The following is a 119,263-nucleotide window of genomic DNA, read 5'->3' as shown; positions in this document are numbered from 1 at the left end:
CCTTCCACTGTCCCAGGGTGCTCCAAGCCCCGTCCAGCCTGGCCTTGGGCACTGCCAGGGATCCAGGGGCAGCCACAGCTGCTCTGTGCCAGGGCCTCCCCACCTGTGAGTAATGAAAGTGAGTTCTGCTCTAAGGAGCAGAGCCTGGGCCTGATCCTCCTTCATGCATCAGGTCTGGCTTGATGAGATCCCAGCACCACCCTCCCGTTCCAGCAGTGATCCCTGAGAGCCATCCATGATCTGCATGTGAAATCCTGGTTTGCTGTCGTGGGTGGTGCCATCCCATCCCTGAGCAGCCCCAGAATTCCTGTAGTTCCCAAGTAGGTCAGCACTGTCCCCTTGGGGACACGCTGCTTTCTTTGGTTCAAGTGTCACCTTTTGGAAAGCTGCAGTTCCTGAACCATTTGCTCATTGTGCCTCTGTGCTCCGACATCACCTGGAATTTTGATCTTTTCCCCACTGGAGCTGCTTTGCTGTCTGTGTTGCAGATCTTTGTGCTCGTGCTTTGTGCAGGTGGCTTGGTGAACTATTCCCCATTTTTTGGAAACTTGGCCGTTGGGAAGCCGGGCTGCTCCAGGAGCTGTCGCTTCCCGCTGGATTCTTCTTGTAGCAGAGTTCTTTGGAGTGAAGGGGCGTTAGGGACACCGTGGTTCTCACTCCGGCTTTGTCCTGGGAAGTTCTGCAGCACTGCAGCTTGTGCTGGGGCGGGGGCAGCTCCTGCCCAGCTGTGTGGCCGTGTCCAGGTGCAGTTCCACACTCCCACTTTGCCAGCCCCATGTCCTGCTCCGAGGCAGGAACAGGGGAGACAATCAGCTCTTTATTCCATGGCAGCTGGGGTGGAGATTCCCAGATCAGCTCAGTGACAGTGACAGACATTCCCAGCTCAGGTGACATTGTGGAGATTCCCAGTCCAGCTCTCTGGGAGCTGAGTTAATCCAGGAGGATTTGCAGCTGCTTTGGGAATATCCAGAGGGCAGACCCCAAGGTTTTTGGCCAATGCAGTGAGTTGGAGCATCTCAGATCCAATGCCTGTGGAGAGGCTTTGGCATAAATAAGTTTATGAATCACAAAACCTGAACTCGAGTTTTGGCTTCTTCCAGCTGAAGGCTGAGATGGTTTTGAGCAGTGATGGGAAATCAGAGCTCCTGGTGGACCTGCTCCATGGAGAGGGGACCTCAGTCTGTCACCTGCCACTCAAGCTGCAGGTTTTCTTGGCTGTGAGGTCTCAGGACAGCTCCTGCAGGGCCTGGGTTCAGCGTGGGGGCACTCAGTGGCAAAACCCACCAGCAGAATTCCTTGGGATGCAAAGCAAAGGCATTGGAATCTCAGCCACCTCAACCCAAAATCAGCTGGCACCAAGGGCCCTCCACAGAAAGCTCAGGATTGGGGCCAGACCTCCCAAAAGTTGGCTTGGACACATTGTCCATCAGGTGATGACCATCACAGTGTCCTCCTGGTCACCCTTTCACACTGCTTTGAAAGAGGAGCTGTCACACTAAAAAATATTTTTAAAGCAATCAACGGATTTTAATTAAATCCTCAACTGGCTTGCTTTGCTTTTCGTGGATTTCCATGATTTCTCACTTGCTGCTGAAGATTTTTTCTTGTACTAACCTGAGGCTCTGGCACTGATCCCACCTTCGTGGGCATCTCATCAGCATCTCCTTGGCAATAGAGGTTTAGGAAGAAACTGAACCAGGTACCAGCACAGAGCCACAAAAAGGCTGAATTTGGTCAGCCACAGCTCACATCTCAAAGTTGATCTGCCAAAAAGCTGATTTCTTTCACCCTGGAGTCATTGATCCCCCATAGCTGCCCTCCACCAGAGCTTGGTGACGCGGCTGGAAGAGCTTGGGTTGGTTTTTCCTGGAGGTTTGGGAGATAATGAAAGTAGGGGTAAAACTGAATTTCATTTTAGAAAGAAAAGACAAAAAGTAGTTTCTGCAATCATGGAAACAGCTGCCACAGCCTCTGCTGTCCAGTGTGGCAGCTTTACCCTTGGATCAGCAACATTGCCCCCGGCTTGTGCTGTTCTGATGGGTTTGGGTATGGAAAAGGGAGAATTCACCCCTGAGAAAGACCTTGCTGCTTGTTTTCCTCAAACATGGAGTGAGATGTGTCAGGGGAGGGCAGAGGGAGTGACAGGGAGTTCCCAGAGTTTCCCATCCTTCCCAGCACTGGAGGTGGAATTTTTTCCTGTTGTTTCTCTGTCGTGCTCTTTGGAGCCTGTGGTCAGGCAGGGAGGGAGATGAACCCTCCCCACAAGGACCCTGCAAGCACTGTGACCTACAGGAGGTTCCACAGGAATCTGTTCCATTGACAGCTCCGTGCAAGTCCAGCTGGAGCTGTTCTGTCCATGGAATTCAGGTTGGAAAAGACCTTGAAGGTGACGGAGCCCAACAGCGGTGCCGTGGCTGTGCCGTGATCCCGTGCTCCTTGAACTGACCCCAGCTCCCAATTCTTGCTCCTCTCCAGATGGTTTTTGAGTTCAGGCTCCCAGGCTGGCAGTTGTTTGGGGTGTTCACAGAATTGCATCCTGCAGGGATTGCTAAACAGAGCAGGAGCTGCTGGCCAGGCACTTCCATACCCGCTGGGTTCCTCTTTCTAAATGAACCCTTCCTCCAGCTGGGAGGGGAACCAGCCCTGCTCAGCCCTGCAAAAACCAGGGGGATTTATGTCATCCTGGTGGATTTTTAATGATTTTTTTTTTAACTTCCTGCAGAATTTGCAGTGTTTCCCATTTCAGACACCATGTTCTAGTAAACAGGCTTTTGTTAGGAACGGCCCCCTTGGTGGCCATGGAGTTCAAAGGGACTCTGGCACAGTTGAACAAACTTTAAAGGCCCTTCAGCTGGATTGAAACTCCTGGGAAGTGGCTTTGTTGTTGTCCATGTCCTCTCGCAGTGGGTGGCTCAGGCAGGGGAATAAATCAGGCTCCTCCAGGGGCTGCTTGGTGGTGGGTCCAGGCAGGGCACTGGGGCTGTTCCCCTGGAGCTGTGATTTCCAACCCTGGAGAGATACTCCCAGTGGCAGAGTCCTGGTCTGGCTGCAGGGAATCCCAGGGAATGTTTCCACTCACTCTGGGAAGGTACCTGTGCCTTCAGCCGAGGCCAGGGCACTCTCAGGCTTTACTAGAAAATCAGATTACAAAACAAATCCATGAGGAAACTGCCAAACTTGTCCTGTCCTTACACAACGCCCGGCTGCCTGGGGCTGTTCCCTTGGGATGCCAGCTCTTCCTCCATCCACTCTGCAACCTCATGACATGAAATTGGGAAAGGACTGGAACAAAGCAGCTCCTGGAGCTTGGGAAAGGGCAGCCCCAGGGTAGGGTGGCTCTGGCTGTGATTGAACCCCAGCCTTGTACCAGCCCTGGGAGCATCCCGAGCTCCGGCATGAGCCAGAGCCAGCCACGCCTGGCTGCCAAGCAGGGAGATCCTGCAGAAGTGGGAATTGCTCCTCCATCCATCCCTGCAGGAGTGGAAATCTGCTCCTTCATCCCTGCAGGGGTGGGAATTGCTCCTCCATCCATCCCTGCAGGAGTGGAAATCTGCTCCCTCATCCCTGCAGGGGTGGGAATGTGCTCCCTCATCCCTGCCAGGACATCCTGGAGTCCTTGGTGCTGAGGGAGGCTCCAGGGGCTCCTCATTCCAGGTGGCTCCTTGAGGAGTTACACCCAGGATTGTGCTGGCTTTGCCTGGGCTCAAGTTCTTCCCAGTTGGAACTGGAACTGGGTTGGGAATGTGTGGGGGATGCTGCTGGTGCAACCAAGAGCTCCCAGTTTGGTGATGCAGTGGTAGGAAACGTGGCTCGGGGTCGGTGATCCCAAGAATCCCAAATCCAGAGGATTATTCCTTGCCTGAGAAGGGGCATTGCTTCCTCCAGCTGTGGAAGTGGTAATGAATAAAAATAAAAAGTATTTTTTTAAACACTGAATTAATTTCTAAACTGCCTAAGAGAGACTTTATAGCTACACCTGAGTTCTTCCCCAGGGCTGACGTTCGGCCCAGCACAGGAGCTCTCCCTCCTCCCGGGTGAGGCTGTGCTGGGATCCACGGCAGGCACAGGGAAAACTCCTCATTTGTTCAGAGGGCAGGGAGAGGTCCATGTCCCACCAAAATCCTTGGAGAGGGAGGATCTTGAGTGGTTCCCAGACCTCACTCCCACCCTCAGAACAAAGGGAGGGCGACCTTCACTCCTGGTGGAGAATCTGACTTGTCAGAGACACTTTGTTTTGTATTTTTGTTGTTGTTTTTTTTTTAAACACAAAAAGTTAGGCTCTTAACACACACAAGAAAACCTGAACCTGATTTACGATTTTGTTGTATTTGGTTGCTTTAAAAAAAACCTGTTTTACTAATTTAAATATTGCTGTAGATGACACTATATTTATTTGAAAGGGGTAAATATCTTTTAGTCTTAATTCTTCTCTAGTAAGCGCTGTGTATTCCCAATGTTTGTGTTCCTGGCAGCACAGCAATTCCACTGACTGAGGGCTGGGCAGCCAGCAGCTCCTGAATCCAATGGCCTTGGACAACAAGACGTCTCTTGCAATGTCATTTTTTTTGGTAGTATTTCTTGATTCTTTTATGTCTGTGGTTTAACAAATCTGTTCAATGTTTGGGTTGTTCGATGTTTTGGGTTGTTTTGTTTTGTATTTTTAACAAAGAAAGCTGAATTACAACACTCTGGTTGCTGGTCTTTGCCTCAAAAAGTTTTCTTTTTCCATGATTATCCCACACCATCAGCACCTGGGTTTCCAAATACTCCTCTTGCAGCTGGATTTAGGAGCAATGAGAGTGTCCATGCCTCCATCTCCATCCTCCTTTTTAAAATTCTAGTTCATTTTCCTGAGGTTAAAACTAGGGGAATGGGGAAGTGGGAGAGCTTTGGGCACGAGGAGGGAACACAGGAGGAATATCCCAATTCCCAGGGTGTGTCCTAGTTCTGTGCAGCCAAAGGAATGTCCAGCAGTAGGAAGGGACCAAGTTTTTATGGGAGAAGTGCTGCAGTTCCTCTTCCCTGTCCATTGCAGGCTGGAGAAGAGGAGTTTCGGTGGGAAAGCAGTAGGGCAGGGATGCTCAGGCTCCCAGGGCTTGGTGGAGGATTTAATTTTGGGTTGCAGAGGGCACAACTCCAAGGTTTTCCTTCCTAAAGGAGAGGGTGGTGCTGGGGCTGTTCCCTTGGGACAGAAACACATCCCAGAGGAAGAAATGGGCAGGAAAAGCGGTGGAGAAATCCCAGTAAAGTGAGACTTCAGTGGTGCCACCTGGGCTGAGCAAATGTCACACAAATTCCACAGCCAGTTCAGGTGTGACAAGGAGGGACTCACTGAGCTTCCCATAGGGTTTGGAAAAGGGAATTATGGTTTGGGAGAGGGGGAGCACTGACAGAAGTAGTTACTGACAGAGGGAGGTCTGCAGAGCTCGCCCAGGGATCATCTCCTTCAGGCCACTGGAGCACACAGGGCCTGCAGAAGGACATGGACAGGCTGGCAAAGCCTGGAGAACAAGGAAATACAAAGCCAGGGCGTGAAATCCCACTGGATCTGGGCAATCCCCATGGGTCTGTGGGATGCTGCTCCAGCCCCACCAGTGACCCCTCCAGGGCTGGGCTCTGGGTGGAAGCAGGAGAGGACCTGGACACCCAACAAAGGCAGGAAGTGTCTGCACACCCTGGGGATGTGCTCAGACCGCTTTGCTTTGTGCACTGAAGTTCCCACAGCACGGACAAAAGGGTTTTTTACCTGGGGGGCACTCTGTGAGTCCAGGGCAAAGCTGGGGTGGGATCACAGCTCCTGCTCCACGCATTCCCTGCCGGTCACCATTGTTGGTCACCAGACTGGGCCCTTTGGCTCTTGGCTCCTCCCTGCTGACCTTTCCCTGGTGCCACTGTGCCCTCACAGAACCACGGAATGCTTTGGGAAGGAAATGACCTTAAAGCTCCTCTTGTTCCCACTATCCCGGGTTGCTCCAAGCCCCTTGAGCACTCCCAGGGATGGAGGAGCCACAGCTGGAAACTCCTGGACGTGGATTCATCAGTGGTGCCACCGTGGCAGAGGAAGGCTCCTGGAGGGCTTTTCCTGGGAAGGACTCCTGGAATGGGAGCCACATGTGGCCCCAGCCCTGTCCAGACACGTCCCCAGCTCTGCTCTTGTGGCTGCTGGGCTTTGTCCCAGGGGCTGGAGGTGATGGGAGAGGGCAGGCGTGGGAACACATCCCTCTGGAAAACACACAGGGAGCAAGGCTGACATTTTCCCACCCTCAGACCAAACACAGGATATTTTTCTCCCCAAACCCAGGAGCTCCTGTGTAGGAGGGTTGTAGAGGACACAGGGAATGCCACCAAGGAAGGGTGAGCCCTTGGAGCAGCAGGTGGGAATGTCCCAGGACTGGAGGGAATTGCAAAACCCATAAAACTGTTGTTCCTTTGAAGATTTGTGTGGAAGATGAAAGGCCCGAAATCTGTTTGGGTTGGGAAGAAGCCACTGAAGGGTGGAGTGTGACACGGGCCGGGAACAGCTTCAAGGGTGCACAGATAAATCAAAACAAGGAGCTGACAGGGAATTGTGGCTGGAACTAACAAAGGGATCCTCAGAGGGAAATAAATTCATCCAGTGAAATGAGCTCCAGGTATGAGGGAAATTGGAGACCAGGAGAATTGATGCTGACAAACTTCCTTGCAGCAAAATAACACCCAGCAAGAAAATTGTTCCTTTAATATTGAGGCAATGGAACTGCCTGAAGGGTTTTTTTTACCATTTTTTAAAGGAGTTGCTGATTTTAACCTGCAAAGCCATGAAATAAAAAAGCTGTCTCTCCAGCTGATTTTGCTGGAGATTTATTTTTATTGAATTATTTTTTAGGTGTCAGAGCTCAGCAGCACAGGATTTTTGGAAAAATGGGTGTTAAAGGTCTTTTAAAAAAGGATGTATTCAACTCCCTGATTCCAGACCTTGAAATGTAACAGGGATTTTCTAGAGATCCCTATAAGGTTTTCCCCCCCTGCATAATTCCTGGAGATGCAAATTTCCTGCCTGACTTGAACTGCAATTCTCCCACTTGGGAATGGATGGCACGGGAAGCAGCAGGGTGGGCAGGAGGGACCTGGAAATCCACGGAAACCACCCTTGCTCCTGGCTGTGCCTCAGTTTCCCCACTGAGAAAGGTCTTGCTCATCTTCCCAGAACAGACTGAAAGCTCTGTCTCAATCAGTTGGGACAACAAATGCTGGAAATTCCCCTGCTCTTCATCCAAGCTGCACAACGGGAAAGATGAACCCACATTTGGATCCCTCCATCGAATTAGAAACCAGGGAAGCAAGAAATGGCAATTCCTGTTACCTGAGCCTCTTTCTTGATTTAATTAATGTGTCCTTCAGCTGCTGTCCTGGGGTGGCCCTGCCCCAAAAACCAGATTGCAGTCTGGGTTTGCTGGGAAAATGTCCCTGTTGCCTTAGGCCAGTGCAATCTGTGCCTTGGAGAGCCTGTTCCTGGATTTGGGGGAGCTGAACCCAATTATCCACGTGAGCACCTGGAGCTGTGGCAGCCAGCAAGGAGCTGGGATGGAGCTGGGAAGACAGCAGGAGCGAGGGACAGTGCCCAAGAGATGGGGACAGATGTTCACATTATGTAGGGAAAATAACTCTTTTTTTTTTTTTTTTAAGAGCTCTTTCCAACACCTCCTTTTGGACGTGATTCCCTGCCTCCCTCTGCAGCCAGGGCAGGAGCACTGCCACGTCCAGCTCCAGGATCCCACCCTCCTCTCCCAGTTTTTCTGCATCAGTTGGCATCATTTGTCACTGTGTCCCTGAGGGTGACAGGGACACACACAGGTCACAGAGCCACCTGGGAGGGTGAGGGCGCATTTGGCCATGCTGCCTGCCCTCAGAATCATGGAATAGTTGGGGTTGGAGCTTAAAGCTCACCCAACTCCACGGGCAGCTCCCACTCCATGTGTCTGCATCGTGCCAGCACCACCAGCGACCTCTCCAGGGACTGTCACAGCATCAGGTGACAAATCCTGCAGCCTCCAGAGCAGCCCAGAATTATCCCAAAAATGAGTGATAGGAATGAAAGGCACAGAGCCCTGGGCCTAAGCAAACCCTCGGGATGTTGCAATATTCCAGGAGTGTGGTGTGCTCCACTTCAGAGCTGTTTCCTGGCTGGTTTGGTCAACATCTCCAGAGCCTGGCTCTGCACCTCAGTGAGGTCATTTCTGCTCTGACTTGCCCAGGAAAGCAGGGGCTGCCCCTCTGCACTTGTGTAACCAGCGGGAGCTGCAGGGCTCGTCCCTTGGGCTGCACAGAAATCAGGTCTGGGCACCTCAGGAATTCGGGAGCTTTGTGCTGCAATGAGCTGCTGCATGTTGGATCTGGGAGCAAGAAGCCATCAGCTCAGCTAAAAGACAAGTCAAATGTCTGGAGGGGCCGTGGTGCCTGTGCCAGGAGCAGGGTGGGCGTGAAACTCCTGCTCAGTCACTGGGATTTCAGCCCTGCCAGGCTCTGTGTGGTGGAGAATATTCCAAACACTCCTGGAGCCTGGGAGGACCTGAAGGAGATTCCTGCTGGCCCTGGCTTCCAGCAGCCAAAAGGCACCAGGGCAAAAATTACTATTGCTGGTCACAATTTTTTTCTTGAGAAGGAACATTTTGGGATGGAAAAATCATTTTCCCCCTTTTAAATGTTTGTTTTCTTCATGTACCTCTAATATTTTCTAGAAAAACCAGAATTCTGGTATTACCAAGTGACTCCAAAACCAGCAGCCCATGGAATCTTTCTGGGAAGATGAAGCTGACGGTTTTGGGGCTATCCCAGCTTTTCCTGCATGTTAGGAGGCAGCTGGATCTTTGAATGACATTCCTGGTGAACTGCAGGAATTGCAAGGCTGGGAATGCTGGGCTGAGCTCCCTGCTGTTGGCTGCAGTCTCTTGTCTGTCTGTCTGTCTGTCCACAGCCTTGCTCCTGCTAAATGGGATTTATCCCTGTGCCAGCACTGGGTTTGCATTAGGGAAAAAAAATCATAATCCACACTGAGAAAGTTGCCTGAAAGAGGCTTTCCAAAGAGGCACTGGCTCCACGATGTAAAGAGTTTAAGCTCTCACATGATGGCTCAGGCTGTGCAATTACTGCAGGAATCAGCTCTGGACAGCCCATTCCCAGGGGACAGCAGGATCCTGGGGAAGCAGCTGCATGGAAGGGTCTGGGCTGTTAATTGGGGAGTCCTTCCACAGGTAGAGGAAATCAGGTGTTCAAAATAAAAATCCCAGCTCACAGAAGAAAGTCATTTAGAGCCACATTAATCCCAGTGTATGCCAGGCCCTCTGAATAATCAAAACCTACTCTTGCTGGTCACAATTTTTTCTTGAGGAGGAGTATTTGGGGATGGAAAATCCTTTTGTCCCTTGTTTATCTTTGTTTTCTTCAGGTACCTCTAATATATTCTAGAAAAACCAGAAGCCTGGTATTACCTAGTTTGAAATCCTGCAAGCCTCAAACCATTCTCTCTTTATCTTCCATGTTTAATTACAATTAATAGAAATTGAAGCAAAATTACCCTTTTTCCTAGCACTCCATGGAATTTCTGAGCAGGTGCTATCACTGCTGAGCAAAGGTTAAGCAGGTTTTTGTCTGTCTTATTCAGGAGACCAAATCTGAGAGAAGCTCCTGTACCCAAGGCAAACAAGATAAACCCACAAATCCTGCAAAATATTCTCTCTGGGATTTGCTTCTTGCTGTGTGGGCCAAATACCATCTGGATTTCTCTCCTGCCCTCCACACAGAGAAATCAGCCTGAAAAGCACTTTGACACCCTCCTCATTCTGGCCACGGGCTTGCAGCATCCTCAGGGACTGATGCAAGACCCTGCCAAGGGCTGTTGCATCAGAAAAAACAGCAGGAAACAGTTGGCTCTGCTCTGTTTTCCCCCCAAAATTGCAGATTCTTCTTTTTTTTTTTTTTTTTTTTTTTTTTTTGAGGAAAGGGACTTCCAGCCACAAGGCTGCTGAGTGCAGAGCTGTCTCAGGAATGGGAAGTTGTGCTGCACAAGAAGATTCCCTCAGGAACAGAATTTATGGCAGCTCTTGGATTTTCCCTGCTGCCTGTTGTGGCCTGCTCTCCACTGGGAAAAAGGCTCCAGCCTGGAGCCTTTGGATGCTGCAGCTCTGTTGATTCATGCAGGGGATTAGGCAGTGAAGGAGGCTTTCATTTGATTTTCCTTGGCTTTATTAAATGAATTCCAGCTTTTCTGTGGAGCTGCACATGCTGCTTTGTGTGCCACAGCCTCGCAGGCGCCAGGCCTGATCCTGCAAGGATCACTGAGGGCTGATCTGCTCCAGCCTCATTCCCAAAATCCTGCTGGGATGGGGATCCATCCCCCTGATGGATATGGGGGAGACTCTGGGAACACAACAGGACAAAATGGATCTCAGGGGTGGCTGGCTCCAGCCAGGTGTGACAGAAACAGGGGCTGGGAAGAGATCTGGAATTGGAGACAAAGAGGAAAATTGTCCTGGAACGAAAAAGGGATTTGATCCTACAAACAGGAAAAGGAAGCTCAGGAGGAAATTCCCTGCTGGGTGTGTGGTTTGGTGGTGGGCAGGAGGAAGAAATCCCTGTACACAGAACCCCAAAGGGTGATGGGAAGCGACGGGCCACAACCTTTGGATAGCAGCACCTTGGGAAGTGGAAGGTTCTGGATACAGCCGCTCTAAGGCCAGCCCAGACTGCCTGCAGCACCTGGGTGAAGTTGCCATGTTTTCACCTGGGGCTGAAGGGATTTGTGAGGGTGCAGGCAGAGCTTTGGCTGTGCCTGACTCATTGCCTCTCCCCAATAAAGAACCACCGGCCTGTTCAAACCCCGCTGCCCTCCGCCTGCAGGGCATAAAGGCGAGGGATTTGGGAAGAAAGAGCCCAGCACCAGCCCATGCCTGCCTCCAGCTGAGCCCTTCTCCAGGCAAGTCTGTGCCTGGGCAGAGCTGCAGCCTCTCCTCGCAGCTGCTCTGCACTTCAGAGCATCACTGGTTCATGTGTTTGTGTGATGTTCACCAATTCCCACTGATGAAAGCTTCCTGGAGATTCTCCAGTGGATCTCCCACGGCAGCAGTGCCACATGGAAGGACTCACTGCCCTCTGGGGACTGTGCAGCTTCCTGATGTCATGGTGTCCTGAAATATCCAACCTTTTTCATGGACTGACATCCCCCAGTGCCATAAGTGATCAGGAGGTGCCAGTCCATGAAAGCACCATGAAAGAGGGCAGCGGGCAGCTGGTGTGCACAAACATTCCCTGTGTTCTCCTCTTCCAGGGGCCTGTCCTGGACTCTCGGGGAAATTGTAGGGAAAAGCAGTTGTATAAAATCCAGGGGTTGGACTTCAGTGATCCTTTTGGATTCTCTCCAACTCAGGATATTCTGGGAGTCTTCCATGGGAGTACAAGCCACCACTCTTGGTGGCTGCAGTGGGGACAGCCTGGAAGAGAGGAATAACCCCTCATGGACACCCTGCAGCCCACCAGCCCCAGGGACTCGGCCACCATCCCAGTCCCAATCCCAATCCCAATCTCCCCAAAATGCTGCCAGCTTACCCTGTGGGAAGAGTGAAGCTGTGCTGGGTGCCAGGAACCACCATAGAAACTCCGTTTGCACTCCAAGCAATGCCAGGCAGAGCTGCCCAGCAGGGAACTGAGTAAATATTGGTTTTCCAGTGGGATCTAATTCCCACCTGCCTCATCAGTGGGATGGATGGAGTGTGGTGGGTCAGGTTGTTGTTCACACGTGGTCATCATGAAACCCCTGCTTTCCGTGCAGGCAGCACAGAAAAGCCCAGCTGTGACGTGTCCCTGATACCTGGGGCTGACCTTCCTGTGTGACTCTGTCTTTTCTAGCAACAGAAATTTCATCTCAGCTCAGGAAACCAAGGTGGTTATTTTCAGAGAGAACAGGATGGAAACACTTAACTGAGGCTGCAGGTTAAAATTAGACCTTTTCTTCAAAAACTGAGTCAGTGATAGAGAGATACGGGACAATCACCTGTTCCATCATGTCTGTAAAATCACCCTGAGCTGTGCTCAGGAGTGGATGTGATGTCATCTTTTAAAATCTAAATTGCTGCAGTTCAAATCTGTCCGGGCAGTCATGCAGGAGCGGTGTTGGGAGGAGGTGGGGGGCTCTGCAGATGACACTCCGTGTTCTGCTGGAAGGAAAAGCAAAGTTTTATTTACATTTCACGGTCCCTAAATTGCCACCCATCCCTAGAGGTTCTGCTGAGATTTTGGGGGTTCACAGGAAAGAGTGAGAAAGAAAATTCAACATAATTTTAACCATGGGGAAGAGCTTTCCTATGTCTCCTGCACTGACCCCACCACAGCAGCTCCTCCTCCTGCAGGTTACTGCTTTAGGAGAACATTCCTGCTCAAGAGAATGGTTAACACACCCACTTGTACCTTTTTAAGCTGCAGAGAATGAACAAATATTTTCTTTCCTTTTGCAAAACCAGAAGGAATCTTGCCAAGGTCATCGTTTCCTGAGGGTAAATGCTGAGCAAGATAAGAGATGTAAGGAGTTATCTCTACTGAGGGGCTCAGGGAGACCAGACTGAACTGGAGAAGAACTCACCAAATCCTCCCCAGCCTTGCTCCAACTGGTAAAGCCTTGTCAAGTGCCTTGACAGCAGCAGGTAGGGCAGAAATCCATCCGATCCCAAAGGCTGTCACAGCACCAGCAGGAAAAGCAATGCCAATCAGTTGTGGAAAAAACCTACTCACTCATCAGGCCAGGGTCAGTGGGTTTCTGTGGAGATAAACCAGAGTGAATGTCATTAATGGCACTGTTGTCAGGGCTGAGGGAGGTAAAAATCAAACACTGAGGGTCAGGCTCTGTCCTTTACCTTTTCAGCTGTGGAAGCTGGGCATGGCAGGACAGGGAGAAACGATACAGATCCACCCTTTCCACAGAACAGCTTCATTCCCTCCAACCACCCTCTTTGACAGAGGCTTAGACACAGCTCTGAAAATGCCACAGTCAGTCTCTTCTCATGTCTCACGGTGCTGGAACTCAGGGATTTTTCTGTCATGTTTAAATTAAACCTTTTTCTGATAATATATAAGGAATCCTCTTCACTCTCCCTGCCAGGAGATTGCTCCCCCTGAACACAGGTGAGCCACTGAGCCCAGGTTCCTAAGGTTCCCTCAGCAAGTGCCAGAGGAAAACTGGTGTTGGAGAACACCTGGATGAGGGCATTTTTTACTGGATTGCCACAAAAGCCAGCAGGACACTAAACCCTGCCCTGCCCCAGCCTGGCTGTGCCTCACTGCTGGTTTCATTTGCCCCCAGCATTTCCTTCCCCATCTAAGGGAAACATCTCTAAGACATTCTCAGCCCTGAGAGGAAGGGTTTGTGCTGGGAACTGGGTGTTGGCTGTAAGACAACTGGATGTCCATACAGCGTTTGAAGTTATCTTTAAGTGAATTTGTATCTGCTTTCTGAGGACAAACAGTGCTGAGGATTGTGGCCAGTCCTCTGCAGCACCCACTGCAGGCTCTGCTCCGAAGATGGTGCATCCCAAAAAACAGCCCTGGGCTCTCTGGAGATGGTGTAGCCCAAAAAACAGCCCTGGGCTGTGCAGGCGCCTCATGGCAGAGGAGGTGTCCTCGAATGTGCTTGGACACCTTCTCTGCAAAACAATGGGATTAATAGTGGAAATACTTTCTCCACCGCCAAATTCCTGAGAATGTCCTGAAGCTGGAGAAACTGAAATACAAGGTTCTCCATCTCAACATGCTTTGCTCACTGGAGAACATTTCTCTGCTGGCCTCCTGGAGCTGGGACATCCACCATCCCTGAATCCAGGGGTTATCCGCATCCCTGAATCCAGGGGATATCTGCATCCCTGAATCCAGGGAATATCCGCATCCCTGAATCCAGGGGATATCCGCATCCCTGAATCCAGGGGATTTCCGCATCCCTGGATTCAGGGGATATCTGCATCCCTGAATCCAGGGGATATCCGCATCCCTGGATCCAGGGGATATCCGCATCCCTGGATCCAGGGGATACCCACATCCCTGAATCCAGGGGTTATCCGCATCCCTGAGGTTATCCGCATCCCTGAATCCAGGGGATACCCACATCCCTGAATCCAGGGGATATCCGCACCCCTGAATCCAGGGGTTATCCGCATCCCTGAATCCAGGGGATATCCGCACCCCTGAATCCAGGGGTTATCCGCGTCCCTGAATCCAGGGGATATCCGCATCCCTGAATCCAGGGGATACCCACATCCCTGAATCCAGGGGTTATCCGCATCCCTGAATCCAGGGAATATCCGCATCCCTGAATCCAGGGGATATCCGCACCCCTGAATCCAGGGGTTATCCGCGTCCCTGAATCCAGGGGATATCCGCATCCCTGAATCCAGGGGATACCCACATCCCTGAATCCAGGGGTTATCCGCATCCCTGAATCCAGGGAATATCCGCATCCCTGAATCCAGGGGATATCCGCACCCCTGAATCCAGGGGTTATCCGCATCCCTGAATCCAGGGGATAGCCGCATCCCTGAATCCAGGGGATATCCGCATCCCTGAATCCAGGGCATATCTGCATCCCTGAATGCCGAGCCCTGCTCGGAGCTGATGCAAGGCTGGGGCGGGTGTTGCAGCAGCAGCAGCAGCGGGGCTGCACTGATGCTGGCACCTCGTGGGGCTCCGCAGCCACTGCAGCCTGACTCCACTCCAGCCCGGGTTGCATCAGACTTGGAATTTGAATACTGGTGAGGAAAAAATGGTCCCTTGCACAAGGGCAGTGGATTTTAAGGTATTATTGGCCGCTTTGCTCTCTGAGCAATATGATCTCACTGGCCAGGACTCCTCACTCCTCACCCCTGATTTTCCGGAGTTTCCTTTTACTCACTTCATTTCTCTCAGGTTCACTCAATTATTTCTTTAGAAATTTCAGAGTGGGCTGAGATATGGGGCTGAGCCCCAAGTTGTGCCCCTACAAACCCCTGACCCCAGGCGAGGCAGGGACCTGTGTAGTGACACTGACACTGAAGTGCTTCTGGGTCAGCCCGGGACATAAATGAGTGGAAAAATATCAAAACTTGTTCATCAGCAAAATGGGAATAGAGGAAAACAAGGCTGGTGACAGGTAAGGAAAAGCAGTTTCAGCTGGTGTCAGCTGGATCCATCCCTGATATTGTGAGCCCTGCTTGCCCAGGAAGATTAAGCATCTCTAAAGAAGCTTAGGTAGCCTAATTAATGGTTCACCAGCCTAATTAAAGAAGATCCGGGACAGACATAAAGACAGTGTAAGATTGCTGCTTTGTCATCGCTGCTGTGGTGCTGGCACACGGCAGGAGCAGATTGATGGGGGTCAGTGTCCTGGAAAATGTGACAAGAGCTGGACAGAGCCTTTGGGAGCAGCTGCTGGAGCAGTTCAATCAGGAGCAGCAGTTCTGGGCTGGTAAATCCCATCAGAGCTCAGTGACACCACGACACACCCGAAACACCCCCACCAAAGCTGCTCTGATGAAACAATGGCACCAGAGCCCTGCTGCAACCCCTGGTGTCTGATAAAGGACAAGCAAAGGAGGGCAGTGACACATGCAGAGAAAGTCGGCTGCTCCACGAGGAAGTTTGGCTGGAGTAGAATGGAAACAGCCATTCCTCCAAGAGCCCCATCCTCCTGTGCTTACTCAGGTGTGAGCACACACCTGCTGGGATTGAGTAACCAGAGCCTTTTCCTGAAGGGCAGTTTGGGATTTGGGTGCTTTAGAGGGTGGGGATAAATCAGTGAACAGTGGGAGCAGAACCCTCTCATGTGGCAGCTGCTCCTGGTGAACAGCTGAAATAATCCCACAATCTCCCTGCTCTGGCACAGAGGGTGCTCCATGCAGGATCCCAGCACAGTCAGAGACAGGGCTTTACTCAAATCAGAAATTCTATATTTCCCCCACTCCATAACCAGTTAAAACCAGAGATCAGAAAGGGGGGAATCTCAGGCCCCTTTGCTCTGACATTCTTATTTGCTCCAATTTTCCTCTCAAAAAGTGCAGAAACCCCAAGGAAATCCTACTGGCATGGCAGAAGTAAGGGCTTTCACAGCTTCATGGGGAATTTTTGGCCTCAAGCCTGGCACTTTGCTGATGGATTTAGATGGATGTCCCTTGGGACATGTATCTGGATAGAGCCACGCTTTGTACTTCCCTCAAGGGAAGCCTCTGCCTCCCTTGGCTTCCTCTGTTCTCCAGATATTAAAGCACCGATTTCCAAACAGAAAATCCAGGAAGCCCATTCAATGGCTGGGAGATTTTATCAGCTCCTGGTTATAAGTGAGCCTTGAATGGAGCAGCAGCCACCTGCCAGCTCCCAGTCCAGCTCCAGGTTCTCCAGCATAAGCAGGGAATGAGGGGCCTCTGCTGGACTGTCAGCACAGCCAGGAGGAAAACCAAGAACTCCCAACTTTTTTCTAAGTGAGCCCTGGTTATGGGCATACCTCTGTCCTTCAGCTGGATCTGCCTTTGGAGATGACTGACGCTGACTGTCCACAAAGCCTGGAGGGCACATTTTGGGTGGATTTCTCCCTATTTTATCTGTGTGGAGGAAGAAAATTGCAGCCTGATCCTGGAGACCAAAGGTTATTTTGATTCATTTTGTGAAGTTTTCCTGCATGAAGCTAATTCCAGCTACAGGACGAGAGGAAATGACTTCAGGATTTGCCGGGGGAGGTTTAGATTGGATACTGGGGACATTTTTTCATGGAAGGGGTTGTCAAACCCTGGCACAGACTGCCCTGGGCAGTGTTGGAGTCCTTCTACCTGGAACTGTGTAAAAACCATGTTGATGTGGCAGCTGGGGACATGGCTGGTAGTGAATGTTGTGCTGCTTTGATGATCTTAAAGGCCTGCTCCAACCTTAACGATTCCATGATTTTCTGGGTTTTTCACCACACAGCAGTGAAAGAAATTCATTTTTCCTGGGCATGCTGGCATGCCCCAGGGCACTCGGAGCCGTGGCTCTGCTGAACCTCTCTGACACCCCCGTGTTCCCTGGCAGTGCTCCCCATTCCTACTGCAGTGCATCCACCAGCATTTGACTCCCCATCCCTGGAAGTGTCCAAGGCCAGGCTGGACAGGGCTTGGAGCAACCTGGGGTAGTAGAAGGTGTCCCTGGCCATGGCAGGGGGTGGATGGGATGGTTTTTAAGATCTCTTCTAACAAAACCATTCCATGATTCTACAAACCCCATCAGCACCCCACAGCTCTCCCTGTTTGCAGGGCTTATCTTTATCCTCCTTTTTCCATACAGACAGAGGCAGAGCTCTCCAACACCAGCAATTCCAACCATTGCAATGCTTTTTTGGTTGATTTAGTTCCTGTGCTGTCAGCATGTCCTCCCGCTTAATCTGTGGCATTAATTCCTTCCTTGCTACTGGCTTCAGAAAGCATTAACAAGGGAAAAATAAATCAAGTGTTAGAGCACAAAGAAGACTTGTGGGAAAAAGCTTTTGAGCCTTTTCTGAGGCTCTCATGCCTGTTATTCTTTACTTTGCTGATACAGCTGGATTTACCATCCTGTTGAATGAGCATATTCCAGACTATAAAAAAATAACAAAGTCGAACCACGTGGGCTTTGTATAGGTCAGAGCTGGAGGGGCTGCCAGAGACAACAGCACAGGACGACTTCAGAGCACGAAATGTGCAAACACAGCCAAAGTGCAGCTTATGTTCCTCCAAACAAAGCAGGGACCAAACCTGAGACACAACAGAAGCAAGCGTGGGACATCTGGGCGTGGGAGCTCTGTGTGTGTGTGTGTGCCCCAGCTCGGAGCCACAGCTGTGTGCAGATGTTGGTGAGACTGTGGGAACGTGGAGTGGCCTTTCCCATCCTGGCTGATGGGAAGCTTGTGGAAAGAGCTCACCTAAGTGAGTGCTGGAGTTTTAAATTGATGTTTTAGGGCAGGCTGGTGCTCTCAGGTCTTCAGTCTCATCTTTACCCTCGACCTTCTGAGGAAGACTCATCCCTTAAGTCACCATTGTAAACACAGCAACTGCTCAATAGTGGAGCAGGGCTGAATTCCCTGAGGAATTCCTGGCCTCTTTCATGCTCCTGTTGTGCTTTGCGTTTTCAGATGTGCAGCACAGAGCTTTGGTTGTCTCCCCATCCTCCTTTCTCACATCCCCCGTGAGAAGCCGGACTGGGGAGTTCAAGAGATCAGGGAACTCACACCAGCAATGTCCTGCCTCACATGGGAGCCAGCTCCAAATGACCCCACGCATCCCAAACTGCACCAGAAACATGGAAAATAAAGGGGTGAGAAAGCAATGTGAGCTCAGAGAATCTCTGAGCTTATGGAAATAACCGTGAATGATGAAGCAGCAAAAGGGGATCAGTGGAGCTGGGTGTGCGGGAGGTGAAAAACTTCTTTCTCCCTCAGCGGGTGAAGACTTTGAGGCTTCATTTCCTAAAAATGCAGCTTTTTCATTTCAAAGCCTCCCTAAAAAGTGCTGGAAGATCTGGACCCAGAGGAATCGCTGACCTGTAGACACCAGGAGGGGATGTGTTTTCACACACTGATGTCCCTTTGAGGTTGAAGCCCAAGGAGCAGCAGGGAAACTTCCGAGCCCATTTGCAGTGCCAGGGAACTCGCCAGAGCTCCCACATCTGGGAATTGCAATTGTCCCATCCCTGGTGCTTCCGTAGTTTCTGTTCCCCTTCCTGCACACAAACACGGACACACCGCAGCTCGAGCTGGAACCACAATGTTTTCAGAACAAACAGAAAAACAAAGTGCTGCTCATGGTGTGCATTGTCTCCAACCTCAAAATAACTTTCCCAGCTCTTCCCTCCGTGCCCCAGGGCTGTATTTTTCCCTGATCCCAGCTTCAAGAGTAGGTGGATGTTCACAGCAAAGGATCCATCCTGCAATTCCATGGCACGTGCTGGATGTTTTAGATAATTCAGTGGGTGTTGAACTGTACCTTAGTGGAGATCCCTGCTGGTTTGGAGTGGTGAAATCCCCCCTGCTTCCAGGAAATGAGGGGTTTTGTGGGAATTCGGTGAAAAATATAATGATTTTATTCCTTCTGCTCCGCAAGAAACAATCAGGGTGGCAATTTTGATGTGCAGTGGGATGAACTGCATTTCAAAAAAGCTGCAGTTCAACCTCTATTTACACCCTTAGGTGCTCAAAGAAGGTGTTTTCCCAGGAATTTTTCCCTGGGCTCAGCATTTCTGTGTGAAATACCACATAAATCATCATTATTCCTTCTCCACTGCTGAGGGAAAAAGCAGCTGCCTGGCATTGCCTGTACTTCTTTTGACTCTCCAACAACTCAGGATTTGGAGAGTGGCCTGGATAAATCCCATTCCCAAAGGTCTGCAGCTGGAAATGAAAACATTTTCACAGTGCCTCAATCCCTGGGGAATTCTGCCTGTGGTTTAATTTAATTTTATTTTATTTCCTCACAGGGCCTCCCCCAGGCCTGGCTCGTGTCTCAGGTGATGGAATTACAGAATCCCAGGACCACTGAGGTTGGAAAAGAGCTCCAGGATCATCGAATCCAACCAGTGACCGACCCCCACTTTGTCCCCAGCCCAGAGCACTGAGTGCCACATCCAGGAATTATTCCCTGGTCACCTCCAGGGATGGCCACTCCAAACCTCCCTGGGCACCCCTGCCAATGTTTAACCACCCGCTCCGTGAAGAAATTCCTCCTAACCACAGAATCATGGAATATTTAGGGTTGGAAGGTACCTCTGGAGATCATCCAGCCCAAGGCAGGGCCACCTGGAGCAGGTGACACAGGAACGCGTTCATGTGGGCTTGGAATGGCTCCGGAGATGGAGACTCCACGACCTCCCTGCGCAGCTGCGCCGGTGCTCTGCCACCCTCACGCTGAGGTGGAACTGGTGGTTTAGTCCGTGGCCATTGCTGTTCGTCCTGTCCCCGTCCCACCGAACAGAGCCTGACCTCCCCTCAAGACGTGTCCTCGCCTCCCCTCCCCTGAGGGGGGGCCATTTTGTGTGAGGGGAGGGGGCCATTTTGTGGGCTCCACGTTCTCCTCAGGGCGGGCATCAACCCCAGCGTGTCCGAGCCGTGCCAGGGCTGTGCCGGCCGCTGTGCGGGGCTGCATTAACCCCTCTCCCCGGCGCTGCGGGGCTCCTGACGCCGGCTCGCAGCGGCCGCGGCCCGCGGGGCTCCCGCAGCGCTCCCTGAGCGCGGGCGGCCGCCAGCAGTCCCCCGGGCCGGCAGGGGGCGCTGCCGCGCGGCCCCGGCCCGGCCCCGTCCCGGGGCCTTCCGCGCTATCCCGGCCCGGCGTGATCCCGGGGTGATCCCGGGGTGTCCCGGTGTGATCCCGGCGTATCCCGGCCCGTCCCGCTGTGATCCCGACGTGATCCCGGGGTATTCCGGCCCGTCCCGCTGTGATCCCGACGTGATCCCGGGGTATCCCGGCCCGTCCCGCTGTGATCCCGACGTGATCCCGGGGTATCCCGGCCCCGTCGCCCTCTGATCCCGCTGGAATCCCGGGGTGTCTCGGTGCGATCCCGCTGGAATCCCGGGGTGATCCCGGGGTGTCTCGGTGCGATCCCGCTGGAATCCCGGCGTGATCCCGGGGTGTCTCGGTGCGATCCCGCTGGAATCCCGGCGTGATCCCGTCGCGGGCCCGTCCCGGCGTGCTCCCGCTGTGATGCCGGCGTATCCCGGCCCCGTGCCGCTGTGATCCCGCTGGAATCCCGGCGTATCCCGGCCCCGCCGCCATGGGGAAGAAGGGGAAGCGCGACAAGAAGGGGAAAGGCGCCGAGAAGACGCTGGCGAAGCTGGAGAAGAAGGTGTCCCGCAGGGCCAAGAAGGAGGAGGTGACGGGCGCCAGGGAGGGCGCGGGGCCGCTCTGGGGGCAGGGGGAAGGTTGAGGACAGCGCTGGGAGCAAAGGAGCGAATCCAGAGGGAACCTGGGCTGCCCAGGGAAAGGGAAGCATGTGATGGGTTGGAAGGGATCCACACGGATCATCCAGCCCAGCTGCCGGCCCTGCGAAGATACCACAGCAATCCCACCATGTGCCTGAGAGCTTTGGCCAGACCTCCTTGAAGCTGGATTTCAGGGATGCCCCTGGATCCCTGGCAGTGTCCCAGGCCAGGTTGGACGGGGCTTGGAGCAAGCTGGGATGGTGGAAGGTGTCCCTGCCCATGGGTGAGATTTAAGGTCCCTCATTCTCTGATTCTAAGCAGAATCTTGCTTAAATCCCCTGCGGTCCCTTGTGTGTGACAGCAGGTGTAAAAGGAGAGGAAAGCACAGTTTAAGGATCCTTCTTCCTTTCCATCCCCTTCATCCTTTTCTCCTGGTCCTAAAAGCAAATGAGAACCTTGGTTTCTCCCACTCCTAGAGGGGCTGCTTGTGTTTAAGCCTCAAAGCAGTGACTTTTCCCTGGTAAAAAGCGCTGTTAATGGCCTAATTTAAAGCTCCAAGGCTTGGAAGGTGCCCCTTTGGAGTCTCCTGGCTGCAGGGAGAGCTGATTCCGTGCTGCAAAATTCCCAGGCTTTGGAAATCTCTGCTTGGAGCACACCTTCAGCCAAGTGACCTGAGGTGGGGTGGTGGGAGAAACCCTGGCTCAGAGCCTCCCATTGCTGCAATCCTGCTCCTGCCCTTGGGCTGTCAGCAGTTTTGGGGGCCAGATGTTGGCTTTAATTGAGTGAAGTTGAAAGGGAATAAAGATGCACGAGGTTTCTCTGGATATAAAAGAGTTTCCAGTTATATTTGGGCAGTTATTTTTTTTCCTAAAGAAAGGGAAACTGGGAGTGAGTGCTGGTTTCTCTGCATGTCAAGCTGCTCATGTCTGGCCTTTTCTTTCCAGGAGGATCTTGAAGCCCTGATAGCAGAATTCCAGAGTTTGGATGCTAAAAAGACCCAAGTAATTGAGTCATCCTGCCCACCCCCTTCACCCAGGTGAGAGCTTGTGTGAGGCTTTGGCTGCCGCTTGTAGAGCAGCTGGGAGTGCTTTTAATGTAATTTCTTTATGTAAAGTTATTTCCCAAGAGTGGAAGGTATACCTGATATCTGGAGTTATGAAACACCTGGAATACTGAATTAATGGTTAAAAAGAGACCAAAAGCCTGGTTTTGGGCATCCAAATCCATTTTTTAACCATCACATCAGCACAAAAGAGGCAAAGCAGGGTTAGATTTCAGGGCTTTGAGGGGAAAATTAAAGTGAAGAGGAAGTGTGGGGTTTGGACTAGAGGGCTGAAGGGAATTCAGAGGCAAAAGGATGTGTCATGAGGTAAAAAAACACTTTGTTAAGTGGGGTTCACAAACTTGGGGTGTTCAGGAGAGCAGTCACCAGCAGCAAGTGCAGAATAATGACACAGATAAATGGAGAGGAGACAGCCCAGAGTTCTGAGCCCTCATAAAAGTAATTTTTGTTCCTGCCACCCCAGCATTAAAATTCAGGAGCTCACGTCAAAGGGGGAGTTAAATCACAGAGTAACGTGTGCTCCTGAAATAGGAGAGCCTCTCAGACAGTGCCCCATTCATCTTGCTGGAAGTTTTGGAAGAAATTAATTTCTTTGGAGAAGTTTTTAGCCCTGGGGTGAACATCACAGCAGGGTAATTTGGCAGATGATGGAGAGACCTTTGGGGCTGGAGGGCAGAGGTGCTGGTGCCTGAGTTAAAGGCTCCAAGATTCAGGGTTTTAAGGACTTTCACATTTTTTTTTTTTTTTTTTTTTATCCTCTTTTCTTACAGGCTGAACTGTTCTCTTTGTGCTCACCCCGAGAGAGATGAGCTGATCCTTTTTGGAGGTGAATATTTCAATGGCCAAAAAGTAATGTATACTTCATTTTCTTCTTCTTTATCTCCCCCCTCCCTCCTTTTCCTGTAATTTGCACGGGTCTCATTTGAAGGGAAATTCAAGGCAGAGTCATAAAATATGCATTTGTCCCTGAATGAGAGCAAAATAGCCTTTTAATTCTGCCATGGCTCTGTCTCATGGCTGAGCAGTTGGCAGGAAGGAGACATGCTGGAACCCATTAAGGAGTCAGAGTGATTGTCTCAGCATCAATATTTCAGGGCTTCATAATTTCTCCAGACTTAATTGTAGCCATATCTGCCCCTCATTTGGGATAACTAGTGAAGAATCTCTTGCACTTCTCAAAACAAGATATTTCTGCACCTTTGCTGCTGGCTGCCTTGGAGATGGGAGCAGCAGCAAATTGTTGCACTCAGGGACACTCTTTTTCCTGAATTTCTGCAGGTTGCAAGTGGTTATTTTGCTCCTGGAGACAAACTGCTCTGGAAAACCCCAGCCTGGCAGTGATATTTGGCCACCTCAGAGTTACCCAGTGTGATGAGCTGAACTAATTCTGCTTTTTATACCACCTGGAGCTGTTCTTTGCTCTGAGCAGCTTTAACTTGAACATCTGTGTTAAGCTCCAGCTTTTTAAGTCCTCGTATTTCAAGCTGTCACCACGGGTTTGGGAAGGAACATTCCAGCCCAGTGGAAGAGTTGCTGCCTCCCAGTGCAGTGCAGGAGCTCGTTGTCCTCCTTCCCTGCCCTCTGAGGAGGTTGTGCTTTGCAATCTTCGCCCCAAACCCCCTGGGCTGGGCTGGGCTGGGCTGAGCTGAGCTGAGCTTCTGTTCCCTCTCCCTGTCTCACAGACCTACCTGTACAATGACCTGTACATTTACCACATCAGGAAGAACAGCTGGGCCAAACTGGACATCCCCAACCCACCCCCGAGGCGTTGTGCTCACCAGGTAAAGCTCTGGCTGCCAGAGCAGCAGCTGGGATTGTTCTGAAGCTGACTTGGGAGGAGGGTTTGAATTTTTTCAGCTCCTGAGGGTTTCTTGCCTGTCTTTGTCCTCCTCCTAATGGGCTACCAGTGGTGTCACTTCAGCTTTTCTGTCCAAGGTGCTCTGGACACTGGGTGCCCTCTGGAAGTGTTTGCTTTAGAATGAAGATTTGGGGTTGTATCTGTTGATTTGGCAGAACTCAAGCAGAGCCAGGGAGCAGATTCTTCCTCAGAAATTAATTCTCTTTGCTGCATTCTACAAGGACCAGCTCAAATCCATAATCCTAGGGGGCCCTGAATTTTCAAACTGGAATTTGACCGAAGTCCATTGTTCCCTTCATGGCCACAACCCTCATCCATGAACGTCCCAGACACTGCCGCTGCTGCCAGCAGGGAGCACTTGGGCTCTTCTCCACCTCTGCAAATCCAGGTCACTGGCTGCTTGTGAGGATGAGGAATTTGGGCTTGTTTACTTTATGTGAACACCTGCACAGTAGAACCTGGACCAAAGACTTGTATTTTTTGCAGGTCTTTGGCCCTCAGCAGCTGATAGATTTTCTTACCTGCTGCAGCCAGTGGGTGACTGGTGCCTTCCCAAAGCTGCCATTCAGGATGTGAATGTCCTTTTCCTACCCATCCCAAAGCTCCCTGGTAAGATCCAGCACCCCAATTAGGTTCATATCCCTTTGTAACGTTACTGAGTGCCAGTCTTGCTCTGAGCTGTGTATCCTTGAAATATTCTGCTTTGATTTTTGTGCTGCTTTGTGTTGCTCAAGATAGAACTTGGTTACAGAGGCCACATTCCAGCAGCCAGCAGGTGGCTGTCGAGCAGCTCAATCCAAAGGGAGCAGCTCAGGAGCTGCAGCTGGATTACAACAACAATAAATTGAGGAGTCCTGCTTCAGCAGTGTTTCTGTCTGATAATTAATTATGGTTTCACAGGAGACAGTTCAGCCTCATGAGTTGACTGCTTTGTCTTCCTTGTGGCTTTATATTTAATGCATAGCTCAGAGTTAAATAGAAGTGTGTCTGTGGGTGCCAGGTGCATGCTTTTAGTTTTATTTGTCATCCCTGGTCTCTGACACACAATCCACTGTTGGAGTTGAGGTGAGAGGAGCTACGGGCAGGTTTTGGCAGTTGTTCAAGGAAGAAGGTTTGGTTTTGTCATGAATTTCAAGCCAGCTCTTGGAAAGTTCACCCACAAGTATGAGCAGGCTGTTGCATAAACCTTCCCTTTAAGCTTTTAAGCACTGGATGCCCATGGAATTCAGGCACACATCCCCTTTGTTTAGGTAACTTCATGTTCTCACAAATCCTGCCTGAAAGCACACCCTGGATTTTCTTATTTAATCATTTCATGTTTGAGCTGGTTTATGGCAGGGCATGGTCCTGTGTGTGGCTAAAAATCTTTTTTTTTTTTTTTTTTTTTGCTGGGAGAGACAGGCAGGGAATGAAGCCTTGAGAGGAAAGAGATCATTATCCCAATGTTGAGCTGTGATGGGTACCCTGGAGAAAACACAAATTAAAATTTGCATAGCCACAGCATTTCCTTCTTGGAATTCCTTCCTTCTTTCTTGGTCCTAAGACAGATAACTTTAGTGAAGTGGAATCTTGCTCTTCTCCCTGCTTTTAATTGGCATCTTGCATGCCAGTGGTGTTGCTGTGCAAAAAAAAAAAAGCCAAAAACAAAACAAAACAAAAAAAACCCACAAAAAAACCCCAAAAAACTCCTCTCTGCTTTGACACAATCAAAGCTGTAACAGTCTTTCCTCTTGTCCAAATGCTGCACATTTCCTTCTGTATTTGGGTTTTCTTTTTTGGTGGTTTTTTTTTCTTTCTTTTCTTTGGTTTTGAACAGAGAGAGTTGAACAATTTTTGTTACATTAATCCCAAGATGTTTCCTAGGAAACTTTGAGCTTCCCACAGGAGGTGAGAAGAGCCCAGCTTCTAGGCCAGCTTTCCCTTGCTCTAGAGAAGATGTGCTGAACACTTTTAATCCAAATTCTCCTTCCTTCAGCCCCAGAGAGCTGCTGCTGTTCCCTGGGATTTGGAGCTGTGTGTTTGACAGGGGAAGCTCTGTGCCTGGTTTGGAATCCTGCTCTGACCCAGCTGTCCCTTGTCCTGCAGGCAGCTGTGGTGCCCACGGCTGGGGGGCAGCTCTGGATCTTTGGGGGGGAGTTTGCCTCTCCCAACGGGGAGCAGTTCTACCACTACAAAGATCTCTGGGTCCTGCATTTGGCCACCAAGACCTGGGAGCAGATCAAGTAAGTGCTGGGCCCTCGTGTCTGGACCATTCTTTTGCCAAGAAATTTGGATTTCTGATCCCTGAGATCCTGGTGTTCAGTGACTCTTTGGTGTTGGCCTCATGAGGAGCTGTGCCAGTGTGATCCAAGTTTGATTCCTGGTTCAGTGCTGTGATTTCCTAGCTCTCCCTTAAATACAGAGATACCCACGCTCAGAGGGGTGGAGAAGACACCGGGATTGAGAGATGTGTTCCAAGTCTGTTGAGACCAAAGCTGGTTTATTTCATACCTGATTTTTGGGGTGTGGGTGTGCCTTGGTGTTGCTTAACTGAAGGGAAGAGTTTCATGAGCAGCTCTCTGTTCCCAACCCTGGCAGGTGCAGGTGTCCAAAACTGGTGCTCTGTTTTCCTGGGCTCCTCCAGTGGGGGCTGTACAAAGCCAGTGCAAGGATCTCCCAGTTTTAACACCATTGGACAAGCCAATTTTATCTACCCAGCTTCACTCCTGGCATTTGAGATTCCTGCTGCCTTGAGATTCCTTGGAATAAACAAGCCAGTAATTCAGGCCTGTCAAAGGAAACAGGTGCCAAAAGTTTTTGACAGGAGTGAAAGTGCAAATGTTTTCAGTGGATCTGGCCCAAAATTCTGTGTTGATGTTTCTTTAACCTTTGGCTCCTTGCTTTGGCTGCTCCTGTTTGTATTTGCATGAGAGGAGAGTTCTAGTGACATCCAGTGGACTGAGAGGCAGGAGATTGCCTTTGGGTCCGAGTTTGGCATTGACTTCCTCTTGGACTTTGGGATTGTCTTGTACCCAGAACAAGTTTGGGTGGGCTGGAGCTCCAGATCACCCTCAAAGTGCACTGAGAAAGGCAGCAGCTTTTGATCACTTAGGAGCTCCATGTTCTTCCTTCAGGTGGGAACACCAGATCCGTCCAGGTTGATCCCTTTTCACCCTGTTAGAGGGTGTGGGGTCTGTTAGCTGTGCCTGCCTCTCCCTGCACAGTGGCTGAGGCTGCTTTGGGATGAGCTGTGCAGGGATGGGGCCAGGGACTCCATCCCGAGGTCACACAGTGACTCACTGTGCCTGTCTCCCCCTTTTCCCTCTCCCTGCAAAGTGGAGGCATTGATAGTGCCTGACAAGTGGGAATTTGGAGTCTACTCCATTTGAGCTTCCTGCCTGGTTTGAGTGGCCCTCTGTTCTTCAGCCCTGCTGGAATTTTGGGAACACCCATGCCCTGGTCCCAGTGTTGGAATCAGGCAAAGCACATCCCCTCCCCATCCTTGGGCTGCTCCCGGAGCTGCATTAATGAGGCAAAGGGAGGAAATGGCTTTGTTTTAATGCTGACCTGGCTGAGCACAAAAATCCAAGTTCTGCTGCCTCTTTGCTTTTCCATACAGCATCTTGGTCAGGAGGCTGCTTGGAAAGGGGAACAGGAAAGGGCAGAGGTGATTGTTGGCTTCTACAGGGGATTTTATCCTGCTTCTTTTAAAACTCTGATCATGGCACCTGCTGCACTTCACCTCCTTCAGCATTTCCCATTTGTTGGGATCATGGTGAGGAACCATCCCTGGTACCAAGAGCCTTCACACACACCAAGGAATAATTCCATGTATCCAATGTGCTGCCACTGTTACCTGAATAAATGCCAGGTGACAGACATGGGGTACAGATTAGTGTGGGGTTTAGAAAACATCATTTTAGTGTGAATATTAAAGTAATAAAATTAATCATTCATGAAGAAATGTCTGGACAAGAGAAGCAAAGTTTCTGTTTCTGTTCCCATGGGAAGGATCACGAATGCCCCATTCCAGGTGGGTTTGATGTGTTGGTTTGTTCAAGATGACCCTGCTGTGATAAAAGCATGAAATTCTAGGAAATTTGGTTATTCCAGTCCCCCAGCTCAGATTCCAGACGATGACGTTGTCCTTCCTGGCCTACAATTCCTGCCACAAACCATCCTGGTGCCCTGAGCTTCAATCTGAAACACTTAGGAAGAGAAAACCTTGACTAACTCTGAAAACTTCCCTGTGCTGGAGAAGTGCAGCTCCGTTTTCTCCTAGCACAGAGCACAGTGGTGCTAGGCTGCCTGACAGAGTTAAAAGTTGCTAAATTTAGCAAGATTTAGCTGTGTTTCCTTGCATTTTGCATGCACAAAGATGATCCAAACCCAGCAAATCCCAGCCCGTTAGAAGCCGTGCCAGCAGCTGACTTTGACTTAGTGCAGCCACCTTATCTTGTGTGTGATGCACGAGGTTTCCTCAGTCCATGAACTGTTTGTTACCCTGCCTTGGAGCAGCAATATTTTAACCTAATTGCCTCATTCCTTCCTAGAGAGAACATTCCCAGTCAGCTCTGTGAGTCCCAGTGCCCTCCCTCAGGGAAAGACAGGGAGCATCCTTGGGGCTTGTGCTTGGGAATTGCCACATCCCTCCTCTGCAGCTCCCTTCACTGAAATTCTGGAATGCTGGTGATATTTCCTGTAGGATTTGGTGGGATGTGGTGCTGTCAGTTTCCCAGTTTCACCAGAGTCTGTTTAACTGGAGCAGTCCCTGCAGTGGAGGATGGCCCAGCACAGGGTTGGGTCTGATGGATGCCTCTCCTTGCTCACCAGAAAGGTCAGGTCCTGCCACACCAGGTAGAAGATGCTTAAAGAAAAGGGTGTTTTGGTGTAAGTCAAGTAGGTTGTCAGCCCAGAAATGAGTTTGATCTTTAGCAGATCAGGATGCAGGTGTACAGCTCTGGATTGACTTTGCAAGGGGTTGGAATTGAGAATTTTGGGCTCTGTGCCAGTTGTGTTTTCCCTTCTCTGTTTCCACCTGAGTATCCAGACACGAGGGGACAGAATTTGTGTGTGCCACTGACCCCAGCACTGGGACATTCCCAGGGAAAGGTGTAAAACATCACAAATCCTGAGTTCAGCTGCCTCTGCAGGATAAAAGTGCTCTGTCCTCAAGTGCCCCTGTGATGGAATGTTCTCTTCAGCCCCACTTTTATTATTATTGAGCATTCCCAAGCTTCACCTGAGCATCCTGTGGATGAAGAGGCAACTCCTGCAGCCTGTAGCCACTGGGACAAGTAATTCATGAATCTGGGGGCTGAATTCAGCTCTGGTTTGTTACTACAAGTCCCAGAGTAACTCCACAGGCAAAAGAAAATTCCTTATGGAGCAGCTCAGATCAGCCTCATGCTGTACATGTGTAAAGCCAGTCCTTAGCCAGAGTTTTTCATCTATTTTTTAAAAAGTCTTTAGAATTTACAGCTCCCTCCTACATGTCTGCCTTCTGGTGTCAACCCCATGAAATCGAGCATTAATCACAAAGTCTGGGAAACCATTTCTAAAATGTTTCTTTGGGACCAGGAGCACTGGAACAGGTAAAAGGGAAGAGTTTGTGCTTGGGAAACAAGTTCCAGGAAGATGCTCCGGGAGTGGGAATGAGGTTCTGCATCGCTGCCAGTCCTGCCTGACGTTGCCATTTGTGCCTTGGAGTTAAATCTACATTGGTGGGAGCTTTATTAAAACACATCAATGAATAAACTTTTATTGATTTTGAACTCAGAGGGAACCTGTTTGAGAAACAAGGCACAAGATATTCTCCGAGAACAGGATTTTAGAGCTCATGTTGGGTTTAATTCATCCTCTCCTTAAAAAAATGAAAAGATGATTTTAAAAGTGCCATCTTTTGGAGTAGTGACACGGGAGCTTTGTTACAGCAAGAGAAAATAATGATTTCAGGTCTTGATGAAATTAATACCAGAGGTGCTGTTCTGCAGGGTGATACTTAAAGATCCAGTAAATGCTTGGGAAAAACCTCCTCTCAGTTAGAATAAAGAGTCCAAGCAATCAATATTAATTCAGTCTTCCCCAAACGCTGCTGTTCTGGTGGAGTTTCTCATTATCACCGGGGTGAGGTTGTCATTTTCCATGGTGAATAAGGGCCCTCATTTTCTCTCTCCGCAGAAATCCCTCACCACGTTCCCAGCTCCCTGCTGCCACTCCACAAGTGTGGCCAGGGGGTTGTGGCTTTAGGTTTTGCTGCTGTTTTCAGCTTTATTTGTTTAGGCCCTGATTGTGCAATCACTTCCACTCCTTAGGGCTGCCTGTTGGAGGAGTCTTGCTGGGCTCAGTGGTGCCAGCTGGGAGCTTTAGGAGACTCCTCAGTGAGGGAAAATGGGATGGATTCATCCATAGAGGCAGAGAACACACAGAGCAAACCCTCCTTGGCCTAGAGTTGGCCTCCTTTCCCAGTTGGAAAGTTGTTGGGATTGTTTTTGTTGTCTCTCATGTGATGCTGGGGGTGAAGGTGGAGGAAGGAGGGTGAGTCCATGTTGGGGTGGTGTCCAGCTGCCCAGCTCCTTGGGAGCCTTTTGGATGGGACAGATGGAGGGGGTGTTGCTTGTTTCTGGGAATGGAAGCTGCACATTTAACTGAAAGGTCAGGAAAGCAGAACAGGAATGTGTGGCTGCTTTTGAGTGTGTAGGATCATGGAGTGAGTCACAGAGTCATGGCATGGTTTGGGTTGGAAGGGACCTTAAATCCCATCTCATTCCTCCCCCTCCATGGGCAGGAATGCCTTCCACCATCCCAAGGTGCTCCAAGCCCTGTCCAGCCTGGCCTTGGACACTGCCAGGGATCCAGGGGCAGCCACAGCTGCTCTGGGCACCTGTGCCAGGAAGAATTCCTTCCCACCATCCCATCTATCCGTGCCCTCCTTCAGTGGGATAATGATCATAATGATGACAACGATGACTTGTTTTGCTGCAGTGCCTTTGTTCTTGAGGAAATCTGGGTAATTCATGAAGTGTTTTCACTGATTTGGTGTCATACCCAAACTGCAGGTGGATGAGTGAAGGTGTTGTTGATTTCCTGAGACACTGAGGGAGGGGGATGTCAGAGCCAGGCTTTGTCTCTTGGTGCTTGGAGAAAACATCTCGGTTTGGAGTGTCTTCCCTGCAATTGTGAAGTGCTGCTCATTAAACTCTCCTGAAGAATCAGCTCCTGAGTCATCACTGAGAAGACTCTGGGTGCTGTTAGGGTGGTTTATCTCTAGGAATAGAACTGCCTGTGCTGCAGTCCCAAGATTTCCTGGAAGAGCACCCATCCTGTCCTGGGGAAAAGCAGACACAGATTGAGGCAACCACGTTCCCAGTGGTTCCCATTTCCAGGAGAGGCTGAGCTCAACCAGCTCGGCTGCCAATAACCTCAAGAAAAATGGCCTGAGGCACTACCAGGACAGGGGATTTTGCTGATAAATGGAATTTCTTTGTGTTTCAGGGCACCAGGAGGGCCCTCTGGACGAAGTGGACATCGGATGGTTGTGTGCAAAAGACAGCTGATCATCTTTGGAGGTTTCCATGAGAGTGCAAGGTGGGTTGCTGGGGTGGCTGGGAGTTTGAGTCCTCATTAAAAAAGGCAACAAAATTTCACCAGTAACAGATATCTGGGTGTTGATGAGAGGAATATCCTCAGCAGGACTGGGACTGAACTGGATTTTTGTGTTAGAAAGACAGATCTTGATTTAAAGTCTTCAGGTGTGGGAGAGATCATTGTAGCACTGAAGCAGCTGCCCATCCTTGTAGCCAAGGCTCAGTGCAGCAATTTTGGCCTCTGAATCTTGTCAGATCCTTGTCTTGCAGAAGTGGGGGCTGTGAGCAGGGCTCTGAAATGCTGTTTTATCCTGTCCTGAGTGTCCCCATCACAAAATGTGCTGTGCCCATGTGCTCTCTGCAGAGATTTCATCTACTACAACGATGTGTATGCCTTCAACCTGGACTCCTTCACCTGGAGCAAGCTGGCTCCTGCAGGGATGGGGCCTGCTCCAAGGTCTGGCTGTCAAATGACTCCCACCCCCGAGGGCCACATCATCATCTATGGGGGCTACTCCAAACAGGTATGGGACATCTGTGCTAAGGCAGGTGTTGTCCACAGGCTGGGTATCAAAAATGGCATCTTCTCATTCTGCCTTATTTCATGCAGTTCTGCTGATTGAGGGGCTAATATTGGTTCAGATGATTTCTCTATTTTCCCTGCTGTTCTAATCCAACAGAAGGAATTGATGTCACTGAGGGAGGAATAAGCAACTGGGAGAAATGACACTTTTTTGGCAACTTAAAGCATTCTCAGGTATTCCTTTGTGCTTCAGCACTTGCAGGTTAAAAGCAGCAGTTGCCAGGAGACTTTTATTTTGTGCCATCAGTGGTAGAGGTGAGGGAGAAAACTCAATAAGCCAAAAAAGACTTTTGACAAGCACCAGGCTCCCTCAGCTCTGCTCCTTGCTCCGTTAATCCTGGGAATTTATACCAGAGAGCACATTCCTCACTGAGCAGGTATCCCTGTGTCCATGCTGGGCAGCAGGAAGGAAGTGTTTCATTGAGCAGAAGGCTCCTGCAAAAGCTTTTCATGTTGGGAATGCAGGCAGAGGCCCCAGATCCTGCTGCTCCCGTGGAAAGGCAGCAGGGGTGGAGGACGCCTTGTTCTTCTGAGGGGAATAAATGAACAAAGGAGGGAAGCAGGGAGAGGGGAGAGAAGGGAGTTGGTCTCTCTGTATATTTAGAAGCATTTGTGCCTCCTCAGGGCCTGAGCTTTGGGCTCTGCCTCATCAGATGTGCCTTGGATCCAGCAGCAGTAACGACACAGAGCTTTCTCCACCTGAAAGGGCTTTGTCCTCTTCCCTTCCCTGTGCTGTGTCCTCACTCCTGGAGGGTGGGGAGGGAGCCTGCATGCTCTGCTAGGTGTGGAGCTCTCCTGGAAGCAGCTGGGCTCCAGGTGCCCCATGGAAATGTAAAAGTCTCATGTGTTTGCAGTCGGTTCTGTTCCACTGCTGCTCCGGGTTGGTGTGAGCTGATGAAGGTGAAGGAGAAGGGATGGGGGAATGCAAAGCTGCCCTCAGCCTTTGGCAGGGCACTGGGCAAGGATGGGAGCTGGGGGAAGTTCTCTGCAGCTTGGAAAACAGCTTTTCCATTAGAACAGACACTCCATTAAGGCAAAGCAGACATTCCATTAAAACAAGACATTTTTCACAGATGTTAAAAATCTCCTTCCTTTGTCATGTGGAGAGCTCTGTGTGCTTCTCTCTGATGGGCCATTCCTGCCAGGCTCTGCTTTTGTGGCACAAACTGACCAAAGCTCTGAACAGAATTTTCTCTGCAACCTTCAGCATGCTCCTGAAAATTAAATTCAGCAGGATATAGCCCCTCTAGGAGAGAACCAATTCCATTAATGTGTGGCTATTTAATTCTCATTGTGTCTTCACTTAGAGCTGATTGTGGAGCTGAGTGTCTGGGTTTGCTTTGAAGTGCAGAAAGTGTGTTTGCCTGGGATACTCTTGGGAGAAGGTAGACATGGAGAAAACAATACTTAACTGGAGTTGGGCAGCTACAGGAGGGGACTTATTCCTTGTCTCCAGTTACAGGGGCAGATACTCCAGTCAGGGCTGCTATGAAGACATTTTGGGGAGTTTGAAGACATTTCTACATCTGAAACCAGGCAAATATGCAAGCAAAGCACCATTCATCAAATGCAGAATATTCCAAGGAGAGGCAGGACTAAGTCACACTTGTGATGGGAAATTTTGAAGGGAAGAGGGGAGGAAAATCATAATAGCTCTTATTTTTGAATAGGGACACGATTTGGCTGTCACATTGCTGGAGGAGGGTGGTGACATGGCAGGGCTGCTGTTCTGTGATGGGCAGGGAGCTGGGAAGGCAGAAAGAGAGTTTTGGGGCCTGCTTTGATTTCCTGAACTTGCAGAAGTGATGTGGAGAGTCTCTTCTCAGTAACATGTCAGTCCAGGGCTGAATACCCTTCATGGGACCTGATTAAAATTCTCTTTCCTGGCTGGGGAAATAGAGGCAGAAAAGATGGAGTGACTTTCTGAGGCACTGCAGGACTTGCAGAGCCAGGGCCAGCACCTTGGTCCCCCCCACACCTTTGCTGTGGATTTTCCTGAGCAAACCAGGCTGCAAGTGGTGAAAAAGGAGCTTTCCAACCCTGGGTGTGACTGCCTTGAGATGCTGGTGCCTGATATTTTGAAGAGCAGGATTCTCAGCAGGATTCTCAGGCTGTTTCAGCAGCAGCCTGGAGATGATAAAGACAATTTCTGTCATCTCCTACTGAAAGGGGTGTTGTGGGTGCTGCCAGCTCTGCCTAAAACAGACCTCACAATGCCCAGAGGAGCTCAGACCTGCTCTCCTGCTGATCCTAAAGATGTCCTCAGCCCTTTCCTGTGCTGGGGATGGGGCTTGCTGCAGCAAGCTGCATTTTGGGCTGTCTGAAGCACCGAGGCCTCTCCATTGCTAGGCAACAGAGGGGCTGGAGCTGCTGCTGCTCCACCTTGCAGGTGCAGCCCACAGGCTAGGGGAGGGCTGGAGTTACACGTGGGCAGGGCTTTGGGATGCCAGAGATGGCTGGGGTGTGGGGATCTTGTTGTTGTTTTGGGGTTTTAGTGGCAGTTGTCACAAAGCTGAAGTGGATTCTGCTGGGAGATGTGGAAGTGCCTGAATTGTAAGGTCTGGTGGGACTGGTTCCCTCTGTAGCTCTGCCTGCTGAACACTTTTGCTATTTGGATGTTTTTGAACACTGTTGATCTCCTATCAGGCAATTTTACCACATGGAGAAGCCTGATTGCACTTCTCAGGCTCTCTGTGCCTCAGTTCCTTTGCAGTCTGGCAGCAGAGTTGGAGTTTTCAGCTGATGCCTGTACAGCTCTTGTACCTTCCCACTGTGCCTGCATGTGCAAACTACAGGCTGGCCACTGTGCATATCCCAGCCAGTTTTTGTGCTGGAAAACAAACACCTGGAACTGGAAGGCACCAAGGACAGGGGGGAGCAGGAACCTCTTGCGAGTGATGGAATGATTTGCTCAGGGCTGTCTTGTCCTGGCTGGGAGGGGATGGATCTCTCCAGCAGCTGGAAGTGCCTGTGACAACAAAGACTGACTCCCACTGCACCTCATCAGGGTTTTCTGAGCCCAGGGAGCTTTGTCATGTTGCACACGCAGCGTGTTTGCTACAGGGAGCTTTTCAGGAGAAAAGAATGTGTTTTTTCCACACAGCTTGGATGGCTGTGGAGCCAGCTGCTCTCCCTGTGTTTGCTCTCCTGCCTCTCACGCAGTGCTGTGCTCCTCACACTTCGCCTGGGTGGAGCTGTGCAGTGCCTGGAGCACACTTCCCTCTCTTCTCCCTAAGAACTGAGCACCAGTCCCAGGAATTGGATACCAGCAACAACAAAACCTGCCAGCTACAGGTGTGCAGCAGGAAAGGGCTGGACCCAGTTGGTTTTAATCCCCTGTGACAATTCATTTCTCTTCTCTGGGTGCCAAAATCCCTGCATCCTGTAGTCTCCATAGAGCTCATCTTCCTGAGGGCTGGGATGCATTGCTGGCATCCTGGGAGCAGAGTTCCTCATCCCAGGAGGAAGGGAATGACAAGGAAGCTGTGCATGAAGGATGGCTGGATAATGACATTATTATCACAGCTCCTGTGGTGGTGTGGCAATGAGCTGCCTTGGGATGCTGCTGTTGCCATGAGCACTGGAATCCAGAGCTTCCAGGGAGAGGAGCAGGGAAATCACCCTGAAAATCAGGCATTTCATGGCTTCTGCTGAGCTTTCACCTTGTCCTTGCTGCTGCCTTTTGTAGGGATGGGAGTAGAGTTTCTGCTTCTGTTTAGGAGGATGAACCTGTTGCTCAGGGCTGTGAGGGACACGTGGCAAATCTGAATGACCCCACATGGCCAGCTGCAGGGGGACAGAGCTGTCACCTACCTCTGCCTCTTCTGGCTCAGGGCGGGTGACAGGGACCCACAGCCTGGGCTGGTCACAGGGGTGGGCCACGTGAGGTCATTGCAGGTCAGAGCTGCTCAACATCCAGGGCAGAATCCCAGAGGCCCTTGCAAGCCCTGGAAAGTTGACATGTCCCACTGGGGAGTGGGAATATGCTCCTTTTACAGTAGTTAAATCAGCCCCTGAGAGCACCCGGTCCTGTCTGGGCAGAGTAAAAGGCAGGACCTTGGCTCTTCTGTTTCCTCAGTGCTGCCCACCCTTCCTTTGTTTGCAAACCAGTTGGTTTTAATCCCTTGTGACAATTTATTCTGCTCTTGGTGCCAAAATTCCTGCATCCCATAGTCTCCATACAGCCACAGATCCCCGGAAATCTGTGCTGCAGCTTGGAGAGCCCTTCCTGCTGCCACAGGCAGGGATTCTGGCACATCACAGGGACTGTCCCTGCTTTGAATCCCATGGTTTGGAGCTCCCGGATGCTCCAGAGTGGCCTTTCCTTGCCCAGTCCCAGTGTTTGCATTTCCAGCTGGATCCCCTCTGTGATTTGGCCGCTGAAGCTGTTTCCCTGAGCATCTCTGTGTTTCCCTTCCCTGCAGAGGATCAAGAAAGATGTGGACAAAGGCACCCTGCACACGGATATGTTCCTGCTGAAGGCTGAAGGGGCAGGCAAGGAGGAAGGTGAGCACTGCCCTGGGAATGCAAATCCTCTCCCTTCCTTGGAATAACACACCAAAAAACCTGGAACCAAATTCCCCTCTCAGTGATAACCTTTGTGTTGCCCCAGTATTGGCTCAGGAAGAAATCCAGGAAAAGAGATTTTGGTGATTTTTTTTTTTCAGTTTGTATGTGGGAAGGAATTAAAACAACCTTTCCAAATTCCTGTTTCTGGGACATTTTGATCAGTGCTTTCCTGTTCACAACAAAATCTTGGGGATTGCAGAATTCTCCTGTGGTGGAGTATTCCTGGGTAGATGCCAAGGACCTGCTAAAGCTGCTCCATCCCTCCCTCCTCAGCTGGAGAAGGGAGAGAAAAGCCAATGGAGGACTCGTGGATTGAGATAAGGACTGGGAGAATCACTCAGCTCTTTCCCTGCTCCAGGCTGGGCCCATTCCATGGGGTACAATCCTTGTGGGACAGATTGATCCATGGTGGCTCTTTGGTTATCTTGGATTGGAATAGGAATTCCATCACTTTCCTTAGGAGATTTTCTCCTTGACTCAGGCAGTGGGACAATTTTCTTGGAGCTGAATTTCTAAAATGTTAAAATTGTGCTTGACTTCTCCAAACCTGACTGTCTGGGATGGGGTTTGGGGAGGAGGGTTGGGCGCCAGCACTGTCTGGACTCCAGGCCCTGTTTGCATTATTCCTATTTATAGTTTTATCTTGCTGGAATTGCAGTTCCTTCAGAAGCACAGGGCCTGGCAGTGCTTCTCCCAGCCTGCATTTCGGGGATTTGCTCTGAAGTCAGAGTAGAAGGGACTGGAGAAAAGCAGAGGGATAGAGCACAAGTCTTGTCCTGCTGCTGAGCCCTCTTTTAAAGCCTGGCTGGGGCTTTTTGGGATGATCTGTGTTTATTTTTGGGGGTAAGGCAGCGGTGCAGGGTGGCAGAAGAGGTGGAGAGAGCTGATGGAAGGTGGGAGGGCTCCATGGGATAACTGAGGGACATTTTTTGGTGCTTGAAGGCTGCATCTGATCAGGCCTTGTCTGATCTCCACCCTCCAGTAAAGGTGCAGACACTTTCAAGAGTCTCCTTGCTCCAGAAAGCTCTGAAAATACCCTGAAGATGCCATGAAAACATCCAAAACAGGGCATGGAATTGATGCCTCAGGTTTTAGCTTTTATATTTTCACATTCTGAGCTGCTTTAGTGTGCAGTTCTGAGCTTCACATTAGGGGATGGTGAGCTCTCTGCACAGAGCAGGGAGACAAAACAATTCCTTCTCCAGCTGGGGACCAAGGACAAGTGATCCCAATCTCAGCCCAAGAGCACAAACAACGTGGGCTGGAGAGAGAAAAACAAGCAGGATGGGACTGCATGGGCTAAAGCTGGAACGGGACAATGAACTGCAATGTGCCCATGGAGCAGAGCTGATCCCAGTGAGAGCCCCCGGGAGCGCTCGTGCATTTTGGGACCATTTGGGTTCATCTTGGGTGCAGCCCTGGCTGGGCTCTGGTGCTGCCCAAGGTGGATCCATGGAGAAGATCCTTTTGATCAATCCCTGCTTCATTCTGTAACTCTGCCCAGCCTCTGTTCCAGCTCAGCCTTCACAAGGCATCAGATTTCCTTGCTGGAATTCTGAGAGACCTTGGAATACATGAACCAAGCAGGATTCTCCTCTGCTGGTGCTCACATTTGTTCTCTCCATTCCAGACAGGTGGAGTTGGAGTCGCCTCAGCCCCTCTGGAGTGAAACCCACCCCCAGGTCCGGCTTTGCCGTGGCCGCTGCTCCCAACAACCGCTGCCTCCTTTTTGGGGGGGTGCACGATGAGGAGGAGGAGGAGAGCATTGAGGGGGACTTCTTCAATGACATTTATTTCTATGACATCGGGAAGAACCGCTGGTTCCCTGCACAGCTCAAGGTCTGGGGTTAAATAATTCAGTCATTTCATCACCTGGCACATCCTTTATGCCTGGTTTGGCCTCTTCGAGGTTTCACAGATTGTTTGGGTGGGAAGGGACCCTAAAGATTCTCTCATTCCACCCCTACCATGGGCAGGGACACCTTCCACGAGTCCAGGTTCCTCCAAGCTGGCCTTGGACATTTCCAGGGATGGAGGAAGGATTTTTCTCTCTTTGAAGGAATCCTGTATTTCTGGTAGCTCACTGCACCTGAGCAATCCCTCTCCTCCAGGAATCAGGCTGCCCCCTTATTGTGGAATGCAAAATGAAGCAAAGCAGCTTGAAAACATATTTCTGGTGTTTTGCTGAAAGCTCTCTCCAGGCCAGATAAATCTGACATGAGGGGAGTTCATTCAAAGCTGCTGTGAAAAGATTTTGGGATCAAACCCCTCCCTTTTCTCCCCAGTGCTGATGAGCTACCAGAAGAGATGAAATATTAACCTTGTCTCCAAGAGCTTCAGAGCTCAGCTCTTTGATTGTGTTTGAACCACTCTCACAGGCCAAGGGAGGTGCAAACCTGGTTCAGCTTCTCCTTCCCCCTGCCCCTTCCTGGCTTTGTTCTCCAAATGGAGAAATCAATCCCATAATAACAGGCAAACAGCCACTCAGCTGGTTGCTTCAGCCTTCCCAAACTGATTGTTTTCCAGCCCTTTCAGAGACTTCTTCCAAGACCTGGAGTGCTGCCTGGTAATGGGCTGTAATTTAGCACCCAGCAATTGTTGTGATTTCAGGAAATCGTGGGTTACTTTCCCTTGTCACAGAACAGTGGCCTCTGTGTGTTTGTGGCACCTGGGAGCAGGAGAGCTGCTCCTCTTTTAACAGAGGAGGCAATTCCACACCCCAGGTTCTCCAAGATCTTCACTGTTCCTCGTTTTAGGCTGGGAGAAGCTCATGCTGTAGGAGGAATTGCACTGATCACTTGAGACTAAATTGTGATGAAAACCAGGAATTGTTCCTTCCCTCCGTGCTGTCTGTATGAACTGCACACAATTGCCATGAAATCTCCTTTAATTCCTGCTCTCAGGGCCCAAAATCAGAGAGGAGGAAGCGCAGGCGTGGCAGACAGGCCGAGGCAGAGGCTGCTGGAGGGGAGGAGCTGCAGCTGCCACCCCCCCAGGGTCCCCTGGAGATCGTCAAGGAGGTGGTGGCAGAAGATGGCACCGTCATGACCATCAAGCAGGTGATCCCTGGAGCTGCAGAAGACAAGGACAGGTCTGGCTCGGAGGAGGAAGAGGAGGAGGAGGAGGAAGATGGAGCTCTGGGCCAGCCAGTGGAGCCGTGCCCACGCTCCAGTGCCATGGTGGCAGTGAAGCACGGGGTCCTCTACGTGTACGGGGGCATGTTTGAGGTGGGCGACCGCCAGGTGACCCTCAGTGACCTGCACAGCATCGACCTGCACAGGATGGACCAGTGGAAGGTGCTGCTGGAGATGGATCCAAGTAAGCTCTGCTGCTGGGAGCTCTCCCTGTGCCTTCAGGGCAGCAACACTGGGGGAAAAAAAAAACAACTGTGGGGTTTCCTCAGGGGTGGTGGAGAGCCTTTGAGTGGAGGTTTTCTCTGGATAGGAAAAAGTGTCTTACCTGTGTGGCCCAGAGCTTTGGGGTCACTGTAGAGTCAGCTCTGCCCTGTAGAAATTCAAGAGCTGTAAACATTGAGTTGTGGTGGCATGAGCCATCCTGGGAGCCCTGCTGTGCCACTGCTCCAAGGAACAGGGATGCTCTTGCCTGTCCCCACTGTCTCAGGGCAGTGAAGGGCTTGGGTCCTGCAGAGCATGTGGGCATTACCTGGGGTCATCTCTTTGTAAGCTTAATTCTCTCTTTGTACCCTAATTCTCTCTTTGTACCTCTCTTCTTTTTCCTTTCTCATCCAAGAAACCCAGGAATGGCTGGAGGAGTCAGAGTCAGATGAAGAGGAGGATGATGATGTGGAAGGTGCAGAGGGAGGGGAGGAAGAAGAAGAGGAGAGCTCTGAAGAGGAGAGTGAAGATGAGGAAGGTAATTACTAATAAAATACTAATCTAAAGTGGGGTTTAGTGCAGTGCCTGGTTCTGCTGCCAGCCTGGAAGTTCTCCCTTGCATCCAGGTGAGTTTTCCAGCAGAAGCAGCTTTCCTAACACAGTTCTCTTGGAATAAAAGAGAAATTTTCCTGCTTGCTGGTAGATTTTCAGGCTGTTCCATTCAGCCCCACGTGGCCTGGCTGGTGTGGCCCTGGTGAGCTGTGTGTGACCTCTCTGTGTCCCTCTCTTTGCCCAGGGGAGCAGCAGCACCCAGCAGTGCAGCCTGGGGAGGCCCAGGCCCAGTACACGGCCAGGACAGAGAAGTACTGGCTCGGGCTGGCCCGTAGCCACATGGGCCCCGAGGCCAAGGACAAGAAAGTGCTCAAGGTGGCTCATGCCATGGCCAAGACTTTCTATGAAGATGCCATCCAGATGTCCTGAGGCTGCTCCAGGAGTGAAGGAGGGTGCTGGGAGCAGTGGTCAGCCCTGCTGAGCTCAGCCCGATGTCCATGCTGGCTCCAGCCTGTCCCAGCTCTGGGCTGGCCATCCTGGATGGATGCTCTGGATCTGCTGGTACTCCTGGGAATGCTGTGGGAGGCTCCTGAGAAACAAGATTGCTGTCCAAGCACTTGTTCTGCTTGTTCTGGGCTGTACAACACTGACTTTGTTGTTCCAAAGTTGTTTGGGGTCTGTCCAGACAAACTGTGCTCATGACAATGGTTCACTGGTCCCAGATTCCCGACTGGGGCCAGGACATGTCTCCAGGTGTTCCTACAATAAACTCACTTGGTTATATCACCTGGTTTTGCTCAGTAAATCCCATCCCAGCTTTTGTTCTTGTTTTCCTCCTGGTGTGGAAGAGGGATTGCAGTTCCTGCTGTGACATCTGCAGGCTGTGTAAAGTGCACCAGCAGCTCTGAGATGCCTGGAAAAACCTGGGAATTCTTCCCTGCCTTACCTGTGAGATGCACTCACAGAAACCTCTTCCTTTTCCCTGTTCACTGTAGTTTTGCCTTTATGGAATCTCCCAGTTCAGTTTTTCCCCCTGTTGGTCTGGCTGTCCTGCAAGTGACCTCTTGATGACCAGTGAAATGTCCACCTGCAGACCTCACTGAGGCCAGGAAGGAGTGGGCTGATCCCAGGATTTGTTTTTCAGCCCCTCTCCTCAAGGCATCCCTTCCTTCCCAGCAGAGCAGTGCTGTGTCCTTGGGGGCAACAGATGGGATCCAAGAGTGTGCTGCAGCAGCCAAGTGATGCCTGGAGGTGCCACCAGGACTGGCTGTCCTTGTGCAGGGAATTCCAGGTGCCCTGGGTATTGCTGTGGCAGGGCCATCCCTGGGGATGCAGCTCTCCAGAGAGCAGGGCTGGGATCCGCTGGGCTAATTAGGACAGAAGGAAGATTAAATAGAGCTGACAGGGAGCTTTAATTGGTGAGATAAAAACATGGCTGGCAGGGAGGGACCTTCCCCATGAAATAACAGGTGAGAGGTGAAAACAAACCATTTATTGATAACCTGGGAGAGGAGAAAACAAAATATTTATTGATGATCTGGGAAAGGTGAAAAAGCATTTCTTGTTAATCCAGGAAGGAATCCCACGTGCTTGCTCACTCACCTGTTGTCCTCTCACTTGGGTAAGTTCACATCTTTCTGTGCAAAGTTTCGGGAGATTTGCCACTCCCTGGGAGGGTGCTGAGGCCTTGGCACAGGGTGCCCAGAGAAGCTGTGGCTGCCCCTGGATCCCTGGGAGTGCCCAAGGCCAGCTGGTATGGGGCTTGGAGCAGCCTGGGATGGTGGAAGGTGTCCTTGCCCTTGGCAGGGGTGGGATAGGATGAGTTTTAAGATCCCTTCCAACCCAACCCATTCCATGATTTGATGATCCCACGACTGCTGCAGTCATTCAGGAGCTGTGCAAGGAGCTGAGCTGGTCCCTAAGGCAGGAAAAGCTGCCACTGTCAGGATTCTGTTCCGTGCAAACCCCTCACCCCCGGCTCAGGAGATCCCATCCCATCCCTGCTCCATCCTGCCTCAGCACAGCCCTCTGGAGCCACCCTGTCTGTGTGACAGCTTCCAAAAATCCCTGCTTTCCATCCTCCCTGGACTTGCCAAAGCTGCCGTGTGTAATTAGTCCTTAGGTCTCAATTAAGCCCTTCACTGTGGGTCCCACCCTGTTTCTCCTGTCGCTCCTCCCCTGCTGATGCAGTCTGGCTGTGTTTTCTGGCAGGGATGCTGCCACAGCTCAGGATCTCTGGAAGCTGGGGCTCTGGAGAGAGCTGGAATCTGAGTCTTGGGTACAACCACCCAGACACCAGATGGGCTGGGAGCAGCTGACGTGGCACAGGGGGTTTGTCTTCCTTCCTTCCTTCTTGCTCTTCCCAAGGATGCAGTGCTGGACCAGCCCCTCTCACACAGGTGGGATCCAAATCTCCCTTCCCAAATTCCCCCTTCCCAATGGCTCTGCTGTGCCAGCCCCTCCTCATGCTGGCAGAACATAAAAATTCCAGTGCAGCCTTAAAAAACGATCCAAACCTTCAACTGACCAAGTGCAGCTGCCAGCCTGGACATAAAGCAGCAGGGCTGGATAATTTCCATGGATTTATGGCTCACCTTGATGGGCATTTTAATGGGCCTTGGGTAGGTCTGCAGGAGCCAGGCTCATAAGACAGGGAAATACACTGAATTACCTCTCTCTCTGGGCTACTTCTCAGGAATATTTCTGGCCTTGGGCAAATGTGAAAAGCCCAGGACTGAGACAAATTGCTCAACTCCCTGGGATTAAGAAAGGAATCATTATTTTGGAACGTGTGGGTTGGGAGCCAATTAATATTAGTCTGTGGCTGTCTTTCCTACTGAGCAAACCTCAGCTTGACCGAGTGGAATAGAGAGCTGGAAAATCCAAGTTGGATTTGTGCTGGTCCAGGGGCAAGAGCAGGAATAACTAGGCAGGCACCAGTGGGAAAAATCCAGTCAGGAAACCACCAGTGCTTTTATTTGATGGATAACAGGGGGCATTTTGGTGCTGTTTTACAGATATGAAAATATCTGTGTTTGCAGGGCTGTGTTTAACCTGCTCCTGACAGGACCTTTGTGTCCTGCACTTGAATGCACCAAAAAAAAAAAAAAGTCCTCGAGAGTCTTTCCAAAGAGTAGAAGCAGGATTCCAAATCCCAGGGGTGAATTCCCAAGGCTGCAATCCCAATATGTGTTTTTTTTTCGTTCATTTCAAGTGTGCAGCAAGCATTGAAGAGGGGACAAAAAAAACCGAAACTATGACTAAGGACCCAAAAGGAAAATCCAAAACAACACACAAAAAAGGAAGAGGTGGGAAGATGATGGACAGTTACTGTGGAAAATGGAATTTCAAAATTATCCTTTCCCCTGTCCACCCATAGCCCTGTGCCTGGAAAGGGAAAGGAAGGAGAAGAGGAAGCAAAACTGCGACAGGAGGGAATCAGACCATGTAAGGAAAAGAACTGAATTTAACTGGCACATGCTCTAATCCTTAGTTTATTTCTGGTTAAAAATATAGCAATCCAGTGCAGTGTAATAAGAAATCTGCTGAAAAGGTAGCAGAGAAACAGCTAAAACAGAAGCAAAGCAAAGCTGAGTCCACGAGTCCGGGCTGGATCCAACAACTCTGGACGTGAATGTCGGGGAGGGCTTTTCCCTCCTTCCCCACCCCCAAAATCTCCTGTGAGGGTCTCACCCCCCTCGGGAGCTGCCACCCTCCTGCACCCTTGTCCTGCTGCAGGATGAGGGTGGGATTTGGTCCCTGGCCCTGCCAAATCCCAAAGGAGCCGTGGGAGCTGCTGGTGGGGGAGCACCGAGGGGAGGGATGGGAGCTTTGGGAACGCCACTGGCCAGGCTGGGGCTGAGAGCACGCTGTGTGATGGGGACCAGGACAGCTCGGAACAGGGATACGCACCTTTAATGAGTATGCAGGTTATCCGTGGGGACGGGGAGGGGACAAAAATCAAGGCAGGCATAGTACAAAGATGGTAGAAACGAACAAATTAAGTGACATAGAAAAAAAAAAAAAAGAAAGAAAATACATCCTTAGAGGCTGCCATTGCCAATGATGTTTGGTTTTGATTTTCTTTTTTTTTTCTTTTTTTTACTTTTTTTTCTTCTTTTTTTCTTTTTTTTTTTTTTTTTTTTTTTTAATACAGGGACATGTTGGAAGCTGGAATATACATCCTGCATTACAAAGTGCAAAATACTACATGCTCAGAGCCCAAGCATGATGTCTGAAACAGTCCACAGCAAGATGTAAGAGACAAACCCACCACCCTCTCCCTCCTCTCTGGGACATGATCCAGCTGCTCCTCCCCAGGTGCCTTTGAGAAACAGTTGGATTTTTGCTTGGTTTTGCTTTATTGTCATCCTCAGTGGATTGGAATTGAGCCCTCTGTCCCCTGTCCCTCCCCACCCTGCTCCCTGTGCACATTTTTTGGGATGGGCTGGATGCTCCTCACCAGCGCAGCACCATCAGCCACTCCATCCGTGCTGCTGGAGGTGCCTCCAAGGGTTTTTTTGGGGAAGTTTTAGCCAGGAGAAATTGGCTGTGAATTAAAAGTAGCTCTGGGAGGTTTTCCTGCCTTGCCATGGGTGAGGAGCAGCCTGGGGAGGAGGAGTGAAGGCAGGAGGGTGCTGGGGCTGCTGCTCACACCTCATGTTCCCTATTCCCCCCTGCCCCGAGGAATTCTGCAAAAAGCCAATTTTTCTTTTATAAACAAGGATCAGAACGGGGCCTGTTCTGCCATTTTCCCATCCAGACAGGGTTCATTCCTTCCCTGTGCTCCTTCTCTCCTCCTCCTCACAGCAGAATTCCTCCATTTCCAAAGGGTGAAAAGCCTGACTTTGCTTTCCTCTCCCATTTATCATTAAAGCTGTTGTGGGTTTCCCTGGGAAACTCAGCCTGGAGCATCCCAGAACCCATCCCCACTCCACCCAAACTCTCCCCATGGTCCCCTCGTCTCATCTCCATTTTGGGGTTCATTGCTGTTGGTACAAAGACAATTTTTTTCTTTTGCTGGGTGGGGGTGAGGGGAAGGGAAACGAGGTTTTTTCTTTTGTTGGGATTCCTTCTCATCCTTCCCAGTGTTGGGGGGGCAGAGTGTTGATAGCATTTTGCCATGCCACACAGCATAGTGTTATACAAGCAAAGAATTTTGGCTAAAATCCAAAAAACATTACCCAGGAAAAAAGGCAAACTGTGAGTGAGACTCGATCATTTGTTGTTCTTCTGTGAAAAGACTTGGAAATTGTCAGAGGACAGTTCGAGTTACGATTTTTCCCTTTTTTTGTTGTTGTTGTTGTTTGGTTCTGTTTTTTTTTGTTTTGTTTTGTTTTTTTTTTTTGTTGTTTTTTTTCCCCCATTCATACATGTAACTGTTATTTTTGCAAACAAGACAGTCTTGAATCAGATGAAAAAGTTAATAAACAAAATGGCGACTCCAATATTTAGTAAGATCACCATGACTACCAGGATGGGAGCTGAACCCTGCAAGAGAAAGAGAAGGACAGCAGTTAGACGGATCCTTGGAATTCTGCAGGGATTCCAGGAGAATCTGGGGAGAATCCAAGGGAATCTGCTCTGGGGAGTCCAGGCAGCTCAGGGGGTGAGCAGATCCCAACTGACAGCTCCCAAAGTGCCCAGGAAGCCTTGGAGGATTTTTTAAAGCTGCCAAACACTTGGCTGTACCCCCTGAGGGATCATGGATCATCCCATGCCACTCCCATAGGAATTCTGGCTTTAAAAACAGAACTAAAATTGGTTGTTTATCAGGTGGTCAATCAAAAGGGAAAAAAAAAAAAACAAAACCAAAAAAGCAGATTAGATGGAATCTTAGAGTGGTTTGGGGATGGCTTGGGGTGTCCACAGGACATTTCCCAATAATCACAGTTGTTTTCCAGGTCCTGGACATCAGGCCAACACATGGGGGTCCATGTTCAGGCAACATTTTGGGAATGCTCTAATAACCTTTCCTGAGTTTATAAGGACCAAATGAAGCTCCTGGGAACCACCTGGAAGTGTCCAAGGCCAGGCTGGACAGGGTTTGGAGCACCCTGGGATGATGGAAGGTGTCCCTGCCCATGGCAGGGGTGGGATGGCATGGGCTTTAAGGTCCTTCCCACCCAAACCATGCTGGCATTCTGTGATTTCACCTGGAAAGCATTGCAGGAACCCCACTGCAGCTGCCCCGTACACCCCCCAACCCAGCTGGGCCGGACATCCCAGGAGTGGTTCAATCCCTCGGGGAGCATCCATTGCTTCCCCTGGAGCACGTCCTGGACAATCCTGTGGGACCTCCAGGGGCACTGCAGCCAGCCCTCCAACACATCCTTCTGCAGGACACTGGTCAGGAAAACATCCCTGGCCCCTCATCCATCCTGGCCCCTCATCCGTCCTGGCCCCTCATCCGTCCTGGCCCCTCATCCATCCTGGCCCCTCATCCGTCCTGGCACCTCAGCCCTGGTGCCAGGGTGTGAGCGTGGCTCGCACAGGGTGACTGCTGCTGGCAGCAGGTGGGTGGTTGCTTTTTCTTGGGATCCTCAGCTATTCCTGCTGCATCCCAGCCCTGGGATGCTCCAAACGCTTTTCCCCAGGCTCCTGCTCCCTCCTGGCGCTCCCCACGTCGCTGGGATGGAGCGGGGACAGGGCTGGGCACCCCTTGGGAGCTTTCCCTGGGTCACTCTGCTGGAAAAGGAATGGGAAAAAGCAGCTCCCGGCTGCCCGGGGATGGTTTCTGTTCCGAGCAGCCTGATTCAGCCGGGAGTGGGTGGGAGCGAGGATGCTGGAGCCTGCTGGAAAGCCATATTTGTAGCTTAGCAACAGGGTCAAAGGCAGCCAAGCCAAGGCAGGGACTGCAGCGAGCAGCCAGGTACCCATCCAGGGCTGGCTGCTCCCGGCAAACCTCTCCTCCTGTGCCATGAGAAGCTTCCAAAGGCAGCAACCACCCCCTGCTCGCTGCTCCTTCCCTTCCCCAGCCCGGTCGTGCCAAGCCCGGCCTTGCTGGCGCTGGGAGGGATTAGCTGCATTTCAGAAGATTATTGGGTTTTAGGGTTTTTGAGCTGCTGGTAATATAATAACAGATTTCAGGCGATTATCAGTGTCATTGTTTGCCTTGGCACGGAACGAGCTCCTGCCCTGGCCCCACAGCCAGGGAGGGCTCAGCCCCATTCCTGGGCTGCTCCATGGAGGAATTCCCTGCCAAAACAGCACAGCCAGCGCTGCCCCTGCTCTGCACACGCCGCTGTCCCTCCAATTCCCTGTTCCCTCACTTTGGGATGCAGCCGGAGTCCAGCCCTTCCATAGGATGTGTCCAGGGAGGGAGCACAGCCTTCACTGGTCACTTCTCCCAAGAAACAGCAACAGGACAAGAGGAATCAGCCTCGAGTTGTACCAGGGAGGTCCAGATTGGATATTCGGGAATAATTCTTCAGCCAGGGCAGTGGTGGAGTCCCCGTCCCCCGAGCTGTGTGCATGTGGCACTTGGGGATATGGAGCAGAGGTGGCTTGGCAGTGCTGGGGGAATGGTGGGACTCAATTCCAGAGCATTTTCCAGCCTAAATGATCCTGTGGTTCTGTGATTTACACACAGGGCATCAAAGCTGTGCCCTCAGCTGGAAAACTGGGGAATCCATCACGCACTCACGTCAGCAGCCCTGGATCCCCGTGCACAGAGGTTCTGCTCAGCCCAGGCTCAGGCTGGGCCTGTTTGCATCCTGCAGGGATGAGGAGCAGGGCAGGGGCAGGAGAAAATCCTTCCTTTGCCACGGCAGGCACGGGATCTGCCACATTTCCCATCCCAGGAACAGGATGACCAGGGGCGGGTGGGAGCTCTTCGACCCAACCAGCTCAAATCCAGCTCACAAATTCTGCCTCCTTTTTACAGCTGCCTCTTTTTAACCCCCTCCTCCCTGTGCTGTCCAGGTGGGAATGGCAGGGAATGGCAGCTGCTGCTGGATAAGCAGTTTTGCCCCACCAAAGCTTCTGGTTTAGCTCCAGTTACGGATCCTGCTGCACTTCTCAATGCTTACGTCTGCCTGATTTCTGTCTCGTGAGGTCTCAGTGCCTTCCCCTCTGCTCAGAGGGAAGGCTTGCCCTTCTCCCCTCCCGTGGCAGGGATGGCCTGGGACATGTGACAGCACTGAGCATCATCCCTGCTCCGTGCCTGGGCAGGAGAGGGATCAGTGCTGGAGCTGAGCTTTGGGAGAGAGGCTTTGCTGAGCCCAGCCTGGCTGCAGGGCACCGATCTCCCTTTTGCTGCAGCAAAGAACCAGTGCTTTAACACCAGTGGCTTTTAAACCCTTCCCACTGTGTTCCAGCCTCCAGCTGGAGCCTTTGGAAAGAGGAGACACAGCCCCTGATTTGCAGCTTTGCCTGTTGCTGTCACCATTTGGTGGGGCCAAATTTCAATTTTTTACAGTAATATCCCTGGAGTCCTTCACAGGAGAAGGAAAACATCTGCCAAGGATGAGAATCTACACCAGCATCAGCTGGGCAAAAGGATCCTTCTCTGTCAACAGGTTGGATCTCCCAGGATTTTTAAGCTTTGCTTCCAAGCTTAAAGAACAGAAACTTCGACCTTAACCCATGGAAACACTAAAATAGGAATAAACCATGGTCATGGCACAGGAGTAATAGCAGTAATTGTAGCTGTAAAGTAATTCCTGCCCCTCTGCCTTGTTTGTTTTTATCCTGGAACTGTTGTGTAGCAACTCCAGGGTTTTTCTGGGAATACGACGGACAGCTGGTTTACAAATGCAATTGTGGCATAATTAATTTAAGCATTAGCAATCCATTATTATCTGTTATCACAGGGTACAAGCTCTGCCTCTCTGCCATGGAAACCAGAGTGCAGGTTACCTAGGAATCCCTCCGGGATCTATTAAGTGTAATTACTAAGGACTTGGATCAGCAAAAAAAAAAAAAAAAAAAAAAAGAATAAAAAAATAAGATATGCACCATTTTCCAGCCTCAGCACTGCAGAAAGGGCTGCAAACTTAGCAGCTCGGTGACATTTGTGCTGAATTGTCACATCATTGCCAGGAACAGGCTCTGTGAAATGGTTAAGGAGCATTTAGCAAAGGAAACATCAGGGAGCCACTTGGCTTTCTCCAGCGGATTGCAGCAGCTCCCCTGGCTCCAGGAAAGGGCCCAGGAGATGCTAAAAGTGCTTGTGTGAGGGAAAGTGAGTTGGGTGGGATGGAAAAACCTGCTTCTGGTAGAAAAAAAGGCTAAAAAAACCAGAGGTTATCCTCTTAGAGATCCTTTAGTCTCTTAAAGAACTGATTTGTCACCCCTGGTTCAATCCTCACCTTCCAGGTGCTGGGACTGAGCTCAGTGTTTGTTTAGGTATGTTTGAAGCTCTCATTTTAATATTTTTATTCTAAAAACAGCAGTCAAAATTTGGTTCTAATGCAGTCAAAAGCTGGTGTTTGGCCCCAAATTTTCCCAGCTACGAGATGGAATTGGGCTCAACCCCAATATCCAGATGACAGGAGCAGAGCCAGGAAGGTGCTCCCAGGTACATCAAAGGCCCTGGAGAAGAAAAGGCTTTGAAAAGGACCCTGTCGAGTTGAACATCCCATTTCTCTCTGAAGATTATTTACCTCAGGTTGTCTGAACACGAAAGGGATTAGAGGAGGAACAGTTTGTGATTATTATTTGCCTTAAGAAGAGACAGCCCCTGCAGTAGTGCTCAGCCCTGCCTCATTCCAGAGCTGTGATGGCAACAGGACTCCTCTTCCTCCTTGTTCCCATGAAATGATGGCTTCTGTTTGTCTGGGCACGCAGATGCCAGCCAGGATTGAGGTGAATCTGGTTGGTTGAGATGAGAGGAATAAGGAAAACCCAGGGATGATTGTGTTGGGAGACCTGGGGATGGCTCCCGATGAGCAAGAAAACAAATGGGAAAACCTGAAGCTGGAAGGCCACAGGGATAAATCACAGGGTTTAATCCCAGGGAGGTTAATGCCAAACAAGTCCCCAGGTCCCTTCATCCCAAAGCAGCCAAACGGGAACACCTCCATGCACAGGGAAGCTTCACACCCCAAACACGCTGGGTGGAGAAAACACCTAGGTTTTATTTTTACCTCCTTTTACGACCTTTTGGGCTAAAGGTGCCTAAAAAACGAAGGGAAATCCATCTCCACGTGGAGACGCATCCCTTCAGGAACAGCCCGGCAGCTGTGGCAGGGGGAGGCCCGGCGGGGAGGAGCCGGTGCCGGGCTCCATCCCCGCTCCGTGCCGGGGGAGGCTGAGCCGAGCGCCCTGCCCGCATCCCCGGCCCCGCAGCTCGGCACATCCCGCTCCTCCTGCAGATTGGCTGCCTGCTCCAGCCTTTCCCCAGCGACAGCGAGACCTGCCTGGAATATTTGCTGGCAAATCCGCCCCTCTGCCGGAGGAGGGAGGGAGAAAGGGAGGGAGAGGCGGCCGGGATCCCTCCCCGCCGCCCCCGCCGGGGGCAGGGGGGGCTCTCGGAGATCCCTCAGCCGGGAGATGCCTCTCAAGCCTCTGCTGCGGTTCTTTCCCCGGGAATTTTTGCCTTTGGGCTGGGATTTGCTCCGTGGGACGGTGCGGGGAATAGTCAGGGGTGGCCGGGCACCTTGAAGGGCCGGACCTCGAGCCTCCTCACACCCCTCAGCGAGAGCAGGGCTCGTCCCTGCAGCCTCTGGGAGTGCTGGGCATCGCCGCTGCTCGACCGGGACCGGGCATGATGGATCGGGCTCGGCTGAGCCCGGCCCTTCCCAAAGAGCTGCTCCGTCCTAAAGCGCTTCTCCTCCCTTCCAGAAGCGGCAGATGTTCAGCACCTGCAGGAAAGGAGATCTGCTCCCTTCTCTTCCTCCCCAGCCCTGCCACGGCCTGTGGTTTGTGGATAAAAGGCTCGCTGGCATTTTAGAGAGCTCCTTTCCCTTCCCAGTCTCTCAACAATTTCCTTTCCTTTCCTTTCCTTTCCTTTCCTTTCCTTTCCTTTCCTTTCCTTTCCTTTCCTTTCCTTTCCCTTTCCCTTTCCCTTTCCCTTTCCCTTTCCCTTTCCCTTTCCCTTTCCCTTTCCCTTTCCCTTTCCCTTTCCCTTTCCCTTTCCCTATCCCTATCCCTATCCCTTTCCTCTTTCCTCTTTCCTCTTTCCTCTTTCCTCTTTCCTCTTTCCTCTTTCCTCTTTCCTCTTTCCTTTCCTCTTTCCTTTCCATTTTCCTTTCCTTTTCCTTTTCCTTTTTCTCCTCAGAGGCTCCAGGAACCTGTGGAGCATCCAGGCACAGGCTTTGTGCCTCGTGAGCCTTTAAGGCCTGGAAGGATGGGGACATTCCCATAAATCCCTTAATCCCACAACACCAGCACCGGTCCTGGCGCGTTGGCTCCCGTTTTCCTCTGCCCCAATGCTGACAGTTGCTGTGAGTTTGTCCTCTGGGTGCTGGGGTCAGTGCCCACAGAGGCACAGAGAGATCAGGTGGCCTTAAATGTCATTTTAAAGCATTTGTGTGGCTCAGTGACCCCAAAACCCCCAAATCCACTGAGAGCCAACAACAAGCAGAGCTGAATTTCACCGATGTTACTGAACCGTGGCCTCAAGAAATGACCTTTATGAGAGGATTTTTCAATTCAGGAATTGTGAGAGGATTTTTCAATTCCTGGTGTGCAGCCCCAACAAAGCAGGGTGGTTCTGGGAGCTTCTTTTAAGGGGAAAAGTGACAGTAGAGAACAGAGTTCCTACAGCAACCTGTACGTCTGACTCCTCTGTGGGGTCTGCATCCCTGCCTGTGCGGCTTTGGAAAAGCTTGGATTCAAGGCCCCGTGGCTCCCAGCTTGTTTTTCAGACAGGAATCAGGAGTAGTGATTTTTTTGGAGTGTGTTCTTGTGAGACCTGCACCCCCAGCCCGTTCCAGCACTGCCAGAGGTGTGCTGGAAGCTGGAGCTGCCACGCCAGCACAGAGCCAAGCCCTGCTCTCATGGATGGCTTGTGCAGAGCTGGTTTAGGGCAGATTATTTTTAAAACAAGCTAAGCTGTGAGGGTGACCTCGCTTCTGCTCAGGGATACCTCAGGTAGAGCAAAAACAGCCGTGCTCAGCTCTGAGCATCCCTCCTGCTCACTGGCAGCTCCTTTCTCTGGGAGCCCAGCTGGTGGGAGCTGCCCTTTGAGCCCCTCCTTTTGAGGGAGCAGCTTCCCAGCCGGCATGCTGGGACCCAGGGAAGGGGCAGTGAGCAGGCTGGAGCAGTGTGGGCTCTCACACACCTGCCCACAGCTGCCTTGCCCTGCCAGGCCACATGGAAAGGGGATTTCAGGCCAGTGTGGGGAATTTGGCTTTTGGGGGGCTTGGGGAGCCTTGATTTGCTGTGGGGGGATGTGGAGCTCGAGCAGGATGCAGGGGGGTTTTGCAGGATGGAGTGTGTGAGTGTCCTGTGCTGCCGGGAGATGGATGTGGGGTCTGTGGGGTAAATCCTTCTCCCTCAGCCTTCCCCTCCTCCTCCTCCTCCTCAGGGATTTACCACTTCACTCCCTGAAGTCTGAAGTGCTTCTGATGGCAGGTGCAGGTGAGGTCACGGGTTTGGGCAGGAGGTTGGAGCACAGATCTCTGCACCTCCCATTCCTCCCCTACACCTTCCCCTGCTCCTGCCCAGCCATCCCCTCCCTGCCAGGCCACTGGAACAAAACCCTGCTAGCACCGTGCAATTCCTGCTAGAACAAATTGTTGCTGGCATTGTGGGTTATTTAAATCCACATATTATCTCTTCCTCTGTATTACATTAGCTTCCTCCCAAACCTTCGCCATCTGTTCCACCCTCGGTTATGAATGTGAGAAAACTGAACATGCTGCTCCGCAGCTCCAGCACTTCCAAAGTAGGATGTGCATCCCAATGGCTTTTCCATGCACTTCCCCATGCAGGCTGGGCCCTTCCTTGGTGGCCAGGACTCACTGGGAATGGCCAGCAATGTGTTGGTGGCAGTTTGCCTCCAGCCATGCGGAGGGAGGTTTATTGTGACAGCGCCGAGGTGGGAGCACATCTGATGGGCTGGGTGGGGAGACAGCCCAGGGCTGCTTGTGCCAGTGATCTCCCCAAAATCACGTGGCTCTCAGCGAGCGAGAAGATGTGGTTTCATCCCTCCTGTGGGCCCTGTGTCTCCCAGGACGTGTTGTCAAAGGTGCTGGAACATCTGCGCGTCCCACGGCCTTGCCAGGGCTGTGTCTGTGCAATTACTGCCGCTGCTCTTCCCCTCTGGGAGCCTGTCAGGCTCCTCATGCTGCCTGTCATGTCTCCAGGGCTTCCCAGGCAGGCAAGGACAGCCTGCGAGGCTCTGGTTTTCCAGGGCTGCAGAGTGTGTCCTGTGGAGCCCTCAGCTCCCCCTCGGTGCCGGGTGGGAGCTGCTGAGCCTGAGCCCGGGGATGGGGAGACAGAGAGCTCCAGGGCTGCTGGAGGGATTTATCAGCAGGGAAACTGGGGCAGATCCATCCTTCCTGCATCCCAGGCTGCTCTGGAGGGGATTTATCCACAGCTCCAGCAGGGGCAGATCCATCCTTCCTGCATCCCAGGCTGCTCTGGGGGGGGATTTATCCACAGCTCCAGCAGGGGCAGATCCATCCTTCCTGCATCCCAGGCTGTTGTGGGCAGGATTTACCCACAGCTCCAGCAGGGGCAGATCCATCCTTCCTGCATCCCAGGCTGTTGTGGGCAGGATTTACCCACAGCTCCAGCCAGGAAGCTGGGGCAGATCCATCCTTCACTGCTCCCTCCTCTCTCTGCCCCTGGGCTCGGCTGGCAGGTGCTGGAGGAGCAGGGACACTGCAGCCATGGCAAATGTCACCACACCTCACACACCTCGATGCCTCTCGCCTGAATTTTCGGCCTGACTGACAAATTCATTTCAGTTTCGTGACCAGGCACCATCCTGTGCTCCCCTGACAGGGAGATTTAGCTCCAGCCTGCTGAAATGTCACCTCCTGAGCGTGACAGGTTTTCCATTTCTCCTGGGTAGGCCTGGGGCGTCCTCATGGGACCTCCAGCCCTGCCCTGTGTTTGGGCAAGGGACAAGGGACAGTTTGGGGCAGTGGTGGCTTGCCCAGTGCTCCCAGCAGGCCCCGTCACCTCTCCTGTCAATGCCAACCAACGGGGGAAACGAGTGAGGAAGCTTCTAATGGGAAATCCAGCAATCCTTGAAAAACAAGACTGCAAAAACCCTAAAACCCACACAGCTCAGCCTTGTCCTGAGGAGCTTCAGCTCTGTCCAGGTCCTGTCTGAGCTGGTGATGTCCAACCTCAAACCCCCCATCCCCAGGCAGTTCATTACAGCCCTCACCTCATTAGCCATGGTTAATGGCTCACCCTCCTTGACTTTAAACTCATTAATTCTGTTTGTGGAGAACAGATTATTCCCTTCCACTTTGCAGCAGCTTTTCAGATCACTCTGTCTTCTCTCCTGAACACCTCCAGCCCTTCCCAGCAGCCACTCCATGCCCAAAGAGTCCTTGTCTCCCACAAAATGAGGAGCCCAGGGTGGGATGTCTCACAAGGAGCTGTCCTGGAGCAGCAGGAAGCTCTGTGGCCATAACCATAACCCAAGGAACACCACCAATGCCCTGCCTGCTCCTGCAGCTTTCCCACCAAATTCCCAGCAATTTTATTTTTATTGCTGGCCCAGGGGCTGGGCTGCAAAATTCCATCCTCCAGGGAAAACCCTGCTGCTCCCAGCACAGCCTGCAGGGAACACCCCACACCATCGTCCAGCAGGATGGGAGAAGGGAGCAGAGGGGATTCAAGGCACAAACCCACGATAATCCACGTTTTCCGAATTTCCCTCCCATCCCGCAACAGCCCCAGGCTTCCAGGCCAGAATTCCACACCCGATCCCCTCACTCACCGTACTGGATTTGAGCGCATCCCCACTGTCCTCTTCAGATTCTAGTGCAACAGGTAAAGATTTCTGTGGCGGGGAGAAGGTTAAGTCCCACCTCAGTAGCCGAGGTTCAGCTTTGTCCCCGAATCTCAGGTTTTCCAGTTTCTGCACCGTGGGCTCGGCAGAGGAAGCTGGCCTGAAATTCTCTTTGTTCTGGGACTTAGACCTCAGTCTCTGAACCCCGAAGCCCCGCTCTTCCCCGCGGTGCTCGTCAGCCGCGCTCCTGCAGCCTCCCCCTTTGCTGTAGTGTCTTTTTTGGGTGTGAATCTCTTGCATATAAGAATCCATCCTCATGAGGGGCTTCATCTCCATCTCGTAATTGCTCATCTTCTCCTCGTCCAGCTCAAGCAGCTTGGAGCTCCCTGAGCTGTGGTTGTGGGACCTGTGGTGGGAAGTCCATGAAACCGTGGCTGGGGAATCTGTCCACCTCTCTCTCGGCTTGTGGTTGGAGGCCGAATGTTTGTGTCCCCCGCTCCGACCTCTGTAGTCTTCGGGGCCAGCGGTGGAGCCCAGCTGCCCGCTGCGCATCGTCCCGCTCCTCCCGGCACGGCTCCCACCCACCTTCTCTTCGCTCCAGCTGTTGGGGCGCAGGTAATCCCCGCCGCGCCCCTCCAGCAACATCTGGATCTCACCGCCCCTCTCTTCGTCCACCGAGACCTGCCTGGAGAAGTGGGCGCTCTTGTTCCTGCAGGAGGGGCCGAGGGGCGGCGTGGAGCAGGGGCTGGCGGGGAAGCTCTGCAGCGGGCTGTCGTCGGGGGTCAGGTCGGACGGGGTGGTCCCTTTGCGGTACAGCTCGGGGCTCTCCTGCTGCAGGGGGGTCCCGGTGGAGAGGACCTCGATGTCATCGCTCGAGTTCTGCCGCTTCGGCCGCTGGCATTCGAGCCCTTCGGGAGCGGTCGTGGAGAGGAGAGAAGGGAGAGGGGAAGGCAACGTGATTATTTCTGGTGTGTGGATGCCCCGCGGGTTTTTCGTGGCACGGAACGGGGAGCAGAGAGTTGGGGAGTGGGGAGGAGCGGGGTGGGATTGGGACAGCAGCACTGGTGGGACACCAAAGCTGCCCTGAGCCCTGCCCTACAGAGCCACAGCAATGGTTTTCCAACCCCAGAGGTGTGGAGAAGCCACCAGCGATGCAGAGCTGTGGGGAAGAGGTTCCGGTGGTTTTTTGGGATCCATCTGACCACATTTCCTGCCAGTTCCCAGTCTGGAAGCTTGGGAAGGGAAATCTGTGAGGTGGCTGGTGGCACACCCTGTGCTCTGTGTTTGTGTGTGCTGGGTGTCACTGGGACCACCCTGGGTGTCACTGGGACCACCCTGGGTGTGCTGGGTGTCACCAGGATCACCCTGGGTGTCACTGGGACCACCCTGAGTGTCACTGGGACCACCCTGAGTGTGATGGGTGCCACTGGGACCACCCTGGGTGTCACTTGGACCACCCTGGGTGTCACTGGGATCACCCTGGGTGTCACTGGGACCACCCTGAGTGTGATGGGTGCCACTGGTACCACGCTTGGTGTCACTGGGACCACCCTGAGTGTGATGGGTGCCACTGGGACCACCCTGGGTGTCACTTGGACCACCCTGGGTGTCACTGGGACCACCCTGAGTGTGATGGGTGCCACTGGGACCACCCTGGGTGTCACTGGGACCACCCTGAGTGTGATGGGTGCCACTGGGACCACCCTGGGTGTCACTGGGACCACCGTGGGTGTGCTGGGTGTCACCAGGATCACCCTGGGTGTCACTGGGACCACCCTGAGTGTGATGGGTGCCACTGGGACCATCCTGGGTGTCACCTGGATCACCCTGGGTGTCACTGGGACCACCCTGAGTGTGATGGGTGCCACTGGGACCACCCTGGGTGTCACTGGGACCACCGTGGGTGTGCTGGGTGTCACCAGGATCACCCTGGGTGTCACTGGGACCACCCTGAGTGTGATGGGTGCCACTGGGACCACCCTGGGTGCCACTGGGATCACCCTGGGTGTCACTGGGATCACCCCACACCAACAGCTCTCACCCCCCTCCTGGATGGGAACCACCTCAGTTTTCATCTGCCAGGTACAGGAGGGAAACAGCCACATCTGGGCAGGTGTGCAAGAAAAACCCCACAAACCTCATATCCAAGAGCTCTCCTGCCCCACACAGCCCAGCAGGACATGGAGATTTCCCTGCTCAGCCCCAGGATGGGATGGAAGGACAGGGCTGGTTGTTCAGGAGCACCCCCCAACCTCCTCATCTCACTGGAGGCTCCTCATTCCTTCAGCTCAGAGACCTCCCAGACAGGGGCACCCTGGGGATGGGCACTTCAGGAGGGGCTGAATGTCTTCTGCTGCTGGAGGAACACGGAACAAAAACCTCCAACGTGTTCATCACTGGTGAAACACCAAACGTTTCAAGTGAGCTAATAGTGGTTAATTCTCCTTTCCCTCTCTCCGGTTGTTCCCAGCTAAAGCCATGCTAAATTAGGTGAATAATTTGATAAATATATTAAGTGCCTAATGCCCCTGAAATGCATCTAATTGTGATTGCTATGGTGAGACAAGAAACAAGTCTTGAAAAGGGAGAGCTCAATTTTCGTGCCATCGCTTAAAAAATAAATGCTTGGGAGCGCCTGCTCGGGCCTCTCCACTTCTGCTGAGTAATTTTCTCTCTCAAATCTTTTTGGGGAGCTGCTGGCATGTGCCTTCATCCTTGCCAGGGTTGGGATACACACAGGGAATGCTGGAGTCCCCACTGGAGCCACTGGCAGGGAGGAAAATAGTAAAAAAAACCTGCTTGGAAATCTACCCAAGCAATTTATGGGAAATGGTCTCCTAATGACTCCAGTTTTTGGGACAATACTCACATAATCCAGCCTTCATTTTCCCCCTGTTTGTATATGGGAGACTGAATCTCCTGGGGTTTATCCAAGGCCCCTGAAAAATCCTGGTATTGGTGGGAAATTGCTGAGAAGGAGAAAGGTGGAGCTCACCTCTCTGTTTTCCTGCAGAATATCTGTTTCTGGGATAAAAGACAATAATTTTTGGGGCTGTTTTCCAGTCATTCCTGTCCCATCCACCTTCCAAGATCCCAAATGGGAAGCTGAGGCACGGAGGGAATAAAGGATTTCCTGTGAGAAAGCTGGGAAGCCACCTGTGGGAGCGGGCTCACCCAAGGTTTGGGGTGTCCCTGGTTTTTGGGCTTTATCCTCCCCAGTTCAGAGATTTTGCTGGAATTCCAGGGAGTTGCAAGCTTCCCTGGAATTCCCTTCAGCTCCAAGGCCTCCAGAGCTGATGTCCAGCCCCACAACCAGCCATAGCCTGGCTACACCCACTGCTGCTGTTCCCAGAGCCCCAGAGAGGGGACAAGAAACCCCAGAGCTGCTCCCCCTCAGCCACACCAGGGGGATGCCATCGAATCCCCCTCGTCCCCAGCCTTCCCCAGCAGCAATCCGCAGGTGGCTCTGCCTTTCCTGGGTTAATCCCCGAGGGCTGGGGCTGTGGGAGCAGCAGGACTGGGGGTGCTGGGGCACAGCTGGGGCACAGCTGGGGCTCTGCTGCCCCCCAGCCCCGCAGCCCGCAGGGATGGAGGCGTTTCCTTGCGCATGAACTCCGCGGATGCACCGGGGCCCTTTCGGCACCCGAGGATGTGCAACAATTATCCGGAGCTAAAATTAGTGCTGGGGCACGTGATGTTCCTGGAAGAAGGGTTGTGCGAGCGAAGGAGGATGCAGAGCACCAAATTTCCAGCGGGATGGAGGCAGCCGAGCCCGGCCTCCGAGGCTTCAAAGCCAAAGCTGAGGAGCCACGTTTGGGATTTGGGAGCCTCTGGCTCTGTGTGCTGCTGCCTCTGGGTGGGGGGGACTCGGTTCTGCAGGTGCACCCAAGCCTGGGTGATCCTGCTGTGTGCAGGAATTGGGATTGATGGGCACCTGGAGATGCCCATGGCTGATGGGCACGGGAACCGTGGGCGAGAGGGCGATGCAGGATATCAAACAGGGATGTTTTTGTTTTTACCTTCCAGGAGCTGCAGGTGCCCTGGGGCGCCCAGGGCTGATGCTGAGGTGGGCACAGACCCCTCTGTGGTGTCCCACAGCACCCACAGACCCCTCCGATGGGGGCACCCAGCACCCCCAGCACTCGCTGTGCCAGGTGGGTGGTACCCACACCCACCTCCCTGCCAGGAACACCTCCAGCACCCAGCATCCCATGGAAAGGGAGCACAGCCAGCACCCCGGGGGTGAGTGGCACTCAGCACCCACCACAGCACGCCGTGGGTGACACTGGGGACCTGCAGCACCCTGCAAGGGAGCACAGCCAGCACCCAGGGTCCTGAACGAGGAGGGCACGTTCAGAACCCACAATTCCGAACGAGGGGGGCACATCCAGCACCCACAATCCTGTGAAAGGGGGACGGATCCAGCACCCACAATCCTGTGAAAGGGGGATGGATCCAGCACCCACAATCCTGTGAAAGGGGGACGGATCCAGCACCCACAATCCTGTGAAAGGGGGATGGATCCAGCACCCACAATCCTGTGAAAGGGGGACGGATCCAGCACCCACAATCCTGTGAAAGGGGGACAAATCCAGCACCCACAATTCTGAATAATAGGGGCACAGCCAGCACCCACAATTCTGAATATGGGGAGCACATCCAGCACCCACAACCCTGTACAAGGGTGAGAAATCCAGCACCCAAAATCCTTTACAAGGGTGACAAATCAAGCACCCACAATCCTGTGAAAAGGAGACGAATCCAGCACCCACAATTCTGAATATGGGGGGCACATCCAGCACCCACAACCCTGTACAGGGGTGACAAATCCAGCACCACGATCCTGAACAAGGGGAACACATCCAGCACCCACAATTCTGAATGTGTGGGGCACAGCCAGCACCCAGGATCCCGTGCAAGGAAGGGCATTTAGAGCACCCTATCAGGCACATCCTGTGGAAGGGAGACAAATCCAGCACACACAAGCCTAAATGAGGGGGGCACAGCCAGTACCCACAATTCTGAATATGAGGGGCACATCCAGCACCCACAATCCTGTAGAAGGGTGACAAATCCAGCACCCACAATCCTGTGATAGGGGGGCACATCCAGCACCCACAATCCTGTGATGGGGGGGTTCATCCAGCACCCACAATCCTGTACAAGGGGGACACATCCAGCACCCACAACCCTAAATGAGGGGGGCACGTCCAGCACCCACAATCCTGTGACAGGGGGCACATCCAGCACCCACAATCCTGTAGAAGGGTGACAAATCCAGCACCCACAATCCTGTGATAGGGGGGCACATCCAGCACCCACAGTTCTGAATATGGAAGGGCACATCCAGCACCCACAATCCTGTGAAAGGGGGGCACACCCTGCACTCACGGTCCCGTGCAAGGTGGGCACGCAGAGCCCCTGCAATGCCCGCAGTGGGGTGGCAGCTCCCCCATCCCTGCCCCAGCTGTCCCCAGCCTGGGTCTGGGGGTGACACAGCCACTCGCACCCATGACCTGCCCGAGCGGCTCCGCAGGCGCTGCCAGTTCTCCCGGCCCAGCTGGGATGCTGGGTTTGTTTTTTAATGCGCTCTAAGTGGAACCGCCTTCCTTCCTCCCCTCCCCTCCCCTCCCGCGGCTCACACAACCCCCCAGACAGAGCTCCGACCACACAAACCCCAGCACGAGTCAAGCGCCACGGCCCCGTCCAGGAGCTAGTAAAAAATGCATTGCCTAAAAATATCTTTCGAGGAGGTGATTTAAACCAGCAAAGTCTCCTGGCAGGAGGAAATGGAGATGAGGAACATCTCAGGGCTGGAGAAGCCCTTGGGAGAACGCAGCCCTGCGAGAAAGCTCAGATCTGCCGCGGGCAGAGGAGGGATGGGCGCCTCCGGGGCAAGGCTGCGCCTCCGGGCGGTGCGGGGGACGCGGGGGATGCTCGGAGCGGCCCTGGCTCGGGATGTGCCCCGGCTCAGGCTGCTGCAGCCCCCAAAGCTGAGCCATGGGATGCCCCCGCAGCTCGGAGAGGCGAGCACCGGGCCGGGCTGGGCCAGCAGAGCCGATGGCCCCTTGTCCCCGAGCAGCAGCCCCTGGAGCAGTTACGGCGAGTGAGTAATCCTCGCTGAGCTGCGAGGGGGAGAACAATGACAGCCGCCTCCCGAGCAGGGCTCGGGGCTGGAAAACTTCCCAATAAACCCAGCCACACATTAATTGGGATGTTCATTATTGCTGGGGGGACTTGGAGCGTCCCACTCGGCTGCAGAGCCCGGCCCGACCCCAGCTTGGCTTCGGCTCCGTCCTCCCCGAGCCTTTGGTGAGGAAAAAGGTGAGAAACCAAGGAGGAGTGGTGAAAATGGGGAAAAAGGTGAGAAACCAAGGAGGAATGGTGAAAATGGGGAAAAAGGTGAGAAACCGAGGAGGAATGGTGAAAATGGGGAAAAAGGTGAGAAACCAAGGAGGAATGGTGAAAATGGGGAAAAAGGTGAGAAACCAAGGAGGAATGGTGAAAATGGGGAAAAAGGTGAGAAACCGAGGAGGAATGGTGAAAATGAGAGAGGGAAGGAAGGAAAGGAGGGAAAGGGAAAGGGAAAGGGAAAGGGAAAGGGAAAGGGAAAGGGAAAGGGAAAGGAAAGGAAAGGAAAGGAAAGGAAAGGAAAGGAAAGGAAAGGAAAGGAAAGGAAAGGAAAGGAAAGGAAAGGAAAGGAAAGGATCAAATGTGGATTTTCTCAGTGACTGATTTGCATGCCCAAGGGAAGGGTCAGGTCCCACCGGGTCCAAACTTCCCAAAGCAATCAGGAACTGCCCATGCCATGGGTGTAAAGTCAGTGGTGACCTCTGGGATCATCGGTGTTTGCATCCAGAGCCCTTGTTGGGCTCTTTCTGTGCAACCCCCAAGGGCTTTGAACTAAAAAATTGGGGGAAAACAGGAAATACCAGGCAAAAAGCCCTGACCAAGGTGGAACTGTTGGATATTGACAGCCCTGCCCTAAATCTCCCAAAACCTGGTGTTCAACGGAGTTTTCCCCCTCCAGCAGCTCCGGTGGGGATCGGGAGCTGCGGGCACAGGCTGAGCCTCCAGCCAGGGGAATTTGGGGGGTTTGGGGCTCCGAGGGCAGGGCCTGGCAGGGACTGACCGTTCTCCCTGTGCTGGAAGGAAGGCGAGAACTCTTTGGCAGTGATCCTGGCGATCCGCGCTTCCTCCTGCGCTTTCTGCGCCGCCGTCACGGCCGCCTCCGCCTTGGCCCTGGAGTGAGAGGTCCTGCAAGGCAACAGAGACACCAGCACCCCGTTAGGCAGCTCCTCCCTGCCACGGGAAACCCCACATTTCCCCCACAGATTCCTCCGAAACCCTTTGGCTGTGAGGGAGGAGCTGCCAGCAGAGCTTGGGGATGGCTGGGGAATGGGGGATTTTCCAACACCTTCGTGAGCTGCTCCTCAGCCTGGAAATCACCCAGGAAATTCAGGTTTGTTCCCCCAGGGTCCCTCCATCCCATTTCCCACCTCGTCCCAGCAGCCTCTCCGTGCATCTCCCACGAGCCTCCAGGGTTGAATTTAAAGCTGGTTTGGTTGTTTTTTTAACCAAACCCATTTTTTTGGGGGGAGATGAAAAAAAAAAAAAAAAAAAAAGAAGGACATTTCCACATTTCCACATTTCCACATTTCCACATTTCCACATTTCCACATTTCCACATTTCCACATTTCCACATTTCCACATTTCCACATTACCACATTTCCACATTTCCACGCCCACCCCCACGTTTTGCGTAAAATGCTGGATGTAAATAAATACTGGGAGCAGAGGTAGGAGCGGGGGGTTCGGCTCTGGAGCCGCCTCCACCATCCCTTCACACATTTTGGTCAGGGCACTTTTTCCCTCTGGATCAACAACTGTCCCCTGCACTCACTGATGATTCCCCAAAGGCTTTTTTTGGATGGCATTTCATCCCATCACTCAGGATTTACAGCTTCTCTGAGAGCATCCTCCGGATGCTTTGCCCCTTTTTTCCCCTTATCTGAGCCATCCAGGCACTTTCAAAAATTCCTGCTCCCACCCCGGTGCAGGCAGGGTTATAAATAACTCCACTGATTTCTTTTCCCTCCAAAATCAGGCCCTCCATCTCCTTTAATCATTTTTTTTCTGCCTCTCTCTGAATTCCCTCTAATTTCTCGACATCTGCGTGGAGAGGGAGTGCCATTTCTGACAGGCTCCTAAAAATGGAAAACAGGGCCAGGAATGTGCCTGCTTTGCTTGGAAGCATCACCAGGGCTGGGGGAACAGGGTGTGAGTGTGGCTGTGCTGTCACCTGTGTTCACTCCTGACACTGCTCAGGTCTCTTTGCTCTAATCAATGCTTTATTCCAGCCACTGGCTGCTTTGGAGTAGCCCTGGGAGCGAATCCGAGCTGTTTTCCAGAGTTACTGGAGGTGGTGGAGGGGCTGTGGTGATGCTGCCGCAGGTCCTGAATGTTCTCTGTGATTAATGCACCCAAAAATTAGGTTTAAATGGGTTTTTACCCAGCTGGAGTCCAGCGCTCTCCCTGCCCAGCACTCAGGTGGGGTCAGAGGAGGGGACAAAGGTGTCACAGCCCATTCCCTGTCAGGTATCCCTGCCCTGCTCGTTTAGGAAAGCAGGGATGCCCCAAGGAGGAGCTGCAGCAAACTGCTGGGAGGGGAGGTGCAGGCTGCTCCCGTTTTTCATGGAATCCTGGAATGGTTTGGGTTGGAAAATACTTTAAAATCCATCTCATTCCAACCCCTGCCATGGGCAGGGACAGCTTCCTCTAGTCCAGGTTATTCCAGCCTGGCCTTGAACAGTTCCAGGGATCCAGGGGCAGCCACAGCTTCTCTGGGCACCCTGTGCCACCCTCACAGATACTGGGAATCTCTTCCCAATATCCTATCTAAATCCACCCTTTTCCAGCTTCAAGCCATTCCCCTTTGTCCTGTCCCTCCATGCCCTGTCAAAGTCCCTCTCCAGGTCTCTTCTCAGCCACATTTTTGGCACCAGCATGCTCTGTGGGAAATGCTGGGGCATCAAACCTGTGCATTAAACCATCAGAGACACCAGGAGGTTAAAATTCAGATTCTGCCTCTCCGAGCTCCTTAAACCTCTGGCATCTTCCAGGGGAGCTTCTCAGGGGCGTGGATTTGAAGGAGGTTAAAATTCAGAGGTTAAAATTCAGATTCTGCCTCTCCGAGCTCCTTAAACCTCTGGCATCTTCCAGGGGAGCTTCTCAGGGGCGTGGATTTGAAGGAGGTTAAAATTCAGAGGTTAAAATTCAGATTCTGCCTCTCCGAGCTCCTTAAACCTCTGGCATCTTCCAGGGGAGCTTCTCAGGGGCGTGGATTTGAAGGAGGTTAAAATTCAGAGGTTAAAATTCAGATTCTGCCTCTCCGAGCTCCTTAAACCTCTGGCATCTTCCAGGGGAGCTTCTCAGGGGCGTGGATTTGAAGCTCCTCCATCCATTTATCCCCTGGCCTGGGAGCTGCCAGGGCTGGGGCTGTCCCTGCCTCACTGCAGCACTTTCCCAGGTCCCTGCTGGCCCCAGCTGAGGATTAGCAGCGTCTGCGAGCGCCTGGCCCGCGCTCAGCAGCCAGGATTACCCTCTGTTCCCCACACCATCCCTGGAGAGGCGGCTGGAGCCACTCATCCCTCTCTGCCTGCCGGGGAAGGAGGCTGGAGCAGCAGCCTGTGCCATTCCAGGGGCTGGGGCACTCGGGGGTGGTGGCAGAGCGGGAGGTGACGCTGGAGGAGCCCACACAGAGCCACCACCCCGGGCTGGGCTTCTGGGATGGCCCAGACTCTGCTCCTCCCTGCAGCACTCGGCACCCCCTTGATGGAATCACGGGATCATTGAGGATGGAGAAGAGCTCCAGGATCACCAAATCCAGCCTGTGACCGATGGCCACCTTGTCCCCAGCCCAGAGCACTGAGTGCCACCTCCAGGAATTCCTGGGACACCTCCAGATGCACTCCAACCCTCCCTGGGCAGTTCCAGTGCCTGGCCACCCTTTCCAGGAAAAAAATCCAACCTAAATGGATTAAAATCACCATCCCTGGGGGGTGGATGCATTTCCAGCCCTGGAAAACTCACTCCAAAGACTTCTGTGTCTGCTCGCCCCATCACCCCCAGGATCGGCCCAGGAAGTGCAGGGAATTTAAAAAAAAAAAGAGAAAACTTGGGGCTTTGGCTCAGAAAAGGTTAAAAATCAATCCCATCAATGAAGCCACATCTGATCCAAAATACACCTGGGGAGGGATGGAAAGCACTGGATTCCCTGGAGCAGAGGGACACACTGGATTCCCTGGAGCACAAGGGACACACTGGATTCCCCGGAGCAGAGGGACACACTGGATTCCCCGGAGCAGAGGGACACACTGGATTCCCTGGAGCACAAGGGACACACTGGATTCCCCGGAGCAGAGGGACACACTGGATTCCCTGGAGCAGAGGGACACACTGGATTCCCTGGAGCACAAGGGACACACTGGATTCCCCGGAGCAGAGGGACACACTGGATTCCCTGGAGCACAAGGGACACACTGGATTCCCTGGAGCACTGGGACACACTGGATTCCCTGGAGCAGAGGGACACACTGGATTCCCTGGAGCACAAGGGACACACTGGATTCCCTGGAGAAGATGGGACACACTGGATTCCCTGGAGCACTGGGACACACTGGATTCCCTGGAGCAGAGGGGACACACTGGATTCCCTGGAGCAGAGGGACACACTGGATTCCCCAGAGCAGAGGGACACACTGGATTCCCCGGAGCAGAGGGACACACTGGATTCCCTGGAGCACAAGGGACACACTGGATTCCCTGGAGCACTGGGACACACTGGATTCCCGGAGCACAAGGGACACACTGGATTCCCTGGAGCACAAGGGACACACTGGATTCCCCGGAGCAGAGGGACACACTGGATTCCCCGGAGCAGAGGGACACACTGGATTCCCTGGAGCACAAGGGACACACTGGATTCCCCGGAGCAGAGGGACACACTGGATTCCCTGGAGCAGAGGGACACACTGGATTCCCTGGAGCACAAGGGACACACTGGATTCCCCGGAGCAGAGGGACACACTGGATTCCCTGGAGCACAAGGGACACACTGGATTCCCTGGAGCACTGGGACACACTGGATTCCCTGGAGCAGAGGGACACACTGGATTCCCTGGAGCACAAGGGACACACTGGATTCCCTGGAGAAGATGGGACACACTGGATTCCCTGGAGCACTGGGACACACTGGATTCCCTGGAGCAGAGGGGACACACTGGATTCCCTGGAGCAGAGGGACACACTGGATTCCCCAGAGCAGAGGGACACACTGGATTCCCCGGAGCAGAGGGACACACTGGATTCCCTGGAGCACAAGGGACACACTGGATTCCCTGGAGCACTGGGACACACTGGATTCCCTGGAGCACAAGGGACACACTGGATTCCCCGGAGCAGAGGGACACACTGGATTCCCTGGAGCAGAGGGACACACTGGATTCCCTGGAGAAGATGGGACACACTGGATTCCCTGGAGCAGAGGGACACACTGGATTCCCTGGAGCAGAGGGACACACTGGATTCCCTGGAGAAGATGGGACACACTGGATTCCCTGGAGCAGAGGGACACACTGGATTCCCTGGAGCACAAGGGACACACTGGATTCCCTGGAGCACAAGGGACACACTGGATTCCCTGGAGCACAAGGGACACACTGGATTCCCTGGAGCACAAGGGACACACTGGATTCCCTGGAGCACAAGGGACACACTGGATTCCCTGGAGCAGAGGGACACACTGGATTCCCTGGAGCAGAGGGACACACTGGATTCCCTGGAGCACAAGGGACACACTGGATTCCCTGGAGCAGAGGGACACACTGGATTCCCTGGAGCACAAGGGACACACTGGATTCCCTGGAGCAGAGGGACACACTGGATTCCCTGGAGCACAAGGGACACACTGGATTCCCTGGAGAAGATGGGACACACTGGATTCCCTGGAGCACAAGGGACACACTGGATTCCCTGGAGCAGAGGGACACACTGGATTCCCTGGAGCAGAGGGACACACTGGATTCCCTGGAGCACAAGGGACACACTGGATTCCCTGGAGCAGAGGGACACACTGGATTCCCTGGAGCAGAGGGACACACTGGATTCCCTGGAGCACAAGGGACACACTGGATTCCCTGGAGCACAAGGGACACACTGGATTCCCTGGAGCACAAGGGACACACTGGATTCCCTGGAGCACAAGGGACACACTGGATTCCCTGGAGCAGAGGGACACACTGGATTCCCTGGAGCACAAGGGACACACTGGATTCCCTGGAGCACAAGGGACACACTGGATTCCCTGGAGCAGAGGGACACACTGGATTCCCTGGAGCACAAGGGACACACTGGATTCCCTGGAGCAGAGGGACACACTGGATTCCCTGGAGCAGAGGGACACACTGGATTCCCTAGAGCAGAGGGACACACTGGATTCCCTGGAGCACAAGGGACACACTGGATTCCCTGGAGAAGATGGGACACACTGGATTCCCTGGAGCAGAGGGACACACTGGATTCCCTGGAGCAGAGGGACACACTGGATTCCCTGGAGTGCTGCTGATTAATTGTTTGTAAAGCTCCCTGAGACGCTGGCAGGGGTGAAAAGCAGAATTATGGAGATCCATACGTTGCATAATAAAATCCATAAGTATTCCCAAATAAATGCCAGTAATCCAGTTAGTGCTCGCATGACTTTGTCACATCCTAAATTTACCAGCTGTCTCCTTTCTCCACGCCTGCTGCTCGTGGCGTGTGCTAAATCTTAATTCCCACTTAATTGCCTGGAGTTTATTTTCCTGGAAAAGTGGGCTTTTTCCCTCCCTGACACATGGGCAGGGCCTGATCTCATCACTCTGCTCCTCCTTCCCTAAGTGCTGCCATACATTTTTTTCCGGGATGGAGACGCCAAACTGGAGACCACGGTGAAAATGAGGCTGGGGCCTTCCCCATCAAACAGAATTATGGGATGGTTTGGGTTGGAAGGGACCTTAAAGATCATCCTGTTCCTGTGGGCTCGTGAGGGGATGGAGGGAAGAGTGATGCAAGAGGAGCTGTTTAATTCCTCCCACCTCTGAGCATCCCCAGCCTCCTCCTGCAGCTGGGATGAATCCAGGAGCCTGGGATCGTGGAAGGCGTCCCTGCCCCTGGCAGGGATGGGCTTTAAGCTCCTTCCAACCAAACCATTCCATGATTCCAGGATTTTAGTGCACTTCACCATCCAAGCTGAGCTGGGGGAGGGTGTTCAGGCAAAGACTGGGATTGGGAAGGGCCAGAGCGGGGAAGACCGGGATGGTTTGTGGCTTTTGAGCCCCCGTTTTGGGTCTCAGGGCAGAGACTCCCTGCTGGGGCTGGCCTGGAATATTTCATTTATTAATTTTTTGCCAAGCTGACTCACTCTTCTCAGAGGATGAGTGGGCAAGTGGTCAAACTGGCAAGGGGAGCTGGCAGGAGGCAGGGAAAAATCCCAACCAACCAGATCCCCGGAAATCTTTGCGGATCTCCTGTGATTTGGCCGGAGCTGAGAGGGGAAGGGATAATACCTGGGCCTGCTTCCTAATGCCAAGTTTATCAGCTCCAGCTAATCTATAAGAAGCTGGAATCAGCTGATTTGCAAGGAAGAACTTGGATTTTTAGGAATTCCAACAGTGACTCTGGGCTGGCTTGGAGTGAGCAAGGAGTGGATCCGAGGGCTCTGCTGGAAAGCGGGTGCTGGGGGCAGGTTTAGCCAAAAAGGGGTGAACTCCCAGCAAAATCCTCAGGGATTCAGGAATGAAGGAAGCAAAATTCAAACCAGGTGAGGCTTGAGAGGTGTTTTGGTTCCAGGAATGCTTTGGCAGGAGAACAAGTGGGACAAAGTGCTTTAAAATGAGGCTGGAAATTAGAGCGAGTTTACAGAAGCCCAGAAAGGTTTCAGAGCTGTGAATGTGACTCCTGGAATTGCCAGGATGGCACATGGAGAAACCTGGATCACCGGTGAGTCCTTCTCCATCCATTGTTTGAATCCATCCAGGGGAGGAAATTGCCACCTTTATTCCTATTTTTCCAGCGTTTTTGTATGGAAAATACATTCCAATAAAAACCAGGCAGCAGACACTGAGCAAACTCATGCTTGGGGAGCTCTGTGCTGAACACAGGGAGAAATCCACATTATTGGCAATGTTAAAAAGCATTCTATGGGTAAGATTTCTGGGAAAGAAGGTCTGTTGCCCAAAATTCACATGGCAGCTCTGGCTGTTCTTTTCCAAGCAAAATTCTCGCTTCCCTGACCCCAAAGCCTGCCTGAGGGAAGTATGAAATTCCTGCTTTACTCTTGGGATCCTGTGCAGGCATGGAGATGCTCAGCCCTCCTCCATCCCAGAGCTCTCCCATTATCCCAACTCCAACAGGAGCACCAGGAGGCTGCAACAAGTCCCAAACCCTTTCCACCCCATAAAAGGACCCCGTGGTCCCTATTTTCGTGGAAAACCTGGAAATTGGCAGGTTTGCCACAGGCTTCACAGGGAGTGGTGAGGATGGAGTTAAGCTGGCAGTGAGCTCATCCCTAATGAGCAGCTTCAAGTTTTCCTAAGGGGCCAGGTTGGCTCCATCTGATCCACTTTGTCTCCAGGTCAATACTTCATCAGGCAGCTTTGGGGCTGTTTTTTTTTTCCTCTTTAAATGCATCTTTATCTTCCTATAGGAGGGGATGTTTTCTTTCCCTCCATTACAGAGCTTCATGTATTTTTCAAACAGCAAAATTCAATTAAAAGACACGCCAGCTGCAAGGAAATACTTCAGGAAGAATTCAGAGAGCGCATTTGCAGGGAGTCTAAGACTCGCTCATCCGAACCCCGGGGTCAGGAAAGCCTTGGGATGCACCTTGCCCTGGGAAGAGATGGCTGGATGAAGGAGGAAAAGGGAAAGCCAGGCTGGCATGAGGCTGGGAAGGGATGGCTTGGTGAGGTGAGGAAAAGGAGATTTTCAGTGCAGCCTCCCCAGCGGGAATCCCTCGGCTGTGTGGGCAACTCGGGGATTGTTTTCCAGTCCTGTGGCACGGCAGGATCCAGCCCTGATTGCATCCACCGAGGAGCACAAGGCACCGGTGCCCGGGGGATCGCTGCCGGTCACCAGCCCCGGGATCGCTGGGGCAGCCCAGCCAAGGAGATGGGATCGCTCCGGGCTGGGGCAGGACAGGCGATCCCAGCTCCCAAACCCCTGCCAGCCTGGCATCGATCGCTGCAACAGCCCCGGGAGGCTCTGCCTGCTCCGGGCAGCCGGGAGGGGAGGCTTGGCCGGGCTTCGTGCTCTCCTAGATGGGACAAATTGGGACTGAATTATTAATAACCACTGCAGACTGTCTGGTTTCCACCTCTGCGGGAGCCTCTGTGATTTAGGGCACAGCTGCAGTGCCCATCCTGCCTCCCTTTCCCACTCCAGGGGCTTCTCCGGGCACCGCATCCCGCATCCCGCATCCCGCATCCCTCTCTCTGCGGAGGGTCGGGGTGCGCGCAGCCCGGAGCCAGGCTCTGTCTAGACACAGCCCCGAGGGAAGGGGGAGATGGCAGCAATTAACAACCTGTTTGTTATTTTCCCTATCTGGCGTTGATTGCCCCGATAAAACCCGCTCCCGATTCCAGCTTGGCTCTTCCCACAGCTCTCGCGGCTTCCCTGTTATTGCAGCAGGCTCGCCGTGAGTGATTTGTGCAGGCAGCAGCACCGCGCTGCTCCTCAGGGGGTGGAATATTAGACACACCAATTAGCTGTCTGTGGAGAAATTCCCATTTACCTGCTCGGCGCAGGCATTTTTCCCAGCCCGCTCCCTCCGTCTGCTTTTCCCTCTGTTTCCCCTTCTCCCCCCTCCCCTCCTCCCATGGCTGGAATTCTTAATTAAGGGGGGAAAAGCTGCTTAATGTGACCTCTGACATGACGTAATGCAGCCCCGAACGTCTGCTGGGGCTCTTTGCAGCCAGACACGGAGCAGGTGCTGTGCATAGCAAAGAGAGAGGCAGACTTGGCAGCTCCAGAGGGAGATTTTGGGATGGGAGCATGGATGGATCACCCCTGGGCTCTGAGGAGGAGCAGGAAAGCTCCCACCAGCGGGAGGGAAGGTTGGGAGAGGCTGGGATGGTGTCAGGGTCTGTCCGAAAATCCCTCATGTTTGCCTCACGACTGTCTCCAAGGACTGAGACCCCAGACCCTGACAGTAGCTCTAGCCTGGGTGAGGTGGAAAATCTGCCAAGCCTTAAGGACTGGTATGCGATGCCATGGGAACTCAGTGCGAGAACAATGGACTGGTCATGGTGGACTGAGCCCTAATCAGTTCGTCCTGTACCCTCGGTCCTGTACCCTTGGTCCTGCACCGACGCGATGGTTACAACTGGTTCCCAAAACAACGAGTCCACACCCACCGTGTAGCCAGGAGAGCTGCTGCTTTGGCCAGATGCCACCCGCTTTGAGGAACCCTATAAAAGACTGAAGGAGTTTTGAGGACTTTGTCCGGACCCCACCTGGAGAAGACAGCCTATGAGCATCTCGTCAAGCTCCGAGGGCCTCGTCTCTTCAGACTGGTAGCTATAATCCCCTTCCCCTCTTTCTCTATCTTTCACTCTATCTCTTTATTTCTCTCCCACTATCGCAGTTGTTGGCACTAAATAAAAGCGCATTTTGTTTAAGCAAAGTGTTGTGTCCCCTGCTGTGTCTTTTGTGCTTTGAGATCTCCAAAAAGAACCTATCAGGGACCCTGCATGCATTTGCGGACCCTGACAGATGGCACAGGATGGATGGAATGGTGATGGCACGCCCTGAAAAAAATGGCTCTGGAAGTCACATCTCAAGAGAATTAAGGGAAAATAAACACTCAAACCCTTTAATCCCGGGCAAAACAATCCCCTCGATGTGTTTGCTGCTGCCCGAGAAAGCAAATCAGAGAGAAGCACCGAAAATGTTGCGGTCAAGAGGCCAAATCCAAGTTTCCTGTAGTTTTACAGCAGGAAATGTCACCTTAGGGGGGAAATCATTCCCAAGGCAGCTGGGAGAGCTCATGGACAGCTGGGACATGGAATGCTTGAGGTCCCCCAAATTGATGGGGATGGGGCTGGAGCCAGGTCCTGTTTTGCTCACTGCTCCAGGCACCTGTGCCAGAGCCTTCCCCACCTTTATCTTTTTGGAGTTACAAATGGGGAGTGAACTCACCGAGGAATCTTTTGCCATTTTACACTGAAATTCCATTTTTTAATACGAGTAAAGGGGAAGAAAATGTATCCCGGGCTGTGTCCTTGTGTCCTGTGCCTTGCCTTGGAGTGGCCACAAGGAGTTTTGCGGGAGAACTGAATTCACAACGTGGAAAGGTGCAAAGTCTCAGGGGGACAGGGATGGGCCATGTCCCCAAAATTCTGGGAGCAACAGCTCAAACCACATCCCTGAGCTGGGTCATTCCCAGTGGAGAAAGGTGAGAGCATCAAATGCCAGGATTGTCTCCAGCTCACCTTATTCCCGCCATCCCAAAAAGGATTTCTTTATCTTATCTTTGCTTTTGCTAAACAAAAAATACCAAGAAAATCCAACTCTATCGACTTTAGAAGGCTGGGCCAGGTGGAGCTGGTACCCAGAGGCACATCTGGCACCAGGATGCTCCCAGCATCTCCCTGGCCAAGGAACACATGGAATAAGCAGGGCCAGGCAGATTCCTGCATTTCTCTCCCAGGGCTTCCCTTCCTTTTAACTTTGTGCCCCCAGCAAGGACAGAGCTGATGGGCTGTGCAGGGAGATGATGCCCTGGGTGTTACCTACAGCTGGCCAGAAAATCAACATCTGGAGAGGGAGCCTCATCCCTGGCCATCTGCCACTTGGGATGGAGCTTTGCAGGAGGCAGGTGAGTGAAAACGCTGGGATTTGCCTTGGGAAAGGGTAGCTTTGAGGCCACTGTCCCCACTGAGGTGACATCTGCTCTCCAGACTGGTCACTTTGCCTTCCTGGGGCACAAATCACCTAACCTCCCTCACTAGGCCAGTCCTGGTGGGTTCAGGCAGGAGGGAGAGGGGCTGGAGGTGCCTCCAGGGCTCTGTCACCCCTTTGTGGGGCAAGTGGTGGCCCCAGCCCTGTGTCTGTGGGGAGAAAACTAATAAATCCTCCCTGTTCCCATCTCCTGCCTGCCTCAAACTTCAGAGCCCACCCAGGATGAGCCACCTCCCTCATCCCAGCTGCCTGCATGGGGTTTTGAGCCCCAAAATCAGCTGCAACCCCCAAAATCCCACTTTTCCTGAGGCTTCTCAAGCCGCCCCTGAGCTGCTGGGTCCCTGCTCAGCCCCACTGCACCCTGCCCACCCCAGCATCCCATGGGATGCCCTGGATGGGATCCTGGGGGGTCCCTGCCTGCTCCCCAAACCCCAGGCCAGCAGACAGCTCTGGGTTTGCAGGTCCGAGCTGCCTCGGAGGCAAAGCCCATGAAAATTTCCACTCGAGCAGCCAACAGCTCAAAACAGGAGAAGGAACTGGGAGCCCGGCCCTGCCAGGAGAGAATCTGGGCTTTCCTCATTTCTGCTTCACCTCCATGCCACGGGGATGAGACACAGCCCCGACAGGGACATGGGGCTCAGCCCCTCCTCTCTTTGTCTCACTCGGTGGCTGGAGGGCTCCTGGCCCTTGGGAAGGGCTTCTGGCCCTTGGGAAGGGGCTCCTGGCCCTTGGGAATGGGCTCTTGGCCCTTGAGAAGGCTTCTGGCCCTTGGGAAGGGGCTCCTGGCCCTTGGGAAGGGGCTCCTGGTTCTTGAAAATGGGCTCCTGGTCCTTGGGAATGGGCTCCTGGCCCTTGGGAAGGGGCTCCTGGTCCTTGGGAAGGGCTTCTGGCCCTTGGGAATGGGCTCCTGGCCCTTGGGAATGGGCTTCTGGCCCTTGGGAAGGGGCTCCTGGTTCTTGGGAAGGGGCTCCTGGTTCTTGAAAATGGGCTCCTGGTCCTTGGGAATGGGCTCCTGGCCCTTGGGAATGGGCTTCTGGCCCTTGGGAAGGGGCTCCTGGTTTTTGGGAAGGGGCTCCTGGTTCTTGGGAAGGGGCTCCTGGTCCTTGGGAAGGGGCTCCTGGCCCTGTCCCACCCCTCTCCCCTTGGGAAAAGGCTCCATCCTGCCACCACTGCCCTGGAGGGCTCATCCCCAGCACTGAGGGCTTGGGAAGATCAGCCGCCAGCCCCAGCTCCTTGAAGGATGTCCTGATGCTGGGTGCCCTCCTGCCAGGGGGGACATCCCCTGCGTCCAGCTTGGAGCCCACAGAGCTGTTTCTTTTCCATAGGGGAATGTGATCCCGAGGAGCTGCTTGTGGAGGGCAGCGTCACGGAGCCACCAAGGACACTTTGTGGCACTGAGGCCACACTGGGAAATCCAACAGCCCCCAGATGACATCCCATGAGCCCAGAGGGTGACACACAGGGGTGGATTTGGGATGTGGTGGCAGCGAGGCTCTGCTGTCCCAGTTGGAAGTGAGCTGCAGCAAAGGGAAGCTGCCCACCATGGAAAAAGGGGAGCTGGAGAGGGGATAAAATTGAAAAGTAGGTCCCCCCAGATGCTGGAATGGGCTGAGCACTGGACATGGCCACCGTGGGATTTTAGGGTGCTCAGCACCCTGAGGAACTGGGACTTTCTTAGTCACAACTCTAAAGGGATAATCGATCAGATCCATGGGTTAAATCCCCCTGGGATTTCCAGGGGGGAAATTTGCTTAGCAGGGTCTACAGTCAAATCCTTTAATTTCCTGGATTAGGAAGCCAGGACAGCTTGTCATTTGTCCTGTGGGGAGGAGGAGACAGAAACCTCATTTTCAAACCAACTGCAGGAGCATGGAGAGGCTGGAATACCCCAGCCCATTCCCTGTGCTCTCCCCAGCATCCCAAACTCGGGGGGAAGGAAAACAAGCAAGGAAAGTACTCAATAATTTGGCTCAGCTCTGTGTTTTCCTCTTGGTTGTGCTCCTGATATTAATTTTGCCTCTCCCTGGGGAAAAAAGGGTGTGGGGAGGGACAAGGATGGGGTGTTGGGGATGTTGCTGAAGGGAAGAGGGTGGGAACAACCAGGAAACCCAAAATGGGAGCTGGGAGAAGAAAAAAGAAAGGAGACCTCTCTCACGAGCTGGGAAAGCAGCAGAGAAACCCCAGCCCTTCCTCTCGGTTCTTCTCCACCCTCAATCTTTGGGATGCAGCATCTCTGGGACACGGCAGGGACACGGCTGGGGGGGCTGGGACACGGCAGGAGGGGCTGCCAGCATCCCCCCATCCCAGCCCTCGGCCCGGCTGTGGCACTGGGTGTCCCAGCACCCTCCCCACCCCTGGGAGGGTGAGAATGAGGATGGAGAGGGCGGCGGCAGCCAGGGGAGGGATGTCACCTTCCCTGCCCAAAATCCCAGGGAAAAGCAGTGCTGCAGTTTCGTTGAGCAGGAAGAGCAGCAGACAGGGAAAGGGAAAGGGAGAGGGAGGGGGAAAGGGAGGGGGAAAGGAAAAGGAAAAGGAAAAGGAAAAGGAAAAGGAAAAGGAAAAGGAAAAGGGAAAGGGAAAGGGAAAGGAAAAGGAAAAGGGAAAGGGAAAGGGAAAAGGAAAGGAAAAGGAAAAGGAAAAGGAAAAGGAAAAGGAAAAGGAAAAGGAAAAGGAAAAGGAAAAGGAAAAGGAAAAGGAAAAGGAAAAGGAAAAGGAAAAGGAAAAGGAAAAGGAAAAGCAGCAGAAAGGGAAAGGAAAAGGAAAAGCAGCAGAAGGGAAAAGCTGGGGTTGTGTTGTTGTTTTTAGGATATTTTGCTTTCCCTGCCCGTGTGATGAAGGGCTGCTCCACCCAAAGCAAGAGGAAGAAGCTCCATCATTTTGTGCCGGGCAGGCAGGAGGGTTCCTGGGGGATCTCCGGGCGCTGGAATGGTCCCGCTGCCCTCCGGGAAGGGCTGGATTCAAATCCAGGCGGATGATCCGCACTGCGATGGGCTGCGGTGCCATGCCAGGGATGAGAAGGAGGAGGAAAAAGAGGAGAAGGAAGAGGAGGAGGAGGACGAGGAAGAGGAGCCGGCAGCTTCTCCTTTCCCCACGCTGCCCTCGCCTTCTGCCCGGCGCTCCGGGGCAGCCCTTCCCATGGAAGCGGTGCTGCCAGCAGGGATCTCCTCCCGTCCTCCTGCCTTGCTGCCAGCCCGTGCCACCCCTCCTGTCCCCTCCATCTGCTGTCCCCACACGGGTGGCCGCTGCTGGCACCGCTCCCCACTCCCGGCTCTGCTCCTGCATCCCAAATCCCCATTCCTGCTCCATTCCCGGGTAAAACCGTCCCTCCGGCTGTGCTCAGCCGCGGGACGGTCACCGCACAGAGCACGCGGGTTTGGGACACCTCTCCTGGCAGGGAGGGGACAGAGCCAGCGGGGACAACGAGAATCCGAGGGGCTGGGAACGTCTGTGCCACTTCAGCACAGACAGCAAAGCTGGGAATGGTTTGAGGGATGTTTGTCACACACCTAGGCCATGGATACGGGATGTTTTGGCTGGGAATGGTTTGGGGGATGTTTGTCACACACCTGGGCCATGGATACGGGATGTTTTGGCTGGGAATGGTTTGAGGGATGTTTGTCACACACCTGGGCCATGGATACGGGATGTTTTCACTGGGAATGGTTTGAGGGATGTTTGTCACACACCTGGGCCATGGATACGGGATGTTTTGGCTGGGAATGGTTTGAGGGATGTTTGTCACACACCTGGGCCATGGATACGGGATGTTTTGGCTGGGAATGGTTTGAGGGATGTTTGTCACACACCTGGGCCATGGATACGGGATGTTTTCACTGGGAATGGTTTGAGGGATGTTTGTCACACACCTGGGCCATGGATACGGGATGTTTTGGCTGGGAATGGTTTGGGGGATGTTTGTCACACGCCTGGGCCATGGATAAGGGATGTTTTCACTGGGAATGGTTTGAGGGATGTTTGTCACACACCTGGGCCATGGATAAGGGATGTTTTGGCTGGGAATGGTTTGAGGGATGTTTGTCACACACCTGGGCCATGGATAAGGGATGTTTTGGCTGGGAATGGTTTGAGGGATGTTTGTCACACACCTGGGCCATGGATACGGGATGTTTTGGCTGGGAATGGTTTGAGGGATTTTGTCACACACCTGGGCCATGGATACAGGATGTTTTGGCTGGGAATGGTTTGAGGGATGTTTGTCACACACCTGGGCCATGGATACGGGATGTTTTGGCTGGGAATGGTTTGAGGGATGTTTGTCACACACCTGGGCCATGGATACGGGATGTTTTCACTGGGAATGGTTTGAGGGATGTTTGTCACACACCTGGGCCATGGATACGGGATGTTTTCACTGGGAATGGTTTGAGGGATGTTTGTGACACACCTGGGCCATGGATACTGGATGTTTTGGCTGGGAATGGTTTGAGGGATGTTTGTCACACACCTGGGCCATGGATACGGGATGTTTTCACTGGGAATGGTTTTAGGAATGTTTGTCACACACCTGGGCCATGGATACGGGATGTTTTCACTGGGAATGGTTTGGGGGATGTTTGTCACACACCTGGGCCATGGATACGGGATGTTTTGGCTGGGAATGGTTTGAGGGATGTTTGTCACACACCTGGGCCATGGATACGGGATGTTTTGGCTCATGTTTATCTCGCTGGAGAGGGAAGGGGGTAGGAATGGCCAAGCTGAGATCGGTGGTGGTGGGTGAGGGGTGGGAGGGCAATGGAAACCAAAACCTCACCGAGCTGCTGTGCCAGAAGTGCAAGTGACCTGCTGAGGTTTTCCCAGCTGGATTACCTCAGAAAGCTTCAGTCCTACAAAAGGCACTCCATTGTCCAGCCTGGCCCTGCCCGGGGAGGGTGCACCCTGTGGTGGGGTGGCTGCCTGGGGACACACCGAGCCAGCCCTACACAAGCCCGGAGGCTGCTCCTGACTTTTGACACGGCCACAAAAGGGCTTAAGGCTGCAAATCCTGTCTGAGAAGGAAGTTATTAAATTGGCATGGCTGGAGCACGTCAACAGCCACGGTGCTCACATCACATCACATCCCTCAGGAGGAGGGATGTGGGCAGGGATGGACGGGACACTGTGGGATGGCTGAGCCCGGGCTGGAGGTGAGAATGTGCCTGCCGTGAGCCACAGGTGTCCTTGTCACCCCTGTCCTTGTCACCCCGGCTGACGGGACACACCCCCAGCAGCAACCACAGCTGATCCTAATCGGATCCCCTGACCCCTGGCAGCACCGAGCAGGGAGGGAGGGAATGCTCAGTTCCAGCAGCAGCAGAGCCCGGTGCAGCCTGCCAGCCCAGGCTTTGCTCCTCTTGCATTGCACAGGGGAGGTCTGGGGGAGAGAGGGCTGGGGGGAACAAGGAAAGGTGCTGTGAGGAGAATCACCTTCTGCACAGCTGCTCTCAGCCTTGGAGCCACCTCCATCAACACACCCCCTGTGTGTTTCCCTCCCTGACCCTTTGTACCCCTCAAGGAAAGGATGGAGAGCCCGGGAAGGGATGGAGGGAGCACATTCACCCCACACGAGGCCTGGTGGGCTCCCGGTGATGCCCTCAGTGGCCCCATCAGTGCCCAGCTCATGGGCTGAGGTGACTCCTGCAAACGCCGAGCTCCAGCTGCTGGCAGGGGCTCAGCAGGGAACAGCAGCACTTCTCAGAGGGCCATGAGCAGAGGAATCCTCCCTGGACTCAAAGTTGCCCAGAGAGGGGCTGGTGAGAGACCCTGCCCCACCTGGGCATCAGCTCAGCCCATCCCTACAGACAGCTCAGCTCTGCCCCATCCTGGCTTTGTTTGTCCCTGCTGTCCTGACCCAAGGAAGGGGACACAAAAAACCCTTTTGGGGCCCTTAACCCCCACACCCCCCCATCCTCCTCCTCCTCCTTCTTCTCCCTCTCCATCCGCAGCAGGAGCCCCTGGGGCAGCACAAGGCGGGATTAGGGTCAGCAGCCAGCACCCCCAGGCACCCAAAAAGCAGCAGCAGCAGCAGCAACCCGAAATCAAAGGCAGCCCAGACAATGGCAGAGCTGCAGGCTCAGGCCTGGCAGAGCATTAAGCAGCAGCACTACCCGGGCCGGGGAGAGCCGGTGGGGACATTACCGGGGCCAGGGAGAGCCGGTGGGGACATTAATGCCACTCTCAGAGCACAGCTTTGCTTTTCTCTGGGTTCGCCTGAGCTGCGTTTCCATTTTTCTCAAGAAAATACCTGTTTGGCTCTAAGAACCTCCTGCACTTTGCTGCTCGGCTCTCGGGGGCTTTTCCTGCCCGACGTCAGCCCTGGCTGCAGCATCCTGAGGGAGCATCCAGGGCGAGACCAAACACCTCCCCTCCTCACTGCCAGGTTGGCTTTATTTCCTTCCTTTTCCTATTTCCCTCCAGTTTCCCTTTCTGGAGTTGAATGACACTGTGCTAATTTCTGGCCCAGCTCCTCCAGAGACTGTGGAGCTTTAATTATAATTTTCTCCTGGTTGGTGCAAGGCTCGGCTATAATTATGCCAGGGAGAGCATTACTTAGGAGTGACCTGGGAGCGGCATTCCCTCTGGGAGCCAGGGCACTGGCTGCTCCCAGGAATTCTTATTTAAGGTGCTGGGCAGCAGATCCCCATGCTGGAGAGGAGTGAAGTGTTTGCCACCCATCCCTGGGACTCATCTAGTGATGGTCCCTCTTTCCATAACCAGCCCAGCCACTAATTACAAACCCTTGAACTGTGGAAGCAAGAGCAAACCCTGGAGAGAAGTAGGCTCTGTCAGCTTTGCTTTAGAACTGCCATCACCCATCCTGGAGAGCTGGAGTCAGCCCTGATCTCCCCCGACATTCCCTGTGCACCCATCCCCCCCAGCAGGTGGCTGTGCCAAAAGCCAGGGGCTGGGTGAGCTCCCTGGCCCACCTTTGTTGCCTGGGTATCTTATTTTAGTGGATAATGGCACACCAGAGCCTACAGATAATTTGCCTGAGGTGTCAATTAGCACTAATGAGATGGGACTCGGGGTGTCCAGTGCATCCTTCGTCCTTCCAGGGTGGCAGCAGAAAGAGTGCTGGCTCTTGGCTGATTTGAGGGGGAATGAAGGTCTCCCAGAGCACTCAGAGAACACCCTGAGCATTCCCTTTAAACAAGCTGGGAAAGAGTTCCCTCTTTGTCTGCCCCTGAAAACTGTCAGGGAATCATGGAAAGATTTGGGTTGGAAGGGACCTTAAAGTTCATCCAGTCCCACCCCTGCCATGGGCAGGGACCCCTTCCCTACCCCAGGCTGCTCCAAACTTTCTCCTGGCCTTGACCCCTTCCAGGGATGGGCCAGCTGCCCTGTCAGCAGGAGTTCCTCACCCTCATTCACATCCCTTCCTCCCCGCTCACTTCACCTGAGCAATTCCAAAGGATCAGAGGGAATTAAATCTCCCATTTAAATTACCGCAAAGAAAATTTAGGAGAATCTCCTCTCGACCCTAAAAGAAATCCTTTAAACGTGAAGATATCACTGTGTTCTACGCAGACTCCAACAACTTTAGGAAAGCAATTTACTTGTCTCCAGCACACTGTGTTTTTAGCCTACTTTCCTCAGGAAATGGGGCTCACTCCTGTGATTGTGCTGTTTATATATCTATATGCCATCACTCCCACACTAATAACTTTTGAACGTGTTGGCCAATTCCAACCAAATCTGACAGAGCGGCAGAGTTTTCAAAAATACTGAATTCTTACAAATTTAATGAAAGCCGTGGGTGGGCACATATTTTTTTTTTTTTTTTCCCCACCAAGGGAAAGGCTGCAGAGTGAACTCAGTATGATCAGACAGAAAAGAATACACACACACACAGAGCCACGCCAGGAAATTGGAGTTTATGTTGGCATTAGAGGGGGGACATTCCACCCCTGAGCCCCAAAACCTCGGGAATGAGCACCAGGATTCTCCCCCAGTTCTGTTTTGTGGCATTTGGACGATGCAGTTTGGTGTGGGCACTGCAGGGGAGGGTTCCTTCATTAGGAAGCTTTAAAATTAAATCCGACTAAGATTAATAAGAGAGCTTTTCCAGCTGGATCTCAGTATGTAAAACCTTGCTCTGCTCTGGTTCTGCAGGCTCAGGGACTCTGCCAAAACCCTCACGAGGGGGGAGAGCTCGAGCTGAGGATTGCAGGTTTCAGACAAAGCGGTTTAAGGTAAAAGAGCAGAGATTTACATGGGATATTGGGAAGGAATCCTTCCCTGGACCCACCTAATCCCATCCATCTCCAGCTCTCCATCCTCCACCCTCCACTCCCCAGCAGAGCCCTGGACCACCCAGTCAGTGCAGGGCAGGGAGGTGTTCACAACTGGCATTCCTGACTTGAATTTTTCCTCTTCTCTCCCATAATTAGAGGTGGAATACTACATGTCAAGAGCTCATTAAGCATTTCTTCCAACCCCACTCTCATGGGCTTCCAGGATCATCACCACTGGGGCATTGAGGATGCTCAGGTGCCCAGACCCAGCATCCCATGGCAGACTGGAGCTCCACATTTCCAGGATCCACCCCACAGCACACTGGAGCTCCACATTTCCAGTTCTGCAGCCTTTCAAGGCATTCCCATCCATCCCCAGACCACAGGGAAAGATCTGGCCTTCCCACTCCTCTGCAGTTTGCTTCCTACCTGCCATTCTAGTGGGATTTTAAATTTTTTTTCCAACCATCAGCTCAAAAACATCATCAAGCCCAAATGTGCTCCCAAAGCAGGCCCGGGAGGCTCATTCATATTGCAGATAAGCCCTTGGCAGACGTGCTGATAAAGATTTCAAGTGTGACTCTGCATACAAATATTCCAGACCCAACAATTAATCCAGCACAGGAGGCTGAGGAGGTACCTGGGTTTTTCCCCTAACCCCAGCCCTTTTTCCCAGACTGGCTGCTAAATATAGCCCTCGCTCAGAAAACAGAAAGGAATGACATGCTCTAATAAACCACCCCAAAATGTGATACAAAGAGCACTGAATTCTCCAGAGGAGCTTTTCCTCCTCGCCTCACCGCTGGTCTGGGAGCAAGGCACAGAGCCCCAGGTGCCTTTTGGGAGCCAGCTACAAGGTGCTTGAGCTGGCCCTGCTTTGTGCTGGGACCTTATTTCAACTTAATTAGACATGGCTCGTTTTCCCCTTCCCTCCTGCTGGTTTTCAGCAGATCCCAGCTCTGGATCTCTGAGCAGTTCCGTGAGGGCTGCACAGGGAGAAGGGGCATTGTAGGGTACCCAGATCTGCTGTTTTCCAGCAGAGCCTCCCCAGGGCTGAAGTCACATATTTGACTGGTTTTCCACTCAAAAACCCTTTTGGGAATGGAAATAGCTGGGAATCCTCCCAGCACAGGCCAGCCCTGGGATGGTTCCTCTTGGCTGTGAGTCAGGCAGAGGATTTGGGCAAACTCAGGAGCTCTTCTGCTTATCCAAGAGGAGAGGGAAAAATGGGATAAATAACCCAGCACCCCCTACGTGACAGTGCTCAGCCTCTGACAGCCACCAAGGTGCCACCACCTCCTGCCCAGGCTGCCCTGCTCTGTTGACACTGCATGACCTCCCTGCCTCACTTGGGGAGGTTGTGCATGCCCAGCCCACTGGGAATTTACCAGAGGGACAACTGGGCTTGGATCCACCCTGTTTTGAACAGCACCCCAAGGCTTGGGCAAGCCCAAGGCTGCAGCGAGGTGCACGTGGCACCAACCTGCAGATGCCCACCACGAGCTGCTTCCCTCCAGCAGCACCCCTACTACAATAAAAACTCCCATTTCTCCCAAGTCCCCAGGGTGGGATCCCAGCTCAGACACACCAGGGTGGGCAGGAACACCCTTACCTGGACGCCGCGATCTCCGCTTTCTGCTTGGCGATGGTGGCCGCCCTCTCGGCCGCTTCCACGGCCCGATCCACCTTCTCCCGGATCTTGCTGGCGCGCAGCGGGATGAGGTTCTTCCTCTTGCCGCTGACCAGGATGTTCTGCTTGTACTTGCCCTCCTCCTTGGTGCCGTCGGGGAAGGTCATGCAGCCGTAGCCGTGGCGCTTGTTGTTGGCCCACTCGCCCTCGTACTTGAGCCCGTCCGAGCGCTGGCTCACGCCCGAGCCCGAGCGCTTGTCGTTCTTCCACTCGCCCACGTAGATCTCGGTGGTGGTGGCGTCGATGTCGTCTTCGATGACTGAGAGCTCGGCCTCGCCCTCGCCCAGGCTGATGGTGGAGTTGATGTCGCTGGCGGTGGAGCTGACCGTGCTCATGCCGGCCTCGCTCCGGAACGAGCTCTGCTTGCTCCGCTGGCTGGCCAAGGAGCTCTTGGACTCGGACTTGCGGAGCTTGAGCCCGCTCAGCAGCGAGCGCCGGAAGATGCCCTTCTTCTTGCTCTTGAGGATCTCGGCGTCGCTGTGAGCCATGAGGACGAAGCCTCCACGGGACACGGCCGGGCTGCCGGCCACGGCGGGCGAGGCGTCGGGGTGCAGCGCCGTGCCGTTGGTGTGCTCGCTGCGCAGGGAGTTGATGGACGTCCTCAGGGGTGACCTGATGACCGCAGCCATGCCGTAGGGAACGCTCTGCCGGACGCCGTAACCCTGGCGCATCCCTCCGACCCACTGGCCCTGGTATGTCCCTGCGGAGAGGAGACAAAAGCAAACGGAGGGTGGGGTCACGGCATCAAACTGCTCTGGGAGCACTTTGCAGCTCTGGAATCCCAGTCCCATCTCCAGGACAAGGATTGCAAAGTCACGCTGTGGAGGGAAAATTGATTGGATTCACAGAATTCACAGAATGACCACGTTGGAAGAGACCTTAAAGATCATTGAGTCCAACCCCTGCCCTAACACCTCAGCTAAACCCTGGCACCCAGTGCCACATCCAGGCTTGTTTAAACACATCCAGGGATGGTGACTCCACCACCTCCCCGGGCAGGCCATTCCAGATTGCAGGCTTGCACTCCAGCTGCAGCATGGGGGTGTTAGAAACCATCCAAGGCATCAAGGAACTGCCCCTTGGATCAATCCCTAACGTGAAAGGGAAGGGAGCAGGGGTGTGGAATGGGGGAATGGTTATCCAGGAGTACACTCCATGCTGCTGGCAGCGATGGCATCTCACAGTGGATGGATAATGTATAACAATACATTTATTTATGCACACAGTGCCTTCATCCGGTGTGCTGGGGAAGGAAGCAGCTCCATAGAAATAAAGGCCTCATGGGGAGAGATCCATTTGGATATTCCCCTTGGAATTGTGCCCCTGTTGGAGCTCCTACATTTGCGTGGGCACTTCCTGGAGTTTCTTAACTGGTTGTCGGTGGCACGAAACACACACAGGGCTCCACCATGGCACTGGGAACGGGGAGACAAGGAGCCCACCCAGCCCGGGGGGCCCAGCTGGACCTCAGCACCCTCCCTGTGCACCGAAATATGGGGTGGGTGGTAATCTGCTCAGGGTTCCTAATCCCATCCCCTCCTGGAGCTCGGAGGTTGGCACAATTCCAGGCCTTATCCCAGCCCATTGAACTGCAGGGCTTGTTTTTATTCTTAGGTCGGTTTAATCTTCTCCAGACCAGCTCGAGATGCAGTGATCCTCTGTGAGCCCTCCTGGGGCAGATCGAGGAGCCCGAGGATGGCTCCGAGCAGGGCCCTGGAGCTGCTGGAATGCTGTGAGCAGTCCCAGCCCCAGGATGCGAAGAGCTGGGATGGGCACAGGCAGCACCTCCCAGCAGTGGGACCTCCCTTTGTGCCAGCCCCAGGGAGCCTTAAAATAGACCTGCTGAAACAGTGAGCCCTGAGTGAATCGGGCCAGTCCAACCCCAGCACTCCCTGAGGAATCTCCCTGCCCAGTTCTGGGGCTCAGCAGTGGAGAAGGGATCTCGGCTGGAGCAGCTCATGCTGAGCACAGGAACTGCTTCCTGAGAGTGTGAAACCAGCACCTGGCCACTTTTTGGGGTGTATTTTGGGGTGCTTCAGCTGTCTTTTAGCTGCTAGTGCTTTGAACAAATCCCCCAGGATTTGTGCATCCTTCCCTGTGCTCCAATGGCATTACATTATTGGGGTGGCAGCTTTGTGCACCCCAAAAAACCAGCAGGGCCAAGCTGGGGACCCCACAGAGCCTGCCCCGGAGAAGGGACGTGGAGAGGCAGGGGCAGGCGGGATTTACTGAGGGTTTATAGGATTAGCACCGGGATTAGGGCAGGCACTGGCAGGGCAGGGCGAGGAGGTGGTGACAGGGAGAAGGATGGGGGACAACCTGCGAGATGCAGCTCAGGGGGCACAGCAGACGTGTCCTGTGGTGGGGGGGTTTGAGCAGCGAGCCTGCCTTGTCCCCTGCGGTGTCCCCAAGAATGGGGAACAACCAGTGCCATGCGCCCACAGCTCTCCCCGTGCCTGGGATGGTGGCTGTGGCAGAGCCTGCCAAGGTGTCCCTGCATTCCCTGGGCACCTGGCAGCACCTCTCTTCCCTTTCTGGCTCCATCCCAGAGTATCTCAGCAGGACAATGGAGCAACCTGGGGAAAGATTCCCACCCAGAGCGCCAAGTTCCCCTGCCAAGGAGCCCCCAGGGTGGCTTGGGCTGTCCTCACACAGTGCTCCTGCTTCCCTGGAGATGGATTCAGTGGGTTTCAGGGAAAGATGCCAGTGTGGGCAGGGGCACAGGGAGAACAGTTCCTGCATGAGATCCACCAGATCCCACCCTGCCCAAGTCCCAGTCTCCCTTTCCCTTGGCTGAATCCCTTGACTCCAGCCCTGACCCCACACAGGTCCCTCGGCCTCCTCATCTTCTGGCAAACATGCAGTTGAAAAACCTTCCTGGATTCAGATGGAGCAGCGTGAAGGATCACAGCCCTGTGCTGAAAACCTGAGGGACTGGCAGGGAGCAGAGCAAAGCGCTGTGGGCTGGAGCACTGGCGGCAAATTGGTCACAGCAGGTCACAGCTGCAGCCTGTGCCTGTCCCCAGCCAGGCTGAGGTGCCCGGGATGCTGCCATCCCTGCCTGACCATCCCTGCCTGGCCTTCCAACCTGCTCCTGGAATGGCACAGCTGCCAGGAGCAGTCTCTCCTCGGCATCTCCTTGGCCAGGTGGATTTTCCAGCCACTCCGTCCTGCTTGTCCTCTCCCAGCTCCGTGGAGCAAGTCCCAACTCCCAGCTCTGCTTTCATGGGCGTCGTTTCTTCCCTGCAGGAGGCAGCAGAATGGATCATCCCTAGGGATTGCCTCAGAGGCCACGCTCGTGTCCCCGACGGCCACCAAGACATCTGGGCAGCTTCACGGCCACCAGCAGATCAAAGAGCTTCCTGCCAGGGAGCTCAGCCCTTCCTCAGCCAGCAGCACTCTGTCGGAGTCCAGCACATCCCTCTGGCTGCCCTGGTGGCTCGAGACCCTGGCAGGGGGCTCGGAGACCTTGGCACAAAGTCAAAACCACCTGTGGCTTCGATTTTAGCCCGTGGAAAAAGCTGCCAACTCTGTATGAGGAATTACAAGCCACAAGGGTTTGAGTGGTGCGGTAGTTGAGTTAACACAGGGTGAAAAAGTGGAATTTTGGGGTTTTTAGAATGTGGTTCAGGGGACAAGATGGAGGGATCTGGGCATGTCCTAGCCTTCTTCTCCTTCTCCTTGTCCTCCATGTCTTGGTGTGATGGTGACACTTTTCTATTGGTTTAAGGTAGAGACACACTGTCTAACATGGATGATAGATACTGGCACTATATTGTAAATATAGTACACGAAATTTCTAGTATAAAATGTAAACACTGCCCCAAAGGGGCAGACAGAATGCCATGGCCAGCCTGCTGGACAGAGCTCAGCAGGGCAGAGAACAAATGTTCTAGATAAGGGAAAATAAACAACCTTGAGAAGCTGATCCTACACATTCCAACTCCTTCTTTGGCTGCACGGGCTGGGAAACGAGGACTTTTACACTCTCGGGGTCATCCCAACACACAGAGGCACCCAGACTCCGAGAGCGCTCCTTCCTTCCCGTGACTCCGTGATGTTTTAAACCCCTGGACATCCAGGATTTGGCCATGCACAGCGGGAGGCTCCGGAGCCATCTGATCTGCATTGCTAAGCTCCTCCCCGAGCCCCGCTCAGCTTAACCTCTGCCCCAACATTTGCAGATATGTGCACAAAGCTTGGTCTCACAAGGAGCCAGGATACTCCTTGTCCCTGCAGAGGAAACAGGATTTCAGGATATTCCCCTTCACGTGCCAGGATGGGCCGGCTGCAGCTGCTCCAGGCTTGGGGGATGGAAAGGGAAGGTGCAGCAGGAACATGGCATGGTGGGGACAGCAGGGTGGGGCTGGGAGGGGTGGAATGAGCAATTCTGATGGAACAGAACCATCTGCTGAGGTGCTGAAGGGGGAATTCCAAGGACTTTGGTTCTGAGCACCTCACAGGGTCAGGATGCAGGAGGGGAACGTGCTTGCCTTGGGATGGGAGGCAGGGAGCAATCCAAGGCAATGCTGGCACAAACCCATTGTATTGCCCAAGCCAGAGAAGAGCCAAAGGCACCGTGATGGAGGAGAATCCCTGGGGAGGAAAAGGTCCCAACCTCTTCCCTCAGCCATGCAGGCACTCCTGTGGATGCCTCCAAGATGCCACAAATATCCATCCCACTTCTGTGTGGCCCTTTTGCACGGGGCAAAAAGGACAAAGAGAGAGAAGAAAGTCTTGGATGTGGAAAATCAAGATAAAGGTGAGGAAGTGGCCACGTCCATGCCAAGCAGAGCTAAGGAGAAGGCACAACCTGAGGCTTGGAGAAAACAACTGGAGTCATCCCAAAAGATGGATTGGAGAGAAAAACCCTATTTCAGAAATCACTGTTAAAGTGTAAGAAAGGGAAGAGGCTCATGGGAAAGACAGGGATTGATGGAAACATGGGGAGAAGACACGGGACAGTGCTGTTGGACACATTCACTGGTGTTCCTAACCCTGAATTTGGGTTTTTTTTGGCTCACTCCCCATGGAGCAGGGCTGGCTTGCTTCCAGAGCTCCTGCAGGAATTGCCATGGCTTTGAGGAGCATGCAGATCCCCATCCTTGGCCAGAGGCAGCGGGGCTGAGAGCAGAGAGCAGGAAGTCCCTGGCCTGGGAAGCATCATTCCTGCTTCTCCAGCAGTGACAGGGAGCAGCACTTCCTCAGCATTTGGCTAAAATCCATCCTGGGAAGAGAGCTGAGAGTCTGCAGGGCAGCTCCTGGTAGCCCCATAATGCCAAAATCCCAAAACCAGGGTTGGCCTGGGTTTGCACCGTGCAGCAAAGCGGGGTGGGGGGGAAGTGAGCAGGACCCTGCACCTCCACATTCCCTGCTGGGAGCAGGGATAAGGCAGCAGCATTCCAGCAGTTCAGCTGGGCTGGGGAGCTCCAACACAGCTCCTGTTTGCACAGATCTCCATGGAGAGGATGGGAGGCATTGCAGGAACAGCGAGGCCTTTCCATGCACTTCCCTTCCTCTGCCAAAGAGATTTTGGGGATTTTGCTGGGGAGGGGAGGAGACATCTCCAGCTCTGGCTCATCCCTCTGGGATACAGGCACTGTGGGGATCCAGGACTGCTCCCCTCTCACTGACAAGGTCTTTCTTATCCATGGCTGGAAAGGGACAACAAACCACTGCTTGTTGTCCCAAACTGAGGGATTTCCTGGACCTGGAATCCTTTCCTGCTTATGGAGAGATGGTGAAACCCCACAGTGATGCCCAGCCACTGGGTAACAGGGATGTGCAGCATTCATTCCAGTGAAATCCGGCTTTATAACACATAAACCTCCCAAGGAGCTCCCTCAGGAATGGCTGGAGTCTGAACAGCACAGGAGGAAGCCCAAAGGGAGGATGTGGGGCTGCCCAGGTATGTGGGACTTCCTCTGGCTTGAGGTGGGATCATGCACTTGGATATAAACCTGGTCCATGATGTTGGAAGGAGATAAAAATAAGGATTTTTTGGGTTGGAATGACTGCGTTTTCTTTCCCCCCTGTGTCCATACCCAAGATTTGGCATTTTGGAGCCACTGAGCCCTCTGGCCCCACTCCAGGAACACCATTAAGGAGAAGCTTTATGGCTGCTCCCAGGTTTTCCCCAAACCCACACGGCCAGTTCCGTGTCCTGCAGGATGAATCCTCTGGCAAACAAATGGATAAATCCCACGGGAGGTTTGCACAGACCTGCCCTCTTCCAGTTCCTCATATGGAGACATCCAAGCAGGAATTTGGGATGCTGTGTAGCACTTTGAGGGCAGCGGACACACATGTGTCATTATCACAGCCCAACCTCAGAAGACAACAAATGTTTGGAAAAAATTCCTTCTCCATCCCTAACACTGAGTTGAAAACCCAAGCACACCCACCACGCTGGGTCAACATTCCCAGGTCAGATAAATTCATCAGCAACAGGGATGCAGCTTCCCAAGTTTGCCTGGAAAATGGGAGCAGGAGGCTCCAAAGGGCAGGAACTCTGTCCCATCCTTGAGGCACAGCCAGATCCTCCTGGTCCAGTGACTGTGCTGGGCACCAGCAGCATTCCCAAGCTCCCAGCCCTCCTCCCCCAAAACCCCAGGGAGGAGGGGGAATTGGTCCGAAGTGCCCCTCCACTTCTCCAAGCCAAAGTAATTAGGTTTTACAAATTGCTGATTTATCTCACAAAGGATCCTTCCTGGCGTGCTCAGCCCCCCTCTTATCTCTGGCCTCTGCAGCATATTAATTAAAGATGTCCGATGGCAATAATTAGGCCGGGCTCTTGAATTCCAACCAGAGGAGGGAGTTTTGCAGATATCCTTTCTAGCTGCTCGATATCACAGAGCCCAGGAGGGTTCCCACACAAATCATCTCAGGGACACCCAGCCCAAAGGGAAGAAGTCTGGGAGAAAAGAGAGGGCTGGAGCGTGCTCAGCCAGCCTCAGCTCTGATGGTGTGACAATGGGGACACCCTCGCTGGCCATCCCAGGGAATTGCTGGGAAAAATGTGCCCCCAGATGTTCTGCCTGACTCTATGGGGACTCCTGAGCACAGGAGCACAGGATCCCAGAACAGTTTGAGTGGGAAGGGACCTTAAAATTCCTGTTGTTCCCATTCCCTGCCATGGCAGGGACAGCTTCCACTATCCCAGATTGTTCCAAACTCCATACAACCTGGCCTTGGGCACTGCCAGGGATGCAGGGGAAACCACATCTTCTCTGGCCACCCTGTGCCAGGGCCTGCCCACCCTCCCAGGGAACAGTTCCTTCCCAAAATTCCATCTATCCCTGCCCTCTGGCAGTGGGAGCCATTCCCTGTGTCCTGTCCCTCCATCCCTTGTCCCCAGTCCCTCTCCAGCTCTCCTGGAGCCTCTTCAGGCCCTGGAATTGCTCTGAGTTCTCCCTGGAGCCTTCTCCTCTCCAGGGGAGCACCCCCAGCTCTCCCAGGCTGGCTCCAGAGGGGTTCCAGTCCTGGGAGCATCTCCATGGCCTCCACTGGAATTGCTCCAGCAGCTCCACATCCTTCTCACACTGGGAAGCCCCAGAGCTGGAAAAGCACTTCAGGTGGGGTTTCAGAGGGGGAGAATCCCCTCCCTCAACCCCCTCCTGGTCACTGCGTGGACGTGGGGACACATTTTCTGCCAGGACACCCCTCCTGCCCTGTCCCTCCTGGCAGCAGGACACCGTGTCCAGCTGGGTGACTTCCATGCCCTGCCCTGTGCCCAGCTGCTGCTCTCACCCCCCAAACCCTGCCCTAAAATCCCCACAGGCATGGCATGGATGGCTGGGAGGTGCCACCTGCACTGCCCACCTTGGAACGTGGGAATCAGTGACGCTCTCTGTGTCCAGCACCACGAGGATCCGGAATCCACAGCCAGTGATCCCCCTCCAGCCCTGCCAAGCTTTTCCATCACCAAGCCACGCTATAAACACAGTCAGATGCTTCTGCTATGGCTGCTAATTTGCCAAAAATATGCTCTGGTAACTGCTTACACAGGGGAAGGCATAAAGTATGGATTTTTGAGTATGCAAATCTAATCTGCAGGCAGGAACACGTGATGGGTGTTAGTCACAGTGCTAACGCTGGGTGCATCCAGACATGGTGGGCACAGCCAGGCCTGGGCATCCAGGGAGGCACGGAGGGCAAGGAGGAGAGCATGAGGAGGATGAGAGCTGCCAGGGGCTGCTGTGCTCCTGCCTGGGTGCAGAATGATATCTGGTTTGGGGGCTAATAAATAATAAAGAATTACAGCTCGTGTCAGCATGGTCAGCTTGTACTTCTAAAAGCAGGGAGTCTCCATCTAAAGGAATCAAGCAGTGGAGGTGCTGGGTTTGGATGAGGGTTGGAAGGAGATGGCTTTGGAAGGGGTAGGGATGGGAGCAGGGATGGGTTTGGAACAGCCAGAAGCTCTGCAGGAGCAGGAGCCGGGGGCTGCAGGGAGGAGATGGATTTCTACAGCCTCATGCCTCAGCCAGGGAATCTGCCTCCTCCTCCTCCTCCTCCTCCTGCTCCTCCTCCTCCTCCTCCTGCTCCTCCTCCTTCTCCTTCTCCTCCTCCTCCTCCGGATGCAAATAACAACAGAAGTATTTCTGGCTGAAATAGCACGGAACAGGGATTGCTGAGCCCTTCTCCTTGGGGAAAATCACCGGGAAATCACAGGTGGCAAGAATGTTCCTCTGGGGGGTATGAGCCCCATCCCAAACGTGGGGACACATTTATATCCTCATTGCCTGTCCCAAGGATACTCTGCAAGCAGCAGGTGAAGGCTCCTCCCTCACTGGAAACATGAAAAAAAGAAAAATCTTGTGTGGAAATTGAAGTTTTCCAAGGCGTTTCAGCTATTTGCTTCAAGGGGTAAAACTCTGTTCCTCTGTTTTTCAGGAAAAACCAGGCCTGTCCTGAGCATCCCCTCCCTCTTCTCATTGCTGCTGCATCTCCTGCTTCCCCATACCTGTTGGGAAGTGCATTTTCCAGCCAGAATTCAAGGAAAAGCTTCAAAAACCCACAATAAAGACAATCAAATCTTGGCTTCACTGATCCTGATGGGGCTCACGGTGCCCCTCAGGCCAGTTGTGATTCCTCTTAAAGCTCCAGGTCCTGCAGTCAGGGGAAATACAGCTTTTAAAAGGAAACTACCAAAGAAAGACATTTCTTGTTGTCTGTCCTGGGGGTGGGAAGGGCTGGCTTGGTCAGACAGAGGGAAAGTCAAGGAGGCATCATCCCCTGGTGAAATGGGGCCACGGTTTTCCCAGGGCAGCTGAATCCCTGCGGATTCAACCACCAGCTGGGGTCAAAAGCAGGACGAGGTTTTATCCCCAGGGATGCAAACCACTTCAGGATATTGCTCAGCACCTTTATTAAGGCCAATGTGCTCCTCTCAGAAAGCAGAGTGAAATCAGGCTAATGCTGATTCCCTTAATCCCCCTGTGCTCCAATCCTGCCCCGAACTCCGGGATCGCTCCCGTTCCCCAGCGGAGAGCCGGGAGCAAGGGCTGATTCCCAGCCTCTCCCACACTGCTGGGCTTGGGGGCTGCATCCCCCCGAGGTGTGGGAGGTGCTGGTTTTGGGGGCTGCATCCCCCCGAGGTGTGGGAGGTGCTCAGATGGGTGGGATGAGCCTGAGCTCCCCGTGGATCAGTGCTAGGAGGCTGCTCCGGGATGGGATGAGGCAAGAGCAGGGTTTATTTATTCCCTGTGAAATAAATCATGGAATCACAGAGAGGTTTGGGTTGGAAGGGCCCTTAAAGCTCATCTCATCCCACCCCTGCCACGGGCAGGGACACCTTCCGCTACCCCAGATTGCTCCAAGCCCCTCCAGCCTGGCCTTGGACACTGCCAGACCCTTACTGATGCCAGGGAAACACCTTGCAGGCCCCAAGTGATGCCCTGAGCAGGAAATTATACCTTTGTAGTGATCATCTTCTTGTGGAAATCAGCAAAATGAGGGGCCTTGCTCTGGCTGCTCACTCATTCATGAAAATTCATGATGCTCTGCTGTGTGCTGAGAGTGAGTGGAACCTCTTCAGGGAATAATGTTGGGAAAGCAGTGGCTGTTCTTAGGGAATGCTCATGCACCCAATGCAATTTTTAAGGATTTTTGATGCAAGGGCCAGAATCTGTCTTTGAAAAGCCAATATCAAGCCCCAAAACAGAAACATTTGCCTTTCAAGTTTTGCTTTCTGCAAGCTCCCCTTTTTTTTTTTTTTTGTTAAAAACACTTTAATTGTGAGTTAAACAGCTGAATCCAGGGGCAAAGGACCATCAAGCCTCTCCTGTAACTCCTGCAAAAAAAATCCTTCCTTGCTCAGGAGTTCAATCGATGCCAAAACCAGACCCAAAGAGACAAAAAATCTCACAAGGCAGATGCTAAACCCCAGTGCTCACCCCTAAAAGACAATCCCCAAGCTCACCCTGCCCAGCCCCTCCATCTCCAAGTCATGCCTACTTTAATACAGCTCATTCATCTACGTCAGCGTTACCTGACTCAAAGCATTCAAAATTCATCAGGTTCATTTTAAAATCGAGGCATTTTTAAACAGAAGGCATTTTTAGCTCTTGTCTGCTGCTTCCCAAGCCTGGAAGAATGACTTTTCTGCAATAGCCTGGGTGGAAACCTTGCTTCCAAACCGAAGCTGAAAATCTTGCAAAATCACATGATTCCACAAGCTGGAGCTTCTAAAGGGGAAAAAAAAAAAAACGTTCAGCTCCAGGAGCAGATGTCACCCAACCACGAGGAGCCCCATGGGATATCAAATCACATGCAAATATCCTGAGATTTGCATTCAAAGCCATGAGAAACCCACCCCAGTGAAATGACATTAACACCGTGCTTCAGGGCTGAAGTCAGCCTCTGGTGTGGGCCAGGGAGAGAGGCTTGATGGGCTCCCCAAGGCTGGGGTCCTGCACAATTCCCTGGAGGATCTCAGCCTGGATAAAAGACTCGGGAAGATGGAGTGAGGGTCTGAGGCCTGTCTGGCCATTTCTGTCTCATGTTCTTTTCTCCGAGGTCAAAATCCTTCTTCCTCTGTCCTGAGCTGTACCTGAAACTAAGCAGCATGTTCCAGTGAGAGAAGTAATTACCATGAGTTCATAGCATTTATTTTTAATGAGGCTGGTCAGAATCTTCATTTAGTATTTCGATTCATTTTTCTGTGCTCGGCAGCTCCTGACGTCTCCGTTTTTGCTCTCCTAGAACCACTGCAAGCAGCTTCTAGACCCAACCCGGACAGTGTGATGCTCCATCACCAAAATCTTGACTTTTTAAATTGATTATCAGGTTCTGGGGGGTTGTTGGGAGCAGCTCTGGCTGTGTCTGGGTGCTGCAGGAACGGGAGGATCGAGGATCAGGGTGCTCTTGTATTTGCTTGTTTCCGCCCACTGTTTAAAGTGCATCAACAATTCCTTCCCGGCAGCAAAACAAGGGAAGAGCTGGTACTTTTAAGGTAATTCTGACATCCGTGCTATGAATAGATCCTGAGGGAAATTTGCCCTCTCTCTCGTGGCTTCCCTGTGCAGGAGCTCAGGGGAAGGCCGGGCTGGGGAGAGGCACCAGGCCGCTGCCATTGTGGAATCTGGGAATGGTTTGGGTTGGAAGGGACCTTAAAGATGTCCCATTCCAACCCTCCTGGCTGGCGGTGGTTCATCCCAAAGCACGGCTCTGCTCAGGTGAGGGGATGCAGCCCCCTCCAAGGCAGGCAGGTCCCACACAGCATTCCCGCTCCATCCGCCCGGAGCAGCCCTCGATGCTGGCTTTTGGGAAATATTCCCTGCTTTTCCCCTCCTCAACCACTCCCCAGCCATTTGGTCGGTAGCTCCTGGTGCACCTGCTGAGAGAGGTGTCACCAGTGCCACTGCAGGGGTGGGAAAGTGGGACGTGGAGCAGGACAGGCTGGCAGGGCCCCACCCCGGCAGCTCCCAGCGCTCCGCTTCCCTCTCTCCACGGCAGGAATATTTCCCAGCCCGGGCCAAGAAAACCCACTTGCCTACTCAGCCAGTGCTAACAATGCAAACACTAATTATATTTCCCTCACCTATCAAAGGATGATTCATTTTAGGTGAGTGGGCACGGAGATTACACAAGATGAACACCACCAAGCGACCGCCCGGCCCTTTCGGGGTAGCCCTCCCGAGAAACAAGGATTTAGGGAGCATGGGACATTCAGGATGGGGAGAGGACTGGCAATAGGATGAGGCTGGTTCCCACAGACACCCCCAGCCTGTCCCATTCCCTCAGGGATGCTGGGCAGTGGGCGCCCAGGATGGGGCTGGTCCCATCCCAGAGCCCCTGTCTGGTTTAGGATCCCAGTTGTTCAGCTGGGAAGAGGTGGGAGGAGGAGGAAAACAGCATTGCTAGGATGGAAAGGGCAAAAACAGATCTGGGGGCTTCCTTCAGCCACCCCACCTCACCCACCCCCACAGCCATGATGGTTTCAGCAGCTCAACCCAAACCCAGTGCAGAGAATTCCCATGGGAAATCTGGAGCTACAACTCCAGCTGTCCCCGGGGTGAAATCACTGAGCATCCCCAAAGTATCGGAGGCAGGAGGCAGCTGTGATGTCTCCTATCTCCAGACCTGATCAGAAGAGGGTCTCCAACCACTGCCCCAGGTCCCCCCAGCTCCACTGCCAGCACCCCCAGCCTCACACCAGTGCTGGTCCAGGTGGAAGCAGCCCTTTCACCTGGAGCAAGGGAGCAATTCCTGCTCCCACTCCGGAGCTGGGGTGAATCAGACAAGTGCTCCAACTCCAGCACCCGACTGAAGCAATCCTTGGGAGCCTGGTTTATGTAATACCAGGCGCTCTGGAGGGGGGCAGGAGGTTTTTTGGCAGGAAGATGAGGCTGGATCAGCAGTGCTGGGGATGTCTGGGTGCGTGAGGCCACGGGGACAGCAGGACGGCGAGGAGGCCGCGTGTCAGCCGTGCCAGGGACACTCGGCGACGCGTGGGCTCCTGGGAGAGCAGCACAGCTCCCTGGGCTGCTCTGGACTCTGTGTGGATGGACACGAATCTCCCGGGCTGGGAGAGCAGGATTTGCTCTTCCCAGGGGTCAGGGAGCGCGTGGGAAGGGCGTGGGGGGCTGGTCGGCGTGGGGGGACGGGCGTGGGGCGCGCGGCGTGTGCGGCGTGGGAGGTGTGAGCTCGGCAAGCTGCGCGTGGGGGCAGCGCTGCCTGCGCCGCCTGCGGGGCTGGCGGGAGCCCCTGGACCACCATGTGCCACCCCTGACACCCAACACGCCCAAGAGTCCAGCAGTCACACCAACAGCCCTCCCAGCACAGCGCTGGGGCAGGGGGAGGTGTGCCCTTCCCCGCTGCTGCGCAAGGGAATGGGAAAACCGGAGCCAATCCGTGGATTCTGGGGCTCCCCGAGTCTCGCTGCGCATTTAGGGCCCCATCCCCAAGCCAGGGCTGGGGAGCTAAAATAAAATGATGTGCAAGGGATGAATATTTATCTGTGGGTGGCAAGTGACAGATGCTGGGGCGAGGATTCTTGGATACTTCAGTTTGCTGGAGGTAATAACTGGAATAGATTAATGAGAAACATCCTTCCCTACAGTTGCCTCGCCGGTGCCACCGCTCCCGCACACAGCGGCCTCTGGGACCCAAACACACAAAGTTCAGCACGGCTTGATGCCCAGAAAGGCTGGAGATGCCCAGCTTTGGTGGTTTCACCCAGAATGGAGCCACGCAACTGGGAAAGGGACGTGGCCTCTGGGTGCTGGGAGCTGAGCTGGTGAAAGTGGCCTTGGAGGTGGCTCTGGCCCAGCTGAGGTGGGGGAAGCTGGTGTGGAGGAGCATCCACAGTTACCACCACTCTGCATTTCCCCAGCACGGCATTCCTTCCTCCTTGGAAGGTTTGCAGAGTCCCAGGGGGAGCATTTTGCCACAGACCCTGCCCCTTCCCAGCACTGTTCCTCTTCCCTCCTCCCGAAATCGCAAACACGCGACGTCGCTTTTGGGTCCCCAAGCACCGGGAAGCCGGGCTGGCCTGACAAGATGGAAGGAAAAGCTCTTTGCTTCTGGTAGCTTCTCAGAAAACGCTGAAACTGCTGCTAAGCCACCCCAATGTGGGGATGCTGCCCAGGTTTCCCTAAAAAACGCTGCGCTGCAGAGGATGGGGAGTGTGCCGGGGCGGGGGCACGTGCGTGGCCGGGGACAGGGCCAGCCCTGCAACACCCAGCCCTCAGAGACCTGTAGTTAGTCCAGACTTGTGTCTGTCCTCCCTCAAACCTCCCAGGCAGGGGCTGGGTGCCAGGAGGAGACAGCACCCACGTTGGGAGCAAGCAGAAACCCCCCCACAGCCCCTCCTGAGCGCCTTGGATGTGGGAGACGGCGACGATTCCCTGCCCAGGCTTTATTTTTGACTGAAGGACTGCTGGGATTTATCCATGGCTTCCAAACACACACCCAGCACATCCCAGCTCAGTCCCCAGCATCCTTCCAAGCAGCTGAAACAAAAGGTTGCAGCTCTCTTTTTCTCTGGGAGAAAACAACCGGCACCAAATTACCATTAAAAATCCCGAGGTGGTTCCGCCTCTCCCTGCGAGAGCACAAGAAAAGCAGCTGCAGGTGAGGTTTAACCTCCCCTCCCTGTGCAACCACAAAGCAGCAAACTGGGTTTTCCAGAGCAAGGTCTTGCAGCACCTTTCGGCAGGGCTGCGATGGAGCTCCCCGACGCTGCAATTCGCTCACCGGAGCCGTATGGAAAACCATAACATCCTAAAAATAACCCATGAGCCTGCTTTAGGAGGCCACGATTCCCGGGAAAACCAGGGGCCAGCGGAGCCCAGTGCCCCCGGCTGCCGGCAGGTAGGCCTGCCTCAGATTATGGTGGCAATTCCGATTGTGGAAGTAGCCACAACCCAGGAGAGAGGATGATACAGCCACTTACAGCTCGGCACCAGCTGTTTCTCCCAGTTCAGCCCTAAAGCTTGTTAGCCCAGCAATTTTTTGTGGGTTTGATCGCTCCAATTGGGTTTTCTTGTTTTTCCTCTAATCCCAGTTTCCCCTCAGCATCTCGTTAAGCTGTGTTGACGGCAGAGAAGAGCTCTGGTGATCCCTCTGAGCCCCTACGCTAAGCATTAAGCCGTAAACTAGGAATGTAAGACTCTTGTCTGAATTAAAGTCTTTTCCCTGGCATCGTTGAGCGTGGGGCTGCCTTTGGAGGGGCTGGAGGAGGTGCAGAGCCCCCCGCCCCTGGCTGGGAGCTCTGGCAGCCCTGGAGCTGCCCCATCCGCCCCAGATCCCCCCACACACACACTCGCCTCCATCCTGCCCCGCGTTGTTCCCATGCAAATCCTACAGGTTCCAGTGGTGCAGTCAGAAGTGCCAATCCCATGTGCAACTTGGGTTGTGTCCCCAAGGCCTGGCCCACCCCGTGCTCCGACCTCTCTGGGCCAGAGCTGGGCATCCCTCCACCAGCACAGCCCTTCCACATCCCAAAAACCTGCTTGAGGAGAGGAAGGAGGGAGGACCCAGCGCCCAGAGACCCCATGGAACATATGGGGCTACCTGTGGCAAAGAGCTGGGCTGGTGCCACGCTGGGCTGGTTCCTTCTCTCCTGCAGGGTGGGAGCATCCCTTGATCCAAGGCAGCAGGTTGCAAACTCCCAGAGTCCGACCCAAACCCCGCTGAGAGGTTCTCCCCACCACCCTCCACCCCACCTGCCCCAGCCAGGAAGGGATCAACGCATCACCTACCTCCATCCGAGTAGGTCTCTGTCCCGTAGCCATCCTGTAATCCATTGCTCCAGGTGCCTTCGTACTTGGCCCCGTTTCCAGTGCATTCCCGGACCCCGTACCGTCCCTTAAATCCATGGGTCCACTCTCCTTTGTACACCCACTTCCCTTTGCTCTCCATGCCAATGCCATGGCGCTTGCCCTGCGCCCAGGTGCCCTGGTAAGTGTTGCCACTGGGCCAAGTGTAGACCCCCAGCACCTCAAAGCCGTGACTCCAGGAGCCCGAATATTCACCTTGACCCTTCGGGCCGGTACAGATTCCATGGCCATGAGCCTTTCCGTCCTCCCAGCCTCCACAGTACGACCCTCCATCGTCAAAATTAAACCTTCCCCCACTGGACATGCATGTAATTCGGTTTGCAAATCTCCCAAAAGGTGAAAAAAAAAAAAAAAAAGAAAAAAAAAGAATAGGAAGAAATGCAGGAAATAAAATGCGAATGATGACTTGGGGAAAAAGAAATAAATAAAAATAAAAAAAATTAAATCAAATCAAACTCAATCGAAATCATGCACCAGATCCAGGGAGCTGCTTAAGCCAGTTTCTTGTGATTATTCATTCTCTGGGAGTATGTTGAGGATCAGTTCTCTCTTCCCCTGCTGTGGAAACAGGATCATTAAAAAAAAAAAAAAATAGCAGCAAGAACAGCAGCAGCTATTGGATTTTGGTGCAAACGACTCCACCTAAAAACCATCCAAGGCAGGGAACGGGGGTGGGGGAAAAGGAGAAAAAAAAAAAAAAAAAAGGAGCAAAAAAAAAAAAAAAAAAAAAAAAAAAAAGAGGCCAAATGCCAAGAGAAGAGGAAAAAGAAAAAAAAAAAAAAAAAAAAAAAAAGGAAAAAGCGAGCGCTGGGCAGCCCCGGGGGGAGGATGCTCAGAGCCCCCGCGGAGCCCCCCGCCGCCGGCCGGGCTGGCTGGGGCGCAGGGCCGGGGGCAGCGGCGGGCGCGGCGGCATCGCGGGGCTCGGCAGCAGCAGCGGCAGCAGCAGCAGCAATGCGGTGCCTCCTCCGCCGCCCTCCCGCACGGCTCCCGGCCGCTCCCGCACCGCGCACGCCCCGCGCCCCCTCCCGCCGCCTCCCCCGCGCCGCTCCCCGCCGCAAACCTCAGTGCCGGGGGGCCGCGCTGGCCGCGCCCGGCCGAGCCCGCATCCCGGCCGGAGGATGCTCACGGCGAGCCGGGCTGCCGGCCCCAGGGGCTGCGGGCTGCTCGGGGGGCCCGGGCTCGCCCCGCCGCCTCCCCCCACGCCGTTCCTCGGCGGCTCCCTACGGGGATAAATCCCGCTCGTTAATGAGCAGGATCCTGGGCTTTCTGCTCTGCCTCAGCTGCCGGCGCCGGGCTCAGGGTGGATTTAAAGAGACAGGAACTGCGTCGCCTTTGCCTCGCAGCCCAGCAGGGCCGCAGCCCCCCGCAGCCTCCCGGGATGCTCCCGCGTTTTTATTTATCCCTCCGGCTCTCCCCAGCCCCGCCGCCGCCGCTCGCCCACGGCTCCCGCGGGGCGGAGAGGGGCCGGCATCCCCCGCCGGGGCCGGGGGTCCCCGCGGGCAGGTGGGTGGGTGCGAGGGTGGGAGGACACCGGGAATGGGCCAAACGCCTCGTTCCGCGCCGCCAGCGCCGAGTGTCCGGGCAGCCCCTGCCCCGTGCCGGCTCCGGCACGCCGCAGCTGCAGCACGGGTTATTTATTTATTGACGGAAAGGCCGCGCTGTCGCTTCGCTCCGGGCTGCGGGGCAGCGCTCGGGATTCACGGCAGCGCTCCGGGCTGGGTCCCGATCCAGCTGGGCTGCGGCGCGCCTCGCTCCCCTCCCTCCAGCACAGCGCATCCCATCGGGGTCCTCCCCATCCAGCGGGAGGCCCTCAGCGCTCCGCTCCGCAGATATTGGGGTTTTTTTTCTCCCTGGCGTTGCTGGAGATGTCGGAATCCTCCCCAGGCAGCGGCGGCGGCTCGCGTTGTGCCCCTGGAGCAGGCGGGGTCCGGCTCCGCTGGTGCATCCCCCTGGATCGGAACGTGCCCAATCTTTTTGGCACCGGGATGCGTGTGCGGGGTCCGTGTGCCTGCAAATATCGATATATTTGTGTTAATGCACCAGGGGATTCACTCACCGCTATTAAAGGGGGAGGTCTGCTGGAGAATAATTTAAAAGATGCTCACAAGTGCTTATAAAGCAAAATCTGGGCGATGGAGGAAAAACTCAGCTCTTCCCCAAAATCTCCCCGCACCGGCTCGGATTTGCATCCTGCCATCGCCACCAGCGTTACTGGAGTGGTGGTTTTGAGCCAGACCCAGCCTGGCCAGGACTCCAAGGAAAAAAAAAAAAACAAAAACCAAACCGTGTAACTGCTGGTGGTAGAAACGCGCGGAATTCAGGCTGTGCATCCCCTCTGGAAAGGCTGCTTGTGCTCGGTACCTGCCTCACTGCCCACCCACCGGGAACTTTCAGGCTGTGTCTTCCCACTTAGTTGTTTTTTTTTTTTGTTCGCCTCTCTCAATGCATTTTCTTGTCCATCCATGGAAACACATCACCACCCTCCTCTGGAAGAAAACCTTCCTCTTTCTCTCTCTCTCTCGGAGCTGGAGGGAAGAGATGCAACTGGAGTGGGTGGAAATTTTCCCACTGAAGCATTTCTTTCCAGCAGAAAATGTCTTTTCAAACTACGCCGAGTCCTTTGTGAATGCAAGAACTGTGCCCATTACACACTGGGGGGCTTTATTGTGTCCTTCCCTAAAAATCCCACACTCCAGGTGCTGCATTTTTTGGCAACTGCAAGCTTCCTTTTTTTTTTTTTTCACAGAGGGAGAATTTGGGTGGGAACTCCCAAAGTTTCCAAGAAAAACAGCAGAACTGAAGTTGCTTAAACACATATAAAAATTTTGGCAGGGAAAAAAAGAAATTCCAGTCCCCTTCTGTTGCTTTCTCAGTAGTTTTAGACAGTTATAGTGGTTTTACATGTTAATTAGCCAAATAATTATTAGCCAGCTGTTCTTTTGGGGGGGATTCTGTGGGATGTAGGGATCTGAGGCAGGCATCAAGGTGTGACCAACGTGGGATGCTGCTCCTCATAAATCAGGTGCTGAAAATAACAGCAAGTTTAATGGTACCTGGTGAAAAAGAGATTCCCAAAAATCTGTTGAAGGAAGAGAGGAGAATGTGATCTGCTATTAGGATGGTGTGTGGCTTTAAAATGAGGGTTATTTTGGGAACAGCACCTTTGTACCTGAGGAATGGGCAGGTTCCACTCTAAAAATGCGTCTAAAAATCTTCTGGTCTTGAGCTGATTTAGGTTTCCTGGGACGTTCCCTGTCTGACATGGCTGGAGCAGAGGGTTTGGTCAGAAAGGGACATTCTGGTCATTAAAGGTTTTAAGGTGGGCTCCACGAGGCTCCAAAAATTTCCAAAAGCCACGTTGGAAGGCAAATAAAGCAGATTGGAGATGTCCAAGGCCAGGCTGGATGGGGCTTGGAGCAAGCTGGGATAGTGGAAGGTGTCCCTAAGGGGTGGAATGAGCTGAGCTCTAAGATCCCTTCCAACCCAAAGCATTCCATGATTCTCTGATTGTGGGAATGCCAGGTGAAGGGCTGGATGAACCCTTATAGGTGCCGGGGAACCGTGGTGTGGAGGCCAACCCTGACACTGCTGGCCCTGAGCTTCTCCCCAAATAAACCTACTTTTCCCAGACTTTCTCCAAAGGTCAGGATTTAATTTAACATAAAAACTCCTGCCCCAGTGAGCAGCCTTGGGAGTCCTCTCCAGACCAGTTCATATTTCCTCAGTGCTGCTGATGTGCAGGAGGCTGAGGGAGAGGAAATTCCAGATTGGATTTCACACCAGCCCTGAATGCCAGCGGGCTTTCCCCTCCTGCTATGCCAGGTCTGCAGAGCTGGGCTGCAGGATTTCTCCAGGAGATGTGACTAATTGCAGGGACTTTTCCACCACAGGATACAGACGGTGTTAGATAGGTCTGGCAGGTTTTTTCTTTAAATACCTGGTGCATGTGTGGATGAGGAGATGAGTGAGATGAAGTTTGGGATAAAAACCTAATGATGAAAAAATACAATGAAAGGCAAATCAGCTTCTAATAAATCACAGAGTGTGGATGGGGGAAGAAAAAGTAGGATTGGGCAGTGGGAGTAGTGGGTGTTTTCTATCCATGGTGGAAATGCAGAGCTCCAAAGGGAGCAACTCCTGAGGGTATCTGAGCCAGCCAAGCCAGGGGCATCAGGCTGGTGATGGAGAGGAGGAGGAATGATGCAACCAGTCCACACTCAAAAAACAAACAAACAAACAAACAAACAAAAAAAAAAAAACCCCACCACAAAACAAACAAAAAAACCCCAAAAAACAAAAACAAAAAAAAAAAAAACCCAAAAAAAACCAACCAAAAAAAAAAAAAAAACCAATTGGGAAATGACAGGATACAAAGAAAAACAACTGCAGCAAAACAGTGGAACAAGGTGGAATTGCTGAATAGAATCCTGGAATGCCAGGATCCCAGACTGGTTTGGGAAAGGGACCTTAAAGCCCATCCAGTGCCACCCCCTGGCATGGGCAGGGACACCTTCCACTGTCCCAGGTGCTCCAGGCCCTGTCCAGCCTGGCCTTGGGCACTGCCAGGGATCCAGGGGCAACCACAGCTGCTCTGGGCACCTGTGCCAGGCCTCACCTTCTTAGTATCCCATCCTAATTAGGAATTCCCTCCCAATATCCCATCCAAACTTCCCCCCTTCAGTCTGAAGCCATTCCTCCAGTGTCCCGTCACTCCATGCTCTTGACTAAACTCCCTCTCCATCACCTCTGAGATCACTGAGCCCAACCATTAAATCCACACCTTAACCCTGCTCCCAGTGCCTCAGGGTGGCAGGGAATTTTCCTGCCTGGAATGCTGCAGCCCTGTGTTCTAACCACCCTCTCCATTTGATTTCCACCCATGCTTGGAGCTCTTGACTGCCAGTCCTGATTGGCATCCCTCTGGGATTGGCTGGGAGAGGTTCTGAGTCATTAACAACAAGGAAATAAATGATCCAGAGAGTTTCTGGATCAATATCCTGGGAAATAAAGCATGAGGCAGGAAGGGTCTGCAGCAGAGACTCAACACATTCTGCTTCTTTAAGCAGCCACATCCATAAGATCTAATAAAAACCTTGGGATCCCTGGGGAATTCCATGAGCGATGGATGCTGGAGGTCCTGAGCTGCCAATATGAAAATATCCTCAGAACTTTGGGGGAAGGGGAAAGATAATATCCTAATGGGAAAAAAAAGATTGTCTCCAGCATGAGGGAATTCCACATTTATCCTCACTCCAGCAGGTGAGGGTGGATTTCTCACTGCACCAGGCACAGGCCTTAGTGGCTTGGTTATATTTGTTATGTGCAAATGAAGAAAAGCTTAAAGTAGTAATGTATAAAAATCTATATATTTACTTGCCACTTTAAAAGGTCCTGTTTCCCAAATCAGAAAATAATTACAAGTAAGATGAATTCAGAGAAGGACTTTAAGTGAAATGTGTTGAAAAGGGAAAAACCTTTAAAAATATTTTTCCAAAAAGCAGCAACACAGGCAAGAATCTTTGTTAAAATAACCAACACCACTTGGAAAGGAAGGGAAAGAGCTGCCAAGACTGACACACAAAATATAAACACACAAAATGAAGAAAAGGGAAACTGGTTGTAACTAATAAACCTCAGAAGCTGGGAAAATTAAAGACAGAAGGATATTTTCCATGAATTTTGAGCAGTGGGGCGATCCTACACAGAAATGGGAGGTTTATCGATGACACAGGAAAGGCAGGAATGCTCAGTGAGGGATTTATCCTGGTAAAAAAGACAACACGCTAAGGAAATACTTTCCAGGAGCACCCAGCTGATGGAGCTCAGTGGTTTTAAACCAGCACATCCGAAGAACTTGAGAGGGTTGTGAAGGAGGTGGCCAAGGAGCTGTGTGGACAGTTAGTGGTGGCTTCCAGGAGGCCTTGGAAGAGCCACTGGAAGTGCCAGAGGACTGGGAAAAGCCAGCACCACGCTCCAAGCGGGATAGGACACCATGGCATTGAAGTGTTTGGGGTTGGGAGGTTTCTTGGACAGTTACTGGAACCACAAAGGCTGAAGTGGGTAATTAAAAGAGGGTGGTATAATTGGTAATTAGAGAGGGTGGTGTAATGAGCGGCAAAGAGGAGTCTGAGGGAAACGGGCAGTGGAGAGCTCTGCGGGGTGATGGGGACGTGAGGTAGAGATAATCACACCATGGAATTCCTCAGCCTTCCACACAGCCCTGGGCTCGCTCCCTGCCATGGATGGATTGGGAAAAATACCAGATCAACAGGGCCTGCATTCAATAAATTAAACTGCAAAAGCGAGAGGGCTGAGGGTTCAGCTGTAAACAGGGAGGGAGGCACAGAGCAGGACAGCTCTGGGATGGAGTGACAGGACAAGGGGGAGTGGTTTTAAACTCAGAGAGGAGAGATTTAGATCTGATATTAGGAGGAAATTCTCTCTGGGAGGGTGGGGAGGCCCTGGCACAGGTGCCCGGAGAAGCAGTGGCTGCCCCTGGATCCCTGGGAGTGTCCAAGGCCAGGCTGGAACAGCCTGGAACAGTGAAAGGTGTCCCTGCCATTGCAGGGGGCGGGACTGGATTGTTTTATTATCCCTTCTAACCCAAATAATTCCATGATTCCAATATCCTGCCTGTGCCACCTGCATGGAGGCAAAGGCTGGGGCTCAGAGCAGGCAGGAAGGAAAAGGAGGGCTTTACTCCCTACATCCAGCTCAGAGCCCTGCACAGTGGGACTCCCCAAAAATCATTTTCTCTGGCAGCACGGGAGGAGTCAGTGATGGCTGTGGAATCCTGCAGCAGCTGCAGGGATGACAAGCCCTCTAAGAGGGGCTCAAACTTGATGCAGGTACAGATGTTGTTGAATAAACAGGGCACCTCCCTCCCTGGCCTGTAACCTTTCTGAGCATTGCTCACCTTCCACTCCTCTCCTGGGATTAAACAAGAGATGCAGCCACCACCAAGCACAAGAGCCAAAATATTCCCAAGGTCTCCCACCATTAGATTGAAATGTGCAGCTTTGGAAAGCAGAATGATTTTCATTTTTGCTTTCTGCTCCCTCCCTCCCCCAGTGAATTGAATTCCAGGAGTGTAACATCACCTGATGTTGCCCCTAATTCTTCTTTTCTTCACTTGGTCTCTGGCTAAATTACCCCCAAAACCAATTAAAGCCCGGAATGATATTGCAGCAAGCAGAACTGCTGCTAATCTTCCGGAAGACTGGAATTTTTGGAAGTGATTGAAATGGTGGGAAATTACATTACTTGGACGAGGTCAGCCTTGGAGTTGTAAGTAACATTTTTCTTTTTTAATATGTGGCTGCTTCAATGCTAATAACCTCACAGGTCAGGAGAAGCCAAGACCTGGGTTAACCAGAAAGGAAAACTCCTGCATGTCCTTGGGTTTTTCTGCGGGCTTGTGAAGAGCTGAGGAGAAAAGGATGAAACGTTTGGCACTGTGCAGCAACCCTGCCAGGGGAAATGGCTTTGCAGGGAGAGGAAGGATGGGGCTGGCTAATGGGCATGTTCCAGGCATGTGGACAATAAATCACCTCGATTGTGCTCCCCGTGCTGGGCATGGGCTGAGCGCGTTCCCTGGTCACTGCCTGTATCGCATTAACCTGCTGCACACAGGACGTGTCTGTTTATCCTGCCAATTACTGCCAATCTAATCAGCTTCAGCCGGGTAAAAATAGAGCCAGTTTCCGTGTGGAAATCAAGAGGCACAAAAGCAGCAGCAAAGAAGCTGATCCTGATCAGCCGAGCACATGGGAGGGAAAGGTTTGCAGCAGGAAATGGGTTGGGATGGTTTTTCCTTGTGGGCAGGTGGATCTTTTCCCCCAGGGCTGGATTTTCCCCAGCATCCATCAGGCAGCCTGAAGGAAGGAGCTGGGGAGTCAATCACAGGCAGGCTGAGAGCTCCTCAGAGCATGGATGTTCCACGTGCTTTCAGGAGAGAAGGACCAGGGCTGGAATAAGCTGGAAGGGACACACGAGGGGAGGCTGATGCATGGAATAGAATCCTGGAATGGTTTGGGTTGGAAGGGACCTTAAACCTCATCCCATCCCACCCCTGCCATGGGCAGGGAACCTTCCACTATCCCAGGATGCTCCAAGCCCCAGTGTCCAACCTGACTTTGGGCATTTCCAGGGATCCAGGGGCAGCCACAGCTTCTCTGGTCTCACCACCCTCACAGAATCCTTTCCTAAAACCTGATCTAGACCTGCTCTCTGTCAGCTAAAAGCCATTCCATGATGATGGATGGATGGATGGATGGATGGATGGATGGATGGATGGATGATGGATGGATGATGGATGGATGGATGAATGGATGGATGATGGAGGGATGGATGGAGAGATGGATGGATGGAGGGATGGATGGAGAGATGGATGGATGGATGATGGGTGTGTGGATGGATGGATGGATGGATGGATGGATGGATGATGGAGGGATGGACAGATGGATGGATGGATGGATGGATGGATGATGGATGGATGGATGGATGGATGGATGGATGGATGGATGATGGATGGATTTGAGTTCCTGTGTGCTGTGGAACACACCCAGCAGCTGTGTTCAGTAAGATCAAGCTGCTATCCCGTGCAAGGGCCTGTCATGGAGGTATCAGCCAAGGAGAAGAGGAGCAGGACATGGCTCTGCAGGTGGTGAGATCCCATCCTCCTTCCTCCCATCCCTCTCTCATGTTTGCTGAGGGACAGAGCTAGATTTTTTGTGATCTTGGGAAACTAAAACCAAGGGAAAACAGTGGGATTTCCCCCCAACATGCTTCATTTGCCCTTTTACTTTACTGGATCACCCTACAAAAAATGAGTGTCAAGCTCTTTGTCCATAATAAACCCCAGATCCATCTCAAGGAGGACACAGGGGGTTATCCTTCTTTGCCCTTCTCACCCCAGCGGGAAAATCCCCTTATTTGCAGGGACGTGGCTTCCCTGGTCGCCCCCATCCCCCTGGATGTTCCACCCTCCTCACCTGCCTGGAGTTCTGGGACACCCCTTGGCAGGGCACAAACCCCAAGGTGACCAACTTTCCACAGCTGAAAGACGCCTGTGAATAAACCCGAGGTAGCCAGGCTTACCCGAACCAAAGAGGGCCTTCATTTGAAGGCTCAGAATTCTCTGTCTGAGCCCGAGGAGCGGGAACGCTGCCGATAATTAAGGGACATCTGTCACCCGCGTGTTCCTGCTGGGATTGTCAGGAAATGCTGACATCATGTGAGGAGAAGAAACCTGCTTTGGAGCAGGGCTTGGCATGCTGGCTTCCAGCTCCAGCCCTGCCACGGGCAAAGGCTGCTCCTGCCCCGTGTTGGGAAGGGCTGGAGGAGTTGGAGGAGCTCATCCTGCTCTCCCAGGAAGGGACACACCCCAAAGCTTCACCAAATCTAGAGAAAAAGCCATTTCTGCTCCCTCTACCCCTCCTCAGCCTTGAGACAGGGTTCAAGCTGCAAATTAACAACTTGGAGGATATTTTTTTTTTTTTTTGCTTTGAGGGCATTTGGGGTATTTCCTGCCAAGAGCTTGGATTTTTTTCTGGCTTAACAGATACAGGGAGTTGGGTTTGTTAAAATTCTGAGAGTTTTTATAATCCAGAGAAGTTGAGGTTGTAGCTGCCTCCTCCCTGGAAGTGTCTAAGGTCAGGCTGGACAGGGCTTGAAGCAACCTGGGCTAGTGGAAGGTGTCCCTGCCCGTGGCAGGGATAAAATGGGATCTTTAAGGTCCCTTCCAATCCAAACCATTCCAGGATTCTGTGATCCCAAAGAACTCCTGGACTGTGGGATCTGGGATTTACAAGTATTGGCCAAAATTTTTTTTTTTATTATTATTATTATTTCCTCAAGCTCCCAGTGGGCTGAATCCTCAAATGTGACATCAGTGATGGAGAAACTGAGGCAGGGGCCAAGGACACACTCACTCCTCTGGTCTAACCCTTTGCAAAAGGTGCTGCTCTGACCCTTGGGATTAGAATCTGCTCTCAGAGGAAGAAACAAACTTCAACCAAGTATTCTGGCACCTGATGAGAAAGCAGGGCTCCCTCTCTCAGTTTAATGGAGCTGCTGATGGACGAATTCCTGTGTGAATAATGAATGTTTGGAAATGCTTTGAGCACTGTAAATGCAAAGGACACTGTGATTTCCCTGGGCTCTGAAAGCCAGTGGCAGAAGTTCCCAGAATTGTTTGGATTGCAGCAATAGGGATTTATAATTCATAACAAAGAAGAAATGCCTCTCAGTGAACCAAGAAGACACAGCGATGTATAAAACTTGACGTTACTCATCTTCTTTTCTTATGAAATTCTGTCACACAAGAGTGGCCAAGGATCTTTCTTCTGGGCAGATAAATACCTGTGGAAGGATTTATCACATATTTGATGTAGGTTTTCAAACAAGGTTTCCTTCTTGCATCCTGTTTTGTAGGGATTTAAACAGATGCACACTTCAATCTGGAATATCACGTCCAGGCTATCCAAACATGAGAAATTCCTTTGCTTCCCAAAAGCCAGAGCAGAAAGTTATCCTACACATTTCATGCATTGGGTTTAAAGGAGGAAAAAAAGCACAAAACAAACCCTCAGAAAACTCCAAAGCAGATTCACAGGGTTTTGAGATCTGCTTAAGGAATCAGCAAGCAGGATTCAGGAGCAGTTAATAACAGACTGTATTACATGGCACTATTAACATGGGATAATCCAGGAAGAAAAGAAAGGGTGAGGGATAAAGGAACGTCACCCTACAACAGTGAGACCTTCAGAAATCAAGCCACGAGAATTCTAAACCAGATTAACTCAGCTGTCACTGTCACGCACCAGCACGGGCACAAAGCAGAGCAGCAGGGATGGGAAGAGGAGGATATTTGGATTTTCCCTGGAATGAGATGCACACCTTGTTCCTGCTGAAAGAAAGGAGCACAGGTGCTGAGAAATCCCAGTGGAAATCGTTCTGAAGTGAGGGAACTTTTGGATTTGGACTGAAACTCATACCAGACATGGTGGGATGAATGGAGCTCCCCAAAAGGAGGAGGAGGAGAAGGGAATCAATCCTTCCTAAAAGGAGCTGGAGGCCGCAATCCCTGTCCTCATTCACTTCATACCCAGCTTCATTTCCAGCCAGGAATACAATCTTCCCTGGGCTTCCACCTCCTAGAGAACCTCTACTCACAACCACCCCAAGCTCCTCTTTTACCCTCTGCTCATATTTCCCAGTATTGCTTGGGCCTTCCCTTCAAACTTCCTTCATGGTTTGATGGGATTTTCAAGACCCTGTGAATTTTGGCTGGTTAATTCTGGAGATCTCAGGGTGAAAGCTGATGCCAGGTGAAAACCTCCTCCAATTTGTCACTTACCTTGAATGCCCCATCTTCATCAGGAGACAGGAGCACACTGGGGGATGAAATTCTAAAGTAAGGGGCCCAAGTCAAACTTTGGAGTGAAAAGCCTCCAGGTTATTTGTTGGAAGAGCAAATTTGGAAGGAACTGGCTTTCAATCTGCATGCAGGCACCCAAATGATTAGCAGAGCTGCTGAGCACTCAGATTTGGCCTTCAGCTCTGGATTTATCGACCCTGAGTGCTCACACACAGCTCTGGAGTGCTGCAGAGCAGCCTCTGCTCCTCCTGACGTGCTGGCAGCACCCAGCCCCGACACCATCCATGCCAAAATCTCTGTACAAGTCTCCAAAATTCCTGTGGGGCAGAGCGATACATCCCAAAATGGGGAAATCACATCCTGGGGAAAACCAGAACCATCTGAAATTAAACCCTGGCCCAGCTGAAGTCAATGAAAGTTTGAACAGGGCTGAGGTTTCGCTCTGTCTGCAACAGGAGCCTGTTCCAGTGTCCCAAAAAAACCTCCTTAAACAAGAGCAGGCTGCCCGTGGTTCTCATCAGTCTCAAGCACTTCCTATGTTTATTTTCTTGGCCCAGCCCCAGCTTTGCCAGTTGCTGCTCTGTGCACTCTGCTGGCCTGTGCTCCCTCCCATGTCCTCACACGTCCTGGCTTCCCTTCCCATGCCAAACTGCTCAGCTGTGCCACTCCGAGCCCTAAATCCCACCCCACCCTCCTCCCCAGAAACCTCTGGTTTATATTTACTCCCCAGAATGCTTCAGGATCATTTTGGGAAGAAAGACTCTCCAGCAGTGTAAGGTGAGACCATCCATTGGTGGCTCTTCCCATGAGGATGTGGCTGCAGCCCTGGATCCTGCTATTTCCATCCTGGGAAATCAGGGTGCTCACAGGGATCAGGGACCACAGACTTGGGGACAGACAGGGTTTCTTCTTGTCCCTTGGCCACAGCAGCAAAGAAACAGCCGGGGATGGGCAGCTTGTGGTCTGTCCAAGCTCCACATGTGATCCACTAAATCCATCCTTGTGACACCAGGGAAGCCACCAGGATGAGAAGGGTGGCCACAGCCAACACCAGCACTCAGCCAAGTGTGGTTTTATTGGAAAACTGCTGTCCTAGTCGAGTCTCTTACTCCTTTACCATCCCTGGCTTTCTGTCTGTAAGCCAGAAATAATTGCCAATGCATGATCCTGACTTTTGGGTTCAGAAGCACCAAATTCCTCCAAAAAGGAGGGAAAGAGGTGGCTGTGTGCTGGACACAGCCCTCACCCACCTGGTCAGGACACTGCTGCTCCTGCTTTGTCCTGAATTCCCAGTCAGCAGAGTGAGATCAGTCCTGCTGGTGTGGCTCAGGGTCAGCCCTTCGTCCCATCTGCTCTGGATCACCCACTGTGACCTGGGACAGGAGCAGACGGCTCCAAACCTGAGCCACGTTGGCTGAAATCCACAGGAAAAGCTGTCAGGATGTGCTGCAGAGTCAGGCAGTGCTGGGCTTTGGGATCTAGCCACGTTCCCTTCCCCTCCCTCACTGCTAGCACCTGTAGCTTTCCAGACACTCATCCCAGGAATGTTCCTACCCCCTCATTAACCTGAAATCCACGTGCTCCAAAAGATCCCATGCTGGACAGGCAGGTGGGGAAAGGGATGCACAGGGATGGGTGTGCCCAGAGGCAGGGCAGGGACACAGATACCTCATGATCCAAGGAGTCATCTCATTTTTCCCCTGTGCCAGCAGCAGTGTCCCCCTGCAGCTGCACCACAGAGGAACTGGTGTTCACACTGCTGGGAGGGACAGGGCACAGGGAATGCCTTCCCACTGCCAGAGGGCAGGGTTGGGTGGGATATTGGGAAGGAATTCCTCCCTGGGAGGGCACTGAGACCCTGGGACAGTTGCCCAGAGAAGCTGTGGCTGCCCCTGGATCCCTGGCAGTGTCCAAGGCCAGAATGGACAGGGCTTGGAGCAGCCTGGGACGGTGGAAGGTGTCCCTGCCGTGGCAGGGGGTGAATGAGGTGAGCTTTGAAGTCCCTTCCAACCCAAACCATTTCTATGATTTGTGATTTCAGTGATTCTATGACTGACTTGTGATTTACGGTTTCAGTGATTCTATGACTGATCCCAATAATTTCACCAACCCTGCCACAAAATTACAGAACTTTGCTTTTCCAAAGCTTCAATACCAAGCAGGACACTTTAAAGTCTGCTGTGCCTGCTGCAAGCAGCCCAGACCTGATGATATTCTGCTCCTCCAAAGGGGCTTCTGTGGGATGGAGAAGAAAATCCATTTGATAACTGGGCTGTTTCCTGATGTTGGGTGATTTTTGGCAGACTTGGAGTAGAAGAATTGGGCCCATCCTTTACTGTCTGTCCTCACCTCTACACCTCGAGCACAACCAGTGACAGCCATACAAACTATTGTTTTCCACCAGAACCCCACTTTTTTGTGCATAAATCTTGTTGCTTTTTTTTTTTTTTTTTTAATGAGGATTTCCTATTCACATCCAAACAGTGTCCAGAACTCCCTGTGAATTTTGAGATCTCCTGCTCTCCATATCCACTTCTTGAAAACACATCTCTGCCTGCAAAATACCCCCAATGCAGTTTGGACAATTCTTCCAGGCATGTGGTGGGATTCTTGGAAACACCCTGTGCAAATCCAAGGGTTGGACTTGATGATCCTTTTGTGTCCCTCCCAACTCAGAGCATCCACGGTCCTACTTTCGAATGGGCAGGGCAAGAACTGGGTCCAAAATTGAGTGTGGATTTGCCCAGCACCGAAATAGATGGCAAAAAAAGTTGTGTTTTGCACGATTCCTGGGCTCTGTAGCAACAGTAGGTTCCTGGCACCCTCTAATGGAAAAGCTCCGTCACTGAATCACCGTCTCGGGCTGCAACTCTTGGCTCCTGCCTTTCTATTTTTAATCCAGTATCACAGGAATAACTCCGAGCCAGGCATGATACACGGCGTGCCAGGAAGGACCTGGAGAAAGTGCAGAACAAATGTCAGGGCTGCTCTTGGGGAAGGAGAGGCTGCCTGGTGTTCGCCCCCGACGCCGGGAATCCAGCACGCCCAGGGTTTGCTGCTTGACTTATGGAAATGCAAGGGAAGAGCGCATCAGCGCTGACATTTGGGCCTTGTTTGTGAATTTAAGGCACATCCTCGGGGGGTTAATCATGTTACATTGCCCGTCCTTCCCTTTCCCCCTGCTCTCCCTCGGCTGCATTGATAGGGTGGAATTTTCTAGGATATTTTTCCAAGTTTGGCCTCTTGGAAGTAGCTCAAATCTCAGGTTGGACGTGGCTCTGGAGCTGTTTGTAAACAGAAATCCTGGTTGAAACTGTAAGGTGTTTTTAAAGCTAGAAAGGGACAGCCATAGCCAGGGAAGCTCTCCAAGGATTTGTCCCCAGCTGGGGGGGGACACCTGACATTTAGAGGCACAGAAAAAGCCGGGGTGCTGCCAAGCACAGGGTTCCTGTCAGCCTCCCACATCTCACAGCCAGGCAAAGGGGCCAGGGCACTACAGCTTTTGGCTTCCAGTCAGGAGCTGGGATCCAGTCTGGGGATCCCTGGGTGGATCAGAGGAAAAAATTGGCTTTTCCACAGGTGGCTCAGTGAGATCCCTGCCCAGGTAAAACATGGAATTTCTGCCAAGTGAGAGTCTGCCCCTTGCTGAGCTGCCAGAGGAGGAGCGGGGTAGGAAACAAGACCCAGCCCATCAATCACACCCTTATCCTTTACACTCTACACCCAGAGACAAATAAAATCATTTAAATAACTGTTTAATACAGGAAAATCCAATTTTCAGCAAACGCTGTTCCGTGCCAGTCTCAAAGCTGTGGAGAGGAGCTCGGAGTCCTCCCTCTGAGCTCAGGACACAGGGAATGGCTTCAAAATGAGAGAGAGCAGGGTTAGGTGGGATATTGGGAAGGAATTCCTCCCTGTGAGGGTGATGAGGTCCTGGCACAGGGTGCCCAGAGCAGCTGTGGCTGCCCCTGCATCCCTGGAAGTGCCCAAGGCCAGGCTGGAGCAGCCTGGGACAGTGGAAGGTGTCCCTGCCCATGGTAGGGGGTGGAATGGGATGGATTTCAAGGTCCTTTCCAACCCAAACCGTTCCATGATTCAATGACTGGCTCCAGTATGCAGGAGGTTCCAGCACATCAGGTGGCATTTCCCTTGGGAAAAGGCTGCCAAAAACCAACAAAAGCCAAGGAAGAAAGCAAACAGCCCCAGAGCCTGGCAAATGTGCCTTTGGTGACACTGCGAGTTTGACACTCCCATGGCTACCTGTGCATCTTTTGTCTCACAACAGAGAGCAAAAGCCAGGCTGTGATGTGCCAGACCATAAAAAACAGTGCACCAGTATTCCCCAATATCCCCTGAGGGTTACCTGAGCCCCTCAGGTGAATTTTACCTGTAAGTTCAAGGCATGGTTGAACACAGACCTCTGGAAGGGAAAGCCAGTCCCGAAATTCAGCAGGTCCCTTCTCAAATCCCTTCAAAACCCTTTTACTTTTAGAATCCCAGTTTCCACAGCAACAAGACACACAGCTCTCTGCGGAGTTTAGGGCTATAAATAACCCCAAGATCTATAGTTGTGATATTAGCTATGAGGGCTTTAAAAGAAAAAAAAATAAAAATTGCATGTGGTAATGAAGGGAAAGGCTCAGCACTGAAAGGAAACAAATTTAATGAGGAAAAGATGGTTCCTAACTCGGTTTAGAGAGCAGATTTGAACAAAGGAAAGCTGCTCCTGGTAAGATCCTGCCTTTTCTGAGAGTCAGATTGATTTCAGTCGGATTTTTGGGAGTGGTGCTTTACAGTCTCCCTTTTATCTGTGTTGAAAGGCTGCGCTGTCTCAAAAAAAAGAAGGAAAAAATGGCAATTAGGTGTTGTTTTCCCAGCCCTGCTCGTTGTGGGGAAGCAATCAGAAGGTAACACTGAGCCTGGTTTTAGCACAGCCTGCCACAGCCGTCACTCCATCCCTCTTTGGGAAAAGGATGTCTCCATGTGCTAACTTTAAACACATCTTTTACTCCTAATTGCTCCTCTGATCCGGGAGGGAAGCTGCTATTCCTTGGGATGCAGTCAGAGGGCAGGAATTCCGTCTGCTGGCCCCAGAGAAGTGCTGGCCTTCCCCCTTGACATCAGCGTGTAAACAAAGGCACAATCCCATGAGGGAAGATAAATATTGGCCGTGTTGGAAGCAAAAGAGGAAATTAAATAACCATCACATGGCATAAGAACCAGCTCATCAGGGGAGGGAGGACTGGTGGCTTGGAGCTGGCAGAACAGATTTGTATACAGTAGTGAGGAGGAGGAGATGAGGAAGGAGAAGAAAGGAAACACAAATCAAAGAGTTATTTGGAGTTTCCTCTCTTACAAACAGAAGGTCCGTGTTATTCAAACAGATGCACTGCATGTCACCAGTTTGCTGGTGTTTGTTATTTTAAGGATGGTCTTAGGAAGAAAATAAATTCCACGCCGAGGCTCCTTTATACCCATTTTAGGCAGTCTGTGGAGAGGAGCCCAAAGAGTGGGGTTGTGGAGATTCCTCCAGGCTGAGCTGCTGGTACATCCTCTGCTCTCTCTCCAGGAGGGAATTTTAGGGAATTGCTGGGAAGGAATCCCACAGCAGCTCCAGCTCGGGGCAGGCTGGGGCAGGAACCCACCAGCAGCACCGTGGGACTGCATTGCTGCTGCTCCTTCCCAGGGGACACAAAAAACTGGGAGGAGAAAGGTGGCTGGCACAAGACGGACAGGGAAAATCCAGCAAAACATGGAAAAGGGAAGCTGTTCTCTGGCCAGATATCCCCTACACAGTGGGGAGACACCTCTGCCTGGGCTGAGGGCTGGGGGGACAGAGGACTCTGCAGCAAGAGGGGAATAGTTCCTTGAAATGTGATCCCTTCAAGCCCAAGCTGGGGTCTGAGCATCCACCGGCATCCTTTCTGGCCCCTGCAACAGCTGGAAAAATTCTGTGGATGGTCATCTGCTGTGGTGCCTCTCCAAAGGAATTGGTTTTGCAGCCAAGGATAAAGCAGGGAGCAGAACAATGTTGGAGTGTCCCATGAGCCACACCAAAATCAGGGCTTCTTCTCCTGAAGGTGTTGGTTTGTCCATGGGGAGAAAAGTGAGAGATAAACCACGTTACTCTGGCCCCCAGCAAGTGGTCTGGTGGAGATCTGCTGTTGATGTGACACAGGCACAATGGGACAGCTTGGTGGTTTTTTCTAACATTTCCACACTCAGAGCTGTAGGAATTTTTGGTGGGAAAGAACCAGCACAAACATTATCCATATACAGAAAAAAAAAAAAATCAAATGCCCAACTGCGATTTCTGGGCTCAGAGTGCAAACATTTAATTCAGCACCTCCTGTCCTGGTGACATTTCTGGATGGATTGTGTTTTCTAAAAGGTTTTCAAGCTTCTCTCCTCCTCTGGATAAAAGCAAAGCAAGAGGAGACATGAAAAACCTTTCCCTTCAGAGAACACCAGGCACAGGACATGCCGTGGGACTGAGGGAACATTTCTGTCCCTGTCATTAACTGATCACCACGCAGGACAGCTCAGAAGCTTTTCTAATAGAAGACACAAAAGATTGGAATCAGTGAGAAACAGTAAAAGGAAAAGAAAGCATGAGGCATTGCAGAGGGAGCAGGCACCAGGCCCATTCTCTGAGGGCTCTGTCCTGCTCCGACTGAAATCAAAAGGAGTTTTAGAGTTGGCTGCAGTGGGAACAGGAACAGTCCTTAAGGCACTAATTAGTACAGCTGGCTGAATAATGCATAATGAACAGTTCATTCAGCTAATTTCATCTCTTTTTCTATTCATGACTTGCCTGTGAACCAATCCCAATTTTCTCTTTTTGGTCGTCATTCAGGAGCTATTTGTGGGTTTCTTCAGGAAATCATCCCCAATGTGCGATTCCAGCGTGCATCCCAACATGTAAATATTGGGAATTTGCACAGAAGGGTTCAAGTGTGGTCCCTGCAGGTGGGACAGGTGATATCAGCTCTCTAAAAGTGGGCTGGGAGAGCTGGGGCTGCTCAGTCTGGAGAGGAGAAGGATCCAGGGAGACCTCAGAGCCCCTTCCAGGGCCTAAAGGGGCTCCAGGAGGGACTTTGGACAGGGTCATGGAATGGGGGGATGGCTTCCCACTGCCAGAGGGCAGGGACAGATGGGATTTTGGGAAGGAATTGTTCCCTGGGAGGGTGGGGAGGCCCTGGCACAGGTGCCCAGAGAAGCTGTGGCTGCCCCTGGATCTCTGGCAGTGCCCAAGGCCAGGCTGGAGCACCCTGGTTTAGTGAAAGGTGTCCCTGCCCATGGCAGGGGGTGGAATGGGATGGATTTAAAGTCCTTTCCAAACCCAAACCATTGTTTAATTTTTACCCAAGCTGATTTTCTATAACCAACTACAGCAAGAATTTCAAATGTTTTAAAGAAACACTGAACTACACACCCACATTCAGCACATACTTGGGCACTTTCCTTTTCTTCCTCATCCTTTCTCCTCCAGCACTTTAAAAGGATCTAGCTGGTTATTGGAATACTGACCTAAGGCAGTGAGAGAAGGGATAGGATGTGAAAACACCCCAAGGAATGTCACTGGAATAATCAAGTGAATACTTCCAGATTCTCCTTTCCAGCTCTGAAGTGTTTTGGCTTTAGCAAGGACTAAATTAACATTGTGTAATGGGTGAGGGCTGGAATCAGCCTGTGGATCCCAGAGGACAACTCCATGCTGGGCTGTGCACATCCCTAATTTGGTAAAGTCACCCAAAATGTGACTTTGGTGGGGGTAAGAGTTAAGCAAGGGAATATTCCAAACAGGAATGGAGAGGAAATCGCTGGCCTGTGATGGGGCAGGGCTGAGGCATCCCTGTCCTTCCAGGCAGGAGGGGCAGGGACAGGCCCTGCACAGGCAGGGAGAGACAGGGAAACCCAGGAGTGCTTCTTTTGCAGCAGCTCCTGAGACACATGCAAGGAGCAAGGGAAGGGAGCTGGGCAGAGGTTTTGGCAGCCAGGCTCTGTGGGTTTTCTCTCTGAAGGAAGTCCCACAGGGAACCACACAAAGCCAGAAGGGCATCCTGGCTTCTGGGGCCAAGGAGGGATGTGCCAGCACTGTTGGAAGGGACACAAGTGACACATGGGGCAGGGGATGTTCAGGGCTGCTCACGCTTTGAATTTTGAAAGGTGACAGATGAAGCAGAGCATGATTGATGGGGGATCTTCACTGAGGGAGAAGCGAGCCTCTCTCTTATGCCTCCAGCTGGGAAAAAACCCTGGAAAATCCGTATTTACAGGCACTCGTGTGCGTGCCGGAGTCCATCGGCAGAGGGCAGCGACACTCGCAGGCACAGGCTCATCCCCGGCAGCCTTCAATCCATCCCGCTCCTGCTGCTGTCACAGCAAGGACACCTTCCCACCCCGCCCGAACCAAACCCGGCTTAATCCTTGCAAATCAGACTCCAAGGGATGCTGCAGACCCGACAGCTGGCCGCTTTTTGGTTTGGTTTTTCTTTTTTTTTCCCTCTTCCCAAAGCCCACGTGATATTTTTCTCTGCGCTTCAAAGCTCGGGGTTTGTTTGTTTTTTCAAGCCCGAGAGCTCCAATTCCAGCATCTGCGTGAAAGCCGACAGGAAATAACCCGTGTGCTCAGAAGTAGTTGAGAGAACATGCAAGGGCAATATTTATCTTCCCCTTCCGTGGCTCGGAGCGCAGACACGCAAGGCTCCTGCTCCTGCCACTCACCGCATCCCGGCAGGAAAGGACAGGGTGGAGCCGCAGGATCAGAGCGTTTCGGGGTGGGCTGGGAGAGCTGGGCCTCAGCCAGGGCTCAACGGCAATGAGGAGGGAGGTTTGGAACAAGGCAGCCAGGATGGGATGAGGGGAGAGGCAAGGGATGATCAGCATCGG

At 52.7% G+C, this 119,263-nt stretch overlaps 2 protein-coding genes across 5 annotated transcripts; one reads left to right on the top strand and one right to left on the bottom strand.

Moving 5' to 3' along the window:
* The first annotated feature begins 20,375 nt into the window (after positions 1-20,375).
* Positions 20,376-45,884, top strand: KLHDC4 (kelch domain containing 4). Of its 4 annotated transcripts, none has more exons than XM_068203171.1 (13): positions 20,376-20,498; positions 20,709-20,853; positions 21,847-21,938; positions 22,736-22,814; positions 23,648-23,746; positions 25,909-26,045; positions 31,297-31,389; positions 31,753-31,912; positions 36,396-36,477; positions 38,171-38,379; positions 39,444-39,858; positions 40,291-40,413; positions 40,672-41,213. In XM_068203171.1, exons 2-13 carry the CDS (start codon positions 20,755-20,757, stop codon positions 40,854-40,856), a joined length of 1,773 nt encoding a protein of 590 aa, XP_068059272.1. In that variant the 5' UTR covers positions 20,376-20,498; positions 20,709-20,754; the 3' UTR covers positions 40,857-41,213. The 4 variants fall into 4 exon arrangements, with proteins under 4 accessions (XP_068059272.1, XP_068059273.1, XP_068059275.1 ...); XM_068203172.1 differs by lacking the exons at positions 20,376-20,498; positions 40,672-41,213 and adding exons at positions 43,807-43,874; positions 44,584-45,884 and having other exon boundaries at positions 20,611-20,853; XM_068203174.1 differs by lacking the exons at positions 20,376-20,498; positions 40,672-41,213 and adding an exon at positions 44,584-45,884 and having other exon boundaries at positions 20,612-20,853.
* On the bottom strand, positions 44,496-99,693 carry JPH3 (junctophilin 3). Its single transcript, XM_068203170.1, has 5 exons — positions 98,914-99,693; positions 83,132-83,909; positions 62,420-62,544; positions 55,276-56,195; positions 44,496-45,917 (listed from the first exon to the last, which is right to left on the bottom strand). Exons 1-5 carry the CDS (start codon positions 99,293-99,295, stop codon positions 45,837-45,839), a joined length of 2,286 nt encoding a protein of 761 aa, XP_068059271.1. The 5' UTR covers positions 99,296-99,693; the 3' UTR covers positions 44,496-45,836.
* Between the last annotated feature and the right edge of the window lie 19,570 nt (positions 99,694-119,263).

The sequence above is a fragment of the Anomalospiza imberbis genome, chromosome 12 (genome assembly GCF_031753505.1).
Source record: "Anomalospiza imberbis isolate Cuckoo-Finch-1a 21T00152 chromosome 12, ASM3175350v1, whole genome shotgun sequence".
Lineage (NCBI taxonomy): Eukaryota > Metazoa > Chordata > Aves > Passeriformes > Viduidae > Anomalospiza > Anomalospiza imberbis.
Note: the sequence above shows the minus strand (reverse complement) of the source record. Positions and strands in the feature narration are given on the sequence as shown.

Excerpts from the sequence above, each read along its gene's own strand:
- KLHDC4 (XM_068203171.1), top strand. The coding sequence starts at position 20,755 with ATGGGGAAGAAGGGGAAGCGCGACAAGAAGGGGAAAGGCGCCGAGAAG. Across the intron at positions 21,939-22,735 it reads TGCCCACCCCCTTCACCCAG|GCTGAACTGTTCTCTTTGTG; the intron begins GTGAGAGCTTGT and ends CTTTTCTTACAG. Across the intron at positions 31,390-31,752 it reads GGTTTCCATGAGAGTGCAAG|AGATTTCATCTACTACAACG; the intron begins GTGGGTTGCTGG and ends TGCTCTCTGCAG.
- JPH3 (XM_068203170.1), bottom strand. The coding sequence starts at position 99,295 with ATGTCCAGTGGGGGAAGGTTTAATTTTGACGATGGAGGGTCGTACTGT. Across the intron at positions 83,910-98,913 it reads AGAGACCTACTCGGATGGAG|GGACATACCAGGGCCAGTGG; the intron begins GTAGGTGATGCG and ends TCCTCTCCGCAG. Across the intron at positions 45,918-55,275 it reads ATGCGCTCAAATCCAGTACG|GGTTCAGCTCCCATCCTGGT; the intron begins GTGAGTGAGGGG and ends TTTCTCTTGCAG.